Source organism: Zingiber officinale, chromosome 5B (assembly GCF_018446385.1).
Source record: "Zingiber officinale cultivar Zhangliang chromosome 5B, Zo_v1.1, whole genome shotgun sequence".
NCBI classification, from domain to species: Eukaryota; Viridiplantae; Streptophyta; class Magnoliopsida; order Zingiberales; family Zingiberaceae; genus Zingiber; species Zingiber officinale.
The window spans coordinates 135,785,492-135,928,911 of record NC_055995.1 but is presented as its reverse complement, the minus strand read 5'-3'; the positions used below and the strand labels follow the sequence as shown (position 1 = coordinate 135,928,911).

General features: G+C 38.5%; 8 protein-coding genes and 4 non-coding genes across 28 annotated transcripts; 6 read left to right on the top strand and 6 right to left on the bottom strand.

The window, feature by feature from the left end:
• The first annotated feature begins 26,906 nt into the window (after positions 1-26,906).
• LOC121986191 (histone deacetylase 19-like) lies at positions 26,907-32,914 on the top strand. Of its 8 annotated transcripts, none has more exons than XM_042540040.1 (7): positions 26,907-27,493; positions 28,107-28,547; positions 29,398-29,628; positions 30,267-30,847; positions 31,746-31,927; positions 32,057-32,160; positions 32,595-32,914. In XM_042540040.1, the coding sequence occupies exons 1-4, from the start codon at positions 26,999-27,001 to the stop codon at positions 30,333-30,335; spliced, it is 1,236 nt and encodes a 411-aa protein (XP_042395974.1). In that variant the 5' UTR covers positions 26,907-26,998; the 3' UTR covers positions 30,336-30,847; positions 31,746-31,927; positions 32,057-32,160; positions 32,595-32,914. The 8 variants fall into 8 exon arrangements, with proteins under 8 accessions (XP_042395974.1, XP_042395970.1, XP_042395969.1 ...); XM_042540036.1 differs by having other exon boundaries at positions 31,746-31,932; positions 32,061-32,160; positions 32,598-32,914; XM_042540035.1 differs by having other exon boundaries at positions 31,746-31,932; positions 32,061-32,160.
• Positions 32,586-34,153, bottom strand: LOC121987099 (probable WRKY transcription factor 50). The gene is made up of 3 exons (XM_042541002.1): positions 33,883-34,153; positions 33,649-33,807; positions 32,586-32,724 (listed from the first exon to the last, which is right to left on the bottom strand). The coding sequence occupies exons 1-3, from the start codon at positions 34,053-34,055 to the stop codon at positions 32,586-32,588; spliced, it is 471 nt and encodes a 156-aa protein (XP_042396936.1). The 5' UTR covers positions 34,056-34,153.
• Positions 34,154-38,669: 4,516 nt separating this feature from the next.
• LOC121987098 lies at positions 38,670-40,228 on the top strand. Its single transcript, XM_042541001.1, has 3 exons — positions 38,670-39,081; positions 39,145-39,455; positions 40,121-40,228. Exons 1-3 carry the CDS (start codon positions 38,670-38,672, stop codon positions 40,226-40,228), a joined length of 831 nt encoding a protein of 276 aa, XP_042396935.1.
• A 1,274-nt stretch (positions 40,229-41,502) lies between these two features.
• Positions 41,503-45,400, bottom strand: LOC121987097. Its single transcript, XM_042541000.1, has 3 exons — positions 44,981-45,400; positions 41,854-42,998; positions 41,503-41,648 (listed from the first exon to the last, which is right to left on the bottom strand). Exons 1-3 carry the CDS (start codon positions 45,398-45,400, stop codon positions 41,525-41,527), a joined length of 1,689 nt encoding a protein of 562 aa, XP_042396934.1. The 3' UTR covers positions 41,503-41,524.
• On the top strand, positions 43,960-44,031 carry TRNAG-UCC. The gene has a single exon. It is a non-coding gene; the product is annotated as a tRNA-Gly (tRNA).
• TRNAG-UCC lies at positions 44,169-44,240 on the top strand. Its single transcript has one exon. It is a non-coding gene; the product is annotated as a tRNA-Gly (tRNA).
• Positions 44,378-44,449, top strand: TRNAG-UCC. The gene has a single exon. It is a non-coding gene; the product is annotated as a tRNA-Gly (tRNA).
• A 10,437-nt stretch (positions 45,401-55,837) lies between the features above and the next one.
• On the bottom strand, positions 55,838-79,239 carry LOC121986189 (myosin-17-like). Of its 4 annotated transcripts, XM_042540028.1 has the most exons (39): positions 78,890-79,239; positions 74,224-74,352; positions 73,062-73,205; positions 72,816-72,961; positions 68,408-68,564; positions 68,234-68,292; positions 67,900-68,059; positions 67,675-67,824; positions 67,443-67,579; positions 67,185-67,331; positions 66,996-67,097; positions 66,834-66,891; positions 66,659-66,760; positions 62,689-62,726; positions 62,330-62,456; positions 62,075-62,245; positions 61,445-61,576; positions 61,258-61,367; positions 61,072-61,132; positions 60,799-60,976; positions 60,377-60,582; positions 60,078-60,197; positions 59,899-59,997; positions 59,554-59,775; positions 59,113-59,252; positions 58,775-58,892; positions 58,632-58,682; positions 58,432-58,512; positions 58,114-58,284; positions 57,816-57,965; positions 57,509-57,715; positions 57,306-57,446; positions 57,161-57,231; positions 56,964-57,063; positions 56,844-56,900; positions 56,688-56,744; positions 56,518-56,598; positions 56,310-56,392; positions 55,838-56,225 (listed from the first exon to the last, which is right to left on the bottom strand). In XM_042540028.1, the coding sequence occupies exons 1-39, from the start codon at positions 78,890-78,892 to the stop codon at positions 56,102-56,104; spliced, it is 4,590 nt and encodes a 1,529-aa protein (XP_042395962.1). In that variant the 5' UTR covers positions 78,893-79,239; the 3' UTR covers positions 55,838-56,101. The 4 variants fall into 4 exon arrangements, with proteins under 4 accessions (XP_042395962.1, XP_042395964.1, XP_042395965.1 ...); XM_042540030.1 differs by lacking the exons at positions 74,224-74,352; positions 78,890-79,239 and having other exon boundaries at positions 68,408-68,571; positions 73,062-73,203; XM_042540031.1 differs by lacking the exons at positions 74,224-74,352; positions 78,890-79,239 and having other exon boundaries at positions 68,408-68,571; positions 72,816-72,917; positions 73,062-73,202.
• A 9,519-nt stretch (positions 79,240-88,758) lies between these two features.
• Positions 88,759-102,236, top strand: LOC121986188 (U-box domain-containing protein 33-like). 6 transcript variants are annotated; one of them, XM_042540024.1, is made up of 10 exons: positions 88,759-89,008; positions 89,103-89,402; positions 89,538-89,659; positions 89,779-89,903; positions 90,410-90,514; positions 91,136-91,637; positions 92,018-92,158; positions 92,421-92,951; positions 93,041-93,802; positions 101,938-102,236. In XM_042540024.1, exons 2-10 carry the CDS (start codon positions 89,213-89,215, stop codon positions 102,178-102,180), a joined length of 2,721 nt encoding a protein of 906 aa, XP_042395958.1. In that variant the 5' UTR covers positions 88,759-89,008; positions 89,103-89,212; the 3' UTR covers positions 102,181-102,236. The 6 variants fall into 6 exon arrangements, with proteins under 6 accessions (XP_042395958.1, XP_042395957.1, XP_042395955.1 ...); XM_042540023.1 differs by having other exon boundaries at positions 89,099-89,402; XM_042540021.1 differs by having other exon boundaries at positions 88,759-89,402.
• Positions 102,237-102,929: 693 nt separating this feature from the next.
• On the bottom strand, positions 102,930-103,002 carry LOC121988226. The gene has a single exon (XR_006113961.1). It is a non-coding gene; the product is annotated as a small nucleolar RNA snoR60 (small nucleolar RNA).
• Positions 103,003-120,368: 17,366 nt separating this feature from the next.
• Positions 120,369-123,007, bottom strand: LOC121987909 (protein DETOXIFICATION 34-like). The gene is made up of 7 exons (XM_042541610.1): positions 122,685-123,007; positions 121,548-122,173; positions 121,426-121,482; positions 121,091-121,329; positions 120,873-120,991; positions 120,716-120,802; positions 120,369-120,628 (listed from the first exon to the last, which is right to left on the bottom strand). The coding sequence occupies exons 1-7, from the start codon at positions 122,970-122,972 to the stop codon at positions 120,575-120,577; spliced, it is 1,470 nt and encodes a 489-aa protein (XP_042397544.1). The 5' UTR covers positions 122,973-123,007; the 3' UTR covers positions 120,369-120,574.
• A 3,232-nt stretch (positions 123,008-126,239) lies between these two features.
• LOC121986187 (pumilio homolog 1-like) lies at positions 126,240-133,622 on the bottom strand. 2 transcript variants are annotated; one of them, XM_042540019.1, is made up of 11 exons: positions 133,305-133,622; positions 132,509-133,220; positions 130,154-130,655; positions 129,160-129,715; positions 128,940-129,081; positions 128,759-128,866; positions 127,513-127,725; positions 127,312-127,422; positions 126,964-127,158; positions 126,688-126,862; positions 126,240-126,620 (listed from the first exon to the last, which is right to left on the bottom strand). In XM_042540019.1, the coding sequence occupies exons 2-11, from the start codon at positions 133,181-133,183 to the stop codon at positions 126,577-126,579; spliced, it is 2,721 nt and encodes a 906-aa protein (XP_042395953.1). In that variant the 5' UTR covers positions 133,184-133,220; positions 133,305-133,622; the 3' UTR covers positions 126,240-126,576. The 2 variants fall into 2 exon arrangements, with proteins under 2 accessions (XP_042395953.1, XP_042395954.1); XM_042540020.1 differs by lacking the exon at positions 133,305-133,622 and adding an exon at positions 131,443-131,527 and having other exon boundaries at positions 132,509-132,647.
• Positions 133,623-143,420: the final 9,798 nt, after the last annotated feature.

Below are 143,420 nucleotides of genomic sequence, written 5' to 3'. Positions count from 1 at the left end.
TCTTTTAGGTTTTGACTTGGATCTCCTGCGAAACTTAACACGTTCGACCCAAATCACCTTAAGTTATTAATTCCATTAAATATTAATTTCCATAATCGGTTCCCAGTACTGACGTGGCGAGGCACATGACCTTCTTGGATATGGGAGCAACCACCACCGACTAGACAAAACCTTTTATAGAAATCTAATATTTAATTTCCTAAAATAACTTTAGGTTAACCGAAAAGAACAATCAAATCACAAGGAAAAAATAAAACAAAAGAACACAACTTCGAAAAAACATATTCGAAATACTAGAATCGTAAGCCTCTTGTATTTGGTATTATTTCCAAAAATAACTAGTATGATGCGGAAAGGAAAAATTACTAGTTATACCTTTTAGAAAAACCTCTTGATCTTCTACCGTATTCCTCTTCTAACCTCGGACGTTGTGTGGGCAACGATCTTCCAACATGAGAAACCACCAAACACCTTCTTCTCCTCCTAGCTAGGTTCGGCCAAAACAAGAGAGCTTCACCAAGGAAGAAGAAAAACACCAACCAAGCTCCAAGGGATGCAAGCTTTCTCTCCTTCTTCTTCTTCTTCTCCAAGTAGTATCCGGCCACCACAAGAACTCCAAGCAAGAGGGATATTTCGGCCACCACAAAGAGGAAGAGAGGGAGAGGATGTTGGCCGGCCACACCAAGGAATAGGAGAGGGAGAATAATAGAGGTTGTCACCCATGAAGGCATCCCTACCCCTTCTTTTATATTCCTTGACTTTAGCAAATAAGGAAATTTATTTATAATAAAATTTCCTTAACTTTCTTTGACAATAATTAATTAAGAAAAATTTAATAAAATTTCTTAATCAACTAATCATGGCCGGCCACCTCAAATAGAAAAATTAGGAGAGTTTCAATCAACAATTAAAACTTCCTTATTTGTCTTTGGAAATTTTAAAAAAATAAAATTTCCTTTTAAAATCCCTTCATGGTTGATAAAAAGAAATTTCTATAATTTTAATTTTCTACATGTGAATAATTTTCAAAGAGAAAAAATAAAATATCTTTCCAATCTACAAATAAGGAAAGAGATCTAATCTCTTTCTTTTAATCTTTTGTAGATCTTTTAAAGAGAGATATTTTAATTTTAATTCTCTGTAATAAATTATATCTTCCACATAATAAAAATTAAAATTAAAATTCTTTTTAAATTGGGTTCAAGCTAGGGCCGGCCACCCATAAACCAAGCTTAGGCCGGCCCTAGCTTGATTCCCAAGCTAGCTTGGTCGGCCCCTTTAGGTGGGTATAGAAGGTGGGTATAGGTGGGTATAGTACTCTATAAATAAGAGGCTACGATAGGGACCGAGAGGAGGAATTGGTTTTGGTCTCCCGATAAAATTAAGCATCCCGTGTTCGCCCCGAACACACAACTTAATTTTATCAATAATAATTCATTCCACTAGAGAACTATTATTGAACTACCGCACCAATCCCAAATTACATTTTTGGGCTCCTTCTTATTATGAGTGTGTTAGTCTCTGTTGGAGTGTATACTGAAAGCCTAAGCTTTTGTAAATATTTGTTTTGAATAAAGAATCACATTTGGTCAAATTATCTACATTTGTTTGTAGTTATTCAATTAATTTATATTGAAGATAACATAGCATGTGGTGTCACATGTAGAAGATAATGTTATCAGTACCTTATAAATTATAAACAGTAGCTCACGACCAAAATGGAAAGGAACAAATCATTAGAAGGTCGTAGTGTAATTAGGTATCAGTTTATCTTGACTGTATAATTACACTAGTACACTTAGAGTGTATTGAGTAGGACCATTTGAGGTCGTTTCTTTTATACTGACTTTATAAAGGAACAAAGACCTCAGTTATTATGGAAGTGTGTGCTCTTAATCCTAATATAATAACAAGCATATATATTTGATATTTATTTATTTAATTTATCAAAGGGTGAGATTTAGTTCGATGAATCAATAAGCCTGATAAGTTGGGAAATGATATCACTTATAGTGTGTGTTGTTGATTATAGAAGGAAACTGTGTCCTAGAGATACTAGGTTGATAATGTCCCCAAGAGGAGCTCATAAGGATTGTCATGTTAAACCCTGCAGGTGGACTTAGTCCGACATGACGATAAGGTTGAGTGGTACTACTCTTGGACTTAGATATTAATTAAATGAGTTGTCAGTAACTCACTTAATTAGTGGACATTCGATATCTTAAACACAGGGAGACTAACACACTCATAATAAGAAGGAGCCCAAAAATATAATTTGGGATTGGTGCGGTAGTTCAATGATAGTTCTCTAGTGGAATGAATTATCATTGATAAAATTAAGTTGTGTGTTCGGGGCGAACACGGGATGCTTAATTTTATCAGGAGACTAAAACCAATTCCTCCTCTCGGTCCCTATCGTAGCCTCTTATTTGTAGAGTTCTATACCCACCTATACCCACCTTCTATAACCACCCAATAGGGGCCGGCCAAGCTAGCTTGGGAAACAAGCTAGGGTCGGCCTAGGTATAAGATTGGGTGGCCGGCCCTAGCTTGAACCCAAGCTAGTGGGGCCGGCCAAAATAAATTAAAAAGAATTTTAATTTTAATTTTTTATTATGTGGAAGAAATAATTTATTAAAGAGAATTAAAATTAAATTATCTCTCTTGTAAAATTTACAAAAGATTAAAGGAAGAGATTAGATCTCTTTCCTTATTTGTAGATTGGTGAGATATTTTATTTTCTCTTTAAAAATTATTCATATGTTGATAAAAATTAAAATTATAGAAATTTCTTTTATTAACCATGTAGAGATTTTTAAAGAGAAATTTTAATTTTTAAAATTTCCGGAAACAAATTAGGAAGTTTTAATTGTTGATTGAAACTTGTCCAATTTGTTCTCCAATGATGTGGCCGGCCAATGTAGATTTAATTGGAAAATTTTATTTTATTTTTCTCAATTAAATCATGTCAAGGAAATTGAGGAAATTTTATTGTAATTAAATTTCCTAATTTGCCTAGGCCTAGGAATATAAAAGAAGGGGTGAGGGTGCCTTCATGAGACACAACATCTATTATTTCTCTCCCTCTTTTGTTCCATGGTGTGGCTGGCCATCCTCTCCCTCTCTTCCTCTTGTGGTGGCCGAATCTCCCTCTTACATTGGAGCTCTTGTGGTGGCCGGATACTACTCGGAGAAGAAGAAGAAGAAGGAGAGAAAGCTAGCATCTCTTGGAGCTTGGTTAGTGTTTTGATTTTCTTCCTTGGTGAAGCTTCCTCTTTGTTGGCCGAACCTAGCTAGGAGGAGAAGAAGGTGATTGGTGGTTTCTCGTCTCGGAAGATCGTTGCCCACACAACGTCCGAGGTTAGAAGAGGAATACGGTAGAAGATCAAGAGGTTTTTCTACAAGGTATAACTAGTAATTTTTCTTTCCGCATCATGCTAGTTATTTATGGAAATAATACCAAATACAAGAGGCTTACGTTCTAGAATTTCGAATATGTTTTTCGATGTTGTGTTCTTTTGTTTTTTCTTTTCCTTGTGATTTGATTGTTCTCTTCGGTTAACCTAAAGTTATTTTAGGAAATTAAATATTAGCTTTCCATAAAAGGTTTTGTCTAGTCGGTGGTGGTTGCTCCCATATCCAAGAAGGACATGTGCCTCGCCACGTCAGTACTGGGAACCAATTATGGAAATTAATATTTAATGGAATTAATAACTTAAGGAGACTTGGGTCGAACGTGTTAAGTTCCGCAGGAGATCCAAGTCAAAACCTAAAAGAACAAATAGATTAAGTTTTGGATCAAACGTGTTAAGTTCCGCAGGCGATCCAAAATTTAATTTAAAAGAACACATGGTAGCTAGGAAAAGGTTCAGACCTTTGTACAAAATTTTTGTACAGTGGAACCTATAGGTTTTTCGAGTAGCAACTAACAGTCTCCCTGTGTTTAAGATGTCGAATGCCCACTAATTAAGTGAGTTACTGACAACTCATTTAATTAATATCTTAATCCAAGAGTAGTACCACTCAACCTTATCATCATGTCGGACTAGGTCCACCTGTAGGGTTTAACATGACAATCCTTATGAGCTCCTCTTGAGGATATTATCAACCTAGTATCTCTAGGATACAGTTTTCTTCTATAATCAACAACACACACTATAAGTGATACCATTTCCCAACTTATTGGGCTTATTGATTCATCGAACTAAATCTCACCCATTGATAAATTAAAGAAATAAATATCAAATATATGTGCTTGTTATTATATTAGGATTAAGAGCACACACTTCCATAATAACCGAGGTCTTTGTTCCTTTATAAAGTCAGTATAAAATAAACGACCTCAAATGGTCCTACTCAATACACTCTGAGTGTACTAGTGTAATTATATAGTCAAGATAAACTAATACCTAATTACACTACGACCTTCTAATGGTTTGTTCCTTTCCATTTTGGTCGTGAGCTACTGTTTATAATTTATAAGGTACTGATAACATCATCTTCTGCATGTGACACCACATACTATGTTATCTACAAAATAAATTAAATGAACAACTACAAACAAATGTAAATAATTTGACCAAATGTGATTCTTTATTCATAATAAATATTTATACCAAAAGCTAAGCTTTTAGTATACACTCTAACAGTAAGTCAGCTATTAAAGCTTCATATTCTGCCTCATTGTTGGTAGCTCTATAGTTCAACCTGATGGAAAGTTGGAGTCTATCTTCTTTCGGGGATATAAGGAGAATACCAATTCCACTGCCTTGTCTAGTTGCAGAGCCATCCACATAAACCTTCCAGGTATCTTCTTCTTCTGGGCCCTGAACCTCTATGATGAAATCTGCTAGAGCTTGCGCCTTGATGGCTGAGCGGGGTTGATATTGAATGTCATGTTCCCCAAGCCAATACAGGGAGGGTAGCCAAATAATCTTTCAATTCTTGGAAAGCCTTATCACATTCTTCATTCCATTGAAACTTATTAGCCTTTCTGAGTATTTTAAAGAAATGGAAACTATGATCGGCTGATCTAGAAATAAATCTAGACAAGGCTGTGATTCGGCTTGTCAATCTTTGAGCTTCCCTCATGTTGCGAGGTGGCTCCATGTTCTGTAATGCCTTGACTTTGCTCGGGTTGGCTTCTATCCCCCTCTCGGACACCATATATCCCAAGAATTTTCCTTCTTTCGCGCCGAACAAGCATTTGTTTGGATTTAATTTGAGCCCATACTGTCTTAATGTCTTGCAAGTTTCTTCCACATCCCTACACAGATCAGCAGCTTGAAGAGACTTAATTAAGATATCATCAACATATACTTCCATATTCCTACCAATCTGCTTCTGAAAGACCTTATTCATAAGCCTCTGATAGGTTGCTCCTGCATTTTTTAGTCCAAAGGGCATAACATTATAACAATAAGTGCCTTAAGGTGTTATAAAACTAACCTTTTCTTGATCTTCTTTAGCCAAGGGGACTTGATGATAACCTTGATAAGCATCTAACATAGAGATATATTCGCATCCGGCAGTGGAGTCAACCAGCTGATCGATTCTGGGTAGTGGATAATAGTCCTTTGGGCAAGCTTTGTTGAGATCCCGAAAGTCAATGCACACTCGCCATTTATTCCCGGGTTCAGAGACTAATACCACATTGGCCAGCCAGCTTGGGAATTGAACTTCCCTGATGTATCCGGCTTCCATAAGCTTGGCTATTTCTTCCTTGATAATCTGCTTATGTTCCGCACTAAAACTCCTCTTTCTTTGCATGACTAGGTGGGCATCCGGGAAGACATGCAAGGAATGTTCCATGACAGCAGGAGAAATGCCCGAAACTTCTTTGGGAGTCCAGGCAAACACATCATTATTCTTCTTCAAACATTGCACCAACTCAGCTTTAAGATCAGGATCAAGGTCGGCTGCAACATAGGTGGTAGCTTCTGGCCGCTCGGTCTGAATCTGAACTTCTTCCTTTTCTTCATAAACCAGGACGGGTTGCTTTTCCCGAATGGCATTAACTTCCATTCTTTGAATCTTCCGGGCGGTGTTAGCCTCAGTTCGAATGATTTCTACATAACATTTTCGAGCTATTTTTTGATCGCCCCGTACTTCTCCGACCTGATCCTCCACATGAAACTTAATCTTCTGACAGAAAGTAGAAACGACCGCCCTGAACTCATTCAGGGCAGGCCGACCCAATATCACATTATAAGAAGATGGAGCATCTACCACCATAAAATAAGATCTCCTGGTTCTCATCAGGGGTTTCTCCCCCAGAGAAATGGCCAACTTTATTTGCCCCAGAGGTTGCACTTCATTGCCTGTGAATCCATACAGAGGAGTTGTAATCGGTTGAAGTTCTATTGGATCAATTTGCAGCTGATCAAAAGCCTTTTTGAATATAATGTTGACAGAGCTGCCCGTGTCTATGAAGGTACGAGCGATGGCGTAGTTAGCTATCACAGCTTTGATGATTAATGCGCCATCATGAGGTATCTCTACCCCCTCCAGATCTTTGGGCCCGAAGCTTATTTCAGGACCGGCCACCCTTTCCATGCTGCACCCTACTGCATGAATCTCCAATCTTCGGGCATGTGCTTTTCTGGCTCTGTTAGAATCCCCATCAGTGGGTCCGCCCGTAATCATGTTGATATTGCCCCTAGCAGCATTGTTTCTATTTTCTTCCTGACGGGTTATTGCGGTTTCAGAAGGTGCTTTCTCGGATACTTGGCTAGTACCCGCAGGGACCAGTATTGCTTCTTGACGAGTTCCATCCGGGCGATATTCCGGCTTGAGCGGACTCTGCTGCCTAGGGTACGGTTGCCGATAATAGTTCTGTCTCTGATATCTCTCTTTATTGACTCGTCTATTTTTCAAAACAACACAGTCATCAGTGTGATGACTGCTAGTTTTATGATAAGTGCACCATCTCCTTGGTGACTCCGGTTGCATCTTTACATGCTGTACAACTTGTGGACAATAATCTGGTTGTCGATGAGGTGGATGAGTTATTCTAGGCCCTCTTGGTGGGGGTACTGGGGTCGGAGCTTTCTCTTTAGCGTGAGTAGGAGAAGAGGGAACACCTTCTTTCCTACGAGCAGCTTGGGCTTCTTCTACGTTAATGAACTCAGTAGCCCGCTCAATAAAGGAATCAAAATTAACAGGAGGATTTCTTACCAAATCTTTAAAGAAATCATTATCATTTAGACCTTGAGAGAAAGCACTTACTAATATTTCAGTAGTAGCATTAGGTACATCTATAGCTACCTGATTGAACCTTTTAATATATGCCCGGATGGATTCTTTAAATGTTTGCTTAATTGAGAATAGGCTCCACGGGGTCTTATGATACCTTTTGTTGCTGGAGAAATGATGTAGAAAGACTTTCTTGAAATCCTTAAATTTTCGAATAGATTTCTCAGGTAACCTTTTGAACCAGCGTTGTGCTGCTCCCCCAAGAGTAGTGAGAAACATCCGACACTTTACTCCGTCGTAGAATTATTGCAACAAGGCTACATTCTCAAATTTCAACAAGTGATCTTCTGGATCTGTCGTCCCAGTATATTCTCCAATTTGAAGATTTTGATATCGCTTAGGAAGCGGGTCATCTAATACACTTTGTTAGAATGGAGAGATGACCTTCTCTAGTGAGCTATCACTAGTCATCATTTTGATCTTACGCTTTTCTCTGTCTGGTGCTTCGCCAGAGGACTCTTGGAACACAGGCTTCTTACCCCCCGGATCTAAGGGAGTTCGAAGGAAGGCTCGTGGACGCCTGGTTGGAGAAACAGTAGCTGGAGGAAAATATAAATGTTCTTCTTCTTCTATCTCCTTTCCTTTCCGAGGTTCAGTAGTTGATATCGCCGGATGATGAGCCGTCGGCAGAGTGCCCCCAGTATGAGCTTGTAGTTGTTGCTGCTGTTGTTGTAGGGCTTTTTGAACATGAGAATTAATGAGGAGATCCAAATCCTCGTGACTGATAGTAAGTAGGTTCGACTTCCCAGCTTCTTCCATCATGTAGTCTCAGATTCAGGTGAATTTCCCACAGACGGCGCCAAATTTGATCCTGTCTGAGAAGCTGACCGTGAAGGAGATCCGGAAGAAGGAAACCCACCGTACTGATGAAGAATAATGCCGGTAGAACCTCGACCCGAGAAACCCAAAGCGAATCGGAAGAAAACTAGAGTCACCGAAGGAAATATGATAAGTAGGAAGAAATCCCCGTTCAGATAGGAGAAAGTCGACCTCCCAAGCTCCCGAGGCTCCCTGCACACAAGAGACCAACCAACACTATCGTCAGTGACCTAAGACCGGGGTGGGAATCCCTAGCTAGGCCCTCCGACGCTTAAGTCAGTGATCTCTCTTGATGTCAAGGAAGAAGATGAACAGTAGCCAGAAAATTAGGGTTGTGAAAGTACACAATGATGTGAACTTACCTAGCCAACGGAGAGGATTCCCCCTTTTATACCACTTCATGTAACCTCCGTAGCCATGAAGTGGACCCCGGTTTGTTAGAGTTTGTTATGAGATGACGTCAGCTGCGCCCTTGCGGAAGATAATTTTTAAGGAATCTTTTTCGTACCCCAGATGTACCTTCTTTGTCGTTTAGCACCTGCAAGACAAGCTGAAAGCATATTTCCTGCCAAAATATATATTCTCTATCATGAATTATTCTATTCGATATATTCATGTATGATTCTTCCTCATATGACTTCTATTTGTATCTTTGTTGTGTCAAAAAATAATATTTTATTCAACATGTTTCTAAGGTATTCATTGAAGGAGTTGTGTGGGTTCTTTGCTCGAAAGAACCCTCTTGACCGATATTGGTCTATCTTTGTTCTGGAGTATGTATCGGTCGTTATTGGCTTACCTTCATATGGCAAGCATGTATCGACCGATATTGGTTTACCTTTGTTATGAAGGTATGTCCCGACCAATATTGACTTACCTTCATACGGCAGGCATGTATCGACCGATATTGGCCTACCTTCGTTCGGCAGGCATGTATCGACCGATATTGGTCTGTCTTTGTTCTGGAGTATGTATCGGTCGTTATTGGCTTACCTTCATATGGCAAGCATGTATCGACCGATATTGGCCTACCTTCGTTCGGCAGGCATGTATCGACCGATATTGGCCTACCTTCGTTCAGCAGGCATGTACCGGCCGATATTGGTCTGTCTTTGTTCTGGAGTATGTATCGGTCGTTATTGGCTTACCTTCATATGGCAAGCATGTATCGACCGATATTGGCCTACCTTCGTTCGGCAGGTATGTATCGACCGATATTGGCCTACCTTCGTTCGGCAGGCATGTATCGGCCGTTATTGGCCCACCTCCTTTGACTCTTTCTTCCTTTTCTTTCCTCATCTGAAGACCCTTAAAACCTAACCCATATCACTCATATTGATGCACAGACATAAGCATTCTTGAGTCCAGGCTGTGCCCTATGCATCTCACACCATTCTATGTTTTTCAAGCATAATCAAGGTACACCTAGGTGTTTGTGAGATGCTCTGGCTGAATTCTAGGGGAACATGATTTCTAAGGTAGAGCCTAGGCTAAGTCCAAATTTGAAAATCTAGAAAAATTGGAATTTTGAAAACAAAATTTTCCTAGAATTTTAAAACATAAGATGATTTTGAAAACAAGTAAAAATATAGGAAACTAATTTGAAAATCAAAAACTATTCTACCTAACACATTCCTATTTGCCTTCTAAGTGCACTGAACTCAAGTTCAGGTAAGGATTTTGTGAAAATGTCAGCTAGTTTTGATTTGGACTCAACATAGCTGAGTACAATTTCACCCTTAACTACATGATCCCTTACAAAATGGTGTTTTACCTCTATGTGTTTGGTCCTAGAGTGGTGAATTGAATTTTTGGTTAAATTAATTGAACTCACATTATCAATTAAATTTTTTGTATTTTTGTATTCTAGCTGATAGTCTTTTAGTGTATGAATCATCTATAAAAGTTGGGAAGCACATTCTCCTAGGGCTATGTATTCAGCTTCAGTAGTGGATAGAGCAACACAGTGTTGCTTTCTGCTTGACCAACTTACTAGGCACTGATCTAGAATTTGGCAGCTACCACTTGTGCTTTTTCTATCTAATTTGCACCCGGCATAGTCTGAATTAGAATAGCCAAAAAGGTCAAGGGTGCAAGTTCTAGGGTACCAAAGTCCCACATTTAGGGTGCCTTTAATGTACCTAAGTATCCTTTTAACATATGTTAGGTGTGACTCTTTTGCACAGGATTGGTATCTTGCGCACATACCTACTGCAAATAAAATATCGGGTCGACTTGCAGTTAGGTAGAGTAGGATACCTATTATACTTCTATAGTACTTTGGGTCTACTGCTTTTCCTTCTGGGTCGGAATCAATGTTGATATTTGTTGTCATTGGAGTGTTTATAATTTTTGAGTTTTTCATGCCAAATTTTTTAATTAGTTCTTTAGCATATTTAGTTTGATAAATATAGATTCCATCTTTGGTTTGTTTAATTTGTAAACCTAAGAAAAAATTGAGTTCCCCCACGAAACTCATCTCAAATTCGTTTTCCATTAAATTAACAAATTCTTTTAAAAGTTTAGTGTTGGTTGAGCCAAAAATTATCTCGTCAACATAGATTTGGGCAATAAAAATATCTTTTCCTTTGGTTTTGACAAATAGGGTCTGATCTATTTGACCTTGGTTAAAGCCCTTGGATATTAGGTAATTAGATAACCGTTTGTACCATGCCCTAGGTGCTTGTTTTAGTCCATATAAGGCCTTTTTTAGTCTAAATACATGGTTCGGATGATCTAAGTCCTCAAAACCTAGGGGTTGACCTACATATACCTCTTCTTTAATAAATCCATTCAAAAAGGCTGACTTGACATCCATTTGGTATAATCTAAATCCTTTATGTGCTGCATAAGCCAGTAGCATCCTAATGGATTCGAGTCTAGCTACTGGTGCATATGTTTCATCATAATCTAAACCTTTAACCTGACTGAAACCTTGGCTACTAGTCTGGCCTTGTTTCTAACTATTTCACCATGATCATTCAATTTGTTCCTAAATACCCATTTGGTGTCAATTATGGACTTATCTAAGGGTTTAGGTACAAGTTCTCAGACTTGGTTTCTATTAAATTGGGCTAACTCTTCCTGCATAGCAATGATCCAATCTGGGTCAGGTAGGGCTTCCTCTATAGTCTTAGGCTCAATTTTAGAAATAAGAGCAATCTGGTTCAAGTTTCTATAAGAAGACCTAGTTCTAACTCCTAGGTTTGGGTCACCCAAAATTTGGTCAGGTGGGTGAGTAGTACTTATTCTTGTTGGTCTTATATTTGTGTTAGGAGTTAGTTCCTCTGGTTTACTAATGTTAGGTTGAATTTCATCGTCTTCTATAATTTTTGGATTGATGTCAACGTTTTCATTTATATTAGGTAGGTTATTGTCTTCATCAAAGATTACATTAGTTGTTTCTTCAACTTTTAAGGTATTTTGGTTATATACCCTAAAGGCCCTACTAGTTGAGGAGTATCCTAAAAAGATTTCTTGGTTTGATTTGGGTGTAAATTTTTATAAGTAATCTTTAGTGTTTAAAATATGAACTTTACATCCAAATACTTTTAAATAGTTTAAGTTGAGAATTTTATTATAATATATTTCATAAGGGGTTTTATTCTGAAGTTTGTTAATTAGAATTTGATTTTGAATGTAGTTTGCCGTATAATATTTATTGCTTCTGCCCAAAATTGATGACTTAAGTTATACTCGCTTAACATGGTTCTAGCGGCCTCTTGTAGGGTTCTATTTTTCCGTTCTACTAGACCGTTCTGTTGAGGGGTTCTAGGGCATGAAAATTCATGTTTGTATCCATTAATCTTACAAAATTGGGTAAACCTTTGATTTTCAAATTCACCTCCATGATCACTTCTTATTCTTTTAATTTTGGTGTCTTTTTCATTTTCTATTAACTTGCAGAAATTATTAAAAATTTCAAAGGTTTTATCCTTTGTCTTTAGAAATTTTACCCAAGTGAACCTAGAGTAATCATCAATTATGAGTAAGCAGTACTGGTTCTTACTTAGTGATTTGGCTCCATGTGAATCAAATAGGTCTAAATGTAGGAGCTCAAGTAGGGAATCAGTTTTATCTAGGTTGGTTGACTTGTGTGTTGATTTGGTTTGCTTACCTTGTTGGCAAGCTTGGCAAACTGTATTTTCTAGGTTTCTTAATTTGGGTAGCCCTCTAACTAAGTCATTTTGACTCATTTTTGAAATGAGTGTGACCCAGTCTTTTGTGCCACAGGGTGGCTTCCTCTTGTTGTGTCAAGAGACACTTTATTGATGATTTGGGTAGATCAATTGTGTAGATGTTATTCTTCCTAAATCCCTTAAGTATGACTTCGGAGTTATCAATATTTTTAACTAAACACCTAGATTTATTAAAAATAACTAGGTAGCTACTATCACACAATTGACTTATACTTAGTAAATTAAAGTTAAAATTTTCAATTAACGAAACATTTCGAATAATGAAATCGGAATTAAGTTCGATATTATCTTTTCCGATTACCTTAAGTTTACCGTCGTTACCGAATGCAACTGATCCTAGGTTCTTGTATTTGAGCTTAGTGAACTTCAATCTATCTCCATTCATATGTCTGGAGCATCCACTATCCAGCATCCATTGATCCAATTCCTACACATAAGGTATTTGAATTGGATTCATTTCGATGGATCAACAGATAGTTTGATTGAAATAAGCTCTCTAATTCTCCATCTTACTCATTAACAATCAGTTATGTCTATGAGTGATTGTGAGATGGTTGAGTTTTAATTTTAAATTGATTTAATTTTTGAAAATTATTTAAGTTAATTTAATTTTTTGAAAAAATTTTAAGTTAATTAAATTTTGGAAAATATTTAAGTTAATTTAATTTTTGAAAAATATTTAAGTTAATTAAATTTTTAATTCGAATTTCGAATTTGAATTATATTTTGAATTTCAAATTAATTTAATTTCTGTTCCTTAGTCATCTCACCCGATCTCAATTTTCAATCAGGGAATCCTATAATTTTTGTGAGATGATTTATGGTTTAATTATAAGGTTTGGTTTTAACCTTGTGTTAGATTCAGGTTTAGCTTTGAGTTCAACAAATAGGCATTCTTTGGATAAACTTCTGGGCTATGGTGAGTCACAAGGACATCATTAAAGTAACCATGCCTTCGAGGTTTTCCAAATAGTCCTACCCATTGAACTTAGTACTAAACCTTGGTCTAACTGGTTAGGATCCATAAAGGGTAGATTTGGTCAGTTCCACTTAGCCAAATGCACCAGGTCGAAGCTATATCTTCCTAGACATGCGATGACTAAGCTTCCCCAACGTACTATCATCCAATATTTCACCAGTACCATGAGTCAAGTTAAACCTAGTTCAGTTTAATCTAACCTTAATTACCTTGCCGGGTAGTCTACTCTTGGTTACCCTTGTCGAGTGGATTAAGTTTGGAGGTGCCAGCTATTCTGGAGCCTTCCCTTGGATTTTTAAGATTTTGTTTGAATTTGATCTTAATTTGAATTTAATTTAATTTGGATTTTGATTTAATTTAAATTTTAATTTAAGTTTAATTTGAATTTGAATTTTAATTTAATTTAATTTTTAATTTAGTTCTATTTTTATTGTTTCTCTTCTAGCTCCCCCTGGATCATAGCCTCGATATGGTCTATCGAGGTAATGTATTTGATCCTTAGGGACCCAATATTGACCAATTCCAACTTGATTAACCAGGTTGGACTTGGGTACCCATGCTTGGACTAATTTACTATTTTGTCTATTTACTAAGGACGGGTAAGATCTATATTTTCTTTTAGTTTTATAACCTAGCCCAGTTTTGTTGTAAAAGGCTCTTTGTGTCCCAAGAATTAGGTCAAGCTTCTTGGAGCCCAAAGAGAACCGTTCTAATGTGTTTGTCAAATCCTTGACATGAATTTTCAGACTAGAATTTTCTTCCTCAAGTTTTTGAACTCGAGTTGAACTTCCAGTCTAAACTGGGTCAGGTAAGGTCTTGGGGTTAGTCACTTCTTTAAGGACTGCTACTTCCTTTAGAAGTGACTTGACCTTTAGGTTTGACTTAGCTAATTTTCGTAGTAAGTAATTAACTAAATTGTTAAGTCGAGGAACACTTACAACGGGGTCAGACCCTTCGGAAACGGATACGGATTCGTGGCTTCGCTCGGACTCTGCTTCTGACTCGCTCTCGCTCTCGGACAGTTCAATCTGGATCGAGTTCATCATCGGTGTCTTCTTCTGAGGATTCTTCCCAAGTCGCTTTCAGCACCTTCCTTTTCCTCTGCTTCTTTGCATCCTTCTGATTTGGACAGTTGGCCTTGATGTGACTTTTCTGGTTGCATCCGTAGCAGATCACCTCGAACTTGACTCTTGAGCTGGGTTGACCCTCCTTGGATTGTACTGCTTTTTTTAGGTCTCTCTTGTTGAAGCCCTTCTTCTTCTTGTAGAGTTTCTTTACAAGATTTACTAGTTCGGTTGTCAATTCATCGTATTCACCGTCTGAGTCGGGTTCGACTTCCGATTCCAGTTCAGTTCTTCGCTGTGATTTCGGTTCACGTGTTCGACTGGTACCTGCAACCAAAGCAACCCCCTTCTCGGTTGGCTGTGTATTAGTCTGTTCATGCAATTCAAACTCACAAAATAACTCATTTAATTTTATAGAAGATAGATCCTTGGAGACTTTATAGGCATCTACCATTGATGCCCACAATGTACTCCTTCGAAACGAGTTTAGTGCATACCTTATGATATCTCGATTCTCGACTTTCTGCCCGATTGAATGGAGGGAGTTGAGAACGTCTTGTATGCGCGCGTAGAGTTGACTTGCCGTCTCTCCTTCCTGCATTTTTAGATTATATAGTTTATTGAATAGAAGATCTCTTTTACTAACCTTGGTGTCGGAGGTGCCCTCGTGGAGTTCGATCAGCTTCTCCCAAAGCTCTTTTGCGCTGGAGAACGGTCCAACTCTGTTGAGCTCCTCCTTGGTCAGTCCGCACTAGAGGGTGCATGTCGCTCTGGCATCAGCTTCCACCTTCTTGATTAGGGTCGGTTCCCATTTTTCGCTGGGTGTCGGCTTGCCGTCTTCATCGGTTGGCAATTGTATTCCAGTCTTGATAATCATCCAGGTATAAAACTGGATCTTCAGGTAAGTTTCCATTCGTCCCTTCCAATACCCGAAGTCTTCTCCGGAGAAGAGTGGGGGACGAACGGTGCTGAAACCCTCTTGTTGGGCCATTTGTTAAATATGCAAAACAAAAAATAACAGAAATGCCCCAAGACTATGTCTTGGATTAGCAGGGTGGGAAATAACGTTAAGAGATAACAAACTCGAGTGGTGTTGCACCAGCCTCGAGCAAAAACTGATTCGAAAAAAAATAATTAGAATATAGCTATTAAGCTAATTCTAATTAACTTCGTAAAACTGAAAATACCACGAAAAATTGTGTAATTGGTGGTTGCACCAGATCAACGCGACCCCGCTTTGATACCAATTGTTGAATCGAGAAGCGCTAGAGGGGGGGGCGAATAGCGCTCGTGGCTTTCACTATTTTTGAATTCGTAAATCATACGAGTTTAAGCAGCGAAATAAAGAAAAGGGAACAAAAACAATACACAAGGACACGAGGAGTTACTTGGTTCGGAGCCTATGGCGACTCCTACTCCAAGGCCCGCGATCGTTGATCGCTTCCGATGGGTAACAACTATAAGCTCGAAACAATAGTATAGATTAAGATTTACAATAAGTGCGAGAATGTAAATTATACTGAACGACAGATTCTAAAACAGCGGAGCTCCGGGTCGTCAGAAGGTTGCTGCAGTACTTTGGGATGAACTTGTTAGCAGTTGAACGCAGAAGGATCGCTTGTGAATTCTTGAATTTAGTGCTGCTTGAATCCTCCTTATAAAACAGTCATGGAGGCACCTCCAAGCCTGTCCAAGGCGCCTCCAGGCCGCTGAGTCGCACGCATGGATAAGCTCTGATCTGGTCGCACCTTATCCCATTGAAGGCGCCTCCAAGCTGCTCCAAGGCGCCTCTAACGCCTGGTCCAAGGCGCCTCCAGCTTCCTCCGAGGCGCCTCCAGCTTCTCTGGACAGCTGGCTTCAGCTAGCACCCGAGGCGCCTCCAAGCCCTATGGAGGCGCCTCGGACACTGTTCATCCGAGGCTAAGTGTGCTTCTTTGTTCCTGCAAAATGTGTTAGTCTCAAACACAAACCCTGCAAAACAAAGTTAGCACAGAAACAATATGATAGATATAATTGACAGTCATCAGACTGTCTGAGTTTGACTTCGGATTTCCAACCGGAAACCCTAGGTCGACCCGACGCCTACTGTTCCCTCTACGGGGAACGCGACCTCACCTACTCCACTCAGGAGATTTACCTGTTGTCAGTGCGATCCTTCAGATCGACTGGACTTTTGCTCAGCGTTCGAAGCTTCCGGACTTTCTGCTGGACTCCCGCTCCCCGGCCCGTCCAGTCTTTCACCTGGTTCGCGACACCAGGACTCTACACCTAGGGTTACCACCCCCCTAGGACTTTTGCCTGAAACACTCGACCCGCCAAGACTTTCCGCATAGGGTTACCACCCCCTATGACCTAGGGTTACCACCCCTTAGGATTTTCCACCTGCCTAACCGCAGCTAGGACTTTCCTGAAACACTCAATTAAGTACCTTAGATCACAAAACAACTTAACTTTGAATTCCTTTGCCATTATCAAAACAACGGTCGATCGTTGGATGCTTCCCGCACCAACAGTAAGTACTTATGTATCTCCCTTCATCAACTAGTGGCGAACTCCTTTTGGCTGTTGTGCAGGGTAGTGATCCTTTTCCGCCTGGACAACATTCCTCTCACTCCACGGATTTTTCACTACTTGTATTATCCGAAATTGTCCGAGTCGGAGACTTTTCTTTTCCAAGCCCGAGTGAGCTTAGTCTTCTTTGACAAAATGTCAACTTCCAATAAGCATTGGAGGGAATATTTCTTTTTTGTACGTCTTTCTGAGCGGTCGGACTTCCTAACCCACTGGCAACTCGAAGTGGCGACTCAGCCTCCCTTGAAACAGTATAAGAGTCGATCGGACTACCTCAATGTAGCTTCGATGTTGGCCGGTCAGAAATATGACATTCACAAGTTGCTGCTGGAGGGTGTCCTCTACATTTCCGGCCTAAGTCCGATCTGCACTCATCTTCCATCTAGCCTAGGTATGCAACTTCTTTACTCCTTCCTTTAATTCTAACTGATTTTTCTTCCTCTCTTGCAGTCGAAGTCATGCTACATGCGTGTCTGGCCAGCAGGGCCAAGATGGTGGATGCCGCGATCAATGCGGCTGCTGTGAAAAAATTGGAGAGCCGCGACCTGCTGCCGGTCAACCCACAAGAAAAGCCGTAAGATGAGAGCAAAGCGGCTCCCATTTTGGTAAGAGGAGGCGAAGCCAGCCGGACGCCAAGCGGTGGAGCGGCTGGTGGATCACAACCTCCATCCGAACGGCTTCTAGTTGTCCGAGTTGAGGGGGTGTCGGGCTTAGCCTCCTCAGGAGAGCCATTGATCAGGCGCAAGAGGTGTCGGGTGGAGACACCGTCGCACTCCGCTTCCTCAGCGATGTGGTCCGCCAAGCGGGTTGAGACTTCAACCCTCGCTCCAGTTCAAGAGACGACGGCTCCTACGTCGTCTGATCAGACTCCCTTCCTGTCCGGTCTGCCCCATGGAACAGTCTGCGCGCTGACAGTGGCCTTCATGCCACCAAAATCGAAGGCCAAAAAATATGGCATCCGTCCGGCGTCCTTGTCTCAGCCGCCCAAGTGAGCAACCTTTGCACAATTAGCCCCGAGCGCCCAGCGCCATATAACAGCGGTATTGCATCTGTTGACTGAGGAGTGGCGTGAATCTAGCGCTAAATCCTGAGCACCAAATAATCATCCAAGAACCGCTCACCCAAATATGGGTTGATGCTCGAGCCCGTGTAGCGATGCCTCCGGGGGCACTCGCGGGCAGCCACACCCAAATGTCTACTGGGGTAAGTTGCATTTTCATAGTTTATCTCCGATCTACACTTATATTCTCTTTGTTTGCAGTACTAGATAGAGAGTCTGGTCATGTGCCAAAGGCTCGCATTTTCGGAGGAGGAAGTGATGAAACTGAAAGCGTTGAGCGGCAAGCCATCCTCCTCTCAGCAACAGACTAATGCTGAAGTGGCTAAGCTAAAGGCCGACTTAGAGAAGAGCAACCAACTGCTAGAAGTCGAGCGGGGAAAAAGCGCAGAGTAGGCCACTCTGCTGGCTCGGCTCAACAAGGAGGTCAGCACATTCAACTCCAAGATCGAGTCGGCCAATGCGAGGAAGCTTCGGGCCATCGAAGACCTCGACCTGGAGAATAAGAAGGCCCGGGCTCTCGCCAAGAAACTCAAGGAAGCTAAGGATTTTCTGGTCGCCAAGCGAAACAGTCGGTTGGCCAAAGAAGTTGCCCTTCGCGGCCAACTCTTCGCTAAAGATAATGTGTTGGCCACCGCGAAGGACGAGCTGGAGGCCTCCTAAGCGACTTTGAAGACTTACCAAGATGTCGAGGCTAGCTGGTTCGAGACTTTGAAGAAGAACTACATCCGCTCGGACACTTTCAATGATAAAGTCGTCGACCGAGCACTTCGCCTGTTCGACCTGGCGATCGACGGGACGATCGACCAGCTTAGAGAGGGAGGCTACCTGTTGGCAGCTCTAAGCAGCAACATTATTAGCCGGGACAAACTTACTGCGTCGCTGCCTAATGACGCCTTAAATTACCTTGAGTGAGGTTGACAGTTCCTCCCTGTAAAATTTTTGAAATTCAATGAATGCTCGTCCATTCGACCAAGATTTATCTCATTGTATTTGTTTTTTCAACTCATCTTTTGAATATTTCAAGAACTTGTAACTCCTCTAATCATCCACGATTAGTCTATCCAGCCGATCGATCCTTTTTGTCTTCAGAGTTCATTATGGTCCTGCGACCTTTCGATCGACCTTGGTAGTATTTTGAAGAATAGTCCTGAACGATCACTGTATTTTGAAGACTACAAGCTTTTGAGTAGCTCGAGTTCACGGTCAACTATTCATCAACACTTGCCCACTCACTGAGCCAAGAGTTTAAGGTTGTCACTTGATCGTTGAGGAATGATTAGTCAAACACTAGGGTTTAAGGTCGCCGCTCGACCATTAACGTAGACCCGGGTTCAAGTTCGCCGCTCGATCGTGTTGGATCGTGGAAGTCGCTAGAGGGGGGGTGAATAGAGATTTAAAAAATTCAAATCGAGTACGCAATGAAAATACGAAAGACAACGCTAACACAAACCAATTTTATTTAGTTTGGAGCCTTCATCGACTCCTACTCCAAGGCCCGCACTCGTCGAGTGCTTTCGTTGGGCAATTCACTAGCAGTTCGCAAAAAGATTACAGAAATAAGTACAAGAATTCTTTAAAGGAAATACCGACAACAATTGAAAATAAACTTGAGCCGTAAGTTGTCGGAGAAGTTTTTTCAGCGTAGCAAGAGCGTCTTGGAAGCGGCGTGCACAAGAGCAGTCGTAGCAAGAAGTTGTTGTTTGCTCTAGGTGTTGGCCTCCTTATATAGAAAGCTCCGGGCGCCCAGATCCCTTCCGGGCACCTGGAGAGTGATGTCGGCCCAGCTAATTAGCACGCTCCACATTGCGTCGGGATAGAATTTGCACTCTGGGTGCCCGGATCCTTTCCGGCAACTCAATTTCCTGCAAGAAAATGTTAGTTTGAGACAAATTATACTACCCTGCAAAATAAAGTGTTAGTGCAATAATAATAAAAACATAGTAATTAGATTTCATCTCACCGAGACCGGAATCTAGTCACGATCTCAACTTAGATTCTCGAAATGGTTCTAAGTTGGATCGACGCCTACTGTTCTCTCGAATAGGGAACGCGCCCTCACCAAGTCACTCCCCTCCAGTGACTCACCTTAACTTACCTGCCAAACATCCGGTCAGCTCGTCGACTTGTCTGGACTTCGTGCCAGACATCCGGTCAGCCCGTCGACCTGTCTGGACTTCGTGCCAAACATTTGGTCAGCCCGTCGACCTATCTGGACTTTGTGCCAGCTATCCGATCGGCTCGTCGACCTAGTTGGACTTCGTGCCAGCTATCCGGTCAGCCCGTCGACTTAGCTGGGTTTCGTGCCAGATATCCGGTCATCCCGTCGACCTATCTAGACTTCTCCTATACACTTAGTCAAAGTATTAGATTACTACGAAACTAATTTAACCTACTTTGTCATTCATCAAAACCTGAGTTAGACCGTTAGTGCTAACTGCACCAACAGACCATTTACGTGGACTAGGCAAAGACTGGGGTTTAAGATCACCGCTCAACCGTTGATGTCAACTAGAGTTTAAGGTTGTCGCTTGACCGTTGACGTTGACTAGAGTTTAAGATCGTCGCTCGACTATTGATGATGATAAGGGTTTAAGGTCCCGTTCAACAGTTAATAATGATAAGGGTTTAAGGTTGCCGCTCGACCGTTGATGACGACAAGGGTTTAAGGTCGCCACTCGACCGTTGGTGTAGACAAGGGTTTAAGGTTGTTGCTCGACTGTTGGTGAAAACAAGGGTTTAAGGTAACTGCTCAACCGTTGGTGAAGACAAAAGTTGTCGCTCGACCATTGGTGAGGACAAGTGTTTAAGATCGCCGCTCGACCGTTGGTGTAGATAAGGGTTTAAGATCGCCGTTCGAATGTTGGTGAAGACAAGGGTTTAAGGTTATCGCTCGACCGTTGGTGAAGACAAGGGTTTAAGGTCGTCGCTCGACTGTTGATATAGACGTATCAAGAGACATTCTTTACTTTTATTCATATTTTGTCATGCGTTCAGGAAACATACTAAAGTACATAAATTCACTTGCACACCTCTCATCCGACCCTATAGGGTTGGAGATGGTTCGCGCTCCACGGCTGCTCTACCTTCTTTTTAGATTCCCGATCAGCCGCGATTAATATAGTGGCCTCCGTCCGGCTCGAGTGAGTTTGGACTTGCTCCTGTTCTTCGTAGACCAACCCATGAAGCTTCTTGGTGACGATGTTCACCTCCAAGTGCGGATTCTTCCGAGCGCTCCTTGCTTCAGACTTGACCATTTCGATATAGCATCGCTAAGCGGCCAACTGATCGCCTTTGACTTCGCCCACCCGGTCGTCCTCCAGGAACTTGATCTTTTGGCAGTATGTAGACACCACCGCTCAAAATTCGTTGAGGGTCGATCGACCTAAGATGATGTTGTAATCCAACGGTGCGCCCACCACGATAAAGTTTGTGGTCCTTGTTCTCCTTGGTGGCTCTTCCTCGAGCGAGATGGCCAATCTGGCTTATCCGAGCGACAGTACCTCGTTGCCCGTGAAACCTTAGAGAGGGGTCGTCATGAGCAGCAACTCATTTCGATCAATTTGTAATTGATCGAATGCCTTTTTGAAGATGATATTCACCGAACTCCCTGTATCAACAAATGTTAAGTGAATAGTGTAATTAGCAAATACCGCTCGGATGATCAGCGCGTCGTCGTAAGGGATCTCCACTCCCTCCAAATCGCTGGGCCCGAAGCTGATCTCGGGCCCTTCGGCCTTCTCTCTACTGCATCCCACGACATGGATCTCTAGTCTCTAAGCGTACGATTTCCTGGGCTCTGTTGGAGTCGCCATCGGTCGGCCCACCGGCGATCATGCCTATCTCTCCTCATGCAGCATTGCCTCTGTTTTCTTCTTCTCGAGCGGAGAGTTTATTTCGCTCGGCCGAGACTCAGGCAGGATCATCGTTATCCCTCCCTTGGTGCCGATTGTGCCGATCGGGCGCTCTTCTTTCGTCCTCTCATCGCTCGGCAGATCGTTGTCTATATCGTCGATCGAGAGTTGGAGATCGGCGATAGTATCCTCTCGGCGTCGGTCGACTATCGATCGTTGTTAGATCGTAGCAGTCACGCATGTTGTGCGTCGATGACTGGTGAAAGGAGCAGAACATTAGCGTCTATACCTTACCTCTTGTCGTCTTCTGCCGACTGGAGGCCACATACTGCACGACATGTGTCCTGACCTCTTGATTTGGACGTGCTCCCTCCGCTCTTGGCCCTTTGGACGGTTGGTGGATGCTCGCCGGTCGCCGGTCGCCGCTCGGGCGTCGGCGCGGGCTCGACCGACATTTTCTTCTTCCTTGCTGCCTGGGCTTCTTCCACATTTATGTACTCATTGGCTTTTCTAAGCAGGTGATCGAAGTCCCTGGGCGACTTCCGGATGAGCAATCGGAAGAACTCTCCTTCAACCAAACCTTGAGTGAAGGCACTCATCATCGTCTCGGACGAGACCAAGGGGATATCCATAGCTACTTGATTGAAACACTTGATGTACGCTCGGAGCGCTTCCTTGGGCCCTTACTTTAGGGTAAAGAGGCTGATGCTCGTCTTCTGATAGTGTCGGCTGCTAGCAAAATGGTGCTGGAACACTGCTCGGAAGTCCTTGAAACTGCGTATTAAGCAGTCTGACAGTCTTCGGAACCAGCGTTGTCTCGAGTCAGAGAGGATAGTGAGAAATACTCGGCACTTCACCCCATCTGTGTATTGATGCAGTGTTACCGTGTTATCAAATTTATCCAGATGATCGTCTGGATCGGTCGTCCCGTTGTATTCCCCTATTGCAAGTGAGGTATAGTGTCTGGGTAGAGGGCTGCTCAAGATCGCCTAAGAGAACTCCAAATTGATCCGTTTGGACGATGCATGACTTCTAGGCGCCTTTCCTTTTCACGTGTCCCGAACGGGAGCGTCGTCAGAAGATGACCCCCTTTCCTGGTTCGCTTGAGCTATTTCTGAGGGGGTTTGGAACAAGACGCGATGAAAAGGGATGAGCGTGGGCGACGCTTCCCCTTGCGTGCCGGTCGGGCCTTTATTCTGCCGCCATATGGAAACTAGTTCCAATCGGTCTTCCAATCCCGCTCGCCCTCCTGCGGCCGACGTCGCTGGCTGTTGTACTAGCCGATTGACTAGTGCTTATTGTTGTTGCTACTCGAACATCTTCACCGCTCGGGCTTGCACGAGTATGTCGAGCTCCTCTTTTGTGAGCGTCACGGTGGTGAGTCGTCCAACGTCCTTTATCTTCTCAACTTGGATGCAGGCTATATTCCCACAGACGTCGCCAAATATAATCCTGTTCGAAAGTCGAAGAGATGGAAAGCTAGGGATGTGTCGCTCTCACTGACCGCCTGTAGACTCCGCTCTGACCTATAACATAGATGATGTTAGTGCCGAGCCCGGGAAGGGTTCCCGGCGTTGGCCCTCCGACGCTCAACCTAGTCACCAACAATGAAGTATAAGGCGGAGCAACAAGAAGATTGTAGCGCAAACAGTGAATATCGCATACCTCCGCTGATGCTTGGACCTCCATTTATATAGAGTTCTGTAGTGCGCGTGCATGCTCCCCAAGGTGAGCACGCTTCCCAAAGTTCTCCTGAAAAAGACTTGTCAGTAAAGTGTCTCTGACATATTGCCTTAACATGCACAACATATCTCTGAAGTGACAGTGGAAGCTTCTGCCGTATGATCTTCTGGTTGTCCATGCCCGGTGTTGGCGACAGTAACTCCCAAAGGGATGCCGATGGATATCAGTCATCAGAGTATGCTGCTAGGCTGAGCGGGCTGGCCGCTCGGCCAGAACTTCGCTGTTCTTATATCTCGTCCACTCGGTCGGAACCCGACCATACTTGTGCTCCGTTCGCTCGGTCGTATTTCACTATGCTTGTGTCGCGTTCTGCTGCTAAGCCGAGCTGGGTAGCCGCTAGGTAGAAGTTCCGCTTTACCAATGCCAAGTCCTGCTGTCTCGCCAAGCGGGGTAGCCGCTCGGCAGAAGTTCCGCTTTGTCAATGCCAAGTCTTGCTGTCTCGCCGAGCGGGGTAATCGCTCGGCCGAAGCTCTATTGTGCCAATGCCAAGTCCTGCTGTCTCGCCGAGCGGGGGGTAGCCGCTTGGCTCACCTTTTGCATATCGTCTCCTACTCCATTAAGCGTCGGTCGTTTGACTCCTCCCCATGTCGAAGGCGGCGACGGATCGGGACCTTCTCCCCTCGGTCGGGGCATTCTCGCATCGATCGATCAATCGATGCTATCTGAATATTGACCGTCTTAATTTTGATCTCTATCGTGATAACTATTCTCGTAGGATGTGTCCCGTCTTATCGCTGTATCATTAATCATAAGCAAGAAAATAGAGAAGGAAATAAATCATATAACAGTCAACGAGATGGAATGAAAACAAATGGGAAAAAAAATCCTAAGAAAAGTAAGGCAAAAGAAAAAGGCAAAAAGAAGTTTCACTAGTAATTTTTAATTTTACAAGTATAATGTATTATGAGAATTTAAATTTGTATTGATTAAGGAGCTTATCCAATTATTTATCATTGTAATAAAAAATATTATATAAACACTCATTTTTAGTATGACGGTAAAAAATAATATATTTGTTCCTAATATCTTCATCAATCTGTCTCAGAGTTAATATGGAGGAGATAAATCATAGATGACTATTAATTTTTAGAATAGTGACTAATATATAAAGAAGGTATTTATCTTAATTTTATCGAGATTCGAACTCCATATCTCATGATGACAATATTTTATGCGCTAGCCACTAAATTCATCTAAAGAGACAACACTTATTTTATTATAGCACCGTAGCTCAGGCATAAATGAACTTTTTCGAACTATTCATTTATTGCCCTATTATTCATTTTAATTATGATTTATTATATTTTAAATATAATTGATCAAAGGTACATTTATTATATTTTTATTTTAAACATAATTTTTATTTTAAAGATATATTTTTATTAGTAGAATAAAAATATTTCAGCGTTTTTACTGTAGGAGGGAAGGTTTACTTACCTAACTTTCCTAATTCCAACAAACATGAATCGCATCCTTGGTTTAATGTAAATTAAGAATAATAAATTTTAAATTTACAAAGTAAAAATTTATTACAAATATATTATAAAACTTAGGATAATGGTCCTTATTAACTAATACCATCAACAAATTTTTAGGATTCCTATAATTTAAAAAAAATATTAAATTTTTAGTCAAAAACTTATTGATGGAGGGACTTAAAGAATTTTAAATTATTTTAAATTAAAATGAATATACCATTGCTAACTTCCTCAGTGTATACATGACCTTAAATTTAAATTGGACACTGTAAATTGAAAACACAGTAAATTTTAAAATGGACCGAACAAAAAAACATAAATGCGGAACGTAAAAAAAACCGAAGGGTGGAGTATAACGAAAACTAGGGATGGCAATGGGTCGGGTTCGGATCGGATTCTATATTCTCCGTCTCCATACCCATCGGGTATAGGATCTCCGATGGGTATACCCATACCCATTAAAGGATCGGATATCTTCTATAGTTTTAATTTTTCTTCTTTCTATCCAAACACTTTACATGAACTATCTTTATGTTTTGGCACAAATTGGAGTTTGGCAAACAAATTTTGCAATTACACCCGAAAAATTTTGCAATCGCCCCTACTGTAATTACATAGTTCATGTAAAGTATTAAAATTTTCTTTAATATATGTATATATATTATCTAATCGGGTATTCGGGTCGGGTATCGGGTATTGATAGTCCCTCCATACCCTCCTCCATTCGGGTCGGGTATCGGATCCTCCATCGGGTTCGGGTGGAATTGCCATCCCTAACGAAAACGTAATCCTTATTTTTAAAAGACTAAATAACTTTAAATCCTCTTATATTTTTCTTTCAAAAATAATTTACCTCCTATATTTAAAAAAATGACATTTAACCCCCTATATTTTAAAGGAAAAAAGATAACAAAAATAATAAATGATCAAAATAATCCTTATTTTGTTATTTAAATATTAAATTATGGCTAAATAACTTTAAGCCTCTTTTATTTTTCATCCAAAAATAGTTTCCACCTTATTTAAAAAATGACACTTAGTTCCCTATATTTTAAAGAAAAAAAAAGAAAAAAAAAATAGTAAATGATCAAAATAACTCCTTTATTATTCTAAATGTTAAAATTATTCTAACTGAAATATCCTTATTCAAGGTAACCTTAGATTTTTAGACAAAAAGAAAAGTAAAAATAAAAAAATCTCATATAATCGTTGAAAGCTTAATCTTAACCAAACTTGATTGATATATAGGTAAAAAATTTCACTTGTTCCTAAAAAAACTCTTGCAAAATTTTTACTGGTGCATGTTGTGAGAGTTTTTTTAAGAACAAATGAAATTTTTGACCTATATATAAATCAGGTTTGATTAAGATTAAGCTTTCAACGATTATGTGAGATTTTTTATTTTTTACTTTTCTTTTTGTCTAAAAATCTAAGGTTACCTTGAATAAGGATGTTTCAGTTAAAATAATTTTAACATTTAGAATAGTAAAAGAGTTATTTTGGTCATTTACTATTTTTTTCTTTAAAACATAGGAGGCTAAGTGTCATTTTTTCAATACAGGAGGGAAACTACTTTTGGATAGAAAATAAAAGGGGCTTAAAATTATTTAGCCATAATTTTAACATTTAAATAAAAGTAAGGATTATTTTGATCATTTATTATTATTATTTTTTCTCTAAAATATAGGAGGGCTAAATGTTATTTTTTAAATAAAGGGGAGCAAACTATTTTTGGATGGAAAATTCAGGGGTTGAAAGTTATTTAGCCCTTTTAAAATTAGGAAAGTTGGGTAAAATAGGATAATACTGAAATTTAATAAAGTTAAAGCGAGAAAAGTATTTGTTGCCCGATATAAATAACAAATAGAAGCGTATCTGCTTCGCACTTCTGCTCTCTTTCCTTCGCTCTTCGCCTCTTCCTCTCCTTCGCCCTTTTTCTCTCGCCGGCGACATTGACTTCGCCGAGTGCCGTTGAAAATTATGGCAGACGCAGGGAAGCGGCGGGTGTGCTACTACTACGAGCCGGAGATAGGAAATTACTACTACGGGCAGGGGAACGCGATGAAGCCTCACCGGGTCCGGATGACCCACTCCCTCCTTGAGGGATACGGCCTCCTCCACCGGATGCGGGTCCTTCGCCCCATTCCGGCCAGCAACCGAGACCTCCTCCGCTTCCACTCCGACGACTACATCGCCTTCCTCCGCTCTGCCACCCCCGATCGGCACCTCGACGCTGACATCCTCCGCCGATTTAACATGTCCGATGACTGCCCCGTATTCTACGGCCTCTTCGACTACTGCCAGTCCTACGCTGGCGCTTCTGTTTGCGCCGCCAGGGAACTCAACCGCGGCCGCGCCGACATCGCCATCAATTGGTCCGGCGGGCTCCACCACGCGAAGCGCAGCGAAGCTTCGGGATTTTGCTATGTCAACGACATCGTCCTCGCCATCCTCAAGCTCCTCGAGGTCCACAAGGTGAGTGTGCTCCTGCTCTGCTCCTTACCTTACGGCCTTACCCTCGGACATCCTTTCCTTGGCCAGTATGCCAATTTATTCGCTGATCTTTAACATAGATTTATGGCATCCTTTTCCCTCCCCTCAATTCCTTGTCGTTTCTCTTTCATTCTTCCTTCTCCGTCCCTTTGAAGTTAATATCCGAGCGAAGCATCATCCCACAGTTGCCAACGGCAATGATTGGAAGGGATTCGTTGCTTCTTCTTGCCGTCGTTTTACTTATTTTCTTCTCTAATATTGTTCTTGTAACAACTGAAGATTTTACCGGCCTTCAATGATGGGTTAAGTTGGATGGTTGAGTAAATGAAGTCATGGCTCTGTTTTTTCTTCGCTTTTCTGCACCTGATTTATCATTGTAATCGGATTGAAGTTGTTCTTTCTCATATATTGATGCTCTGGAACAACACAGGGCAATATCAGTGTATACATATACCCACAATTCGGGCCCAAAAGGCAAAAACCTTATCCATGTTCTAATTCGGCTTACATATTGTTATTATACAACCAAGAAGCTCTTTTAGGAAGCTTAAACAAATTCTCCTTTTGATGACACTCATTTGTTTCATGTTTGCAGCGAGTTCTCTATGTGGACATTGATATCCACCATGGAGATGGGGTGGAGGAGGCTTTCTACTTAACTGATCGAGTGATGACAGTTTCTTTCCATAAGTTTGGTGATTATTTTCCTGGCACAGGGCACATAGGTGATATTGGATATGGCAAAGGACAACATTATGCTATAAATGTGCCTTTGGATGAAGGAATTGATGATGAGAGCTACCATTATGTATTCAAACCTATCATGGAGAAAGTTATGGAAGCTTTCAGGCCTGATGCCGTAGTACTTCAATGTGGTGCTGACTCCTTATCTGGAGATAGATTGGGCTGCTTCAACCTCTCTATTAAGGGTCATTCAGACTGTATAAGATACATGAGATCTTTTAATGTGCCACTCTTGTTGCTTGGTGGTGGCGGGTATACCTTACGCAATGTCGCTCGTTGTTGGTGCTATGAGGTGAGAATTTACTTATCTTGTAATTGGAATTTATGGTTCACCTTGTGCTGCCTTATTTGTCAATTTCAACTAATCTGATAATTATGTAAGCATCCACATCAATTATCCTAAACTAAATTTTTACCTTAAATTTTACATTTTATATAAAAAAACATCTATATCAGTTACCCTTTCCATTCCCTAAATATGCATTTTATGAATAGTAGTTCTCTAAATTTAGGGAATGAATTTCATTCCCTAAACATTAAAATAGTATTTCTCTCTCCTCCCTTTAATAATAAAAAAATCCTCTCTTCTCCATCTAATAATAAAAAAATATGAAGGAAACAGAAAAAATAATAAAAAAAATAAATATACGGTAAATTATAGAGAAACTGATGCAGTGTATAATGAAAAGTAAATATCTAAATTTAATAAAGTAGTTTTTTTATCCTAAATTTTAGATTTTGGATGATGATTCTGATGTTGATGCTCTTAGCTATAAGGTTGTTGTTACCAACTCAAGCAAATCTGAGATTTTGGAAAGGAAAAGGTCATACATTTTAATTCTACGCATGTCATGCTCATTACTTCAGGTGTTCTTGTTTTAATGACTTCTGCTACCAGATTTAAATCTTGATATTGGTTAAAATCTCCACCTAAATATTGCAGAAATGGAAGAGGTTCTCAAATAGTCTTTATTTTTTCATTTCCTTTCAAAACACCAATTTTTTTTATGCACCTTAAAATCTCTTTATCTCTCTTCCTCTTTTTCCAGTAAACATAGCAAATGTTCTTCAATAAGTTAAAACTCAGTTTTTCTTAGTCTTTATTCAAGTTCTAACTACATTCAGTATCAACTTTTGTGCAGACAGGGGTTGCATTGGGAGTTGAATTAGATGATGAGATGCCTGATCATGAATATATAGGATATTTTGGCCCAGAGTTCACTATTCATGCTGTCCCAAGTAATATGGAAAATAAGAATTCACGCAGGTCTTTGGATGCTACAAAAGTGAAGTTACTAGAAACTCTTTCCAGTCTTCAACATGCTCCAAGTGTTCAATTCCATGAACAACCAACTAGCATGGATACCGATCAGGCAATCTCTTCTTTCAACTCTTCTTTTGTGCATTCATTTAGCTTTCAGAGTCAAATAGTCTTATTTTCACATTTAGAATAATACTGATTGTTTGCTTGTAATAGAGTAGTAACTCATTGCTCATTTCCAGGACATAGTGGGTGGAACAAACTGAAATATTCATTGAGAAATTGCAACATCCAAGTTCTCTCAGTTGTCATGACTAACCTACCTACATATTTCATTACTATTTTGTTTAGAAGGAAGGATAAGTTTGTTATACACTAACAACTTAAGATATTTTACAGTTTGTTGTGTTCCGTTTGGTAGTTCAATGCCATGACTAGGCTGAGAAACTGATTGTATGCTTAAGGATTAAAGGCATGCATTAAAAGAAAAGAGTAGGACACACCCATGACCAAGAAGTCACTCGTTGGGGCAACAAATATTCCTTCAACCCTTATAAACCTAAGCTATCGTTGTCCTCCATTTGGTAAACTTATTCCTTTTAAATTTTCACACTCTTCCTCTTGCATATAGTGAATAATTTCTGCGTCCTATCAGTTTACTATGTAGATCATTCATCTCATATAAATGTTTTATTGCTTACGCTTATCAAATTCCATGGTGGATCAACATCTTGTCATTTTGGTATCCAGGATGACGATTATCAAGAGGATGCAAATGATGATCATCACATGGACAGGGACGGGTGGCCTCACTCTTGAGAGGTCATACATGCTGCTACAGGATTTTAGTCCTCGAAATTAAAACTTCAACTAATGTTCAGATATACAGGAAGCCTAGTTGCTCACACTGTAAATGCTTTGCATTTTCTGTTTGTGTTTGGGTAGCACAAAAGGATCAAAGAACAAATTTCTTCTTTTTTGCATTTCTAGGGATGTACGCTTCAATTAATATATATATATATATATATATATATATATATATAAAGTATTTCATTGGCTAAAATCTTAGGCAATGTAGTGAAAAAACAGAATTTTGAAGCATCATTTTCTGTTTCAAGAATGAATAATAGTACATGTTTGATCATAGTTGTTTCCTTTGACATAGTTATTCTCAACTAGATCCACCAAGTGATGTAAGCATCTCTAATAATATTTTTTTTATATGAATGTCGTGCAAGTATTATAGTAGTAAAGAAGGCGAAGAGGCGTGTGGTTACCAAAAAGGCATCTGAAATCTGCAAATCGTGCTCACCATTCTCAAACTCCTTGAGGTGAACTCTCCTTCTCTATTCCTTGCTTCCTGTAAAAAATATCTTTAATTTCCTTCGTTATTAGACGTATTTACTTGTTTTTTGTAACATTAGTTTTATCATATCCACTACCCTCCATCGTCCTTTCTCTTTCCCTTTCTCGCCTTTTCGCCCCTCAATCAAGCAGGTATCCTGGCGAAGCATCATCTCACGGTCAAGAAAGAAGGGGATTTTACTGCTTCAACTCTTTACCCTTCAAATCTTTACCAAACATCAATGGTTCCGAGGGACTCGTTGCTTCTTCCTTCTGTCTTTTTATTTACTGTATTATCTTCTTGTAATGAATTGAGATTTTGCCTTCCTTCAAACTTGGGTCAAGTTGGATGGCTTTTACCATTAAGCCATTGCATTGCTTTGATTTCATGCACCAAATTTAGCATTCGAATTGGAGGGTCATTCTTTCTCGTAGTCTTACACTGCACAGTACATCTTATTGATAATTCGAAACCAATTTTCATTTCTTTAGTACTGTCCATCCAATGATTTCTCTAGGTTTTTGATCTCCTTAACGAAAAGAAAATTGGTGTTATTGAGTTTGACAAGTTTATTCATGCTCTTAGTGTGTTCCGTCCACATAAGTGTGTTGAAAGGCTTTATAACCAGTACCATGTGAATTAGTTTTGTATCCTTAGAACATGATCTGTGAAACCATTGCTAGTATTCAAATGTCAGCATGCTTGTGGCTTGGGGCCAATGCATTGGTAGAATCATGAAAAAACATGATGATAGCTAGGTATCTAATAAGTTGTTGTGTGTTTTATTGTCCAAACGTTGTCGATGATAATGTAGCAAATTCTTATAGCATAAGAAAATGACAAACCAAGCATAATTTGGTGAATCAACAATATGCTTGGTACAGGATTTGGGAGAAATTTGTCCATTGGCCCCAAGCCACGGGATTATGGTGGCAGCAGTTCATTGTACTCTTCTCTCCAATGCTGTGGCATAGATGTTGTAACTCGAGATGGAGGATCAATCAAAGAAGAAAGAAAAAGCACAAGAAATTACCGTAAATAGCCATATGGTTGTCACCGGACCTAAGTTAAGTGCTTCCCATTGTTTCTTTGTATGGTTAAGAAATGGTAATTGTGATCATGCCAAAATCAGAACTGAAAGTTTAAGAGTATCTTGCTTTAGTTATTCTCCTTATCTGTGCTAGTTCTTTGGCAGTTAGCTTGACATTGTCATCTGGAAATTTACCGATGTCGATCCTAACAAAGATGACGAAGTTTGCAAGGAGTGGGAAAGTCTGAAGAACACTACTCTTACTCGAAGTGAGTTGAAGTTTCTGTTCTCTCTTCCTACAGTCGCTACTTTTGCATTAACATTTTCGGGACTTCAAATATGATCTTGGAAGAAATATAGAGTTGTACTTATGGATACAATGACAATGAGTGCCTGCAAATGCAGTTCTACAAAGCTTCAATTACACAAACCTGCTTAATTATAGACAGTGGTGTTAGGGATCATAGATGATCACCATACATTGCATTTTTCTAGTTGTGTTCTTCAGATAAACCTTAGACATTGTATCGAAAGAAGATTCATTTTTTCACCTATCAAAAATGAATGAGCAGAACAGAATGGTCGGTTACGTGTGTTTACTTAAACATGATTACTGACTGTTATCTAGATCTACCAAGTAAACATGTAAATGAGAATTTTGAATTTGAATTTGAATTTGAATTTGATGAAGATATTATAGCAGCAGCGAAGGCAAAGGGGCGTGGTGGGTGTGCACTCCAACGTATGTGGTTATCACAAAGCTTGGGTCCTCCTGGTGCCTCTCCACTCTCTTCTTCACATTGCAGCCTTCGCTCAAGCAACGGTAGTAATTTCTGCACATATATGGAAAAAAAGAGACTTATAATTGGATGCAGAACTCATATCAACTCCTCTAATTTTGATCGTGCCAATTTTTATTTTTATTTTTATTTTTATTTTTATTAAATTTTAGCGTTATCGTAATAGCTTTCTATAAAAATTACTCTGACATGGAGTTGCTTTGGTTGAAATTATTTGTTTTGATCAAAGTTGCGTTGTGTTGTGTTGTTGTAATTTTGGTCAAAACTTGGAGTAGTTTTGATCAAAACTACTCTAATAGCATTTGACAATTTTTAATTAAATTAGAGACTAAATTAAAGTTGTAATAATTCATATTTGAATCGTTTTAATTAATTTTTAAATAACTTTATCAATTACTTAATAATTTTGAGCAAATTGAAATAATTTTGATTAGAATTACTCGAACATAGTTTAAACTACTCTAATTCAGTCAAATTAGTCTAACTTAGTAAAATAAAAATAGTTAAATGCTATTGGAGTATTTTTGATCAAAATGACTTTAATTTGAACTAATCAAAATTGTAGGACGAGTTATGATAGTACTAGAAAAAGGTACACCTAGTCTAAGTTCAGGGGTAGAGCCGTAGAGGTTAGGATATATTTTTTAAGATAAAGAAATTTTAAAAAAAATTGTATTATGGGCTCACGAGGTGTGCAGTACTATAACGACATGTTTAGGAGACTTTTAATCTTATTTGGAAAAGGAGGTGAGGAAACTTTTAATCAATGCGCACCTCTTCTTGTCCTTATTTTTTTGATAATTTTTTTAAGTTGGTTATTCTAATAAGATTTTATTTTTAGGGTTTATGAATTAAATTATAATATTAAGAATAAAAAAATTTCAATATATATAATTTTGATACGTCAACACCTCGTACAAGGTACACCCGTGAGACAAAAATGAAAAGTGAGATTACCTTGGGTTGGGGCTGCTCTTTACTGCCTTCTTTCCATACTTCCTCCACTTGTACCCATCGTCCAGTATCTCTTTTTCAGACTTGGTTATAAATGCAACTCTCGAACTGCTACTACTGCTGCTCCTCTTCAAATTACAAGACCTGCTTCCGTTCTTCGATCTGCATCCATATCAATATCGAAACTCGATCATTCAGCTAAAACAAACAGACACAAGCAAAGACAATAATACCTACTTATAATTGCTGCTGTTGCTGTTGCGGCAATACGTGATCTTGTGATCTCTATAATCCTGCGCGACTAAACTGTGCTTCTCTACTTCGGCCACTTCATGCTCTGCGAAGGCGAGGTAGTCGTCCACTTCGAACGCCGCTGCTGACGAATCTTGCTCCAGTTTTCCGTTCGCCATTGCGAGCGAAGGAGGCGATGAACTAGGCCTCCCTCCGTTAGCTATTAAAGCAAGCTTGCCGAAGCAGGATAATTAATGATGATGACGATGGTGCAGAGTGTGGGCTGGGGCAATGACTTTGGCTGAGGACTTCGATCTGCTTCCCGTCAATTATGCTCGACGTCAACAAGTCAAGCACGCTCGTTCGACTCTGCTCCGCTCTGATTTTTTTCCTTGTAGTTGTGGCATCGTCAATGCCTTATTTCTGGAATCAGAGGTGCAAGTGGATGCGTTGACTGCCTGGCTTGAGTTTTTCCTGTGCTCGTGTTTTGACTTTTCTTCTTGTTTTTTCTATTGAATGTTCGGACTTGGATGATAACAGCTGAGCAAATAGATGCTTGGAAGAGAGCTGACGACTGACGTTGATGGTATTAATGGCGCCTAGGCCTGCTTGCTCTGAATCTGAAGGAACGAAATTTGCCATGACCTCGGTGCGGTGGCGGGCCCATTAGTTCCCATAGTTCTAATTTCGGTGGCAAAAGGTCATAACCTCAGTCGTCCCCCACGATCATTTTTGTTTTGAACCGTGACCATTGTGAGTTCACATCTTTGAGATGTATATAATATCCTCATCATGTGTATTGTATCTTGACATACGATCTAATCCGTCCGATCGACGAAGAAACATGAGGACACATAATTATTGGGATCTAAACTCGACCATTGCATCGGAAAGAATAGGAATCCGATAAACATTTCATTACCATGACCCATAGCTCTAATCTCACTTGTATTGGGGAAGCTGAGAACTCTCCATGGCTCAACTTATTTTCTGGGATCGGATCCTTGGTCCCCTTGTCCTGGTCCGTTTTTGGACCGAGACAAGGGTATTGGTGGAAGATAATGACCCCTACCTGTTAACAGGTGGGGGTCATTGCCTCCCACCAATACAAAGGTTGAATCATAAATTGATCCAGTCTTTATGGACTAAAGGATCCACCCCTTATTTTTCGAACTTACTTAATAGCTAATTTATGAGGTCAGGTCATCCAACTCAAGATTAATTGGATCATACAAAATTAAATACCTAAATTATAAAAAAAAAAAAAAAAAATTTGAATCGCACTCTAAAACAGTTTTGTAAGAGGGTGAGAATTTTAAGATGGAAATAGCTTTTCTCTTCCCGCTGTTTGCAGCTTGCCATTGAAAATCTAGGGACAAAAAAAATATATTGGTAAAAAAAAACAATGACGCCTTTTATTATCATTTTTTATATAAAAGATAATTTTTTTTTCTTAAAAAAAAATGTAATCCGACATCTGCAAGTTGTGATTTAGAAGTTCAACATCTGTACATCTTATTTAGAGAAAAAAATTCATACAAATATATTGTATTTGAGGATCAAACCGTACCTAGATGACAATTTGACATCCTTCCACTGAACTATAATCCCAGGTAATAGTTATCTTATAGCTGTTGGATTTTATATCATTTAAGATGGGTTCACATACGATTTAAGACTTACAATACCGAAACTCATTAAATGATCTAACTTAAAGTAATTGGATATAAATCTCGTAGGTGTAGAACTCATTATCTATATCTATTATTATCTATGGGTTGATAATATATGTGTGCTATATATAGAATTAGATCCCTAAAAATTTAGAGATCTTAATGTATTTTTTTATTTCCAATCTATAAGAAGTTTTGTGATACTATCACCCTCTCATTATTTTCTTAAGATCATGAGCCTTTTACTTCTGCTCTTCTTCTTTCTAAGGGATTGCTTAGATCAAGGGCGGAGGCACATACTAAGGGACCCGGGCTGTAGCTCGGGTCCCAATTTATTATCTAATTATATATATATATATATATATATATATATATATAATTTAAGTTTTATTTTTCTCTTATTTTGTGTATAATTAAATTTTTAGCCCAGTAACTCATGCCCAACCCAGCCTAGTCCATGTCCTGTTTAATTTCTAACCTAATTCCTTGATTATTGGGCGGTGGACAAAACAAGATTTGCAATCTTGTCTTGTCCGCCCAATTTATTTCCATAACATTTTATTTTTTTAACAAATTTAAAACGAAACTTAAAAAAGTTTATTTACATGACATTTTATTTTTTAATTAATTTAAAAGGAAACTTAAAAAAAATAAATTGTAATTAATATCCCTAATTCCTTTTTACTCTTCGTCTATTTTTTTTCCTCCTTGTGCGTTTCTTGCCGTCGACTCATTACTCTTAAGATTCTCACGATTGCTCCTCCGTGACTCTGATTTCTTTAGAGTTCCGCTGATCCCTCTTTTCCTCTCCGGTGATTGCTAGTTTGCTTCGTGATTCTTATTGCTCTCTCTCTCTTGATTGATGCACGTCTGCATAAATACGACGTTGCAATTGCTCCACTGATCCTTACCCCTCCTTTTCTCTTCCGATGTTGCTTCATGATTACTACTGCTCTATAATTTCTGTAAGTACAAATAATTATTATCTATATTTTAATCTTCAATTAAAATATTTTTTATTTTGCTTTGATAGCTGATCCCAATTCCTTAGTTTTTTTTATCACAGCTAATTGAAATGCATGACTAATCAATAAACTAATTATAAGATTAAAATGCATTCCTAAATCCATCATAGTTCAATGTTTAACCGAATCAAACAACTAGTTTGAAATGTTACAACAAACGCAAAATGGTTTGCTTTTATTTTTTTGCTTAGTTTCACTTTTTAACTTTTATTCTATTAATTATTTATTATCTACTATGGCAAGAAATACTAGTAATGAAATGCATAAATATGTATGATTAAATGCTTAATCAAAGTTTTTAATACAATGTTGAAATTAATTAAAGATTCTTTTACTAGATATACGACCAAGCTTTATTTTTAATTTTAATATGTGGTTATGCTTAATAAAGGGACAACATATTTTTATTTCTTTTTATTAATCTTTTTCTTATATAGAATTAAACCAGTTGGTTTCTTAATTATTTTTTATTTTAAATAATCTTGAATTTTTAGCTATTGCAGTTGATATTGAATCTATTTAAGAGAAAGTGAGAATTATGTTAGAAATCATTATTTAAAATTTATAAGATTTTATCATGTCAAAATGTGTTTGTCCTATGTTATTTTAATGTCAAATCAAGAGAGAAAAGGGGGAAATAATATTTTATCATTCTTTCCAAAATTGATAATCCTTCATCCTCCGAGAGGATCGAGACTAATACACATCCATTTCTAACGAAGAGTTCGAACCTCCTTCTAAATCTCAAAGAGTTGAGTTTGATGAAACTTCACTTGAACGAGATCCTGGATTGCGTATTCCCATGTGAAGACATCCTGTTAATCATCGTGATGAAATTAGACGAGCTTATATTAAAATGGTGTCATATCAACCCAGTGGCGGATCCAGACAAAAAGGGAAGAGGGTGCTCAAAGAAGGGAGCTAGAGCTTATCTTCCTTCTCGTTGCCCCTTGAATTGCAACATATTGGTGGAATTTTTCAGGAGCAAGGGGGTGCTCAAGCACACCCCCGCTCCCCCCTAGATCCGCCACTGATAATCAACCCAAATTGCAGGAGTACCCACGGTCTGAATCAGGAAAGCAACATCGTCGATTTCAATATACATGGTTTAAAAAATTTCCATGGTTAGAGTACTCTCCTTCAAAGGATGCAACATTTTGTTTTCCATGCTATCTTTTTGAATTAAGTGAAGCACAACAATCTGCATTTACAATAGAAGGGTTTAAAACTTGGAAACATATTAATGATGGAGCCAAGTGTGCCTTTTTGTCGCATATGGGAAGTTATAACTCAGTGCATAATAAATCTGCAAAATCAGTTGTTGATGTGATGAATGTAACTCGGCATATAGATAAAGTTATGAATCGAGAATTTTCTGAACAGATTCAAAAGAATCGATTAAGACTTGCGGCAACAATTGAGAGTGTCTGTTGGTTTAGTTTGCAAGCATGTGGATTAAGAGGTCATGATGAATCTTCAGCTTCTCAAAATTATGGTAATTTCATTGAGATGCTAAAACTTTTGGGAAAATGGAATGCTAGTATTGGCGATGTAATCTTAGAGAAAGCACCGGGAAATGCAAAATATACCTCACCAGAAGTTCAAAAAGAAATCTTGCATATTATTGGTAATAGAGTCAGAAACAAAATTCGTGCTGAAATTGGAGATTCTAGGTTTTGTATTTTTGTGGATGAAGCAAAGGATATATCTAACAAAGAACATATGACTATAATTTTGAGATTTGTTTATGCTCATGATTTTTTACGAGAGCGTTTTTTCCAAATTGTGCATGTTCATGACACCATAGTTGCAACACTTAAGAAAGAAATATGTGATGTCCTCACCAGATATAATCTAGAAATACACAATATTCGGGGGTCAAGGGTATGATGGTGCTATAGTAACATGTGTGGTGCTTTTAATGGATTGCAAGCTTTATTTCTTAAAGATTGGCCCTATGCATATTATGTACATTGTTTTGCCCATCGACTCCAACTAGCGTTAGTTGCAGCTGTTGAAAATGAGATCTCTATATGACTTTTCTTTTCAAATTTGACGACTATTGTTAATCTTGTTACATCTTCGTCCAAACGCAATGCCGAGTTACAATCTGCTCAAGTTAATGATTGCACGTTCTGTTGTTGCTGGTGAACGCGAGACTGAACGAGGAGCTAATCAGATTGGTACTTTGCATCGAGTAGGAACTACTCGTTGGAGCTCCCATTTTGATTCTATTTGCGACTTAATAGATAAGTATAATGCAACTATTAATGTGATTGAAAATATTATCATTGATGGTTCCTCTACTTCGATGCGTGGGGAAGCTGGTGGTTCCTTAATTGTGATGAAATCTTTTGATTTTATTTTTATTTTGCATTTGATGCATAAAATTATGGCGATCACAAATTTACTTCGTCGTGCCTTGCAACAAAAATCTATTGATATCGTAAATGCAATGGATTTGGTCTCTACAACTAAAGCACTTCTTCTGACATTGAGAAATGATGGTTTTGATATTCTTCTTTCATATGTCAAATCATTTTGCACAAGATTGGATGTTGATATACCAGAGATGAGTGCTCGTTATAAGCATTCTAGTCGTTCATGCCAGCATAAGGATGCCATCACAGTTGAGCATCACTTTCATTATGATATATTTAATGCTGCAATAGATTTTCAATTGGAAGAGTTAAACTCTAGATTCAGTGATGAGACAGTAGAACTTCTTATGCTTAGCTCTGCTTTGGATCCAAAAGATAATTTTAATCGGTTCAACATTGATAAGATTTGTAATCTCGCTGAGAAGTATTATCCTGAGGACTTCACTGAACATGAAATCCATAATTTGAGATGTCAACTACAACATTTTGAGCTCGATGTGGTTTGTCATGAAATTTTCAAAAAATGTCCACTATCTCAGAATTGTGTCAAGGGTTATTTGAAACAAAAAAATTACAGTACTATAATTTGATCGACAAGTTGATTCGTCTAATTTTAACTTTGCTCGTTTCTACGGCAACTACAGAGCGTGCATTTTCAGCTATGAAGCATGTTAAAACAGTTCTTCGTAATAGAATGGGAGAAGATTTTCTAACAGATTCTATGATTATCTACATTGAAAGAGAGTTTGCTTCAAGTATTGATTCAGATTCTATCATTGATGAATATTATACTTTGAAGAATCGTAGAGCACAACTTCGATAATGTGTATGTATATATGGATCATAAAATAATTTTTTTACTTTGTGAGTTATATGTGCTAATTAATTTTTTTCTATTTTTATTTAAGAAGTTGATGGTGTGAAAGTTCTTCAACTGAAAACTACAGCTGGAGCGCAATTCAAGTGGTTAGTTGATTAGATACATTTTCATGTTTGTCCCATTACTCTATATATTTCATTGGTCACTCAACATTTCAAGACTTTTTATTTGTTTGTGTTTGCTACACCTAATATTTTGAATTAATGAGGCGAGATTAGTTTTCTTTTTTATGTCATTGAACTTTATACTGCTAACATTTTATACTTGTCCTCTCATGTTTTGCAGGATTCGACCTACAAATACTTCGAGGTCATTACTGTTGATGCAGCTCATAGTATCATTATCCGCAATGACCCAAGGATTAACTCCAGAGTTACCAACTTGCTTTTATAGTTACCTTGTCTAGAATTTGATGTGATTTCAACTCAGAATTTTAGTTATCTATTTGATGTGCTTGTCTAGTCCTAGTCCATAAGTTTTGTGATTCTACTCAAATTTAGACTTCTATAAATCTTTTACTAATTTATATTTTGTTATATTTTTAGTATCTATCATTTTCCTATCTAGTTGATGAATGAGACAATGAGTGTTTGTATAGATTTGGGTTAAAGTAATAGATAAAGTTATAGTTGTTCAATTTGTCTTGTAAAAATTAGTTTCTAAAATATTTTTGTGGGATAATATTATATGTTTTTCTTAATATTTTTTTAAAAAAATATTAAGAAACTTAATGACGAATATTAAATTTCATCGCTAAACAACGGATATTAAATTTTACAGCTAAATTTAACGATGAAATCAAATTTTCTTTACAAAATGCATTAGCGATCATAATTTTTATGACATATTAGTTTCTAATAATTATTTGTCCATATCTAATGCATATAAATAATTTTATTTTTCGTTAAAATTTTTTAGCCGGGATAGATTATAATTCCTAGCTCCGCCATTGGCTTAGATGACTCTTTGAGACAAGAAACTAACTGTTCAATTAGATTCTTTATCTCTCAATTTATATATTACTTTCTTATCTCATATTTTTTTTATAAAACTAATTAAATTTATTACGGTCAGAAGAAAACTCTACTTCTATCAATAGTAAAATAAAATTAAATGAGACGAGGAGAAGTTGAGGGAAGGTGAGAAAACAAGAGAAGCAAAAGTAATGTCATAGGAGGAGACCACATCCGCATATGAACCGAGCTGAGTTAAGATAATTGAGTCAAGTTAGGTTATACTTATATTGAATTAAGTCAAAATTGTTGAAGCTTAGTTTGACAATTTGTCTAATAAACTTAAGTTTAAATTGAGTTTGGTTCATTTAAATATTATTGAATTTTCAATTAAAATTGTTGATTATTTATTTTATATTCTTTTTAAAAAATTGATTATATTGATTGATGAATAAGTTTGATATTACACTGTTTATATATATTAAAAACTTATTAATTTGAACTATGATTTTTTCTCCTTTACCTAACTTGGGACGGTCTCTGATGAGTGAGCGTAATCACAATAATGCAAGTTTAAGAAACAAAAATAAGTCTGGGCATCGAAGAAACAAAACAAAACAGAAATGGACTGTAGAAGTCACTTATTAATCTAACAATAAGTTTATTTTTTTTAAAAAAATCTCAATAAATTATTGACAGGTAATGAAATAAATTTAAGAATGGAAAAGAAGAAAAATCAAGTGTTGTTGTAGTTGGTGAGGGTAAACAAAGAGGCAGCGCCCTTCAGATCGTGCTCCTGCCCCTGCACCTGCACGTATTCCACTGGGTTTTGCCCGCCCCTCAATTGATCTACTTGTAAGCTGCAAGGATTCATATACTCTCGTTACGTAAACAAAACAGAGAAAAATAATTCTTCCTTAAGAATTTTTGGACTTTGAATTCCTTTCATTCTTCTTAGGGTTTAAGGCTTTGATCGATGAACTAATTAACTATGATAAAAAGTTTTAATTAATTAATTAAGGGTTAGGGGAACTAATTAATGAATTAGGGATCAGTTTTAATTACCTGCAACGCATACGCATAGAACCGAACATTCCGCCGCCGTCTGGTAGAGCTAATTCGTTATCGTCGTCGGCGATCAAAGCCGCAGCCTGATTGTCGATGATGGCGTCCCCCTCGACGATGCCCTGATGGTTCTGAAAAGGCTGCAGGGTCAAGTATTTCTGGTGTTCATTGATGACGTCGTCGTTATAATTGGCGGCGTTGATGCCGGAGTTGGGAACCAGCACGCTCTGTTCCTTGTCGTCGTCGTCGTAGCAGAAGTAATTATTGCTGAACTGATCGTGATCGGCTTGCTGTGGATGGTGGATCATCGCCGAAGGGGCAAAGATGCCGTTCAGTTCGTCTTGATCGGCGATGACACCGGCGGCCTGAAGGGCGATGGCGGCCGGTACCTGCCTCTGTTGCTGGGAGGCGGCGGTGGCGGCGGCGCGGCAGGCGTTGAGCTTATTGAGGACGAACTCGAGCTCGGCGAAGTCATGGCGTATCTGGCACTGGAGCTGGTGGACGACGCCGAGGCAGCCGGATACGGGGTCGGCGGCGCGCATGTCGGACTCGTAGATGATGGTCTCCATGGCGACGGCGCGCTGGAGGGGATCGAGCGGGCGGACGATCTTCTGGATGTTACTGACGCCGAACAGGCGGTGGGCGTTCTGGAACTTGGCGGCGTCCTTCGCCGGGAAGAACGGCGCGAGGAGGCATTCGGGCCTGCATCTCCGTCGCTGGAACTTGCAGACGGCGCAGGCCTGGCTGGCGCCGCCGCTTCCTCCTCCGCCGCCCGATGAGGAGGAGGAGGGGCGGTGGGAGGAGACGCTGGAGGAGGAGGACTGCGACGGGGAGAGAACGGAAGGCGAAGGAACGACGAGCGCGGCGGCAGCATTATTATTCTGGTTCGGCCTGGCGGCGGCGGTGGATTTGTGGTTTCGCGGGGCGTCGGTGGTCGAGGAGGAAGAGGAAGCGGAGATCATAGCCGAAATATAACATCTAAAGCCGCGGCGGCGGCGGCGGCGGAGGAAGGGGAGGAAACAGTTGGAGTGACTTTGCTCTTTCGCGAAAATTGATCGAAGGAATCGGGCGGAGGGCGGAAGAGCAACATGAAGCAAAGCCCGATGGCTGCGTCGGATGGCCAATGGCGTCCGCCAATGAAATGGCTGCTCGCTCACATCGGAACGCAATTCAAGGATCTAAACATTGACGCTATCTTCTGTGTTTATCACCAACGCTTGGATTTAGTTTTAACTTTTTAATATCTACGTTTTGCTTTATCTATTAAATAAAAAAACTACTTTTAATTATCTTCATAATAAATCAGAAGAAAAGGCGAAAAGGCTTTTCTTTCCCATGGATCAAATTTTATCTTTTCAATTTATTCATTTAAAGTGAGTCTTTTGAAGGGAATTTTGAAAGTGGATTGATGGCGAGGCGCCGCTTGAATGGAACTAAAATAGGGAAATAATTTTATATATATAAATTTTCAAATAAAAAAAACTCATTACATTGAAATTGGGATAGAAAGTTATCAGCAAAGAACGAGCCACCTTTAAATATTTTACTAAGTTGATTCAACAATTATCTATAGTTTACAACTTGTCTAAATCGAAAACTAACCTGTGATGCATTCCTAATAAATCAAACAAGCCATAGACAAAAAATGCAATTAAAACCAAACAATAACTCAAGAGCTATGCACAAGAAAAAATCTTATATAAGTTTATGATCCATCATTTAATTTTTTATGGACCCATCATTTTATATATATATCCTTAAATATTTTCTTAAAATTATTTCCTTTAACATATCATTTTTCTTAACTAAAACCCGAATACTAAAATTATTGACTACCAACTGTCTTTTGGTTCTTTCGTGGCCAATTTGACAGAAATAGAATGACGTCATATTTACAAGGAATACTTGACAAAATGAACGAACTACTCCTTTCTCTGTAGCAGAAACGCAAAGCCTGAGTTCTGACGAACCGGATGCGGCGGATCGACATCTGCAAACTCTAGATTTAATGTATGTTATCTTTGTAAATAAGTGTTTCTCAAGGTCAAAAAGTTAAGAAATAATTTATATAAATAAATACACTTTTTTATCCCCATAATATATAAAGCGTTTGTAGTCCAACGGTTAGGATAATTGCCTTCCAAGCAATAGACCCGGGTTCGACTCCCGGCAGACGCAGTTTTTGTATTTTTTTAATTTATATTTCTTATAATTGTAGATCCGTTATCTTTGTAAATACGTGTTTCTCAAGTCCAAAAAATTAAGAAATAATTTATATAAATGAATATATATTTTTAATCCCAAAATAACATAAAGCGTTTGTAGTCCAACGGTTAGGATAATTGCCTTCCAAGCAATAGACCCGGGTTCGACTCCCGGCAGACGCAGTTTTTGTATTTTTTTAATTTATATTTCTTATAATTGTAGATCCGTTATTTTTGTAAATACGTGTTTCTCAAATCTAAAAAATTAAGAAATAATTTATATAAATGAATATTGATTTTTAATCCCAAAATCACATAAAGCGTTTGTAGTCCAACGGTTAGGATAATTGCCTTCCAAGCAATAGACCCGGGTTCGACTCCCGGCAGACGCATTTTTTGTATTTTTTTAATTTATATTTCTTATAATTGTAGATCCGTTCTTGCCTCAATATAACATTTTTTTTCCTTTATAATTATAATCATTTTAATTATAATCAAATGAATTATCAAAAGACAATCCACGAAACTTGAATTGATCTTATGAGGTCGACGATACGACGAACAGTGGGGACGACAAGGACTGTTTCTACGTTGACTTTTGGTTTTCCATGAAGTGGGCACGAACAAAAACATAGTGCGCACGAACAATCCAGTGAATCAACTTCGTAAGATATATATATTTATCGATCTGATAATTAACGAACAAATAATTAGACATCGATCGCTTGAAGATTTGTGCGTGGCAGGGTATCCGATGCCGTGGCGAGTAGTGGGGAAAGCGACGAACACCGCGCTGACCACGAACCCGACATCCATCGGCACCGCCGCCACGGCTCGGTTCACGTTGTCCGAAAGTTTCGGTTGGAAGCAGGATAGGACGTTGTGGTCGGATATGGCGACGGTCGCGAAGACGAGTTAAGTACCTTCGCGAAGGCGTGCACGAAGTCGACGGGCTTGAGGCGGTGGCGGGTGGCGAGGCCGGGAGGAAGTGGCCCGTGGCCGTCGATGACTAGGAGGCCGCGAACGGTGACGAAGCCATAACGGACGTGGCGGGTCGCGGGGTCGTGGAACCGCGCTGTCGGTGAAGGTGAGGAGGAAGGACTAAGGAGGAGAGGGCGCAGGAGAAGAGGAGGGCGGCGGTCACGGCACAATCGGTCGGGGCGGGGCAGCGGCCGTCGTCGGTGAGCACGGGGGCGAGGACGTGCCGATCGGCTGCTGTTAGAGTTAGATCTACTGTATGCACTCCTTTTATTAGTAAAAATGCAGGCCCGCCTCTCTCGAGTCGCTTCCAGGTGCCAAAGACTTTCGCGTCTTTCAATCGGATTATAAGCGTGCTTCCACATGTCCAAAATCTCTCTCATCTCTCGATCGGATTATAAGCATGCTCCCATGTGCCAACAAAGTCGCTTGCTCGACACCTACTCAATCGCCTACTTGAAATTATAAAGTACACAGCTACTCGCTACTCACTTGGCACAAAGTATATAGCCGCCCACTTGGCATAAAGTACACAGCCACCCATTCAGCACAAACTACATAGCCTGCTCGATATTGCGGATACACAGCCACCTACTTGGCACAAAGTACATAACCGCTTGCTTGGCACCTACTCAGCTGCCTACTTGGCATTCACTTAGCTGCTCGCTCGACACAAAATACTTAGTCACCTGCTCAGCACAACGTACATATTCGCCTGCTCGACGCCTTCTCAGTCGCCTACTCAGCATACAAAGTCATAGCCATCTGCTCGGCATTACAAATACGTATTTAATTAATCAACAATTAAATCTGAATCTAATATAAAATCAAACTATCTTCAAAATTTAACTAACTCATTTCATAAAACTATAAGAATACATTGGTTGAATAATTAAACAATGTGAGATGATTAAGAAAAAATTAAAATTAAATTTAATTAACATTAAATTAAATTAAAATATATTAAAATTAAATTAAATCAATGTTAAAATATAATTTAAATTAATTAATTACAATGAATTTAATTAAACAAGTAAATTAGAAACTTAATTAAAATTAATTAAAAGATTAACTAAACATTAAACATAACTATAACTTAATTAAAAACTTAAATTAAAACATAAATTAAATTTGAAATTTAATAATTGTTAATCTTAATATAAATTAATTAATTATTTCAAAATTTATTTGATAGATCTTAATTGATCCCAATTAATTTAATTAAATTTAAATTAATTAATTCAAGTAATAATTCAAAGTTAATAATCAATTAACTTAAATTTTAATTTAATTAATAACTAATTAATCAATTATAATTTAATAATTCATTTAATAAAATGGAATTAATTATTCTGAAAGTAATAATTAATTAATCAAATCATTACTAAATTAAATTAATCAATTGAATAAACTTAATAATAAATAATAGCTATTTGGGTGGCTTGCTCGGCGTTTTATCCTTTCTCCACCTCCAGTAGCTCAGCGCTCCTAGCCAGATCAGCTCTTAGCTGAGCCATCTCAGTGTTCATTTGCTCCAGCTGCTCCTGAGAAGCAGATGATTGATCGCTCGGTGCCTTTAGTTGTTTAACCTCCTGCTCCAAAAAAGCGAGCCTTTGGCATGACCAGACTCTCTACCCAATACTGTAAAGTAATCAGGAAAATATAAGTGTCTATCAGAGGTAAATTAAGAAAATACAACACTTACTCCAGTGGACATCTGGGTGCGCTGTCCACGAGCGCCCCCGAAGGCATGACCGTTGCACGGGCTCGGGCGTCAGCTCATATCTGTGCTAGCAGCCCCTGAATAATTATCTAGTGCTCGGGAGCTTGGGACTCAGCGTCATCCGACTCATGCCATTCCTCAGTCGGAAGATGGAGAACCGTCGTTATGTGGTGCTGGCCGCTTGGGGCTGACTGGGTCGAGGTCGCTCTACTAGACGTCGAGCGGATGCCAGATTTTTGAACCTTTGATGGCGGCGGCATGAAGGCAACTGGCGGCGCACAAATGGTTCTCTGTGGCAGACCGGACAACGATGGTGTCTGATCAGACGATATGGGGGGAACAGTCACCGGAGCTGGAGCTGGGGTAGGTTGGACGGAAGCCTTGTGCAGATCGGACTCAAGCCGAAAACGTAGAGGACACCCTCCAGCAGCAACTTGTGGATGTCATATTTCTGACCGACCAATATTGAAGCTACATTAAGGTAGTCTGATCGGCTCTTGTACTTTTTTAGTGGAGGCTGACTCGCCACTTCAAGCTGCCAGTTGGTCGGGAAGTTTGGTCGCTTTGGAAAACGCATAAAAAAGAAGTATTTCCTCCAATACTTGTTGGAGGTCGGCATTTTATCGAAAAAACTAAGCCCGCTTGAGCTTGGAAAAGAAAAGTCCCTGGCTCGAACAACTTGGGATAATAAAAATAATGAAAAAGCCGGGGAGTGAGAGGAATGTCGTGCAGGCGGAACAGAATCACCACCCCACACAGCAATCGAAAGGAGTTTGCCACTAGTTGATGAAGAGAGATGCGAAAATATTTACATACAGCAGGAAATAAGGGTTGAATTGGAAACCGTAGACCGGCGGTAAACTGATCCCTAAAGAAACAAAGACAGCCGGGCGACGGAGCATTTGGTCAATTAGAAGGAGAAGGAAGAAGAACTTGGTAGTTAGAAGGAAACTCAAAGGTGGCTGTCAGGCTTTTCAGTGTCGCCGACGTCAAATCTGGACTTAATAGAGGTGTACCAAGGCCCAGGGGTGGCGACCGGAGGCTGTGAAAACTCGCCATCACAAAAAGCGAAGAAAGCAGTGAAAAGATGTGATTGAAGGGAAGGAAATCTTATTGGAATGTCGCCAGAGGAACAGAAGATGAAGGAAATCGCTAAGAAATGCACGGGTTTATCGCCAAAGAGCTCGAGGACGGAGATGCGCAAAAGGAGAAGGCGACGCACACAGGTTTATAAACCCCAAGGTCGGTCGATCGGGACCGTCCGATCTAGGGTCACGAAAACCTAAGCAGAAATCTGGCCATTGAATTCAAAGTGCCAAATGTCACATCATCAGCGGATATCCGCCTGTCACATCAAGCGTGTGGTGGCAGCAGGAGGGACACGTGGCGCTTGGCCACGGGATGACATTTAATGAAGGCAATTAAGAGGCATGGAGGCACGATTAGCCATGGTGAGCAAGAATTTGCACGATTTTCCAGAGACATGGGTAACGTAAACCCAGATCATGCCCACCCAAGGAAGTGCAAGAGGAGAGACTAAGGATGAATCTTGCTCATGTTGATCGGCGTAAGGAAGCAGGCGCATCGTCGAACGATAGTCTTCAACAGGACGATCGGCAAGGAAAGTTGCTAGCATGCTCAGTTACGAGGGAGCGGTCACATAGCTGACCGTCAAGTTACGTCAGTCCAATCAAAAGTTAAGGAGTGTCATAAGTCGATCAGGTGAAAAACGTCTTTGACAAATTGTCCAGTCAGTCGGACTTGCAACCTCCTTCGACTAGACTTGAGAGGGAAGCATGTGATGCAACAATAAGGAGGGGCCCACTCGGTAGGGGTCGATTGCCACGATGAAGGTCAGAGTCAAGGCGGTCAACGTTCAAGTACATATGGTCAAACGGAGGGTAATCGCTTTGGCCGGTCGGGCAATTAGGCCCCTGGCCGGGAGGTGAAGGCTCCGGTCCAACCTTGCCTTTGGCTCGGGGAGGTGTCAAACGATCGACGCTCAATGGAGTGTTGGACGCCAAGAGGACGAAGCGACGATTTGTAGAATCTTGGTCGATCAACTGCCCCACTCGGCTAGGCAACAGGACCAAGCACAGGCTCAGCGGAGTTTCAGCCGAGTAGACGCGGCATAGGCTTAGTGGAGTTCTGGCCGAGCGGACGAGGCACAGGCGTAGCGGAGTTCCGACCGAGCGGCAAACCCGCTCGGCCCAGCAATGGACCCACCGTGTTATCTCTCAACATCCTTTTTGGAGTTAGTGTCGCTGACACCAGGCATGGTCGACAGGAAGATCGTACAACAGAAACTTCCACTATCACATCAGAGATATGCTCAGCTTGTTAAGGTACTGTGTCAAGGACACTTTACCGACAAGTCTTTTCAAGGGAAACTCGTGAAGCATGCTCGCCTGTGGAAGCATGCGTGTGCACTACAAGAGCTCTATATAAAGGGGAATCCAAGCATCGATGGAGGTACACGATATACATTGTTTGTGCTACAGTCTTCATTCTTGTTGCTCCGCCTTCTACTTCTTCGCTAGTGACTGACTTGAGCGTCGAAGGGCCAACATCGGAGACCCCTTCCCTGGCTCGGCACTGACGTCATTTGTCTTGTAAGACGGAGCGGAGTCTACAAGCGGTCAGCGGGACATCCACATCCCCAGCTTTCCATCTCATCGACTTTCGAATAAGATCAATCCCAATTAACTTAATTAAATTTAAATTAATTAATTCAAGTAATAATTCAAAGTTAATAATAATCAATTAACTTAAATTTTAATTTAATTAATAACTAATTAATCAATCCTAATTTAATAATTCATTTAGTAAAATGAAATTAATCATTCTGAAAGTAATAATTAATTAATCAAATCATTACTAAATTAAATTAATCGATTGAATAAACTTAATAATAATTAATCAATTTTAATAATTAATCTAATAATTATTTTTCTCCAAAAAACATTAATCTAATTTTAAGTTAACTAGTAATCCAATTTTAATTAAGTTCATTTAATTCGAACTCAACAATTTAAACTTAATTAACTCAATCTTAATACAGTAATAACTAATCAAATTCCACAGGTTTTTATTTTATTTCATTTTCATTTTCAACAACATGTTAGGCAACGGGAGGAGGATCTCGACGATTTGTCTAGAAAATGCATGCATGTTTACACATATCGATCATCCTTTAATCCTGATCTCTTATTCTCTCATGTGTGCTCTTCCCCTAAAAGTTTGTGTTGAACTAGAATGAGCAGATTGCAGACATTGATTGCATTTAGATATAAATATAGCAGATGTTTAGGCCGTCTCCAATTGTTAGAATTTTTTTTCCCCAATATATCATATCATATCATATCAATATCACAGAAAAAATTATTAGTGTGCTCTGATAAAAATTTATTACTCTACTATTAAAAAACATCTCTATAAATTTTTTTTTTAAAAAAAATCCTACATTAGTAAATTATATATCTTTATTTCGAATAATTCCACTCACGTTACTCATTTTGGGAGAAAAAAGTAAATTTAAATTTTCACTACTTTTGTTACAATAAAAGTCTCAAACTTGGCGCTCGCATGCATCGCGTACAGATATCACCTAAGATATCAAATTGATATATATAGAATGAGAAAAATGATCCTACGAACTCTGGACGATCCGTACAGGTACGACTGCCTAAGGATCGTTTCTGGTTCTCTTGTAGCTGGATTTTCTGGAACCATAAAAATTCTTAGAATGAGATTCCGACTCAGTATCTTTTGAGATTTTGAGAAGAGTTGTTCTTTGGAGAGTACAGTACGATGAAAGTTATAAGCTGTGTTCGGAGAGGAGTTATTGTCTATCGTTGGCCTCTATAGTAGAATCAGCCGGGAAGACTTGAGAGGCAGTGGTTTACCCTGTGGTGGATGTCAGCGGTTCGAGTCCGCTTATCTCCAGCCCGTGAACTTAGCTGGTTCAGAAACATACAGGATATATATATAGATATATAGATATATATTTATATAATTTTACTATGCTACATAAGAGCATCTGTAACACTCGTTATTCCACCTGTTAATAACACCGAATGGTATTAATCAACGTTATGGAGGGGTGTTATAACACCCCTCCGCTTGAATGTCGTTACTCAATTCTTTGAACGCATTCAAGCAACGTGGGGTGTGTTTTTTTTTATTTTATTTATTTAAAAAAATAAAATTTTAAATTAATAATGGAAAATTTTATTTTATTTAATAAATATATTAAAAAATTATTTTTTTGAAAAATGGTAAAATTAATTTTTAAAAGTAAGATTATTATTAAAAAATAATAATATTTTAAATATTTTAAAATATATTTATTTAATATGGTATAATTTTAAGATAATTGAGTGGACGGTGAGACTCATGAATAATGAGTATTAACGTTAAAAGGAATGTGGGTGAAAGAGATAGGTTGTTATAACGAGTATGTGACAGTGAACCCCATATTTTTTGATGAGATTATAGGTGTTATAACATGGATGCATTGTGGATGCTCTAAGAAAATTTGCGAACTCTTTGTGGAGGCCAGATCCATGTATTGTTTTTCTAAAATCTAAAATTTTTTCTTCGTCTGTAGAGTTGTCTTGCTGTGGATCGCCCCAAGCCGAACCCCAATTGGACCCCGGTCGGATCACGATCATGGTCGAATTGTAGCTAGATTCCAGTTTTATCACGGCCGTATTCCGGATCAAGGCTAATTGCAGTCAGATTCCGACTGTAATACTGCCACAATCCGATTACAAATCGATTGGGGTCTAGTAGCAATGGGATTTTGTTCGGGATCGCGTCAAATCGTGATTGAAATCTGACCGTAATTTACTGTGATCCTCCTGAATTAATATTCTCTCAAAATTATAGTTTAATTCAAAATAAATGACTGAAGATGGCTGAAGATGGATAGACAATCGGGCACCGAATGGAGGCACCCGACAACAGGCGGGGGCTAGGCAAACAGGAGTCAAACATCGCATAGTAAGGAGCAATTCGGCGAGGAAGAGATAGCGATTTTTTTTTTAAAAAAAAATACATGGATTGCCAGAGGGGCAGGTCCGCGGCGGATTAACGTTCATCGATAATTTTTTTAAAAAAAAATACATGAATTTATTTTATATAATTCTGTATTATTGAATAAATAAAAATGAGTTTTATTAGATCGAAAATTAAATTTGTTCATCGATTTATTTGCAGATTTAATCTTGATTTGAATATTTTAAAAAAATAAATTAAAAATAGTGTTTGTTTCAGTAAATAGAAAATTAACGTCGATTATTCCTAAAAGGCTCCAGTAGGACACCGGTCAAAACCTGAACCTTCGGCCACGAATTAGTGAGATCATGATCCACTAACCTGTTATAGCATCCAGAATGTTTAAATATCTTTAATCTCAAATATTCCAGAGCAGAGAACATTGTAGAGGAGATTTAAAATCAACTACATAAAATTATACTGCCTCTCTTTAGTTTTTTTTTTTTTTTTTTTGCAAAAAAAAATTAAAAATATATATTTTACAATGTAATTTGGAATATTTAATAATGAAATATTCAGTCCATCAATATTTAATTTGTGGGATATTTAATTATGAAATTTGATATATTTAAGAAATAAGATATTTAATTGTGTATTAATTTCGTTCTTTCGGGATAATGCGGTGGTTAGGCATGAGTATTATCATATTAGGTCATAGAGTTGAAACTCAGTTTGTCCGAACATGTCTTCCCCCATGTCATGAACACTACACCAATAGCTAGTAGCCACCAGTGATTTACCTCCTCCGTGTTGGCTCAGGGACGGATTGACGGGGGCACTAGGGCGAGCGAATCACTTTTTGTCACAGTATATGCATTCATTTTGTCCTTTCGAGATGGTTTAGTGACTAGCGCATGAGCTGCTATGGACTTAAAGTCTAGAGTTTGAATCTTCGCATAGTCAAGGTAAATACCTTCTTCATACGTCAGTCTCATCCACGATTTACCTCTTTTGTGTTAGTTCTGAAATGGATTGGCGAGGGCGTTGGGGGCAAGTGCAGTCGTCTTTTACCAACTAGATGTATTCATTTTGTTAGTTTGGGACGAACAGTTAGCTAGCACATAGTCGTATTGCTATCATGCGATCTGGGTCAAATCTCGGGTAATATTCAAGTGTCCATTCTCTCCTATGTATTATTCAACTGTCTAAGGTTAGTAGTTATTTATAATTTACCTTTTCTGTATTATCCTAAAGATGAATTGACGGAGACTCTGGAACAAATAAATCATCTTTTACCCGACATTCACTTGCTTGGTTGTATTTGTTGTAAAGTTTGTCCAGGTGTCTTGGTTGCGACCGGGTCAATGTTGCTTGATCTGATTTTTGAATTGCTACAAAAACTTATCCTCATGTGGTAAAAAGATGATTCGTTCACTTAGTACTATCCTTAATTTATCTCTAGGATAGCACAAATGAGATAAATCATGAATAACTACTATATATTAGTACAGATGGCTAAGAGGAAGGCATGCTCAGACGTACATGCCTATGTCTGGGATCCTCAGTTTACCTTGACTGTATTTATATTTGTATCAATCAAACAAAAAACTAAAATCCTAAAATGTATCTTCTTTCTAAAGAAGTGAGCACACATGGATGCAGTTTTATGTCCCCTGTTTTTTTTTTAAAAAAAAAAACTTCAAGAAACTGATTTAATCCCCCTCCAGGCCTCATTCCACCCCACTCCGACTCCACCCATTCTGAACCCTACCGAGGACAATGCTCCCTACGTTCCCCGTCGCCGCAGTCTTCCTCGCCGAGGCAAATGTCATCGTCGTCACTCCGCTTTCGCGAAAATCGATCGAAGGAATCGGGCGGAGGGCGAAAGAGCAACACGAAGCAAAGCCCGATGGCTGCGTTGAAAGGCCAATGGCGAACGCAATCCAAGGATCTAGACGTTGACCGTGTCTTCTGTGTTATCACTAACACTTGGATTTAAGGGGTGTTTGGTTCTTTCCTAGGAATAGGAATCGGAATGAGAATCATTGTATTGTGGAATGAGAATGGGTATGAGCATGGATATCACTTTTAAAAGCAATGTTTGGTTAGTTGCATATCTTCTATCGGAATAAATCAAAATTTTCTTTTTTACCCTTAAAGGAAAATAAGAGAAAAAAATAGATGTGAGAGAAAATGAATGTGAGAGAAAAATATGATGAAAGAGAATGATGAGAGAGAAAGTGTGATGAGAAAAAATGAAGAGAGAGAAAGTGTAATGAGAGAAAATGAGAAAAGAGAGTGTGATTGCCGATTGGAGAGAGCATGATGAGAGAAGATGAGAGAGAAAATATGATGTGAGAGAAAGTATGATGGGAGAGGATGAAGAGAGAGAAAATATAATGAGAAAAAATGAGGAGAGAGAGTGTGATGAGAGAGATTGAGGAGAGATAAAGTATTGTGAGAGATAAAGTATGATGAGAAAAAAAGAGAACAGTGAGTATGATGGGAGAGATAGAGGAGAGAGAAAGTATGGTGAGAGAGAAAGTATGGTGCGAGAAAAAGTGTGATGAGAAAAAAAAGAGAACAGTGAGTATGATGGGAGAGATTGAGGAGAGAGAAAGTATGATGAGAGAGAAAGTGTGTTGAGGAAAAAAGGAGAGAGTGTGACAAGAGATATTGAGGAGAGAGAAAGTATGATGAGAGAGAAAGTGTGATGAGAAAAAAGAGAAAAGAGAGTGTGATGGGAGAGATTGAGGAGAGAGAAAGTGTGATGAGAGAGAAAGTGTAATGAGGGAAAAAAAGGAAGAGAGTGCGATGGAAGAGATTGAGGAGAGAGAAAGTATGATGAGAGAGAAAGTGTAATGAGAAAAAAAGGGGAAAGAGAGTGTAATAGGAAAGATTAAGGAGAGAGAGTGTGTGATAAAATGATGAGAGAGAAAATATGATGAGAGAGAACAAAGATAGAGAAGTGATATGAAAGAAAAAATAAATAAATATATTTTGATATTTGATATTAATGGAGAAAATTTTAATTTTAAGTTAAGGGTATTTTTGGAATAAGGGAATATTTTGATTGATGAAAATAGGGTAATGGCTCATTGAAGGGGAGGAAGATGGGAATGAGTTATTACCCAATTTCAAGGATTCATTCCCTTATTTGTATTCCTATTCCTATAATCCAAACATCAACAATGGTAATCAATGATTCTCATTCCCATTCCCATTCCCCACTCCTATTACCCTAAACCAAACGCCCCCTTAGTTTTAACTTACGTTTTGATTTTTCTATTAACTAAATTACTATTAATTATCTTCATAATAAATCAGAAGAAAAGGCTTCTCTTTCCAATGGATCAAATTTTATCTTTTCAATTTATTCATTTAAAGTGGGTCCTTAAAGAGTTTAGAAGGAAGTTTTGAAAGTGGATTGATGGTAAGGCGCCGCTTAAATGGAGCTTTCCAACGCTCTTTTAACAAAGAATCTACGAAGACATTAAACTATATATGACAATTTAACATCGATTCTTCTACTATGTCCTTTTTCCCCCATTAACAATAAAGGTGCTATCGTGGCTTATCGTAAAGGATAAACTCAATACCATAGTTAGATAAAGGAGGACGCAAGAGCAACTTCAATGTTACAATTATGTCTCTATTCAGAAGCTCTATTCAGAGGAAGTGAAGATGATGTTGCTCATCTATTTCTAAAATGTTTGTTTCTACGGCTAGAGACGGGCAGTTCTTCATTTGAATAAAGGAGAGGAATCAGTATTGATCAACTAACTTCTCCAAACAAGCTCACCACAAGACAGTAGAAGAGTGCTCATCACTCTCTTGCTATCGTCGTTTTTTATTGGATCAATCGATGTTCGAAGGTATTTTGATAGAATGTATCTCAATATAAACCTTGTATACAAGACTTCAGATCAATGAATAGTGACAAATTTTGCCATTCAAATCTTTTTAAACCAAAATAGGAAAATAATTTGATCTATAAAAATTTTCAAATAAGAGAAACTCATTACATTGAAATTGGGATAGAAAGTTTATCAAAAAGGAAAAGAATAGAAAAACAGCAACAAGAACACAAGCCACCTTTAAATATTTTACAAAGTTGATTCAACAATGATCTATATTTTACAACTTATCTAAATAGAAAGCAAACCTGTGATGTATTCCCAATAAATCAAACAAACCATAGACAAAAAAATGCAATTAAAACAAATCAATAAATCAAACCCAAATACTAAAATTATGGACTACCAACTGCCTTTGGGTTCTTTCGTGGCCAATTTGACAGAAATAGAATGACGCCATATTTACAAGGAATAGTTGACAAAATGAACTACTCCTTTCTTTGTAGCAGAAACGCAAAGCCCGAGTTCTGGCGAACCAGAGGTGGCGGATCAACATCTGCAATCTCTATCTCAGACATCGACTTTGAAATATCATCGACCGAGAAAGGTATACTGCATTGAGAAATTTTACAAGATAAACACTAGTCGAAATTTTATTTAAATGGATTTTCCATTCATTTAGTGAAGAACAAGAACCTGGAATCATCGTCCAACAAGAATGAACTGCTAGCAGCAGTATTTGAATCCTCTGTCATCATGATTCGCATACTCGAAATGACCTAAAAAAGAAGCGAACCGATGTCGCAACCAAATATCAAGTTCTAGTCTAGATCACAGGAGGCTAGACTTCCTAAATTAGAAGACCATACTTCGAAAGCTTAATTCCTAAATTGTCAAAACTTACATCTGCTGATACGCTGTGCGTTCCATATTTGTCATCCCAGTACATTGTACTTATTCTATACAACTGTTGTATGCTGAGAACCTGGAAACAGAATCAAACAATAAATCAAAATGTGAATACTAATGAGCGCTGTTTTTGACATCATAACAGGTCAAGGTAGAGGGCCAAACTGGGCATAGATCATTGGTTATCTCCATCAAGGTCTTCTTTGGCTTTTGATGTATAACCTAGATTATTAGGTGCACAGAATTAGATCTCGAAAAAAGGAAATTTTCAAAAAAAAAAAAACTTTTGATAGCTCGTAGATGATGTGTTTAAAATATTACCAAGAAACCAACTGCCTGTCTAATGTGCTTCAACTCATCCCATGCAGAACCAGCATACTGCAAGTAACTGATTTTTAGTTCAGGGTCATTGGAAAGTAAAATGAGAACAAAGGAACTCACCTCTTCAGTTGCATCATAGCACCAGTGCTCCAACTCCGTCAAACCTGCTTTGAGATATTCCCCATTGCTAAACGAACAGCATTCTCGCCTCAGTAGAAGACTGAGAGGAAGACTAGTAAATTAGACATTTTCATTGGAAGAACATAATTTTAATACAACAATGGTAACTGATGTCCACAAGTGCATTTTATAAGTACCTATTAAAAAGTTGAACATTTACAAATGAAAAAATTTGTGTGAACACCTTGCGAACTAGGAAAGGAGGAACCTGAAATTTGGACAAGTGATTATGAGCTGAAGTTTGCTGACCATATAGAGAGAGATGCATATCACCAAACTTACAAAGTTGGCTTTCATTATTTTCAAGTAGTTAGTCAAACTTTTCACAATGCTGCGCCAATGAGCAATCAATGCCTGCTGGGCCATCGCATTTGCTTGGGATCGCGAGCCTTTCAATAAACTTGCACGGGAAGTTCTTGGTGCCTTCATGATAGCAATGTCAATGAAGATCCCAGAAAATGTATTTGAAAATTAATTTCTAGTACCTGGATACACAAAGCAAGCAATGGAGATATTTCTTTCTTTAGATTGTCTCTTATCATTCCATAAATCTTTTCGAGGAAAGCAGTAAGCTGCTGCTTGAAAAGCAAAGCAGGATATTTTGCTTCAACTTGTCGCAAATCATTCAATCCACCCATGATGCGACTATTGAAAGAAAAGAGACCCGCACTTTGAGGAGAAGCTCTAATACCCTTAAATAGAGAAGCAGCACGGAATTAAATAAGTAAACTAGGGTAGAACTACATAACAAACAATTATTCTGTTAATTGGACATCAAAGATTTGGTTTTACTTGAGACATTCTCCCGAACAAAGCTGATGTTCTACGCCTCTGTGGAGTCAAACTAGATGCTCCAGTGGCCTTTAATGTTCGTTGAAGGAGCAACAACAAAGTAGAGGAATTGGACAACCAATATGATAATATGTCAGTATTGTCTTGGGCCTACATAGATGAAGATTGAAAATTAGTATGTTTGTAAATAATATAGACTACAAATAAAAAAGTCAAGTTCCATCACACACAATATTGTAATATCATCCTAGATTGAATGACAATTTAAATGAAATATATTCCCAGCAAAAAAAAAAACCTCAATAGCTGAGCCTATTGATTGAATTATGCGGTCAAAGATGCTGGTTCTTTCAACTTCAAACGATCTCCAGTGGAGCAGACATCTGTATATGAGACAAGCAGCAATAGGCCTGCCACCTGAGAAGCCCAAGTCTTTAGAGATGCATTCGACGAGCAAGTCCTGATTTTCCTGGTTAACGGAATTTGGGAAAAGGAGTGCAACATCACTGATCATAAAAGAGGCCATAAAATGCATAGATATAGATACATGCTACAGTCGATTATCAAAAAGTTTTTAGTTGTAGTTGAACTATGAAGAAACTGATTAAATGCATACCTGCTGCTTCTCATTAAGTGACTTTTGTGGTGTATCGTCATTTGGAAGTTCCCTAGAGTTAGGCGTAGCAGGGTTTGATTCCTACATATTTCAATGTGTGAAACTCCATCCAAGGTCGTTTACTTGTATCTTTTGGGCAAATGATCAGATATAAATTGAAGTATGTTAAATGCTCATTAGAAATAAATTCTCATGATTACCACAGATGTTTTTGATTCACCATTCATAACATTTCCATTTTCGGTATTCCTCTGCAACAAAAGCAGGCAACATAATATATCTTGCAAGAGCATTTCGTTTCTTGCTCACACAAAACACGAATGCAATGAAATGTAACAAGCACCTGAATGATGGTTGTTCTTGGGCGTGTAGTTAATGCTCTGGAAGTTGGCGAAATGGCAACAGCCTGTTGACGAAGTACATGGGTCTCTGACTCCAGGTTTGTTAGTTTTTCTTCAAGCCTGTACGTTGGGAGAAATTAGCAGCCCTTAGGCCCCTAACCTTGTGCTATTATTTTAAAAAAGAAAAACAGGAGGGTGTGAAATTGAGACAAATGTTTGAGTTTTCCTAAGAATTTTATTATGTTTTCCATTAACTTAAACTAATGTGCATTAACATAATTGGCTATGATTATATTTGTATACTAGGGGCATGCAACAGAAATATAATCATGAAACCAACCTTTGAACATTATCCTGAAGCTGATCGGCTCGCATCTCGGCATCTTCCACTCTCTTGGCTAATCCATTATTTTGTTCCTGAGCCTCAGCCAAGGCTATATTAGCTGTTTCTGTTGCCTGATTTGCTGTCAACAGTGACACCTGACAAAGGAAAAAAGAAAAAGTTATTGAATATGTCAATAAAACCAAAAATATTTTGATACTGGTCAGATAGTTTGGCGAATCTTTTGCACTAGTATCAACATGCAATGAAGTAATGTGACAAACATCTAACCACAAGACAGGAACTTTCTCAATGTAAGCTTAGATACTTGTGAAATTTCAGAAGAAACCTAACATTGAGAAAGTTATCTCATCAGCAAATGGTTTGGATCCACAATATTCCATTAACCTTCACAATGATAATTATCTAAAAATAGTTATAGTCGGCTTTCTTTTCTACCTTCAGATTTTCAATTTCAGCAGTGAGTGAATTAATCTTTTCTGTATCTTGAACTATGATCGGAGTTTCCTTTATTACTGGAGGAGCTTCTTCAATTGCCTTGCGTGCAGCCTCACGTTCCTTGATAACCATGGCCTTAGCTTCATCAACCTGAAGATGTGCCTCATGCAACGAGTCTTGTAATTTAGCAATTTCATGTGCTTTCACTTCTTCTAGATCAGTCTGCATATTTGAATAAAAAAGGTTAGATAGATCAATTACAGTCCTCAAAGCAAGAACATTGAATAAAACACTATAAAGATCAGTATTATATGCCTCTACAGAATTCTAACATAGAACTATTACTCTTAGTCGTCTTTCAAGCTGCAAACGCCATGTCAGTTCTTCCACACGCTTTTCCAATTTGTCTTTAGCTTCCTTCAGGGCTCCTGTTTCCCTGGCAGCCTGCGCTCATTACAATTATAAATCAAGTTAGTAACAAGGTTCAGTTTCTAAGAAAAGTACAGAGACAGATAAGAGGATACCATTCTTAGCTTCCTCAGCTCTTTCCTTGCAAGTCTTTGTCTCCAAGCACATTGATAAGAAAGTGTTGCCTTCTGCAATCTCATGTAATGAGAATAATCTCTGTGACATCGCCACTGAGCCTGCAATCACAGGACAATTTCATCTAAATCTCAGTAAATAAACAAGAAGTGATTATTTACAGAACTAACCATTAACAAATGTATATATATGCGCTAACTATAAACCAAACCTTGCACTAAAAGAATCTCCCAGCAGAACAATATAAAATCATGAAACAACTAAATACAGAATGCATTACCTGAATGTGAATCGAGGCTTTAGTTTGCTTCTTGAATCTAAAGTCATTGCGAGCAGTCATTGCCCTTAATCCTATCTGCAAAGCAATTGCTGATGACCGAAGTAACAAAAATGATTTTCTTGCAAAGTAGCGACGGAGATTCTTCTGGATTTTCACTGCCGCCGCTTCACGTCTCATGTGCTCATAAAGCTTACAAGCCAATCTTCCTATATTTAACAAAATTGAGACCACAGTTGAAGATTCTAGACAAATATAAAAGTGATTACTAAATATCCCAGCAATTTGATAAGGAGGTTCTAAATAAATGTCCAATCATGCATTAGAAGACCACATGCTTATCTCAGTAGTAGAGTAACTTGTTCATTTTGAATGTTAGTCAACATGGATGGCCACCTATAACTCTTAGTCTAAAAGAATCATACCTCTCCATCGAGACTGAAGATGAATGGTCGTTTTCCGCAGCATAAGAAATTCTTTACGAGCAATATATGTGCGGATTTGTCTTTGGATTGTCCTGGCTGCTCTTCCAAGTACTTCTGCTCTTCTAGCGTCCAATTCAGCCATCTGGCCAGCTCTCAGAAACACTTTGCTCTTGCCTAGCTGCCCATGGAAAATGCCACAATACATAAATATATATACTCTACTCATCCTATTGTTCACAAACATAAAAAATAATTTACTATTTATGATTCTACCTGATAACCCTTCAATCCCATTTTGTCTAAAATTTTTTGGCATGCAATCTTGTCATCAGAACTGACAGAATCAGAAAAGACAGAGAGGATGTATTAAATTATCTATCACAACTATACGCCACTTAATGTGTGTGAGAACTTTTCTCTAGTTGATTAACTTAATATTGCAAATGATAAGGTACTTACTTTCCTTCCAGAACTTCTGGGGCAAGAAGACCAAACCGAAGGAGAAATTCGTAAAATGTTCTTCGAGTTGGATATCCAGCACAGCTGATCCTAATTGCTTCAAGAACACCCTACATGAAGCAAATCTTTGAAGAATTACATGAAGCTCAAAAGATATCAAGAGAGATGAGTACATTGTGAAACCCACCCCACAACGCAACTGTTGGATGACATTGGAATTTTCAAAAATAGCAGGTTTGAGAACATTATTTGGCTTCACACATCTGATGTAGAATGGTTCAGTTGAGCTCAAGGTTTCCATCAGCGATTGAAGTTGTAGCTGCGTCAAAAAGAAGGAATTTGGTTAGTTTCAAATAACTAATTATATATCATAAAGATTTATAAAACACATCTTCCTTTGCAAATAATGAAGCCCAAAACATCAATATTGAACTTTTAAGTCGTGTCTATACCATATAGATGCTTTCTTGTGATAAAGGAAAACATAAGGTTGATAGTACTATTCTCTTGTTGAAGCAAATGTTGCTCAACTAACTCATTGGTGTAGCTTTAATCTAAAAAACTAACAAGAACTGTAATTCCAATAATCATGAACAAAAGGTTAAATCACCAACATCTGCTAATGCTACATGCTATGCAAATAATTAACATCCTAAAATAACATTCTAAGCCTAAATTCATTTTTAATCTGAAATGACATTAGACAAGTACATCATGAGCGCAAGTATTAATTGCAAAGAAGCACAAGGAGTAAGATGCTTGTATACTTGTATACTAAGCTAAAATCAACATCATATATGGAGAAAAAAGACATTACTTTAAAGCGAGATCCGATGGAAGAAAACTTTGAAGATTTAGATGACTCTTCGGGAAGTGGCGGGAATAAACCAGAAACAAATGGGCACTTAGAAGCATTCAGTAAATCCTGGTGCTCTGCTACTACATAATCTTTGTTTTTGTCCAAGAAGTAGTCAGCTTGATACGTTACCTAGATAACAACAATTTGTAAATTTGGATTAAGAGAAGATCAACACATATTTGTGCTTAAACATATAATGAAAAATATACTAACTTCTCCAGCATAGTGGGAAATGGTAAAGTTTGTGCGGGAAAGTTTAGGTTTTATAAACCGCTTATTGTTTTTGAATGTCTGATACAGCTTTTGGGCAAATGTCTCATGAGTTGACCTGGGAAACATACTGAACCCAAGAAGAGTGTGATTAGTCACAAATTCATCTGTAATTACTTATTAGCATATGTTGTTGTTTCAACTAGGAAAAAAAGAAATGGGTAAAAGAGCACAAGGAAACATACTGAACCCAAGAAGAGTGAGATTAGTCACAAGTTCATTTCAATACTTAAGAGCACAAGCTGTTGTTTCAAGTAGGAAAAGGAGAAGTAAAAGAGCACAAGGAAAGAATCAACACATACCAAGCTTCATCAAGGAGTGCAATAATTCCTCCAGGTTTCTGAAACAACATATAAACTTGTTATCAATTACAACACAAGATGGCATTTACCAGCAATTGTAGAGCTTAATTTGCATGAAACTCTATGTAAAATAAATATATGGAACATATGTTGAAAATTTAAGATAACACCACATGTCAAGGTTTGGGCCCTCGGCCAAAATGAAACAATTTCATTACCCTCAATAATTCATATAGTCCAAGAAGATGAACTTAAATGAGTTTTACTCCTTTAATCTTCTTCCACTTACTTCCAAAGTTAAACTATAGCAATAATTACTCAATTTAATTAAAATTTTATTGTACCATATTTATCTAGTTGACATTTTTCAACATGTGCTTAAACATTCAAAGACAATTTCAAATGATCTTTACTCATTTAACACTCTTCAGCTTAGATTTGATTAGTTCTAAAAAAAATTGCATGAAAAATGGGATTTATTCATTTTCACTTCAATGCATTTCAATGTTGGTGTAATCGTGTCTTAAGTGATAAGCCTCGAACATATATTTTTCGTTGTTTGGGCGAGGCACTTAAGTTAGGATTTGCATATGGATTAAATATGTGTGTTAAGTTGTGCAAAAATTTAACAAGATGCACATGCAGCTTGCAGAACTTGTGACTCAATGAGGTCGAGTGTGGATGATGACTTGGCGTGGCCAAAGTGGCTTGGAAGTATGATGGAGTTCAGAAAAGGATGCATGAGGTATCCGAGGGTTCGTAAAACAAAAAATATTTAGTGATAGCGGAGTAACTTGTGGAGCTTGACTTGGCATGACCAAGTTGATTGCGTTGGTGGCTGATGATGTGCTGGAGAATGGAGAAGGAAGAAATGAGACCTTCAAGGGACCATAGTACAAGAAGCATCAAGGTGCAACATTAACTGTATTTGAAAGAAGGTAAACTCCATAGTTAGAAGTGAAAGATGACATATGGAGTGAGCCATGGGCTCGGTGCATCTGATCTGAAGGACATGAGACCTGACAAGAGATAACTTTGATGGCAAAGTAGCTATAGAAGATAAACTCTTGAGTTAGTAGTGAAAGTCAAGCAACCTCTATTTTGGGTTAAGGGTAGTGTTTGACTTAGGGGAAGACTTGATAATCTTAGGATGGTGGAGGCTTTAGTCAACTAGAAGGTGTCACAAGTATTGGTTAGCTGAGTTGACTAGGTAGTAGATTTAGGTTTGGTAGCTTGCAAGTAGAATATTTCTGCTTGGAGCCGATTCAATATGACAGTCAACTGAATGTTAGTCGATTGGTGTGTGAGTCCAGTGACTCATGCCTTGACAAAGTTACAGAGAAGATCTTGATTAGGTAGTTCAATGGCGCAAGGAATCCAGGTAGTCAATTAAAATTGACATCAATCAACTCAAGTAGTCGTTGCTAAGGAGGATAATCAATTGTTGCAGAACTAAGTTAACTAAACAATCTATTGGCAGACTGGAGGCTGGAAGCTAGAGGCTGGAGTGACTGATCAACGATAGAATAAAATAGAGAAAACTTGAAGACTGCATAAGGAAGTCCAAGGGGAGCCTTTGAGGGTTGACATAAATTAAGCAACATTCAGATATCCTTAAGCTTCCTTGTTGCATTTCTTAACTTAGTTTATTAGTTGTCATACTTGTCTTTTTGTATGTTCTTATTGTAATAGACTTAATAAGAGATTTTTTCACAAGAGTGACTCGCTGAAGAGTCAAGCTGTGGTGTGTAGGAGCGAGAGTTCTGAATCACATCATATGGTTTGTTAGCATTGTCTTGCATTTGTTTTGTTTCCAGTGTATGATCTTGACTTTGTTAAGGCATTGGCTAGAGTAAGCGCTATTATTTGCAGGTCAAGTGCTATTCACCCCCCTTCCCCTAGCCATTGAATCACTTTTTCTCATAGTCCTAACAATTGAGATAGAATAGAATATTTTTACACTTATAATCTCTTTCGACTTAATTTGTGTACTTTTGAAAATAACATTATAGCAAACAAGTCACAAAAATATAATAAATATTAGAGATATCATTAGTTGAATTTATTTAAGTTTATCCAGACACGCCAATATAAGATTTTGATAATTTGGCGGAATGACAAATTTTAGTCATATTAAGCAACACAACATGAGATTAAAAAGCATGTATATGTCTATTAAGATTTAAAAAATAGGCAGAATATTGCATAGTTGAATTTGATACATCTATATATTATAATGTAGTGCATTGCTTGCACACTTACTATATATATATTGTTTTAGTAAAACTAATAACAATATCATATGACCGTTGTTGCATAACTGCTACACACAAACTAGACGGCCTGCTTCTCTTTAAGGAATTGGATGGAATTATAAATACTTAAGAGGAGAGTCATACCCCAATATATTGATCCTACAACTTCATCAATCAACTAGGAGAGCAATGTCTTGAATCTATTCATTTGATTTTCCCTAAGATTCTAAGTAGCATCACAATGACAATATAGAAATTGTTGTTGGGTTAGACCTGTTATATTATATGTAGCTAAATGTTGAGCTATGACTCAAGAACATGAGCCAAAAATGAGAGTTGTAAAGATGAGAATGTTAAGGCGGACGTGCAAACATACAATGATGGACAGAATAAGAAATAACAATATTAAAGAGAAAATCAAGGTTGCACATACTGAGGGAAAACTCTGAGATCCATAATACTTCAATTAGGCGATATGAAAGTATGACAAATATGTATATCAAATGAGAAAGAGGAAGACCAAAAAAGACTTGGTTAACAAAGCTAAAATTTATTTAAATATAAATAATGATATAATAGGAGATAAAGCCTAATGACGTAGAAGCATCCATATAACCAACCCCACCTAGTGGGATAAGACTTGGATGTTGTTGTTGTCGTTATTGGTGGTAATAGAAACTGCACTAGATGGATAAATTATTGCATTAGTGTAAATAATGAATAAATTTTGGCGGCATGGTATCAAAATTGGATTCCATGTTGATTGGTGTATGCCCATCTGTGAGTAGAGAAATAAGAAATTCATCAGGTTACTACCATCCCGTGGCTTTTATATATACCGTAGAGAATTCTTCCAGCAGAATATTGGGAATCTCTTAATATCATACTCTGGCATATTCTTGATGGTATAAATATATATTTGTGAGGCAGCTCTCAGAAGTTCTTGGAAGAAAAAAAGAAGCCATTTGAATGCCAGTAATTCAATAAACATTTTGATATTCAAGAAAAAAACAAGTGCATCAGCACGTGAGAGAATAATAAATGCAATAATAGTTGCCATACTTGCTTGAGAAAATACACGCACTGTAAAAAGCATGAAAAAAAAAATCCTTCAAAGAGAATAAATGAGTAAGCTAATTTACATAAAAACACTGCTATGGAGTTCTTCACCATGTCAATTATTCTCCTAACTCCTCATAGTTTATTGGGTTAACAATAGCACAATAGTTTAATGGATTCATTCATTGAACAATTTATTAGGTTAACAATAACAAAAAAAAAAATGGAACAGAACACACTGCTGAAAATTAATAGAATCTTCTGGTACAAGTCAGTATTGGACATTAATGACTGCTACACCACCCAGATTCAGTATCATAATACCATTCTGATACTGAACCCTGGAGTTCCATTGTACTGGAAAAATATTGTGTGCTAGGCCGTACCAACTATACAGACCAATATTGGTCCTTCTTTCTTTAGAAACCAAAGGTGACCTCATGCATACTGAGGATATACTGACCAATATATCCTCAGTATGCAGACCACTAAAATTGGGTGGTCCATCTACTATTCCCTGACAGACCCTGAGTGAACCAGTAAAAATCCAACCGTATCATGCTCCACATTTTTTCAAACCATGACAAATGTCTAGTGGGTGTTTTCTTAATGCATAATATAATATCTCCAGAGAAATGAAAAAGTATAACAGGTACCTTCTCAATCAAATCCAGAACATCCTGATTATCGACGAATTCTATGTAGCTCCAGTTAATCTCCTCCTTGGTGTACTCCTCTTGCTCCATCTTGAAGACATGCTGTACATCAAATCCTGTGTTAAACTTGAACTACTGAAATCTTCCAAATTAAAATTCAAAAATTTGGCTAAACCTGGTTAAAATGCTGTTGGAGCTTTTCATTTGTATAATTGATACAAAGCTGCTCAAAACTTTTTTCACATACAATACATGATTAGACTTAGAAAGTATGGAGTTTAACAATCAATAATTCTTGCAGAAAATGTTCCAGTGTGTTTCTGGAGTCATGGATTACCTATTTGATTTGAAACTTTCAAAACCATATATATCAAGAACTCCAATTAGGGATTTTGAATTTGGGTCCTGACCAATTGACACATTAATTTTGTCCACAAGCCTGTATATAATACAATAAACCCAAATTATTAGTTGAACTTATAAGCTCAAAACCAGTATTTCCACAATAGAGCATTAGCATCTATACCAATCAAACAGACGGGAATACACAGTCTTTGCAAAACCATCCCTGCTGACAATTGCAGAAGCAGGATCAAGTGTTCTTGTGATAACCTCTTCAGGGGTTACCATGACACGTTTTATAAATGCATCTTCCAAACCCTTGGCATCACACCTGTCATAAGCAGTATTAATGTCATCTTGGTGATCAAAGAACTCCAGTAGCATAAATTAGGAACCTGCTCTCTTTTTTTCTGAAGCAATAAAAAAATCAACTTAGGCATACATCAGAAGCTCAGCTGCTGTGTTAAGATGGAATCTTGACTTCTCATCCTTGATAACAGATGAATCTATCTCTGGCCCTTTAGCAAAATCAATGTTACCAATATGAAGTATAGCAGCTACGACCCTGAATATTGACTCCTGAAATTAAACATTATAATCAAACAACACAGTTCAGGACCCAACATTTGAATTCTAGTATATTGAAACTAGTAAGGTTGGTTTCAGTTCCATACCTGTTCTTGCTCATTCATTCCAACTATATCCATGGCCCTTCTAGTAGCTAGATATTCTTGAGCTTCATCAACCCCATCTAACTTAAAGCATTTGGATTGGTTCAAGTAATGAAATGATTGTGGATTCCCAAGCTTATATTTTGCAACATCCTGTCACAACTCATAAGCATTATAGTTTGTCCACTGTATTCTGGAAATAAGTTACAATGTAGGTTGTGTACATACTTCTTGTGGCGCAGCACAGAGAAGGTAAAAGCAATGGTAATTTCTCTCAGGATCATTAATTTGACAAACACGTGATCTTTCAAGCAAGTATGTTCTAACAGCAGCACCAGATATCCTTCCACTTTTGTCAAATTGAATCTCAACAAACTTGCCAAATCGACTAAGACAAAGATCAGGAAAGAAATTAGATGGCTGAACACAACATAATAAAAAACATCTTTCACAAGTAACAAGAATACACTAACAATTTTGAACAGAAACATCAAATTCATTCACACTGTTAATGCCTAAAATGGATGGAAAATGCTAAAGGGCAGGAATAAGTTAAAGTTACCTTGAGTTATTGTTTCGAACAGTTTTAGCATTTCCAAAAGCTTCAAGAACTGGATTGGACTGAAGAAAAACATGAGGTATTAATCCAAATTACATATATTAACATTCTTTGTAACAATTATAAGGACTAAATATTATTAAATAGTATCAACCGAACATGTCTATCACATGATACCTCTAAAACTTGCTGCTCAACAGTTCGTCCTTCTATACCAGATCGTCCGCCTAAGTATGCAAGATATCTCATAAGCATCTTGGTTGTTTCAGTTTTACCAGCACCACTTTCTCCGCTGACCAAGATAGAGTTGTTTTTCCCTTCATTAACCATGGCCCTGTTTCCTTATCCGAGAACAAAACCATTTAAAATTCAGGTATGTCATTATTATATGTTGTGAATATAAAAATTAGGCGATTGAAATGAAGAGGAGATTTTAGTCATTTTACTATCTTGTGTGATAAGTGTGTACCCCTTAGTCTCTACACACACATATAGATTTATATATAAATTTTAGTATCTTGTGTGACCCGTGTGTGCCCCTTAATCTAACACATATGAAAGGTTAATACAGAAAAAATAAAAATATATTAAAATGGATTGGCAGTGTTACTGAAAAGATAAAATCAAAAAGATACTACTGTTGGAACCCCAAGGTTGTTTTGGTGTGATCAACAAGTGAAGTTAGGTCATGTGTTGTTTTAACCTTGTGTCTAAGTGTGCAGGAGCTTAGGAGCACAGGTACTCGAGCGGAAGACGCAGCTAGCGAGAAGGACGGCACGCGGTGCTGCGGAAGAGTACCCCGGTGGACGAGAAGGAAGCGTGCGGTGGTTCCGAGGGACGAAAGCCGGAGCGGAAGATTGCTCGGGGAGCAAGAGACGCAGCTAGTGAGAAGGTCGACACGGGGTGCGACCGAGGGACGGACTGCGGATGAGTACGCTGGTAGACGAGAAGGAAACACACGGCGATTGCGAGGGACGAGAAGCCGGAGCGGAAGGCTGCTCGAGAAGACCGGAAGTTGGGTTCGGGTGAGCCCTTTTCCGGATGGCAGAGATCACCCAAGCGAGCGGATCCGGAGTTGAAGACCCGGACCGAGGTGAACCGAACCAAAGCAGTGGTCCCGGATGAAAAAGTCAACGCAGGTTGACTTTACTGGTCCGGGGCGCCCGGAACAGTCCGGGGAGCCCGGACCAGCCTGGGGCGCTCGGAACCCCTCCAGGCGCCCGAACCAGCATGTTTGACTAGAACGCGTCTAATGCGTTCTGAACGTTGGGGATAAAGTTTTATCCCCCTAGGGCGCCCGGAACCCTTCGGGGTGCCCCGACCAAGGCTATAAATATAGTCTTGGTCCAGAAGCTTTTCAACGAACTCCAGTAATTCATTTCCAACGCTTGTATGCTTTAGAGTTGTATTTAAGCTTCTGTTTTCTTTTTGTGCTTCAACGTTGTAAAAGGCTTCTCCGCCTGAAGGAGTATTCTAGTGCGCTTAACCTTCTTTGGATTAACAACCACATCGGTTGTAACTAAGTAAATTATGTGCCTCGTCTTTTTAATGTTTTATTTATCTGATTTGTTTATTTTACAAGTGTTAGCTTAAAGAGTTCGAGGAAGGGTTGTTTGTCTTTTATTTTGCAGGATATCCAACAACCCCCCTTCCAGCCGGCCATAACGGTTCTACAAGTGGTATTAGAGCCGAGATGTCTCAGAAGGACTAACCGCCGTCTGAAGCAACAAAACGATGGCTGGAGCTAACGACTACCCACCAGCATTCAAGGGGGAGTTTGCCGTTTAGAAACAAAAAATGGAGGTATATCTAAACTCAGATATTGGTATTTTTCTAATAATGAAATCTGGTTATGAAGCACCAAAGACAACGAATGGAGAAGAACTCGACCTACGCCTCTGGAACAAGAAGCAACATGACAAGTCAATGGCAAACGGACGGGCAAAATTTCACATTCTAACCGTAATACCAAATGAAGATATCAATAGAGTCGGAGAGTACAAAAGCGCAAAAGAACTTTGGGAAAAGTTCTTGAAGATTCATGAAGAATCAGAAGAAGCCGAATCCCAGACTAAAGAAATTGCCGAAACAGCAATCATAGCAGAAGACCCACCGAAAGATGAAGAAAGCTCAACCGAGACAAGCATCGAGAAAGGGAGAGAGTCTTTAGAAGAAAGCAATTCAACAGGGGGAGAATCAACAGCTGACAAGGTAAGTCAGGTATGGTCTCCACCTTCTAAATACTTAGTTAAATAAATCAAAATGTCGCCGAAAGAATTTTGTGAATTAAAAATTGAATCATCGAAAGAGCTTTTCGGATTATAAAATCAACTGTCGAACTCTTCTTGCAAATTAGAAATATTATCGAAAGAGTTTCTCGAATTGCAAAAGTTCTGACAAAAGATTCTTGCGAGTTACAAATTATTTTGTCGAATGAATCTTGCAAAGTAGAGAAATTGTCAAAGGAATTTTTACCAATTATTTTGTCAATACAATTTATTGCATGTTTAATATTTGTTGCTTTAAAGCTGAAAGAAATAGCCCGTCGATTAAAGTATCTCGACAAACTATTAACAGAAATTAACATGAAACAATTCTTCGCATGTTCAAATTTTCTTACTTCAAATTTGAGAAATTGTAATAAGCTAAAATGGAAATTTAAAACTTTATGATAAAAGCATAAAAAAAAATTAAATTAAATTAAATTAAATTAAAAATAAATACATAGAATTTTTTTTTAATTAATTATTTCTACATGTTCCAAAAAAAAATTTTATGCATAAAGTTTTCTACTGAGAAAACTCTTAATTTTCATGACGAAAACTTAGAAATTTTCCAAAAGTTATTTTTAAACTTAGAAATTTTCTCTGATATTTTGAGATTGCTTTTGTGAAAATTTTCTCAAAATTCTCAAAATTTTCCAAAAGTTCTTAATGACTTAGAAATTATTCTTAACTTAGAAATATTTTCCAGAAAATCAGTGAAATAGATTTGTAATAAATTTTCTAAGTGTCAACCCTTAGATTTTTCTTGCAACCCCAATTTTTTATGTGATCAAAGGAGGAGAAGAAAAAGTATAAGTCTAGGGGGAGGTAGAAATTGAAAATTGGAATTTTTGAAATTTTATTTTTTCTATCATGTTGCATGTTATTGCAATTATTTCATTTTCATGTCTATTTTTAACCCTAGCTTAACTTGGGTTGACCACATCAAAAGGGGGAGATTGTTGGAACCCCAAGGTTGTTTTGGTGTGATCAACAAGTGAAGTTAGGTCTTGTGTTGTTTTAACCTTGTGTCTAAGTGTGCAATAGCTTAGGAGCACAAGTACTCGAGCGGAAGACGCAGCTAGCGAGAAGGACGGCACGCGGTGCGTCCAAGGGACGAGGTGCTGCGGAAGAGTACCCCAGTGGACGAGAAGGAAGCGTGCGGTGGTTCCTAGGGACGAAAGCTGGAGCGAAAGATTGCTCGGGGAGCAAGAGACGCAGCTAGCGAGAAGGTCGGCACGGGGTGTGACCGAGGGACGAAGACTGCGGATGAGTACGCTGGTGGACGAGAAGGAAACACACGGCGATTCCGAGGGACGAGAAGCCGGAGCGGAAGGCTGCTCGAGAAGACCAGTTGGGTTCGGGTGAGTCCTTTTCCGGATGGCAGAGATCACTCAAGCGAGCGGATCCAGAGTTAAAGACCCGGACCGAGGTGAACCGAACCAGAGCAGTGGTCCCGGATGAAAAAGTCAACACAGGTTAACTTTACTGGTCCGGGGCGCCCGGAACAGTCCGGGGCGCCCGGACCAGCCCGGGGCGCCCGGAACCCCTCCGTGCGCCCGGACCAGCATGTTTGACCAGAACGCGTCTAATGTGTTCTGAACGTTGGGGGATAAAGTTTTATCCTCCCAGGGCGTCCGGAACCCTTCGGGGCCCCGACCAAGGCTATAAATATAGCCTTAGTCCAGAAGCTTTTCAACGAACTCCAGTAATTCATTTCCAACGCTTGTGTGCTTTAGAGTTGTATTTAAGCTTCTGTTTTCTTTTTGTGTGCTTCAACGTTGTAAGAGGCTTCTCCGCCTGAAGGAGTATTCTAGTGCGCTTAACCTTCCTTGGATTAACAACCACATCGGTTGTAACCAAGTAAATCTTGTGCCTCGTCTTTTTAATGTTTTATTTATCTGCTTTATTTATTTTACAAGTGTTAGCTTAAAGAGTTCGAGGAAGGGTTGTTCGTTTTTGATTTTGCAGGATATCCAACAATCCCCCTTCCAATTGGCCGCAACGGTCCTACAACTACTGGTATGAAGCAATCAAGTGTAGCTTCTTACATGGTACAATGAGAGAAAATATGTTAAAATGAGATGCAAGTGTTCAAAGCCAACTATTAAATTTGAGAGTCCAACTTGTTGAACCAATTGAGTTAAAGGTGTGAAAAAGCAGAGAGGAAAGCAAATTTTAGCTAACATAATTAAAAGTGATTTAAGTGATGAGATCTCAATATTACTACTGAAGTTAGCTGATCCTAGATAGGAGACTAACATAGCTTGATGATGATGATGTTATGGTGATGATAATGATGTGAATATGAGTAAAATCACCTGTAGGCAACATCAGCAACGGCAAAGACATGAGGGCTTAGTTCCCCAAATGCAGCTCCTTTGTATTGCTCCATCATGTGGGTATCATAAAGATGAGGTAACCTTTGAAATGGGTTGACAGCGATCAGAATATTACCAGTGTATGTCTAGCCAAAAATCAAAAACTATCTCAGTCACTTATTCTACATAGAAACCTTTTCAAGACTAAATAACCAATAAGAAAATGAAAAATATAAAAAGACTCACATATATTTCATTAAGTTCATAACGTGCAGCAAGGTTTTGCAACACTCCAGGCTCATGCAAGTATGACAATTTTGTCATATCATCCACACCACCAGGTAGCGCTTCTGTATCCTTGGGAAACACTTTTGATATGTTTGCCACAACCTACATTTGGAACAAGTAGCCCAAACTCAGTATTTTCAGTAGAAAATATCAGGTAACAAGACAACTAGATTAGATAAGATGCATAGCAAAGGCAACCAAACATAGAATTTACAAGATTATATAGCCAAGATTTTCCTTAAGCTGTGGGTATCTATTATATCTGTCTCAGGCCATCCAAGCATCCAAATATTCTTGAAAATTGTAAACTGATACTGGTAAAGAGTCTATTCTAGCATCTCTAATTTTTACTCAACCTAGTTGGCCTAATTGTGATTCAATATTATGTTGCATCTTAATCTTAAAGTTGAATCAACTTAATATATATCATCTGTTTTCCTGTAAAACTTTAGCCTTGGTACAAGACCGACCTATTCCAATCCATATTCATAGTCAACCCAAGTAACAAATTTTGCCTTTTGAGATCCAAGAAACTGTCAAGTAACCTTGGCCAACATAGAAACTCTTAACCCATTGTTAATGATTTAAACCCCAAATTTGAATGGAGAGAAGGCAATGTTAAATTCAGCATTAAAGAAGACCAATAACCTCCTAAGAAATTATGTAAATGTATATAGTGGCCCTAGAAATAAAGTGACATGGAAAAAAAAACATATAGAATGCAAAAATATACATCTTTACTTTGGATAAGAGAGGATCACAGACAAAAAATGAATAGAATAAATAAATAATACGGAAACAGAAAAATGAAAATGCATGCTGAAAAGTTGATTGTAGGTATGACATAAGGTACAACAACAACAACACCAAGTCTTATCCCACTAGATGGGGTTGGCATGAAATAAGGTAGCACAACTGATAAAAAAAGAGAGAATATCACATAAATATGACATCCTATTCACTAGATAATAGAATTGCAAGAGGAAGTAACATGGATAATAAGCAGACATTCAGCAAGTACTCAAATCTAGTTGAAGTGCACATCTCAATCGGCACAATAAATTTCTCAGAAGTTTGATATGATGATAAAATAAAAAAAGGTAGTACTTTGCATACTTACTGTTTTCCCATTGGTTGTATGCACATGGATCTCATTGCCATCAACCTTAAAAACCTCCCCATCAATCCAAGCAAGAACAGCATCTTCAACCCAGACATGAGAGCCCACAATAATGTTATCTAGACTTGCCTGGTAAGAGAATGGGGGAAAACGTACAAAAGTAAATCAATAATTGCACAAAGAATGGAAGCAGCCTGCAGCCTAATATCCAAACAGGCAGAATCAATAGTTCAAGTTTATATATATTTCAGACCATACCAAATTTTTCCGACTTTAATCTGTAGACCATTTTAGTCAATCAATACTTAAGATGGTCTAGGAATCACTTCAGAGCTAGTGACTGCTTATCCAGCAGGACTGTGTGCACATGTGCAGGATTTGCAGTTTTGAATCTCACAATAAGCAAATTATACATGCAGCATAAGGATTTTTCTTTATCCAGGAAATTATACATGCAGCATCACTAACAACTTTAGTAGCTTATACTAGAAGATGGCCCCCGGCAAAAGCCAATGTGACAAGAACTTAATGTATTAATTTTGGAGGAAACAAAACAATATCTTTGGAAATGAGTAGGAGCAAACTAGACCGCATAAGCATAAATTGACTGCAAAGAGAGCAAAGATGGACGTTGGAAAATATCCAAGTTAGCAGATATTGAATCCAGAATAGGGTGGCTAGGTGAAAAAAATAAAAGTGTTAAGTCAATAGCTAATTTGAATTAAAAACTTGGATGACTTACGAGAAAAAGGCAAAGGCAAAGCTACTGATGGAATCAGAGACTGCAGGAAGGGCAAAGTTGGAGATATAAAAGCAAAAGAAAGAAAGTATATTTGTTTCCTATTCTATTCTAAGTTCTATTATCTTGCCATTTTACTTGGCATTACATATATCTTGTGCAGCATATATGATGATTGCTCCAGTTAAAGTAACATAGGAGCTTCAATTAACATGCTACAATGCCTAGGCCAAGTATGGCATGATTTTGCTTCAACCTGCCTTGGCTCCTCCTTTGCCCCACCTAGCATCACTCTGAATGGACCATCGTGTAAGGCACTACCCACAACAATTGAACCTCAAGGGGCCATGAAATTGGCCTGTGCATTGTCAGGCATGGGTCATGTTTATGTCGGCATACTAAGGCATTTGATTTAATAATAAAAATTGAAAATTGAAAGACAAAAAAAAAGAAATATTAAAGGACAACATAGTGCAAGAAGCTCTCGCCAATGCGGGGGCTTGGGAGGGGTCAAACTACATTGGGTTTATTATACACAGTCTTTGCATTGCAAGAGACTATTTTTACGACTCGAACTCATGACAACAAGGTCGCACAACAATAATTTTACCGTTACACTAAAGCTCCCTTTAAAAAAACTAATATTTTAAAAAATGGAGGCATTGGATCATCAAGTCAAATTAATTAAAAAACATATGATTTATAAAAGGGAATTCACATGAGTTTTAAAAGGAAATAAATTACATGATTTATATAAGGGACGGGTTGGAGGGTGTTTGTAATAACATGTTATGGTTTAACTCGTTGAGTTATAAGGATAGATTATGTTATGGCCAAATTGAACATTTTAATATTATCCCTGATTTTAATATTTTCTTTGTTTTAGTAGTAGAGGTATAATTTTACTAGAGTTATTTTTACCCTTCTTCTCTTAATGCCCCACCTATGGCCCATGTCACATGGCCCAGCAAGGGCCCACCTACCATGGTATTATCCTTACTAATATGCTATGCCAAGGGTGGCATGACACAATTGACATGTCTACTAGGCAATAACCATATACAAAATAGTATCATATGATAGGAATTCATCATAAAATTACATGCAAAAATGCCAAATAGCATTGCTCCTGAATTCATTGTTTTCACATTTTAGAGACATTTACTTGAGACTAATTAACTAAGGCCAGTTAGTGTAAAATGGATTTTACGGTTAAAAGATACAGATATACAACAACAACCAAATCTTGTCCCACTAGATGGAGTCGCTATATGGATCCTTCTATATCATTCAGCTCTATCTCCTACTATATTATCATTTATATTTAAATAAATTTTATTTTGTTTTATGGTTGCTAACCAAGTCTTTGTTCTTCCTCTTCCTCATTTAATATGTGTATTTGTCAAAGTGTCACATCGTCTAACTAAAGCATTTATTGATCGTCTAAGTACATATTCATATTATCTTAAATGTGTCTCCTGAAATTTCCCTCAATAGGTGCAACTTTCTTTTTAATGTTCTCATTTCTTATCATGTCTATCCTTAAATGATCGCACATCCACATCTTATCTTCTACTAGTGTGCTCAAATCATAGCCCAATATTTAGTTCCATATAACATAGCAGTTTTAATTTTCGTTTTGTAAAACTTCTCTTTAAGTTTTAAAGGTATTTTATGAGCAATTATTTTACATAGAAGTAACAAAATGCTTTCTAATTTATCCAACAACAACAACTAAGCCTTATCCCACTAGGTGAGGTCGGTCTTTCTAAATTATCCAACTTTGATAAATGCATTTACCATCCTGATACAATAAACCAAAGTGGATTTATTAATATCATCAAACCTACAAACTCCCCTGGATGCATTCATTCCACGATAGACAGCAAGACATTCTTGGTCATGTAACATACAATCAGAAGAAGATACGGCTTCATTCATAAATGATTTCATAATTAAACTTGGTGAACTTGACAATTTATGGGTTGCACTGTTGGGTCAACTTTAAACCTTCCTATACGTACTCCCATCCGCACAGATTTGACCACAAAAAATTGGGACTTGCATGCAAGGATATCTATGCACAGCTACGATATGGACATGGAAGCTTAGAGATTTAGAAATGGTGCAATCTTTAGCAGAAAGAAGTTATAGTGGATCTTATTCAAAAATGTCTATTTCTATGATCTATATAGGTTGGTTTAGACTAGCATGCCTGAGCTATGAAGTCATGGTAGCAATTTAATAACCTTATGGGATGGACAAAAGTGGGTTTGTCCTTTTTCCCACATTGCTGAAAACACAATCCAATCTGTGTAGGTGTTTCAGCAGTATTCTTTCGTTGCCCCTGCATGGTAGGTGACTTACTAGCATTTCGGCAAGGACCAGGAGCTTACTGGGTCAGTTACCAACGCCTATGGTTGGTAATAAGATGATTCAAGATGTCCAAAAAAAAGTGGACGGTGCAATATTAAATTGCAGATGATGCCACATTAAAGTTCATTGGTACTTGGGATTCCAAAAAAATTTTAAGAAATAGAAGAAAGAAAAACTAGCACTAATCTTGTTAATTAAAAGCCTCCAGGCCTCCATTATCATAACCAATATAAAAAGAATTTCACGTGTGTTTTTTCTAGAGATACAAGTTTCAATATTCTTTAAAAAAAAAATCAATTTGAGAATAATCATAAGACAAATAGAAAATTCTTACCAGCCCACCTTTCATTTTACAGTTAAGGCAATAAAGGAGCTAAAAATAAATTATCAAAGGTGGATAATCAATCTCAGTGTTCACATATCTATTTGTCCCTAGACTCCCTGCATACATACATTTATAAATTATTCTCATTTTTTTGAGGATATTAAACAAACCAATAAGAAAACTAAAAAATCACATTTGAGGACAATAAAAAGGCCAACTCTTTGAATCTCTCATCTTATAAAACCCTTCGGTGTTTTTTTTTCCCTTCATTTTTGCACAACAAAGGCAAATAGAAAAGACCAACGCGTTTTTAGTTCATGAGACCCCCATAGAGTTATTTTGTAAGCTTCAATTCACTAAGTAATTAATTGCATAGGATACAACAACAACAACAACAACCACGCACTATCCCACTAGGTGGGATCGGCTAATTGCATAGAATACATGGAGAACAAAAAAATAGCGCCCCAACATATGAATGATAGACATAGCTATTCTTTTTACACTATCACGAACCTTCTTGTTCTAAACAAAAAGTGAATGCTCCACATCAAAGTAGTCCAATCCATGCATTAGTAGAGTCTCTCATCTAAACTGACATTAAATAAGGCCTAGAATCCCGGAGGCCATATATATTAGTCATGTTTCTTCCAAAACAAAAGCAAAATTGAATTTGAGGATCGTGAACATGATCCAGAAAGATTGACCAACTCTCAGAATCTCCTATATGGCGAACCCACCCCCTCATATAGCTTTCTCCTATCGTGTTTCTCCAAATGAGCATTTACTAGAAAAGATCATGACTGTTTCAATCCACAACCCGTCCCTGACAGTTACAAATTGACTCCATTAGCGCAAAAAACTGATAAGAGACAGCTCCCCAGAATAGAAAATCGTAGATTTATGCATTCTTAATGAATGTCTTAAACGACACTACTCTAGACCACGACCAAAAGATATACTACTTCTAATTTGATATGAAAAAGAGTCCAATCCGCTTATAGGCAGATGAATCTCTGATAAACTCGATACGGGCAGATATTCTGAAATCTCGGAGGCCCTAAATTTGCGGAAAAGGAGTACACAGGAAACTGCAGCCTAAAAGGTCTTGCATCCGCCGAACTCTCGTCCAAAATTAGGTAAAGAAAACGAAGACGTCGAAGAGAAGCAGGACAGTTACGATTGATGATCTAATAACGTAAGTAGAATCAAGGGTGGTTTACTACCATGGATCATCCGCCAGGGATCCGGCGATTCAGATCGGAATCTCCTCCTCCTCCTCTTCCTCCTCGTCGTTGAGGAGACGATCTGTGAGATCCCTCGCGATCGATGGCTGGGAAGAGGAGATTCGGCGATCACTTTCCCTTTCCCGCAGTCCCTCCTCTTCCAATTTCCTCTTCCTCGTGGCTTTCTCGCTCACTGTCGGTGCCTTCTTCGTCCTCGTCGGGAGAAACCGAGGTGTGCACACCACCAACAACAACTAAGCAAGTCGAAGCCGCAGCAGAGCCGCAACAAAAAAACAAGCTACAGCGCAGTCAACTTGGACGACGGCAGGGAGACTGCCACCGCACGGTGAATAATTCTACGCCATTTTCGTATTCCCCACGAGAAAAAACATCCCACTCGATTATTTGTAAATTTTCTCATTTGCCCCCTTAAAGTTCGTTATTATCAATATACTTACCAAATATGTTTTATGGGAAAAATAATACTTTAAAAAACGTTTTTAATTATCAAAATCGAACCCCCTGCATTATTTCAGCTGTCGTGGAGTAAGACTAAAATAAAGAGTAGCTACATCATAATTGTTATGTGTATAAATAAATTATTTTTAAAATTTAATTATTAAAAATATTATTCATAAAATATTTTTATATAAAAATTATTTATCAACTTCATTAATATTATTTAAATTTAACTAGAATCATTCTAGAAAAAAATAAAATTATTGTAGAAATCATTAATTAGATAGTAACCAGTAAATACTGCTATAATTGTAACAACCAATTGCTATGACATTTGTTTAATGATGGCTGTCCTCAAAGCTTAGTGTATGAATGTATATGAGTATAATGGTCGGGATCGATCTTAAAAATTGATGATCTAATTAAGGTTTGAGTTTAACACTTGTATATTAAAAAAATAGTATAAATATAGTATTTTTTTAGTAAGTTAAACTAATTTATTTTACCATGATGTTGTAGTTACTTGTTAAAATAAAAGAACTTTTAGAAAGAAAAATACATTGAGTGTTATTTTAACATTTTGAAAAACAAAGGGTATTATTTTGATGATTTTGATATTTAAAGGTGCTTTGTGATTTTTTTTATTTATCTATCTTTTAGTTTTTTCCCCTAATGATTATTTAAAAAAAAATTGAGAATGAAATTATTTTAACTATGTATAAATGTTTGATTAGGCCGAAACAAATTAGATGAGGTGGGTTGGATAAAGAAATATTTTAAAAAATAAATTTTGCTTTTTGTTATGTGTCTTTGCATATTCAATAAATCTAAATGGGTCGGTCCGTTCATAACTTACGGTCAATTTTATTCCCGAATAATATTGTGATCACGAGAGTTTGTCCCGGGCTACGATGCATTCAGGGTTTAAAATTTAAAGAGGGTTTGTACTGTTATTTGCATTTCTAAATTTATCATCGAGGTAAAGTTAAGATAAATTGGATCGTAAAATTTAAATATTTAAAAATAATCTCTCGTGAACTCATCAATTTAGCTTGCAGTGTTTAATTTTTCCGTCCAATAAGTCAAGTTAAAGGGAAAATGTGTATTGATAAAATGCCTTCGTGTCCAGTTTATCCTCCGACTAAACTGCACTTTGCTATTTCTCATCCTCTCTCATTACTAGCCATCCAAGGGCAACTTTTGTATGTAGTTCATACTCATTGATAGATTCATCATTTAGTGGGACCATAAGATGTGGATTTGAGTGTAGGCTTATTATCTTTTCATTTAAGTCGTTCATCTTTTATTATTATTTGTGACACTCTTACTTAGGTCATGTTTCAACGTCTCATTTATAATTTTCAATTTCTATAAGAATATTAGGACCTTTAAAAAATTTTGATATTTCTGATTATAGTAGTTGTAAACTGGTCAAATTTTCTACCTTACCATTTTCTAAAAATTTCTTTTTTTTCTGCTCCATCTGATCTTATCAATTCTAATGTATGAGGACTCTCTCATATTTCTACAAAAGAGGGTCAAGGTATTATGTTTTGTTTATTGATGATTGCACTCATTACTCTTGGGTCTATGCTATGAAACACATAATTATTTTACCATTTTCAACAACTTCAGAGCTCTTGTGAAAACTCAACATTTAGTGTCATAAAGTGTTTTTCTTATGATTTGAGGGGTGAATACACTTCGAATTATTTTTCACAGTTATTTGCTTCTAATGGCATTATTCATCAAACCACGTGTACAGATACTTTTGAACAAAATGGTGTGGTTGAATGAAAATATAGGCATCTTGTTGAAACAACCCGTTCATTTTTATTGTTTGTCAGTGTTCCTAATATCTTTTGAGGGGAAGCAATCCTTATCGATGTTCGCATGATTAATATAATTCCAACCTCACACAGTTCAAACTTGTTACCTTTTGAAAAATTATATGGCCATGATCTTCTCTATTCCTCTTTGTGTGGTTTTTGTTGTACTTGTTTTGTTCTTCATCTACATGTCGAGCATAAGTAATTAGTCTCTCGGTCTGTTCTTTGTGTCTTTTTGAGTTATGGTATTAGTTAAAAAAGATATTATTACTTTTATCCCGTTTGTTAAAATTTATATGTCTCTCGTCATGTTATGTTTCTTAAACATATTCCATTTTTTTTCTATTCCAACTACTTCGCATAATATGACAAAGTCAGATCTGCTTTGCATTGATCCTTGCAATACTGACACTGAGGAAGCTTCACTCATAGCTCCTACTGGTAGCTCAACTATATCTGGTACTTTGATTCCCAAGATACCTACTCCACATGCTCCTCCTCATCTCCTAAGATTGTGGATGATCCTTCTCTCCACCGTCGTTAATTTACTCGTGTTCGTAAGTCTACTAAACTATCAGATTTTGCTTATTCTTATTATTCTCGTTATTTTGCTTTATTTGTTGTATCTATTCAATATCTTTCGGAGCTCGTATCCTATAGATAAGTTGCTTGTAATCTACTTTGATATAGTGAGATTTGGCTCCGTTACCATTAGGAAAACACACTATTAGTTCTCATTGGGTACATAAGATCAAAACTAAATATGATAAATCTATCAAATGATACAAAACTCGTCTTGTTACTAAAGGTTATTCTTAGGAGTATGACATGGATTATAAGGAAATATTTACTCCTGTTACAAAAATAATGATTGTTCGTACTCTGATTGTTGTTTCTTCTTTTTGTCGATGGAGAATATCTTAAATGAATGTCAAGAATGTATTTCTAAATGGTGATCTTCATGAAGAAGTTTATATAACACCTCCTCCTGGTATTTAATGCCAACATGGTGAAGTTTGTAGGCTTCATAAACCTCATGTTTGGTTTGAGAAGTTCTTTACAACGATTGCTTCGCTTGATTTTCATCATAGTAATCATGATTCATCATTGTTTGTCAGATGTACGAGTGTAGGTCGTATTCTTTTATCATTATATGTTGATGGCGTGATTATTACTAGTGATAATTCTGATGGAATTGTTTCCTTGAAGTCTGAGTTGACTCTTTATTTTGCTATGAAATACTTGGGTATACTACGTTACTTTCTGGGCATTGAGGTTGCTTATTCCCTGAAATATTATATTTTATCTCAGTTAAAGTATATATATCTGACCTGTTTGAGTGTGCTCATCTTACTAATAATAGATTCATTGATACTCCTATTGAGACTAATATTTGATATTCTCCATCTGATGACTCACCTTTGCTCGATCCTAGTTTGTACATAACTATCGTTGAAAGTTTGGTTTATCTCACCGTGACTCGTCTAGATATTGCCTATTTTGTTCATGTGGTTAGTCAATTTGTTGTTGCACCAACTACAATTTATTAGTGTTGCGACCAAAGGATGTCCACATATCTCTACAATGGCATGATATTGTCCACTTTGGGCCTAGGCCCTCATGGCTTTGCTCTTGGACTCTACCCAAAAGACCTCATGACAATGGAGATATCATGCATCCTTTTAATCTCATGATCTTTACAAAACCTTTCCAATGTGGGACTTTGATTGGAACCCAATAATCCTCCCCTCAAACGAAGGACCACAATTGCTCTCATAGTCCGGGCCTCCCCGCGAGCATCCGGTCATCCTGACCTGCTCTGGGCCTCCCCGCAAGCATCCGCGCCCGGTTACCTTGATCTACTTCGGACCTACCTGCGAGCATCCGACCACCTTGACCTACTCGCCTCACCGCAAGTACCCGGTCACCCTGACCTGCTCCAGGCCCCCGCCTCCCGCAGGTATTCGGTCATCCTGACATGCTTCGGGCCTCCCCGTGAGCATCCGATCACCCCTGACCTACTTGCCCCCTGCAAGTATTCAGTCACCTTGACCTGCTCCGGGTCTCCCCGCCAGCATCTGCGCTCGGTCACCTTGACCTACTCGGGGCCTACCTGCGAGCATCAGGCCACCTTGACCTACTCGCCTCACCGCAAGTACCTGGTCACCCTGACCTGCTCCCGTGTGAGTATTTGGTTACCTTGACTTGCTTCGAGCCTCCCTGCGAGCATCTGGTCACCCCTGACCTACTTGCTTCCGTACAAGTATCTGATCACCCTGACCTTGCTCCAGGCCTCCCACGAACATCCGGTCACCCTGACATACTCCGGCCCCACCCTCAACTGCGTTTAAGGTCGTCCCACATGGCATCTGGTTCGTACCATGGCTCTGATACCATTTATTGCGTAAAGAGAGGGCAATACCTCTCAACCTCTAAACCACGGAAGAAGAGGAAGAGAGAAAAAGAGATCGCGCGGAACAACAAGACAAAGACGCACAAGAAGGAGAGCAAACACTAGGAAGAAGAAGAATAAGAGAAAAGAAAAGAGTTACCGTGGTTCGGCGACTTGCCTACTCCACATTGTGGAGATATGCGCCCAAAGGATATCCACATATCTCCACAATGGCATGATATTGTCCACTTTGGGCTTAGACCCTCATGGCTTTGCTCTTGGGCTCTACCCAAAAGGCCTCATACCAATGGATATATCATGCATCCTTTTAACCCCATGATCTTTTCCAAATCTTTCTAATGTGGGACTTTGATTGAAACTCAACAATTCCCCCCCCCCCCCTCTAACGAAGGACCACTACTCTCATAGTCCGGGTCTCCCCGCGAGCATCCGGTCATCCTGACCTGCTCTGGGCCTCCCCGCAAGCATCCGCGCCAGGTCACCTTGACCTACTTCGAGCCTACCTGCGAGCATCCAGCCACCCTGACCTACTCGCCTCACCGCAAGTACCCGGTCACCCCTGACCTGCTCCAGGCCCCCCGCAAGTACTCGGTCATCCTGACCTACTTCGAGCCTCCTCGTGAGCATCTGGTCACCCTGACCTACTTGCCCCCTGCAAGTATTCGGTCACCTTGACCTTCTCCGGGCCTACCTGCGAGCATCTGGCCACCCTGACCTACTCGCCTCACTGCAAGTAGCCGGTCACCCTGACCTGCTCCAGGCCTCCCCTGCGAGCATCTGGTCACCCTGACCTACTTGCTTCCGCACAAGTATCCGATCACCCTGACCTGCTCCAAGCCTCCCACGAACATCCGGTCACCCTGACCTACTCCGGGCCCACCCTCAACTTCGTTCAAGGCCACCCCACATGGCATCTGGTCTGGACCATGACTCTGATACCATTTGTTGAGCCCAAAAGGATGTCCACATATCTCCACAATGACATGATATTGTCCACTTTGGGCCTAGACCCTCATGGCTTTGCTCTTGGGCTCTACCCAAAAGGTCTCATACCAATGGAGATATCATGCATCCTTTTAATCCCATGATCTTTACCAAACTTTTCCAATGTGGGACTTTGATTGAAATACAACAATTAGGCTAATATTCTTCATATTCTTAGGTATCTTCGAGACACTAAATTTCAAAGTCTTTAATTTCCCTATACTTCATCTCTTGAGTTGTGTGCATACTCTGATGCGAATTAGGTTAGTGATCTTATGGATTGCAAATCTACCACGGGCTTCTGCCTTTTTCTTGGTGATTCCCTCATTTCTTGGAAAAGTAAGAAGCAAGATATTATTTTTAGATCTTCCACAAAAATTCAGTATCATGTCATGACCTCAACTACTTGTGAGATAGTTTAGTTACGTTGGTTGCTTGCAGATATGAGTATCTCTCTTCATTAACCTACTCCGTTATATTGTGATAATCATAGTGCTATTCAAATTACATACAATTTAGTTTTTTATGAGCGGACAAAACATATTAAAATTGATTGTCACATTACTCGTCACCATCTTGAGATTGACATCATCACATTGTCTTTTGTTCATTCAAAGCTACAAATTGCTGATATATTTACCAAGGCACATTATGTTTCATGCTTTCATTTATTTATTAGATTATATATATTTATTTATTTATAAATTCTAGGATAATTTGATCTTTTTTTTCTTTTTATATATAAAATTTAGAATTTTTTAACTTAACTATATACAATTTTATACTTTATATTTTTAAATATCAATTTTAAATTTAATAATCGATTAATTTTTTTTCTTCTTATTTTCTACACTTTTATCTTAATTTTTGATTTGCTTTTATCATTAACACATATATAATTTAAACAACATGAAAATCTCCTATTGTCTAGGGGCGAATTTACATTAGGGCCCGAGGGGGTCACGACCCCCTTTTAAATAATATTATTTTTATATAGATTTTTTATTTTATTAATATATATATTATTTGGCCCCACTAGATTTAGTTGTGTATGTAGGGATGACAATGAGTCGGGTTCGGGTCGGATTCTATATCCTCCGTACCCATACCCATCGGGTATAGGATATCCAATGGGTATACCCATACCCATTAAAGGACCGGATATATTCTATGCGTGTAATTTTTTTCCTTTCTATCGAGCTATTATCATTCAACAAAAACATATTAAAATTAACATCTTATTAAAAAATATATATATAATTAAAAAAAGTAGATTAAACATCTATATAGGCCTACTAATATCAACAAAAAATAGTAAGTTGATTTTAGAAAAAGAAAATTTTCTTTAATATATGTATATATATTATTTAATCGAGTATTCGGGTCGGATATCGGGTATTGATAGTCCTTCCATACCCTCCTCCATTCGGGTCGGATGTCAGATCCTCCATCATATTCGGATAAAATTGTCATCCCTATGTGTATGGTTGTTCTAATGGTAAGATTATGTTTTATTCAAACATGTTTCTCCAGTTTGAATTATTGTTGGATTGAATTTTATTTTATTTGTTCTCCTTTATATTTCACATTATAACTAAATATATATTTCACATTCGAACTAAATATATACTTTTTTTCTTTATATATCACATTCTAACTAAATATATATTTCACATTCTAACCAAATATATAGTAAGTTTAGAAAAATCATTATAATATAATATATTTAACTAAATATATAATATTTGTGGAAATTTGAAGAGATCATTATAAAATAATATGTTTAATAATTATTATTTTTTATTTAATATTCGGCCTCGTCATTTAATATATGACCTTCCCAGATCTAAAATCCTGGATCCGATCTTAGAAAGATTATTATAATATAATATATTTAACTAAATATATAATATTTATGGAAATTTGAAGAGATCATTATAAATAATTATTTTCATTATTTAATATTCAACCTTATAATTTAATATACGACTTCCCTAGATCTAAAATCCTGGATTTGCCCATGTCACTGTCACTGTCATTTTTATTTTGTATACTTTGAATCAAACTAAGGCAGATGAGAATATAAAAAATATATACTTTGCACAAGTTGTACATGATAAGGTCCTAAGTAACATTGTCAGTGTTCAAGCTAAATAAATTTAAAATAAAAAAAATAGATGCACACATACGATAGATTTAAAAATTTTATAAAAGTCAGGTAAAAAATTAGATATCACAAATACATATATAAAAATTCATCATGTAATAAAAATTAAAATATAATAATAAAATTTAAATAATAATTTTTAATTTTGAATTAACTTACAATTAACCCTACCTCTCTTGACATATTCTTAAAATAATTCATAATAACTTCATTCCATAGGTTATGATATTATTTTTTTGAAATCATATCTATTGATTTTACTATTGGACTTTCTTTTGAGCATGCATCTTCTTCCCCTTCTATTTTAAAATATTTAAATATATCTTTCAAAATAATTTTAAAAATTCAATCAGTTGAAGAGATAAACAATAAAACTGAATAACTACAGTCAACAAATATGTAACAAAATCCTAAAGCAATCAAAAAATTTCCATATTAGAATCCCAATCGGTCAGCTCTCAAGGAAATATAACAGCAAGTCCCAAGTCGTGCGTTCGAATTTGGAAGAAAAAAAATTGTTATTGATAAAGACCACCGATAAATAATATTTTTGAAAAAAATTCATTTTAATTTAGTCATTTTGAAAGGTATTTTATTAATTATAATTTGTATAAAATTTTTAAAATGTAAGGGTAGTATAGTAATTTTATATCAAAATATTTAAGGGATAATTGCCCCTTAGTGGAGTCGTTGATGATGGTATATACAATATTTAAGAGGGCAGATCCTCTGGACCGTTTTTTGTAGTCTAGGGGATGATCCCTAAATATACATTGGTGGTATACATGATCCCCACTTATAAAATAGGTGGGGACTATTTATCCCTACCAATGCATGTTTAGAGATCATCTCCTGGATCGCAAAAAGCGGTCCAGAGGATCTGGACTTAATATTTAGGATTTATAATTTAAAGATTTTTTTATAAAAAAAATTAACGTACCTGAATATTGAGACGCCCAGATCATTTTTATGAGCACCTCAAGCACTCACGGTACACAGAGATGCAAAGATGATATAGGATTGTTACGTTGCGGATTATTTCCTACGAAATAACTCATTGTGCTCACTGCGCCTCCTCGTGCGCCCACCACCCGGCCTGCCACCGGCCATCTGCCCACCGCCGGCGGCCTCCGGCCGCCTGGACCCACCCACACTATAGCCCAGGGGGTGAACCCGTCGGGGATCGCGGTATGGATTCCGACCACATCTCGATTCCAATCGTGATACAGCGGCGATCAAGCTTGATTCCAGCCGCGATCTAACGCGATCGCGGCCATGTTGGGCAGGCGACCGAATTCCGGCGCTTTTGCAGCCGGAGGCAGGCGATTCCGGCCACAACTCCATTCCAGTGGCGATCAAGCTTGATTCCAGGCGATTCCAGTCGTGTTGGTCAGGCGACCGGATTTCGGCGCGGTCGCATCCGGATTTCGGTGTGGTCGCGTCTGGATTCCGGCGCGGTCGCATCTAGATTCTGAGCGCGGATGCGTCCGGAATCTAGACGCGACCGCGCCTGCCTCCGTCGCGATCGTGTCCGGATTCCGGCGCTTCGTTTCAGCGAAAACGACGAAGAAGAGGCGCGCGCGGTGAGCGGGCTTCGTTTTAGCGAGAACGAGGAAGAAGAAAAAAAAAATCAAAGAAAGAGAAATTATTTTATAAAAAATAAAATAATATGACATGACACTTGATCCGTAATAATCCGCAGGATAGAGTCCGTAGTATAATAAATATATATATATATATATAATTATTATTAATATTATTATTATTAAAATATTTTTATAATGCACACCCCGTAAGTCCAGCCTTTGTTAAAAATGTTTTATATATATATATATATATATATATATATATATATATATATATATATATATATATATATATATAATATAATATAATTTTAAAACAGGCCAAATATTACAAAATAAGAATTACTGTAAAATATATTGTACATAAGCAAAAAAAACCAAGTTCTTTTGCATATTTCTCGAAATCTCCTATAATGGAACAGCGAATTATTTATTGGTTTTCTAAGCTTCAGGTGTGTCGTCTATGGATAGCAACAACCGAGGCGGAAGGCCGGAGCGAGGCGATTGGAGCATTTTTTAATGGCCGAATGCCGAAGAATATCCCGCGCCGTTCCTGTCATTTGCTTCCCAGTTGACGAATTCCATCCAAATGTCCATTGCGATGTCTTTTCGCTTTCCACCGCAAATCCAAAGCAGCAGAAGGTAAAGAAAGAGGCAGCTCTGCGAAACCGGGAAGCTGAGGTTCGTTGCTTTTTTATCCCCTTTTGCCATTGCAAGCTCGCTCTTTTGTTCACGAGTTCGGACAAAAAGCGGCCTTTTGCTCCCGAAAAGCCAGTGTGTCTGTTGATTGGGATGCGCGAACTGAGCTAATCGATTGCGATGGAGAGTGACGAAGCGTGAGGGAAAGAGGGAGCTTGCGATTTGGTGGCCGTGAGATCGGGATCGATGCTGGCCGGAGCTGCTTCGTCGCAGACTGGCCCAAGGGAGATGGAGGACGAGGAGAAGGCGTACGTGGCGGTGGTGAAGCAGGTCAAGGAGGGGAAGGCCAACTTGGCGTGGGTGCTGCAGAACACCAGCAAGTACTGCAAGATAGTTCTCCTGCACGTCCACCAACCGGCGCAGAGGATTCCTACCGGTATGTGTGCCTGCGCAAAACTGTTTGTTAATATGTCTCTTAGAACGATCAAGTTCCAAATTTTGCGATAAGAACTACAAAAAATAAGGTTCCTTTTTGGAGTTCCGGATCCGATTACATGAATTTGAGTTGCAGCATTGGGTTGGTTTCCGGCCAGCAAGCTTGAGAATCAAGAGGTTGCAGCATATAGACGCATGGAAGAAGAAAACATGCATGGAAATTTAGATGAATACGTCAATATGTGTTCCCAAGTAAAGGTGATTTTATTATTATTATTATCCTAAATAGTTTTTTTTTCAGTTTTTCCTTCTTTAGCTGAAGACTAAAGTTGATGACTTTGTAAATGTTTTCCACCCTTTTTTTCTCAATTTTATAGGTGCATAAAGCTGAGAAACTTGTAATTGAGAGGGATGATATTGCCAAAGGATTAACTGAGTCCATAGTTTCTCACGGAATTACCAAGCTTGTAATGGGAGCAGCTGCAAGCAAAAATTACTCAAGGTATGATTTGCACCCAAAATTTATTGCATTGTATTTTAAAACTCTTACATAGATGATTTTGTGAGTAATGAAAGTTTCAAGCTTCTAATAAGAAAACCTTGCTGAGAAAAAGGAAAATTAGATCCTTCAATGATTTCATTTAAGGGAGACTTGGAACGTTAAGTTACTGTAAGATATTGGAAAAACCCTAACCCTAAGATTTAATGGATTGTTGGAGTAAAGGTTCCTTTGTAAAAATTAAGATACTAGATTGACCAGGATACTTCCAAACTTGCTTGCAGAAGGAAGTCAACCCCTCATGATTTAATTGGACTGTTTGGGCCATTCTATTAGAAGATTTAGGATCATAAAGATGGCAAACCATGGGCACTTTCACAATTTAAAATAAGGATACCATTCTCAATGAAGGCTGCAGGGCACTAAGCTATTTCTTTATTGATATTCATTTTAAGAATAGGCTCCAGCAATGGTCAACTTATTGACTAACCAAAGGCTTTAAAATACAGGAAAATGAAGGCTCCACGGTCGAAAACGGCTCTTGCCGTGAAACAGAAGGCTCATCCTTCATGCAAGATTTGGTTTATATGCAAAGGGAATTTGATATGCACCAGGTAAATCATAAGTTTTGAGGTCAAGTTTGATGTGTGTTTTCTTTTTTTTCGAACAACTTTGATGGAATTATCAATTTGGTTGGACTAGATTATGTTTTCTTGACCCCCTAAAAATAACCTTTCAATCTGACAATGTACCATTCATATTCTAGGCATAAATTAGCAAAGTTTGAGAAGTATAAGCTCAGCTGACTAAAATTAATGGTTTCAATCCTGTTAACTGATCACTTAGACACTGTCAAGTTATTCAACATTGATACTTACTTTGCATTTTGTGATATAATCAGGTTATTAAGCCTCATTTGCATAATGGAAAAGAAAATCATGTGCAATGCATTTCCTTGCTATTGAAAAGTTCTTTATCAAGTTCTTAAAACTCCCAACAGAAGCAAGAAAGTGAGTATCTATTGAAAATTGTTCAATTTTTAACAGTATCAAATCTTGCTGAAATCTAATTAGTAGCTATTGATAGCACCAATTTTCCATTATGTCACTTTGATAGATAAGGGGATTATAATCTCGAAGAAGATGAGGGATTTCTGTAATCTTTCAATTTAATATATCCAAAGAGATGAATCCTATAATTTAAGTTTGCAAAATGGATATTTTCTCATTTTCTAGGGAGGCTTTGCTTGATGGGTCCATTGTATCTCAGTCATTCACAGCAAACCCAATTTCAAAAACAAGCCAATCTGAAATCCATAGACCAATATCTGCATCTCTTTCACGAGGAGGGTCAACAAACTGTTCAAGTATTGGACCAGGAAAACAGGACATAGTTACTCAAAGATCTTTGTCTGACGACTTGCCTCCATACCGAGATTTGACGATGACAACTTCACCTACAACTAGCAAAAAACTAGTCAGATCATCCACAACAGAGAGCAGAGAAAGTAAAGAGCCATCAAGATCAACATCAGAGAGCAAAGGAAGTAGTGTTGTGGATCCCTCGGATGCTGCTTCAAGTATTTCAGACTACTCTGTGTTTGATGAAGAGAAGAGTGATATGGCTTCTTTGTCAACAATGCAAGAGGATGCCGATAGAGAAGGTGCATCACTCATTTTACAAGTGAAGCATGAACCTGAAGAGTATAATAAGCTACTATCTCCACATCAAGATCAGGTATTTCCTGTTTGTCTCCCTTTTAACCTTTTCCAAATAATGAATTTGACCATTGGTGATTATGTTGGTTATGCATTTCCCCTATTGATCCTGAAGAGACTCTAGTTCTCCTTTAAGGATGTTGTGCCTGAAAACCCCACTTATTGTCATTTGAGTCCTACAAAATTCTTCTGGTCATACTTAGCCTTAGATATATTTTGTTTGAGTTCACTCAGAAGTCATACTAAGAATTCAATAGGCATACAGGTCAAGTACAACTACTACATCCCACTGATGACCAATAAAATAGCCAATCAGTTAAGAGGCTAAGACAAGACATTATGGCTAGTTTAAATGATTACTGTTTTATAAGAAGGAAACTTTAATTCAGGTTTTTCCAGGTAAATCTAGGTGTTGATGATGTCCTGTGTGAAAAGCTGCAAACTGCTCTAGATGAAGCAGAAAGCTTCACACGTGAAGCATATGAAGAGCTTTACAAGCGTCAGAAAGCTGAAAAAGATCTAAACGAGGCCATACAAAAGGTAAATCATAGTGAAGAATCATCAATCAAAGGTTTTTTTTTGATGATTTGTTCAGATACAATTTTTTTTTGAACTCACATAAATAAATTCTTCAAGCTGCATGCAAATATTATTATATTACTTTCCCTAGAAGCTAGTAAATACCATGTTCCTATTAGTTCATGTTTTCTAAAGATGTAAGAATCTAGATTAAAAAAAGAACTATCCGAAGGAGAATAAGAAACAAGGTTTATTATCTCAGAAGAAAAGACCAATTTTGCAGGTCAAAATAGTTCAAAATTTGTACAACCAAGGGTTCAAACAGAGGATAGGTATTGAAGAAGCATTAGCAAAAGAAAAGTCAGCACTGTTAGCATTAAAGAAACATCAAGATGAGGTCTACGAAGAACTCAAAAAGGCATACCAAAAGATGGAAGCTCTGCAACTTCAGAATTCTGATTCAGACCATATTCTCAAAGATGTTAAAAAGAAATTGTCTGAGGCGTATAGTCATCTTGATTCAATCCGACAAGAGCATGATGTGTTGCAGCAGGAGCGAGACAAAGCAATGAGAGAAAATCAAGAGCTGAAACGAATGAAAGAGGAAGCGACATCCAGCATTCATGAAGCTGATAACTTCTCAATATTCTCCCTTTCAGAATTGGAGCAAGCAACTGAAAACTTTAAGGAAGAATCAAAGATTGGTGAAGGTGGATATGGATGTGTATACAAAGGTTTTCTTCGCCATACAACAGTAGCTATAAAGAGACTGAATCCACAAGGCATGCAAGGAAAAGCAGAATTTCAGAGAGAGGTAATTACTAAGACGAATGCCTCTTATATTGTTGACATAGATTTGACAAGACGAAGTATATTCCTTAATCAACACATCTATTTATGCAGATGAATGTTTTGAGTAAAGTAAGGCATCCCAACCTTGTCACTCTAATAGGAGCATGTCCAGAAGCTTGGGCTCTTGTTTATGAGTTTCTTCCTAATGGAAGCTTGGAAGACCACCTTAATTGTAAGAAAAATGCACCTCCACTTATGTGGCAGACACGCACTTGTATTGCTGCTGAGATATGTTCAGCTCTTATCTTCCTCCATTCCTGTAAACCTTTCAGTGTGGTCCATGGTGATCTTAAGCCTGGAAACATTCTTCTAGATGCAAACCTTGTGAGCAAACTAGGAGACTTTGGTATCTGTCGTCTTCTAGTCCAATCTATGAACAGCACTGCCCTCTATCACTGCACACGCCAGCCAAAAGGCACATTTGCATATATGGATCCTGAATTGCTCACATCTGGGGAAATTACTATAAAATCTGATATGTACTCCTTTGGAGTTATCCTGCTACGTCTTCTTACCGGACGGCCAGCATTTGGAGTTAGCAAAGTAGTTCAAGAGGCATTGGATAAAAATTGTCTGCATAAGATACTTGATGGTTCCGCAGGGGACTGGCCTTATTTGCATGCTGAGAAGTTGGCAAAAGTGGGTTTGAAATGTTGTCAGATGAAAAGGAGGAACCGTCCAGATGCCACAGAAGCATGGAGAATTCTCGATCCCTTGACAAAGTCCTCATTTTCAGGGCCACTATTATCATATAGATTAACGGCAAAAGACAGCCCCTACATCCCGTCCTACTTCATCTGCCCAATATTGAAGGTAAAGATATATGCCAACTTCTATGTGTATCTTATGGCATAGGAAGTTTGATCATATCAAATTGAAACCATTAAAACATTTCTGCACTTTTATACAGAATAGGCCTTGAGCAGAGTAGACTTTGACATAAAAACTTGACCAATTCAAGTAGGTTCAGTTATATATGTATACTTCTATGGGGCCTTAATATCTACTGCCTTTTTCTTGAACACCTTACCAATCAAACGCCTTTGATGTATTTTTTTTGTTTTTAATTCTTAGCAATGAAATGATCAACATCTTATCAATTGAATCAATTTTTGTGTCAACAGTAGATGCATGATAGCCGCTTCAACTCTTACTTTGGTTTTTGATAGATATTGTTTGAAATGCTTGCAGTGCACATTTAGTTCCTTATTTTAGAATTACATGCTAGATTCTAAACTCATATGCTACTCAACTTTTAATGCCTTAACGCAATGATCAGAACACACTTCGGTAGAATAAATTGAATCAATTTTTCTGTCAATAGTAAATGTTGTTGGGTTGCAAGGTTGCAAATAAAGTCCCACATTGAAAATACATTGGAAAGATTATAAATTTATAAGGAAAAGATATCTTCATTGGTATGAGGTTTTTTGGGTAGAGCCCAAGAATATAACCGTGAGGGCTTAAGTCAAAGTGGACAATATCATGTTATTGTGAAGATATCTAAATTTCTTTTGGTCCCAACAAGTGGTATCAGAGCAGGTTCTGCTCTGAATTGGTGTTGGTGCAACCACCAATCAAGCCAGGGGGGGAATTGACTTTTGGATTTTAGTGTTTCGTATTCTATTTGAATCGGTAAAAGTTTACCTCTTCAAATATTTTTTTTTTCGTTCAGATTTCACTCGAAATTGGTACAACACCACTTGAGTTTCTCAATATATTTTATTTTTTTAAAATTCTGCTAATCCAAGATTAAGTCTTAGTACTTTCTTCAAGTTTTTTTATTTCAGTGCTCAATGGCTTAACTTGAGGGATACAACACTGCTCGTCATCCTCTTTTCAATAGAGACGACTTCCCCTACTGCAAAAGGCTGATGGAGGTGTACCTAAAGACTGACTTCGACCAATGGTTCAACGTCACCAAAGGATACAAGACGTCAGTCGACCACAATATCGGAATTCCAATGAATCTTGAAAATTAGAATCCGGAAATGAAAAAGAAGGCCCAGATCGACTTCAAAGTCCTCAACACAATCCAGTGCGGACTAACGAAGGAAGATCTAAAGCGCGTCGGTCCACATGAAAACGTAAAGGAGTTATGTGACAAGCTCATAGAATTACACGAAGGAACCAACGACGTAAAGGTAACAAAAAGAGACTTATTTTTAAATAAATTATTTAACATTAAAATGCAAGAAGGAGAATCCGCTAGTCTATTGCACGCAAGGATAAAAGACATCCTCAACGGGTTCCACACAATTGGCCATCAGATAGAGAACCGAGACTTGATAAGGTATGCCTTGAATGCCTTCCCTCGAAATGCATTGTGGGCATCCATCGTTGATGCCTATAAAATTTCGAGGAATTTATCTAAATTAAAGTTAGATGAACTTTTCTGTGAATTAGAACTGCACGAACAGACTAACGCCAAACTCGAGAAAGGTATTGCTCTTGTTGCAGGAATGCCAAAAGAAATAACTAAACCAGAATTTGAAGCTGACTCAGATGATGAAGAATACCTGGTGAACTTGGTAAGAAAAATGTTCACCAGAAGAAAGAAGAATTTCACCGAAAAGGACCCGCAGAAGATCAACTCTACTTTTAACTCCAACAACAAAACGAACGTCACGTGTTTTGGATACAACAAGAAGAGACACTACAAGAATGATTGCCCAAATCTCAAGAAAAAGTGAGTTCTCAAAGTAACGTGGGATGAATCGTTCGCGAAGGAGACGACGATGAACCAAGGCACACTAACTAGCTCGCGCTGATGGCATCTGGACTAGTGTCGGAGATTGAATCAGAAGACGGGTCCGAACCTGAATCGGGCCACGAGTCCGTACTTGTTTCCGAAGGTTCCGATGAGGTACAATCTACTCTTAGCAAGATTTTTTTAAAAATCATTGCATGTTTAGATAAAAAACTAACTGTCTGAAAATAAAATATACGAATTAAATATGGAAAATAAAATACTTAATGATCAACTAAAATCTATCTTAACGATAGAGTTGATTCAACCTGAAATCCCGACTCAAGTTGCAAAAATTGAGGAGGACAATTCCAGATTGAAAGGCGAAACACTTGAACTAAAGGAACTACTAACAAATTTACAACTAGGTCCAAATATCTTGATATGATACTTGGATCACAGAAAACTGTGTACAATAAGTCCGGATTTGGATACAAGTCCAGTTCGACTAACAAAACATTTATATCACTTATAAATCAAAATAAGAAACTAACCAAAGCTTGAGTTCCGAAAGCGTGCCTAACCATGCAAGTAGGACTCAATCAATTTTATATATCCAAAAATGAAATTCATTATTTAAAACAAAATCCAACTAAACCTATTAATTTAAAACCAAACCAAAATAAATCTCCAAAACTAAATTCTAACCTAAAGAATAAAATAAAATTAAACAATGCAAACTCAAATAAATTTAAATCAAATAATTACAAAGCTAATTTAAATTACCATCAAGTTTATTATAACTACAAAAATAATCGACATAAACCTAAAACCTAAACTTAAAAGGTCAATAATTCAAGGGGAGACTCCAAACTAGCTGGCACCTCCAAAATCAATAACTTATTAACTTACCCGGGTGGATAATTAAGACTAGTCTAAATAGGGACAAAAGTTTAACTTGATAAACGGTATTGGTGAAATTTTATATGATAGTAGGTTAGGGAAACTCTGTCTATGCATGTCTAGGAAGATATGACTTCGACCTAGTGCATTTGGCTTAGTGGAATAACTGAAGTTACCCCTTACGAATCCTAACTGGTTAGATCAGAGTTTTGTATTAAGTTATAGGACTATTTAGAAAATTTCAAAGGCGTGGTTACTCTAATGATGTCCAGGTGACTCACTACAGCTTAAAAATTTATCCGAAGAATCTTGAATCTAACACAAAGTTAAATCCAACCCTAAAATTCAACCTAATTCATCTCACAATATTATAGAATTTTCTGATTGAAAATGTAGATTAGGTGAGATGATTAAGGATTTAAAATTAAATTAAAAACTAAAACTAAAATTAAAATTAAATTAATTCTAAAACTTAAATAAAAAAGGCGCCTTCGAGTCAATCGGAGGTGTCCTCACAAGGGCGGGAAATTTCCCGCCCCAACCGACTGAAGGCGCCTTTAGTCGGTTGGAGGCACCCTTCATAACACCTTGAAGGCGCTTTCAATGAGGCTGCAGGCGCCTTCAACTCAAATTTTTCCAGGGAATAGAGCGACGCTCGGTTCACAATTGTGGCAGTAAGAAGGCGCATTTCACAGCCAATCTTCGCTGCTTCTTCGTATTTTCCTCTCCAAAATCTCAACAATGCCTCTCGGAAACGACGACATGTTAACCATAGCCCTAGCAATGCCTCATCTACTGATGCTAGGTTTCCCTCTAAGCGGCTTAGGTTAGACTTTTTACGGCATACATATGTTGCACTAAAATCTAGGTTTTTGAGTAAGTCATTCTTCATCAGATACTGTACACCTATTGTAGAGATTATTGATTTCTATCAGTTGGATAAATTAGTTTACTGTAGTCATTCAGTGAACTTAGATTTGTGTGCCCAATTTTATAACAATCTGGTTAAGATTGATGATCTCACCTATTCCACTAGAGTTGGTAGAAAGGACTTTAGTTTTTCCCCTACTTTATTATATGGTAGCTTAGGACTTAGGAGATCTGTCTGTCCATTTTTGTGCTACCCTAATAAGGATTTGCCATTTGGCGAATCCTACTTCCATATTACATTAGATACTATCTACATGTATTTTTTTTTAGAGGAGAGATTACCTACAATGATTGACTTTAGGTCACTCTCTCTCAAGGTCCAGGACTATATCCTATATCGAGTCCTGACCACCTGCATTCTGCCGATCATATCTCGCGATGTTGCGATGATGTGGCCATCTTATTTATTTTTTCTATATGCACTATGCCAGCGCCTTGACATCGACATTGCATTACACATATTCCATAATGTCATTCATGCATCCAGTTTTGTTACTAGACTATAGGTCTATATGCCATATTATCATATTTTAACATACATATTCTCGGTCATAGGGATAGATATGACGCAGAGTATGACCACTCCTCTTAGCGCATATGACGAGATTGGTCAGCGTCAGTTTACATTAGTGCATATAGACATCATTGCTTAGGAGGACTAGCTTGGAGAGCGGGACCACAACTAGATATACCAGGCGAGGCCGAGGACGATTTCCCACCTATTATTTCGGTCGAGGGGGAGGAGTTGCCAACATTCACGGAGGAGGAGCTCTTTGGAGAGCCTCTGACTCTGACCCAACCCTCGACCTCGACCCAACCCTCGACCTTACTATTCGTCGAGGACCGACTAGCACGACTTGAGGAGTCTTCCGCACAGCTCCGACAGTCAGTCTCGGACGGATTCAGAGCTCTTCAAGGAGAGATGACCACTGGATTTTCCTCGCTCCGAGAGGAGATGACCATCGGGCTTCAACAGATTCTTCGAGCCGTGCGAGTGTCTGAGCAGTCCCCACCCTCTTCAACTGATGTGGACCAGACTTGATCATCTTAGTACATTATCATACTTTGTACACTTGGTTGACGGGATCGATATAATTGTCCACTCTTTGCCATCTTATTTGGATAATCTAGGATTATGTTTCATAGACTAGGCCTGCTACTTTCAAAATATTTTTCAAATAATTTGCAAATTCTAGGAAAAATTTCTTCCTTTTTTTTCAAAAGTTTCCCAATTCCTTAGATTTTCAAAAGTTGATTTTAGCCTTAGTCTGGATCAAATCTATAGAAAGCATAATCTTATGGATCTAAGACTTGAGCATCTCACAAACACACTAGAACTCCCTTGATTGTGTATTTAAAAAATTAGAACGGTATGAGATGTGTAGGCAAATTGTTTAGACTTATGATACTTATATCAGTGCATCTACACAAGTCTGGGCGAGAAATACCAAATTAATCAGGTTAAGTAATCCATCTTAGTCAGACACTAACTAGAAACATTTACTTAACTTGACTAACTAAGTGAACACTACTATCTTCTGGTAGTTAGTTAGTAATTAACGGTTAGACATGTAAGACTGATTTTTAGATGAATATTTTTAAATACATACCAGGTCCAGAGGAGGTAATTTGGAACCTACTTTAAAACCTTCTTTTATTTTTTTTATTGTGAAAAATAATTTAAAGTATCTTATTAAATTGCTGTAGCAAATTAATAGTTGAAATGTTTTAAAAATTAATAGTTAAAGTATTTTGCAAATTGTGTTTAAAAAAAAATCTAAGTTCTTAAGCATTTTAAAAATATTTCTAAAAATTGTTGGCATTTCAAAAATATTCTTAGCATTTCGAAAATATTCTTAAGCATCTCGAAAATTTATATTTTTTTTAAAAAATTCTTGACATTTCGAAAATATTCTTAACATTTCGAAAATATTTTTAAATATTGTTGATAATAATTTTCAAATTTTTGTTACGATAATTAAAACTCCTTATTTTAAATTGCTTACCTAAACAAATATTATTGTTGAGAAATTATACTTACATCTTGAAAATTTAGTTTTGCAAAATTCAGCTTTGTAAAATTTAACTTTGAAAATATCTCGAAAGCTACTTTAAAAATTATTTTGCAAATAAAATTGGTTCCACTAACTACTCCCTCCAATACACCTGAAAGTTTTATTTTTAACTTAACTAATTTCTCAATGCATTTTTGATGAATGTCAAAGGGGGAGGGTAAGGGTTTAAATTAGAGTTAAGTTAGAGAACAAAAAAAAATCAGAAGAACTTAATCCTAAAAATGATCAAGAGAACAACCAACTTAGACTTTCTCTTAAATCATTTCTTCCATATATGTTTCATTTTGTCATATATGTTTTGCATTTTTTCCTAACTTTAACTCAGGTTGTCATTACATCAAAAAGGAGAAGATTGTTGATGCATTTTGCACTAATGGTCTAACTCAGGTTTTGATGAATGACAAGTTAAGTGTTTTATGAACTGATTACTCTACCAAGTATGTAGGAATTGATGGGTCTGAAGGACCTGACACCAGGCTGAAATTCAGCTAGATCCGTGGGATCGGATAGTTGGTGTGAAATCCAGATAGGTCAACAGGCCGACCTGAGATCTGGCAGAAAGTTTGGTTGGGTCCGTGGGACCTGACAGCCGGTAGAAGTCCAGTTGGGTCTGCGGACCTAACAACTGTGTGAAGACCGGGGGTTAAGAGGCTAGTCAACCGATTGCAAGTTGGTAAGTAAAGGTAAGTCACTGGAGGAGAGTGACTCGGTGAAAATGCGTCCCGGTTGAGGGACAGACGTCAATTCAGTTTAGGTTCATTTTGGATCCCAAAACTGAGATCTCGACTAGATCCCGGTCTCAGGAGAGACAAGGTCTAATTACTACTCAGTAATATTGTGCTAACACTTGTCTTGCAGATTATTATTTGGTTTATTGGACTAACATGTTTTGTAGGGCAAGAAAAGCAAAGAAAAACCTCGGGTGAATAGTACCCAAGGTGTCTTCAAGCAGTAGAAGGCGCCTTGGCACCCTTCATAGAAGGCACCTTTAGTACATGGAAGGCGCCTTCCCAGGATAAGAATCAGACTTCGTCACGGATAAGGGTTAGGTTGTTCGGGATCGAATTTATCCGATTGGAGGTGCCTTCAAGGCCTTTGAAGGTGCCCTCCACAGTCCTTATAAGGGCTTCTCGACCTAACCTTTAACAACAACTTCCGCACAAGCTTCTATGCGTCTATTTGAGCTTCTAACTGCTCCGGCTTCCTACGATGACTCTGCTACGATGCTGTTGTGCTCAACTGCTGCCGAGGAGCCAACCGACACCGAGCCTAAGCTGACAATCTTCGAAGGTATTGAGTAACGAACTTGTAATTTGTACTTAATTATTTACAAAATGATAAGTGCAGGGTGTTGCACTTGTTCCATCTTTTCTGTGCTCGATTCCCTTTTTCGAAGGTACTGGAAAAGATATTTTAGTGAATTACTCATCAATAGGTCCGCGAGACTTGAGTCTTGGAGTAAGAGTCGCTGAAGGCTCCGAACCAAGTAAACTGCCCGTATCTGTTTCTGGTTTCTTACTTGCTTTTGATTTTTATATCTTTCCGTTGCATTTACTTTGATCTTAAAACGAAAGTAAAGTTTTGCAAAACCACGTGATTTTCCTCCCCTCTCACGTGCGACTCAATCTAACAATTGGTATCAGAGCCTGGACTGCTAGAAGGTTTAATCGCCGACTGTGTACAAGAGCTATGGTCTAATTGAGCCATGTGAGTATAATATTGACCTCAAACAAAGGAAGTGGGGGCTCTTGTGTCCGAATCAAGAGGACCATACACCAGACAGGAAGTCCTAGTTGCAGCTAGGCAAGGAAGTCCTAGTAGGTCGGGTAGACTGAGGGATAGGAAGACCTGATGGGTCGATGATCGGAAGTAGGAAGCCTGTGGTTCTTCGTTTGAGGGGGGATTGTTGGATTGCAAGGTTGCAAACAAAGTCCCACATTGAAATGAAAATACATGGGAAAAATCATAGATTTATAAGGAAAAGATATCTCCATTGGTATAAGGTCTTTTGGGTAAAACTAAAGAGTAAAACCATGAGGATTTAAATCTAAAATGGATAATATCATATCATTTGGAAAAATTTAGTTAAATTTCTTTTAATCCTAATAGATGCATGATAGTCGCTTCAACTCATACTTTGGTTTTTGATAGATATTGTTTGAAATGCTTGAAGCGCACATTTCCTTCCTTATTTTAGAATTGCATGCTAGATCCTAAATTCATCTGCTACTCAACTATTACTACCTTAAAGCAATGATCAGAACACACTTCGGTAGAATAAATTGCAAAAAAACTCTTCTTGTTTAGTTGCCATTTTGATTTTTATTCCCTGTTTACAAACTGGATTTCAGGAGCCCATGAAGGATCCACAAATAGCAGCAGATGGCTTCACCTACGAAGCTGAAGCTATTGAGGGATGGTTTGCTAGTGGCCACGGCACATCGCCGATGACTAATCTTAAGCTTGACCATCACGAGCTAATCCCCAACCACACCCTTCGACATGCAATTCAAGGATGGCTTCAACAGATGACTCAGAATAGTGCCTGGGGCAAGGAGAATGCCAGCACTAATTTGTCCAGTACTGATGTTTGAAGAAAAAGTGTAAGATTGTTTATGCATTGGTATTTTTTAATATATTATTTGAGAAATGATTCATTTTTAAATACAATTTAACATTATTTGAAAATTTAATATTGAAAATTTGACATTTTTTAGGTGATTCAAATTAATTTTGATTGAAGAGCATCCCTTGGCATTTGCTCAGCCTTAATACATTTCCCAGATCGAATAGTTTTGTTTGTTTTCCACAATGATTTCTTTCCTAGAAGCTGTATATCAATCTCGTATTCCAGTTATGCAAAGAGATGAACTATACATAACAAATACAAATTATTATGCAAAATGGACTAAGCACAGCGAATACTTGAATTATAACCGATAAGCTAGTACAAAAATTGAAGGTATCAAAGGAAAAATGTAGTTAGAATCTGAGTTAACCATTATGTCCTGAAAGAGAATCTGTGAAAATCCATCATATGTTTGTAACAATCATATAAGTTTGCAAATTCACCATATGCGTTCTTGTAATGATCGAAAAAGTAGAAATAACAGTTTTAGCAATGCGAATGGCATTCATTTTAAATGAAATAAGCAAAAATAGCACATGGAAGAAGAAAAAGTTAAGATATAGAAGGAAAAAAAAATGTTTTGAAACTAGGAGTTTGCATCATCGATGATATTGTGTAGGGGAATTCGAGTATAATGTATGATGTAAACAATCGAAACATAACATTACCAGACATTTAAAGACAATGAGGAGACCTTGGTAAACAAAATAACTATGCATCAGAAAACTTGAATCTGCATCATCAATGATTTCTTGAAGGGGAATTTGAGTAGTCCCTTCGGATGAGTCTAGTGATTAGTGCATGAGGTGTTGTCATCATGAGGTCTGGGGTTCGAATCTTGATACAGGATGTTTGACATCTTCGATGATCAAAATTACATTTGTATGTTTTTTCGCCATATTTACGAGATCTCTACCACTCCGATGTGAAAATTCAACAGCATGCACCAATCCTGTCTGTGAAACTGTATATTGGTGAGAAATACTTGGACAAACATCGGACTTAGCTTTGCCAAACTAAACTGAAACAACAGCATTCAAATTCAATGCCAATGGACTTATTACAGGTCCAACAATGTCAGAAACATGAGAGACAGAGGTCCCAGATGCGGCACCGAGGTACAAAACACGAGCTCCAGGAGCCTAGCAAGAACAGAGCATAAGCAGTGGCACAATGTGAATTGAGATACATTTCAATTCTGAAGCAAATCATATTTAGAATGAATAAAATCAACATAACAAGAAATCAGACATCAATTTCTGATATAATTCCAGGTATAGAGTGAATAACGACATGGTTACTTTCATTGTGGGTAATGCGTTTGGTTTCAAAGCCTTACAAGAGCAGTTTATGAAAATGTGAATTCACAACCATTTCCTATTTTACAATCGCCAAATGTTCGAAAGATTCTTAAACATACGACCTCTTGGACGTCTCATGTCAGCATTAGGGGTGAGCAGTTAACTTGTCAAATCGATCAATTTACTTATACTGATCCAAATTGATCCGGAAAAAAAAATCTACTAAATATAAGACCAGATGTAGGATCCTGATATTGTTAATCTGTTGGACAAAACAATCTGTTGCCGGAGATTTTAGGGACTTAGCTGAATTTAAAATTACACAGAATTTAAATTCAACTTACAATATAGATGACCTGAGCGGATGATCTCAGGCTATCAGCAGAGGTTGATTTCTGCCAGGCGATGAAGGCAGTCTACACAGTGTTGACAGAACGAGCTGATCGACCAAGCAGGACGAGTGGGCGCAGCAGATCAGAAAGGCCGACCGGGCAGAAAGGCATACCGAGCGAGCAGACAGGCCTGGTGAGAGGCATGCCGAGCGATCTGATGTCCGGTGGACAGACAGGTAGGTCGAGTGAAGCAGACCGGTCGAGCGAGAGGCAGACAGGGCGGACAGACAGGTCTGGCGAAAGGTAGATCGGGTGAGTAGACAGGTTTGGTGAGAGGCAGACAGGTCTGGATAGGCAGGTCGGACGAAACAGACCAGCCGAGCGAGAGGCAAACAGGTCAGGACAGGCATGTCGGACAAAGCAGACTGGCCGAGCGAGAGGCAGACAGGGCGGACAGACAAATTTGGCGAAAGGCAGACCAGACGAACAGACAGGTCTGGCGAAGCAGACCGGCCGAGCGAGAGGCAGACATGTCTGGCGAAAGGCAGACTGGGCAAGCAGACAGGTCGAGCAAACAGACCGACCGACCGACCGAGTAGACAGGCCGACCGGGCGAAGTAAGTAGATCAGGCGGATGAAGAGACCGACCGGGAAAACTGACCGCGGCCTGCGACTAACGCAGTTTCTTTGAAACAGATTCGCCCCACCTCCGGTAGTGCTTTGAGGTTTACTCGGGTCGTCTGTTTCCTAGGATACAACAGTTGACCGTGATTCCACCAAGCACTAGTGGTCACGACGAACTGAGAGGCACCTGAATACTATCACGGGCACTCTGCCGAAGAGGAGTTGCATGACAGAGAATGAGGGAATGAAGGTGGAGAGAAGCTTGTGTTGCTGTGTGTTTCGACTTTAATGCATCAATTATTGGTTGTTCCCCTTGAGCAAATTTTGCTCCTACAAGTCCGGCATTCAGCGCACACAGGTCATACCTGCACACGAGTCAACATGGTTCAGTGCAATATGAACCTTAGATTTGCACCCCCTGTGTGAGAGAGAGTCTCTCCCTATGCATTTGTTCACATCCTTAATGCATGTAAATCAATATAAATCAACCATCATGTCATGAAACTCCCAATGTGGGACTAAAGTCTCATTCACAACAGAGTCTCTTTCCTCTTCCACCTCTTCTCCATTCACTTTTATTCAACATGATCTAGTAGGATCGGATAATTTTGTATTTCGATAACGGAACCAACCCGATCCGCTATCACTCTAGTAGCAACTACTGTCGATAAGCTGTTACACGTTGTGGCAACTACTGTCGATAAGCTACTACACATAGTAGCAGCTATTGTCGATTAGCTGCTACAACGTGTAATGAGTAATGTAAATAATTATTTTAAAATATATTATTTTTTGTTGTATTTATATTTATACTCTTTATTTCATTGGATATAGATTCAAATATCCAAATAATTAACAATTTATCGGACATCTGATACATAAGAATCGCTGGATATAAGACCGGATATAGGTCCTGATATTATATTATCTGATCTAATAGGATCGGATAATTTTTTATCTTAATAATCGAATAAATTCGATCTACGATCACCTCTCGTCGGGAGCAGAAAAATATGCGAGTGGAAGAGAAGAGGCTGCAGTTCATGCAGCGACTGGGAAGTATTTATAATTAAGGTCTAGGTATAGGGGTTAAGATGTAGGATTTTGAAAGATTTGCATTTTGAAAGTTTCTAATTGTTCAAGATTGTTATGTTTTTCCTTTTTATATATATATATATATATATATAGTTTTGAAGGAAAAAATAATATTTTAGAATTAGTTAATTATATCAGGAGTGTTTTGAAAAGTTGATTTATTTTTGTTTTCGAAAGACAAATTCAAGTCGCCTATTCAACGAATTATTTTAAAAAATATTTTGAAATTTCTGGACAATTGTAAAATTCGACAAACATTTCAAAAAATTATTTTTCTTATGTTGAATACCATAATAAAAATAATTTAAAATATCTGACTAGTGAATTGGTAAATGGCAAAATAAGACCAGAGTTATTAATTGATGGATCTGAATATATATATATATATATATATATATATATATATATATATATATATATACAATTAGGTGCCCAATTAGGCCTAATTGAGTGTAGATAACAGGTTGGGCTGAGATCTAATGTAGTGCCTAAAATTAATCTATGTTAACACCATGTATAATTAAAGTAGGTTGAAATATTTAATTAAAATAATATTGATTTATTAGCCATGCATAATTATTAATTTTTAGAAAAAATCTCTCATCTAAACGGTTAAACAGAAAAAAATTATAGTTATTTTCATAAATAAGAGAAGAACTAATAATTAATATAACTGCCATATATAAGGTAGCTCTAGTTTAAGGATTTAACCAATATATATAATATATAAATCTAAATTTTTATAAAATATGATTCAGGTTGTATAAATTTATAGTCTCAAATTTTTATTATGTATAAAAATTTATTACACATATATAGTATGTAATAAATTTGAGATATAGATCCAAATTTTTTCATAGAAAAATTGATATGAAAAATTAATATGTGTAAAATTTTAGTTTGTTATACAATCTTTCAAATTTCCTTTGGGATAAACTTGACACAAACTTATATATAAATCCCCCTTTGATATTCGGATAGGGGGTTTTGGGAAGAAAGAAAATTAAGGATCCCCTTAACCCTCCCAAACCGCCAGTCATAGAGCTTTCACCCTCACTAATTCCTACCAATCATCAAGTTCCAAACAAAGGAGAGGAGGAGGGAGGGGTTTTGGTAGCAAAGGTTTAAGGCATATTCTATACTTTGTTATGCTTTATTTAGTTCCATAAATTCATGGATGTTTAGATAGCCTTGAAGTTCGATTTTAATGGTGTTAGAAGGCCTTGAAATCTTCATGTTTTGATAGTTGTACCATACCTTGTGATCCTCTACCATGTACATGCATAGTTAGTTCTTGTAACTTAGCGGAATATGGTTCATATGGAATTTATTAACCTCACTGTTATTAGGGGTTGCTAAACATGTTCTTACTCTACAATCATAATCATGTTATTTTTTTTCTATTTAGAAGTTAGCAAATTTCTTAAGTTCGAAATGATTTGTAAAATTTGTAGATTTCAAATTATATAGGAATTATTTTCCTCACTATTTTTTTTAGGGATATAATCATGTTTTTTCTTTACAACCATGCTTAAGTTCTTCTACTTGTTTCCAATTAAAAGTTAGCAATTATGTTTGGATATCATTATAATACAAATTAGTTTTGGACTAGAGTTAGGTGGCTATGAAGCCAACCATGTTTGATGCCTTAGCCATACTTATATAGTGATCATGTTTATATCTGAGTACATGTTTATGTTCATGTTTATGTAATGATCACATGTTTAGGTATATAATCATCTTTATGTACATGTCTCTGTTTATGTCCATGCTTATGTAGGGATCAGGTTTATGTTGGGTGCATATTTTTGGTTATGTCCATGCTCATGTAATGATCTTGTTTACATTTATGCATATGTTTATATTTATGTCGGTGTAGTGATCATGATTATGCTTATGTAAATGCTCAAGTGTAATTAGTGTGACCTTGGGGACCCACGTCGAGCCACTTACCCAGTTAAGTTTTGGGGACTCATGTTCGGGAAGCTTATCATTAGAATTAATTATGTTTGTATGGGTAAGACTGTTGGTTGCTACTCGGAAAACCTAGAGGTTCCACTGTACAAAAATTTTATACAAAGGTCTGAACCTTTTCCTAGCTACCATGTGTTCTTTTAAATTAAATTTTGGATCGCCTGCGGAACTTAACACGTTTGATCCAAAACTTAATCTATTTGTTCTTTTAGGTTTTGACTTGGATCTCCTGCGGAACTTAACACGTTCGACCCAAGTCACCTTAAGTTATTAATTCCATTAAATATTAATTTCCATAATTGGTTCCCAGTACTGACGTGGCGAGGCACATGGCCTTCTTGGATATGGGAGTAACCACCACCGACTAGACAAAACCTTTTATAGAAAGCTAATATTTAATTTTCTAAAATAACTTTAGGTTAACCGAAAAGAACAATCAAATCACAAGGAAAAGAAAAAACAAAAGAACACAACATCGAAAAACATATTCGAAATTCTAGAATCGTAAGCCTCTTGTATTTGATATTATTTCCATAAATAACTAGTATGATGCGGAAAGAAAAATTACTAGTTATACCTTGTAGAAAAACCTCTTGATCTTCTACCGTATTCCTCTTCTAACCTCGGACGTTGTGTGGGCAACGATCTTCTGAGATGAGAAACCACCAACCACCTTCTTCTCCTCCTAGCTAGGTTCGGCCACAAAAAGCTTAACCAAGGATGAAGAACAAAACACCAACCAAGCTCCAAGAGATGCTAGCTTTCTCTTCTTCTTCTTCTTCTTCTTCTTCTTCTTCTCCAAGTAGTATCCGGCCGCCACAAGAGCTCCAAGCCTTTGAGAGATTCGGCCACCACAAAGAGGAAGAGAGGAAGAGGATGGCCGGCCACTCCAAGGAATAAAAGAGGGAGAGAAATAATAGAGGTTGTGTCTCATGAAGGCACCCTCACCCCTTCTTTTATATTCCTTGGCCTAGGCAAATTAGGAAATTTAATTATAATAAAATTTCCTTAATTCCCTTGACATGATTTAATTGAGAAAAATAAAATAAAATTTCCCCAATTAATCTCTAACGGCCGGCCACATTAAAAGAGATAAATTAGACAAGTTTTAATCAACAATTAAAACTTCCTAATTTGTTTCCGGAAAATTTAAAAATTAAAATTTCTCTTTAAAAATCTCTTCATGGTTGATAAAAAGAAATTTATAATTTTAATTTTATCAACATGTGGATAATTTTAAAGAGAAAATAAAATATCTCACCAATCTACAAATAAGGAAAGAGATCTAATCTCTTTTTTTAATCTTTTATAGATCTTTTACAAGAGAGATATTTTAATTGTAATTCTCTTTAATAAATTATTTCTTCCACATAATAAAAATTAAAATTAAAATTCCTTTTTAATTTAATTTGGCCGGCCCCCACTAGCTTGGGTTCAAGCTAGGGCCGACCACCCCAATTTATACCTAGGCCGACCCTAGCTTGGTTCCCAAGCTAGCTTGGTCGGCCCCCTATTGGTGGGTATAGAAGGTGGGTATAGTATTCTATAAATAAGAGGCTACGATAGAGACCGAGAGGAGGAATTGGTTTTGGTCTCCCGATAAAATTAAGCATCCCGTGTTCGCCCCGAACACACAACTTAATTTTATCAATAATAATTCATTCCACTAGAGAACTATTATTGAACTACCGCACCAATCCCAAATTACATTTTTGGGCTCCTTCTTATTATGAGTGTGTTAGTCTCTCCGTGTTTAAGATATCGAATGTCCACTAATTAAGTGAGTTACTGACAACTCATTTAATTAATATCTTAGTCCAAGAGTAGTACCACTCAACCTTATCATCATGTCGGACTAAGTCCACCTGCAGGGTTTAACATGACAATCCTTATGAGCTCCTCTTGAGGACATTATCAACCTAGTATCTCTAGGACACAGTTTCCTTCTATAATCAACAACACACACTATAAGTGATACCATTTCCTAACTTATCGGGTTTATTGATTCATCGAACTAAATCTCACCCATTGATAAATTAAAGAAATAAATATCAAATATATGTGTTTGTTATTATATTAGGATTAAGAGCACACACTTCCATAATAACTGAGGTCTTTGTTCCTTTATAAAGTCAGTATAAAAGAAACGACCTCATATGGTCCTACTCAATACACTCTGAATGTACTAGTGTAATTATATAGTCAAGATAAACTAATACCTAATTACACTACGACATTCTAATGGTTTGTTCCTTTCCATTTTGATCGTGAGCTACTGTTTATAATTTATAAGGTACTGATAACATTATCTTCTGCATGTGACACCACATACTATGTTATCTACAATATAAATTAATTGAACAACTACAACTAAATGTAGACAATTTGACCAAATGTGATTCTTTATTCATAATGAATATTTATAAAGCTTAGGCTTTCAGTATACTCTCCAACAAAGACATGTTCTGGGGACCTACGTCCAGAAAGCTTACCAGTTGAATTAGTTATGTATGCATGGGTAAGATATGTTCCGGGGAGTTACATTTGGGAAGCTTACCGTAGAATTAGTTATGTATGTATGGGGAGGACATGTCTCGAGCAAGCCCAAAAAGCTTCCCAAAGTATTGATATGGGGAAATCCTACATCCCGAGGAGCTTAGCAAGCCACGATCCAGGTACCGTGCATCACTCCCATTCCAAGGTTCGGGCATAGGTACCTTTTGTCCGAGGAGCTTCGAGCGTCAAGAATCCCCTCCTGAGTAGCTCACACTATGGGTAAGATATGTCCCAGACGAGCCTGGGGAGCTTATACTATAGAATTGGTTAAAGTATGTATGAGTAGAGGTGTCCATTCCAAGGCTCAGATCTTGACCAATTATGGTAGGAGTAAGGGGGCGGATAAGATATGTCCCGAGTAAGTCCAAGAAGCTTACCTAAGAAATTAGTTAACATCATATATAGGATGGTGGTATGATCCGACGATTCACGTCCGAGGAGGAGCCAAACTGTGAAGGATTATATTCATGTTTATGCACATGTAGATATTTATGTTTATGAATGCTTATGCTGCCTATGCTCTTATGCTCTTGTTCACGTTTATATTCATATATATTTATGTTTATGTTCATGAATGTTTATGCTCATGTCTAGACTTTTATGTTTACGTTCATGTGTATGCCCTTGCATGTAGTATGTTTACATTTATACTTATTATGCAAATGCAAGAAAAATACTTTACTATGAATAAAGATTTATTTAGATAAATTTTCCCTTTTGGACACATAGATATAGGAACTAATTAATGCATAGTATAATCTAAATGTGCTAAGTCTCTCGACTGACATATTTTAACTATTTCAAGTAATAAGACGAATGAGGCAGGAGACATTTACAGGTGAGTAAACTCGGGACAATGACAGTATAACCTGAAAATCTTTTAGTTTAGTTTTCGCATTAGTTAAATGTTTTCTTTGAAGAATAAATTCCAGAACTATATGACTGGTATCTAATGTTGCTAGTAGTTAATAGTTTTAAGAACTATTTAAGTATCTTAGTTAAATCGAGAGTATATTATAATTGTAAATATAATTAGTCAAGAACATTTCATCTAATCTAGCACCACAAGCAGATGGTATGGGATTCGAAGGAGAAGGGTTGCGCCATACACCTCGAGCCGCGGGGAATTCTCGAATCCGTCATCGACATAGGCAACATCGATACCATCCCAGAGAATGTCGCGGAAGGAGATCAGATAGCAGAAGATGTCAAAGTCAAAGCTTTGGTTGAGGATGCAGACGGCCAAGAATGGGATGCAAAGAGTTGGGGTGATCTTGATGTTGCATTGCTTGCTACAAGGCCTCGCGTTGTTTCCATACTCGTCCACTTTGGCCGGACTAACGCCGCAGCCAAACCTGTTGGGTTGATTCGCCCAGAAACCTCCAAGTCAGGCACCGTCATCGCCATCCAAAGAGTATTCCAAGGCCACCTTGTGCGCAAGAACATCTAATTACTATCCCTGGTCGCTTTTGAGGCAGTAGAAATTGAAGGAAGGATCTACGCCAATGAGGCACGGTTGCGGATGGACGCCAAGGAGTGGATGCAGGATGCGGATGAATGAAATGTCGATGGCGCAACTTTTCCACCTCGATTCCATCCGTTTGGTGAGGGAGTTTCTCAATGTGATCTTGGTCCCATTTGTGGAATCCCCCAATTCGATCGATTCGCAAGCGACTGCGGAGATGAACTTCCACCAGTAAAAACAACTTCCACCAGTGATTATGGAGCTCGAAGGAAAATGCCCTCTTATTGATTGTTGATTCAAATATTGATCTAAAAGTTTCCATAAAGAGAATCATTGTGGGTAAGTAGGGAAGCAACCGCGGTCAAGCTTGTATTGCTCCTGATTATATCATTACCGCCGAATCTTTTGCTGCAAAGTTGGTGGATGCTCTGAAAATAGCTTTGCTGAAATTTTATGGGAAGGGTCCATTACAATCGATTGATCTATCTCGCATTGTGACTATTAGAAATTTCACTCGATTGAGAAATCTTTTGGAAGTTGAAAGGTATCATGAGAAATGGTCTACGGAGGCCAGCAATATGAAAAGGATCTAAAATAGCTTCCGCAATCTTGTTAGATGTTCCCTGTGATGCACTCATGATGGAGGAGGAAATATCTGGGTCATTACTTCTGATTGTCCTAGTCGATGATTTAGAACAGTTTCTCCTGAAGTTATCTACTGATGAATTATCCTTAATGATAAGGAAATTGCATCTCCTATATCGTCAGAAATTTTTTTGAAGAACCGATTACATCATCCAATTATGTTGCTACATATTTTTCGGTAGTTAAACGTGTTAGTTATATCTAGCACACATCTGTCCACAGTAAACTATTGCCAAGTTGATACTAAATGATCTTTAATACTACTTTGAACTTGAGATCGAGTTCTTTCCAACCCAGGGTTACTAATACAGGAGGATTCGACTACAAGAGTGCTAATCGAGCGTAGTCGTCCGACCGGTATCGTTCAATCATCCGCTCATCCACAAGCTTGAACTAATTGATCGAACGCTCAACATTCTCTAGATGGTCTGGTCAGCATTTTACGATCGACTGGTTGACACTTTCTCGATCGCCCGCTCGGCATCGCTCGCTCGGTTTGCTCGGCATCCCGCGTGTCGCTCGGTCGATTATTATTTTACTCGTCGCTCACTTGACATTTGTCGTTCGCTCGACATCGGTTCGGTTATTGACTTGGTATTATTTCTCGTAGTTCGCTCGGCATCGCTACCATCCCTCGTACGACATCATTACTATAACAACCGCTTGTGAGGCATTATACGATGGGTTCAGCGATTTGACTTTGATGTCGAGAGCGATTCAGCCTTCGCGACAGACTATCTAGTCAGTCAGACTTGCGCCTCCTTCGACTAGACTTGAAGGGGAGACTTGTGATACGGTGATGAGATGAGATGTGGACGACCATTTTGGTCATTTGACATGAGTAGGGTTTTGGCTTTAAGAGGGATACTGTTCATCACGAAGGGGAGAGAGGGGGGGCGGGGGCTTGGGGGTCATCTGCTGCCGCCACCAGGGCACGCGCGAGGGAGCCGTCATATTCCCCTTCTCCACGCTAACCTCATCGTCTCCGGCGCCATCCATCCCTGGTCAGCGAGATCACCTTCTCCTCTCTCCTTCTCCTCGCGTCGCAGCTCCCCTCTCCCCTCCTGTGCGCGAGATGCCAGCGTTTTGAGCAACCACGGTTAGATCTCGTCGCTGCTGTAAGCCTCCGAGCCGCTGTCACCGTTCACCCCCTACGGTGCTCTGCGCCGGCTACGCCCCCTGTGTTTTGGTTATCTCCCGCAGCAACCATTGGTCGATCCACGACCTTTGTTGGCTTCATATCGCCACTGGCACTGCCCTCTTCCTGTCTCCACTGTCTGTCTTCTTCGACACCCCTACAACAACTTTTGATGTCTCTACAGTCGACTCTGACGTCCCTACAACCGACTCTGACGTCCCTACAGGCCACTCCAACGGCTTTACGACCACTGTCTCCACCGTTTTCGGCACAGATCCGACCATTGCTGTGTGCCGGCCATCGAGCTGCTGTGTGCCGACCATCAAGCCGATGTGTTTCGCTCTTTGCACCATTATTATGATTGTGAGTTACTGGTATTATCCGGCCTGGGAGTCATTGTGGTATTTCGGCCTAGGTGTCGTTGTCATATTTCGGCTTACGTGTCGCCTTTTGGGTCTATGCTGCACCTGATTCCGTGTCGTCGTTCCTAGATCCAGCTCTTCACCTGACTCACATTCATCTACTCTTCCGGATCACGACAACTCAATCAGCATCGCGACCAGCTCACCGATCTATCCGAGGGCACCCCCTCCCAGGGTACGTCACCGTACTCATCCTATATTTATTTCATTGTTCTACTATTATTCGACTGCTTATATATTCATGGGATCCGCCTTGAGCATCGGGGTACCATGGACCGGAGCAACTCGGTCGCCGGTTGTAGGTAGCATTGACCGGACTTGGTCAACATAGAAGATAGCTCATCACCTCGCTCCACCCCGGGTCATGGAGATGCGATCAACATTCCAACCACGTCACACCGGCAGTTCCGTCTTCTTAGATTCCCGACAGGATCAATGTTCATACGTCACCTTTTATAAATGATAGAAGTTTGAATCAACACTCCATGGATCATTCGATGAGTAGAGTGTGACTTTAGTTATGATCCAAAAGCATGCTTTGTACCCTTAAATATTGCACTAAAAAAGTAGGTTGATGTGCGTTAAGTTATTTATATTTTTAGGCATTCTTTAACACGCATCTATTTATATTTCATGAATATAATCTATGTTTATTGTACCATATTTCACTATTACGTCATATCTCCATCCTATTCTTTGTATGTTTTGATTGACAAGACGCCATTTGGAATGAAAATGGAGCAAATGCATACATTGAAGCAACTTATGAAAATTTAGCAACTTAGTCGTGTCCCATGGCATGACTATGTGCCCTCTCCCATGGCAAAGCAGGGGAAGACTGTGCCTTAAGGTACGACCGTGCCTCCCATCAGCAGCCAACAAGGGGTGTGTTGGATTGAGACGCATGTGAGAAGGGGGGTGAATCACGTAGTTTTCAAAAATCTTATCTGTTCGGTTTTGAAATCAAAGTACGACAACAACCAACAACAATCAAGCCTTTTCCCACTAGGTGGGGTCGGCTGTATGAATCCTTTTACGCCATTGAGCTCTATCTCCTATTATATCATCATCTATATTTAAATAAATTTTATCTTGTTTTATTGTTGCTAACCAAGTCTTTTTTGGTCTTCCTCTTCCTCGTTTGATATGCATATTTATCATAGTTTCACATCGCCTAACTGGAGCATTTATTGGTCGTCTAAGTACATGTTCGTACCATCTTAAACGTGTCTCTCGGAGTTTTCCCTCAATAGATGCAACTCCGACTTTCTCTCTAATGCTCTCATTTCTTATTTTGTCCATCTTCGTATCCCCACACATCCACCTTAACATCCTCATCTCTGCAACTCTCATATTCTGCTCGTGTGCTCGAGTCATAGCCCAACATTCAGCTCCATATAACATAGCAGGTCAAACTGGGGTTTTATAGAACTTACCTTTAAGTTTAAGAGGTACTTTACGGTCACATAAAACACTCGACGCTCCCCTCCATTTCACTCATCCTGCTTGTATTCTATGTAAGACATCTCTCTCAATCCCTCCATCATTTTGTAAAAATGATCCTAAATATTTAAATCGCTCTGTTCCAGACAACTCGTCCTCTCCTATCTTAATAATTGTTTCATTACTTCTAATATTGCTAAACTTAAATTCCATATATTCTGTCTTTAATCTACTAAGCTTAAAACCTTTCCCTTCTAGTGTTTCCCTCCAAGATTCTAGCTTAGCATTTACTCCTTCACGTGTCTCATCTACCAAAATAATATCATCTGCAAACAACATGCACCACGGTACTGTGTCTTGAATGTGCGCAGTGAGTTCATCCATAATTAGTGTAAAAAGATAGGGACTTAGAGCTGATCCTTGATGTAACCCTATCTTTATTGGAAATGCTTCAATTACTCCGCCTGAAGTCTTTACTCTGGTCGTTACATCCTCATACATATCCTTAATTAATTCAATATATGTTACGCTAACACCTCTCTTTTCTAAAATTCGCCATATAATTTCTCTTGGGACTCTATCATACGCTTTTTCTAAGTTAATGAATACCATGTGTAGATCTTGTTTTTGCTCCCGATATTTTTCAATTAATTGTCTAAGAAGATGTATATCTTCTATTGTCGACCTTCCAGGCATAAACCCAAATTGATTTTCTGTCACTATGGTCTCCTTCCTTAATCTTTTTTCTATTACTTTTTCCCAAAGTTTCATAGTATGACTCATTAGTTTAATACCCCTGTAGTTTGCACAATTTTGTACGTCTCCCTTATTCTTATATAAGGGAACTAGAGTACTTATCCTCCATTGATCAGGCATTTTTTTCGTTTTCAATATCATGTTAAATAATTTTGTAAGCTATTCAATACCTTGTTTCCCTAAGCACTTCCATACCTCTATCGGAATATCATCTGGTCCAACGACTTTTCCATTGTGCATCTCATTTAAAGTTTGTTTTACTTCTGAAGCTCATTTGACCTAATTAAATTACCCAAGTTAAGTTGGTCTCCTAAACCTTCATTAAAAAGTTGATGAAAATACCTCTTCCACCGCTCTTTTATTTCTCCATCGCTTACTAATACCCTATTACATTCATCTTTAATACATTTTATTTGGCTAAGATCTCTTGTTTTTCTTTCTCTCACTTTAGCTATTCTATAAATGTCTTTTTTCCCTTCTTTTGTATCCAATTTTTGATATAACCGTTCAAAAGTTTCCTTTTTTGCTTCACTCACCACTTTCTTAGCTTCTTTCTTGGCTATTGTATACTTTTTTAAGCTTTTCTCATTCTTACAAATATATAATTCCTTATAAGCTATTCGTTTTTCCTTCACTTTATTTTGTACTTTCTCATTCCACCACCAAGATTCTTTACTTAGCGGTGCATGCCCCTTTGACTCACCGAGGACACTCTTAGCTACTATTTTCAACTTTGATACCATCTTATCTCATGTTGTATTAGAGTTATCGTATATTTCACCTAATGCTTGTACTTCTATCTTCTCCTTAAATATATGTTGCTTCCCATCATTTAACTTCCACCACTTAATTCTAGGAATTGTATATATTTTCTTTCTATTAATACTATGTTTAAGGCGTATATCCAACACTACTACCCTATGTTGGGTAGTTAAGCTTTCTCCAGGGATGACTTTGCAATCTTTACAAATCTTTCTATCCTTCTTCCTAACCATAAGAAAGTCAATTTGCGATTTATTATTCCCACTTTTGAATGTGACTAAGTGTTCTTCTCTTTTCTTAAAAAATGTATTAGCTAATATAATGTCATATGCTATCGCAAAATCTAATATAATTTTCCCTTCCTCATTCCTCGTTCCAAACCCATAACTCTCATGTACTCTCTCATATTCCTCATTTTTTACTCCGACATGCCCATTTAGATCACCTCCTATTAAAATCCTTTCATTTGGTGAAATATTTTGTAATATTTCATCTAAGTCCTCCCAAAACCTTAATTTGGTAGCTTCATCTAATCCTACTTGTGGTGCATATACGCAAATTATGTTCATAATTTCTTTCGCCACTATTATCTTAAGGGCTATAATTCTATCCCCTTTTCTAACTACTCTACAACTTCATCCTTTAACAAACTATCTACAATAATGCCCACTCCATTTCTTGTTTTACTCTTTCCAGTGTACCATAACTTAAAACCCGAGTTCTCTATCATCTTTGCCTTCTCACCTGTCCATTTTGTCTCTTGTACACACAAAATATTAATTTTCCTCCTAATCATCATATCTACTACCTCCATTGATTTACCAGTAAGAGTTCCTATGTTCCATGTTCCAAATCTTAAATTATTAGTTTTCCTATCATATTTGTTCTTATTTAACCTATGGTGTGAGAACTTTTGCCTATTTAACACTACACCCAAGTTCTCATGGAGATGTAGCGGTCCTTGCTGAGACGTTACAGTCGGACCCTGTAATGCGAACTCTTGCATATTTATCACTACACCCGAGTTCTGGAGATGTAGCGGTCCTTGCCGAGACGTTACAATCGGACCCTGCAACGCGTTCCTTCCGGGGAACAACCTAGCATTAGCACAATAGTTTAATGGATTCATTCATGAAATATTTGTCATAGTTTGACGCTGGCTGGCAACCTAACGCAACCCTCCTCCTTTATCCGGGCTTGGGACCGGCCATGACCGGTCATCATGGGCGGAGTTTTTTGAAATCAAAGTACGTGAAGCAGAAATACAAATAAAAAAAATACAAAAGCAAAAGACACAGTTCAGTTTTACTTAGTTCGGAGCCTTCAATGACTCCTACTCCAAGACCCAGGTCTCGTGGACCTATCGATGAGTAATCTACTAAAACACCTTTTTAGGAATCACCGGAAGAGAAAATCGAGTAGAAAAAGTATCGAAAAGTGTAACAAACTACTCTTTTCATTTGCAGTAATTAAGTACAGGAATTAATACTTTATTACCAAACATGTTTTGTAGGCAATCGGCTTGAGCTCGGTGTTTGGTTAGCTTCTCAGCGACAATCGGGCATAACAGAGTTGTAGCAGGGCAGTAGCAGGAAGCCAAGCAGTCGAAAAGTCGATCAGACGCGTAGAAGCTCGTATGGAAGTTGTATATTGAATCTTGGTCGAGACACTCATTTAAAGGGTGGAAAGCGCTTTCCATAGCCTTAAAGGTGCCTCCAACGTGTCAAATATGACCCCAAACTCGTTGCTCCTTATTTGCGACGAAGTCTGTATTTTATCCCTTGGAAGGCGCTTTCAAACATTGGAAGGCACCTTCCATAAACAATATGAAGGTGCCTTCCAATGCTTGAAGATGTCTCGAGTACTGTTCACCTGAGGTCTTTTTGCTTCTTTTGCATTGCAAGTTAGGTTAATCCAATACAACAATATCTAACCTGCAAAACAACGTTAGTATATTAATAATAAGATTAATTTATGACTTAGACCTTGTCTTCCATACTAGAATATAGTCAGAATCTCAATTTAAGTTTTCAAAATGAACCTAAATTGGACAGACGTCTACTGCCCCCTCAACCGAGACACGTCCTCACTTAGTCACTCTCTTCTAGTGACTTACCTCCACTTACTGTGTGTCAAGTTATCTCCTTGGCATCAATCTGACCCACCAGGTTTTTCTACTGGAATCACATATTCGAACTTTGCCACTTGGGAATCGCACATTCCGATCTCTTGTTGAAATCGCACATCCGAACTTCGCCACTAGAAAATCGAACATCCTGACTGGACTTCCCGCCTGGTGTCAAGTCCTCTTGACTCGTCAAGTTAATCAACCTTGTACACTCGGTAACAAGGTTAGATTACGATAACACCTAACTTAACTCACTTGTCAATCATCAAAATATGAGTTAAACCGTTACTCCGTTAATGCAAATTGCACCAACAGGGTGGTCGTGTGAAATCACACAGTCGTCCCCCCTCTCTAGAGCTAAATCAAGATCAGGTCGTGCCCCCTTTTAGAGGTAAATCAGGGGTTGGCCATGGCACGACCGTACCTCTCCAACTGAGGCTATTCACTCTTAGGCCATGCCAAAAGACAAGGTCGTGGCAGAGAAAACAAGGGAGTCGTGCCTGGTGTTATAAAAGGGGGCTTTCTTCCCTTTTCACTCATCTTGGGAGTTTGGGACTTTGTCCCTCTCCTTGGAGAAGGGGTTTCCCCTTAGGGAAAACCCTAGAGCTCTTCTTCTTCACGATCCGTCCACCTCTAGAGCAAAGGAGCACCTCCAAAGATACTGGACTTCAAGGATAAGTACTCTACTCTCTCTATTTTCATATATTGAGTTGTAGTTTACTACTTTCATTGTCTTTTGGTTGTATTCTATTGTAATAGAGTAGATCCTCCCCTTTCTAGGATATAGGGAGTAATTGTGATGTTTTGATTGATGTATGAACTGTGTATGTCATTTCATTGTTCAATAAAGTATTTATGTCATGTTCCGTGCGTATTGTGTCTTCTATATGTATGATGACATGTGTTAATGAGGTAAACATGTAGATGCATATTAATTGTTCATCTCATAGAGCAGATACTTTAGATTATATGACCAGGGGTTCTAGTGACAATGATATCCTTTTAACCGGACATCTAGAGTATTATTTTGAAAGGGAGGATAATTCTCCACAAGGAAGCATCCTATTATGCTTAATGAGTTATCTCTAATTCTATGTTAATAAGTGTCCTGTGTAATTTAGCGATTGTATGACCTAGGAGTCCTAGTAACAAAGATATCCCTTTAACCAGACTTACTAGGTTACCTCTTCTACTTAGTGGCATCAGACACGCATAGGGATAACACTCCAACATGTCCATCGAGGGATAGTATCAGTATTTAGTTAGATTTTCTATATGCGCATAAGGATGAAGGTAAGAAGATGAACAATACATAAAGATATTAACTAGCATCATAATAAAACCAAACTCCTAGAATTATTACCCCCACCAACTCTCTCTTTGTGCACTTGCACTCATCCTCTTTCCCTTTCTCTATTTCATTCTCCCTTTTCTCTAGTGTTTGTGAACCACCTTTCGATTGTCTAGATAAATCATCGCATAAAATTAACTACTGTTTAATTAATATTTTCTGTGTGATAAATATTTTATTACTTGACGAGAATCCTGCACTTCTAAATTCTACAACAGTAGTTAAATTAAGCTGAATGCTGGGAAAGAGAAAAAGGGAAAACGACATAAACTACAACACTCTCAAGTAAATGAGTTAATTAACTAGATACCAATCTAAATAAACGTCTGCAATAGCCTGAATAAACTGCTCTTGTTCTTTCCACCTTTCAATTCTCATACCGCCCGCCCCACAACCTCACTCTTTCTGCAGCTTGGTTTGCCTGAAAATTATTCACAATTCGATGAAAGTCATCACCATTTTCTCAAATGCATGCCCAGAACTTGAATTCTACAGTAATTTTCTTTACCTCTTTCTTCCAATCTGTCTTCCAAACTATGAACAACAGAGCTAGTGTTTGCACAAAGATTCCACAGAGCATGCCTGCCCAAATTCCCTGTAGAAACATTGATGATTCTAACCGCCATTCATGAAAGAAAAAGGAGCAAGAAGAAAATGAACGATACCTCTACTCCTCGTTGGAAGACATAGCCCAGCAGGAAACCCAAAGGAAGGCCGAAAACATAGTAGCAAGCTAAGTTGATGTAAGCCACTAGTCCCTGCCACCCTCCTCCAATTGCAACCCCTGTCAAAGGAATCGAAGCGAATGTTTAATTATGGAGCTAGATAGAATTATGGCGTGGAGAAAGAGTTGTAGCAATTAATTAACGGTTATGATGCCTGCCTGAAATGACTCGTTGGATGCTGTTGAGGACCATGGTGACGGCGAGAAGGTAGGCAATCTTGGCGACGGCTCGTTGCAGGTCCTTGTCGCTCGTGAAGATTACGCTGAAATAGTTGCGGGTTGCGAGGATGAGAACCATGAAGAAGAGGCCGATGGCCAGAGACTGGATGATCACCACCACCACCGAGAACTTGGTTGCCCTCGCCCGACCTGCTCCCAACTCGTTCGACACTCTAACGCTATGAAGAAGAAGAAGAAGAAGAAACCATTTGACAGTAGTTTCAGCGATAATCATTCATGATCATGGCGGAATTTTTGTATCGTGAGCACTGTACCTTATGGCGGCATTGATACCGATGAAGATCATGCCCTGCCAACCATTTATGTTCAGGCTGTGGAGGAAGTGAGGATTTAATTGATGTTGTGAATTTAGTTGCAAAGATTGATTGGTATTTACCAAATGGAAAGGGAGCCGATGGCGATCTCGGCGTCGTCGAGGTGGCCGGTGAGGACGTTGAGGATGGCCATGTACCATATCTCGAGGCAGAGCATCAAGGCCGACGCCACCGAGAGTCGGACGAAGGACCAGAGGTCCTTGAAGGCGGCCCATGACAGGCCAGTCCAGCTGTCCCTGCACCAGCCGACGATGTATGCGACCTGGGCCAGCGCGACGGCCCAGGCGGAGATGTCGAAGGCGGCGGCGGCGCCGGCGATGCGCCAATCGAGGACGTAGACGAAGAGGGCGAGCATGGCGACGTGGAGGGCGAGGCCGACGAGGCCGATGGCGGCGAGGACAACCACCTTGCTCTGCGCCTGGAGAAACTTCTGAGAGGGGAAGATGATGGCGGAGGCGAACATCTGGGGGATGACGGCGATCGCGAAATCGCCGGCCATGGAGGCGATGGTCGCGTCCTGGCCGATGAGGCGCAGCACCGGGGAGGCGAAGAAGAAGACGGGCGACATGATGACGGAAGAGACGAGGAGGATGATCCAGGAGCGCTGCAAGTAGACGCCGAGCATCTCCACCTGCCCGGCGCCGAACGCCTGCCCGCACAGCGTCTCCAGTGCACTCCCCATGCCGAGCTACCAAAGAAGTGCATCTTCATCGGCAACGCATTTCGTCGAACACTTTTAACAATAAAATAGCTATTTATTTATTTATTTTAAAAAATAACTTTAAATAAAAAATAATAAATGTTATTAAAATATTTTTAACACATTTCTTCGGCTAAAATTAAATTTTGTCCCGTCGATAAAGAAGAAATATCTATATTGTAAAAAAAAAAAAAAATCTTGAGGTGTAATAAAAAGAAACTAGGTACGAAGCAGATAAATAACAAAAAGAAAAGTAAAATCCTAAATATTCATTTTATAGAGCATAATAAATGTTATTATTATGGAGCTATTGCCACGTCGGCTGTGGGTCCCGGGTATAGGAGTTGCCCGTCCTGCCTCCGGCGGCGAATCCTTCAGACGCGCCGATCTCGCTCTCTCGCCGAAGCGGAGGGCGGAAAGGAAGAAGGTGCGGCGGGGGAAGAAATTAGGGTTTTCTTCACCGGCTGGAAGAGAGGAGAAAAGGAGGAAGGGAACGTACAAGGAATCCGAAGGCGAAGGAGGAGAGGACGTTGAGGGTGATGGCGACGGCGGAGAGCTCGAGGTTGCTGAGGTGGCCGACGAAGATCTGGGTGGAGGAGTTGTAGCCGTAGAGACAGAGGATGTTGAGCGCGATGGGGGCGCCGATCGCCCACAGCTTCCTGGACTCCTCCGCGAACACCGCCCACGCCTCCCTCGCGGTCCGCACCGCGGGGTAGTCCGCCGGAGCTCCCGCCTCCGCGTCGTCGAGGAGGAGAGGCCGGTCCGAGATCCCCTTCTCCGTCCCCATCCTTCTCTCTTTCAGACGAAATGGAACGAATCGGAATGGGCAGAGGAGGAGAGGGAGCGGTGGAGTCCATTTATAGGCGTCACGCCACACACGTTACGCTGCTTCGCTATGGATGAAGCGGATGAGTGTTGACTGTCGATATATTTTTATGCGGACTACCGCATCAAATTACACGAATTAGAGGAAACAGCCTGCTCCTCGTTCGCCGGAGGGGCTGGTCAAAATCAAAATTTGAAAATACATAATGGAAAATATAAATTTATTAATAATTATTATTTTATCTCGAATAGAAAATAATTTATCAGTTTTCACATTTAAATAATAATAAAAAATATATTTTAAGAAAAGATCCCAATTAATGACCCCGACGACTAACGCTGCCTGACAATATCTGCCATCACCAACGAGGCTGTGCTCAACCAAAAAAAGCTGGAAGGTTATAGGGAGCTTTCCCGCCGTGCGGATCTAAGTCACGTGGGGACACATGGAGTTTTTGGGATAGAGCTACATCGAGATACGAGAAGATTATTTGTGTTGGATATTGGGTCGCATGGAGCCTAAGTAAGAGTTTTGCAGTAATACGTGATAAAAGACGATAGTGAGAGTTTTGTAGTAATACGTGATAAAAGAGAGGATTCGTTTGTCTTTAGTATCTTTATTAACTTAATAATATGGAAGAAATAAATTATAAATAATTATTAATTATTAATTATTAATGTAGGTGGTAAGGTATGGAGAGGAGGTATATTTGGATACATCGAATTTTGATCCTAAGATTTCATGTGATAATACCTCATGTTTTAACCATCGCATTATCCTGAGGGGACCTAAAAGTTTTATAGTAACATGGTGTCTTAGATGGTGGTAAAAGATGATTCGTTCATCTCAGTGTTTCCGACAATTCATCCTCAGGCCAAAATAGAAAAGGTAAATCACGGATGACTATTTGCATTAGACATTTAAATAGCGCATAGGGAGGACAGACACCTGGTTACTAGCTAGAATTTGACTGCTAGACCTTTGGGTGCCTTAGAAGGTATATGCATCTTGGTTTGAGGAGGGAGAGATAAGACTATGTACACTTTGAATACATCTTTAGTGGATGAATGAGAGAGGTGATTTTATGTGAGCGAGGTATGAGAGGATTTTCATGAGAGTGCACTTCTTTAGCATGAGAGCATACATATCTTGATGAAGGGGGTGTGGATATAGGTGAATAGATCCATCTTTAATAATCTATCTAGTCTATAGCAAAACACTCATGGTAAAAACGACCTAAATCTGTTTATAGTTAAGGCTTTGCTAAAAAACTTATGAGGATAAGAATGATCTATTTAGTCCACAGTAAATGACTCACGATAAAAATATTACAAATCCATTGATAACTAACTACTTCTAAAAGTGTGTGGGGATGATGATAGTGATAACAAAGAAGGTTGAGAATACAAACACTCATATCAGATGAGCCGATCCACGAGAGGAAGATGAACAATGATGCTAGATGGCACACGTATCATGTAAGGATTGATATCAGATGATATGCGCATGCAACATGATAGTGTAACATACGATATGGAGCCATGACATGTGACATGACACATTACTTTTTGATGGAGAATAAAATAATGAGACTACCTATGATGGATGACATAGACTTAGAGATTAATTGAATCTTGCCCTCTCTCTCATAGTTTGTGCGGAAGCTAAGTTATGGATCGGATACACTTGATGGCAAAAGGTGAATATGCTCGTCCCTAGTGCTCCTGTTAATTCGTCTCAGGGTCAACACGGAGGAGGTAAATCACGAGTGACTATTAATCTTTGGAATAGTGACTAATACATAAGGAAGGTATTTACTTCGACTTTAACGAGATTCAAACTTAGATATTATGATGATAATACTTTATATACTAGCCACTAGATCATTCCTCGGAGACGGAGACATGAATTGGGTACACTTGATGAGAGATCTAATGATATGTATGAAAATAATAATTATGTAAGTACTTGGACACCATACCATAAATCCCCTTATAGTTTAGGGTATGGATCTTTGATTTTATGTCTATTTTTTTTTATCATATATATATTTACATTTTATAATTTAAAAAAAAAACTACAACGTTTTCTTATGCGGTCGGATGAAAATTACTTTTAATATATAGATAGAGTATTATTTTACTGATATGGATAAGGGTTGGGAAAAATATTAAAATTTATATGGTATACATTGAATCGATATTAAAATATAAATAATATAAAATTTATATCATACTAAAATTCGTATCAATATAAATTTTATTATATCCATTTTTTTATACAATATATGGTATATGATTTTATTATATATATATATATATATATAGTATATATATACAATATATGGTATATGATTTTATTATAAACAATTTTTTTATATACCGAACCGAACACTCCACAGCTCAAAACTATTTTATGACAATCAATTTTAAGATGATGTTATTTTATTGAGAAAAGTTTATGATTTATAAATAAAAATTTACAGTTATAAACCGGTATTAAACAACTCCAAGTAATGTTAAAATTTCGAGGAATATTATTTTAGAAATTAAATAATAAGAAATATTTCTTTGAAAAGATATTTAAGGTATAGTTTGATCCTCTAACCTCAAATTCTGTCCCCTCGTCGTAATTGATTAATTTCCAAATAGAAATATATTTTTTAAGATTCTCTCAAACTAATTTTTAAAATTATAATAAGAGTGAACGACGGATCGACTAAATTATATATATATATATATATAATTCATTACGCCAACACGTGGCATCGACTTCAGCAGACAAAGAATTAATGAGTTCGGAGCCGTGGGTTGGGATCCTATGGCTGCAGATCCGTCGATTGGATCTGCAGTTCTGCACTAATTATTACGTCAGCACGTGGCATCTACTTGACTACTTCGGCAGATGAAGAATTAATGTGTTCGAAGCCGTCGGAGCGAAAGCTTCGCCGGCGGCGGTCGGCCGTTGAATGCACCGATCACCTCTACTCGCTGGCTGGACCAGAGGGACCAGCAGTTTAGGAAGAAATATTAAGTTATCTTAATTAGGTTTAAAACACCATTTGGAATCTGAAATAATTTCGGTGCCATGGAAAAAAAAAAACGAAAAAGGAAAACAAGGGCCTTGTGCATGTGGAGTTAGTTCAAACTCTTCGTGCTTATGATATGTTTCTTAATTAGCATTGTTGAGATCGATCCGGCCATCCGAGTTTAGAAGAGCAGGAATAGCTGAATTAAACTTGACAAGGAAGAATAAACTTGACAATGCTTCAACAGCTATAGCTGAATTAAAATTACAAGAGTTCTAAAGCCCTTTTTTTTCTTTTTTTACATTTGATGGCCTCATCATCTAAATCCTAGTAGACAGAGCCTGTCACCATGTTTTGAACTCCTACAGTACCAAATATACACGTTTTTAAGTATGGAAAATTTGGCATTCAAACAAAGCCTCAAGCTCAACTTGTTTTTTTTTTATTTGGAGTGAAAAAAGAAAAATTAGAAAGCTGGTGAAACTACTCTCGTTAACTGTACAGAATTTCATCGATTCCATTCGACTGAAATCTCTCCTAAGCAGCATAGGACGACGAAGACAGTGCTCCAATGTGCTTTTCTGTAAACAGAATGATCAGCTCAGTCATAGAGAATCAAGATGTTGAATGTATTGCATGATCAATTACCTCCTGTTGCCACTAGCTTCTCGACCCGTGCAACGATGTGCTTGCCGTATGTATACCTCTTCAAACCATTCTGGTGAACTTTGATGCGTTGGAGTATAAGTTCGCGATTTTTATCATCGCATGTCTCAAGAACCTTTTGTACGACATAGTTACCAAATTGATCCTTCATCATAGCCTGACAATGAGAATTGCAACAGGGTTTAGTCTTTACACAATTATATACTTGCGGTATGACTTCTTCGAGTAGTTGAATGTAGAAAATGCATCAGTGAGTACCTGCAGAGGTTCATTTTCGTCGGTGGAACCAAGAATCTCATTTATTAAGATTTGACGTTCCTTGGGGGTGCCAAATGTAAGACACTTTTCCACAACATTGGAAGCGTATTTTTGCTGGCTCATCTTAACTATCTGTCCAGCAAGCTTGCTGATTATATCCGTTCGCTCTTCTGGTTTACCATATTGCAGAACATGCTATGAACAAATAAATCAATAAGGTCAGTAGTCATGGCAAATGCATATGCTAGCGTGCCGTTCGAAATTAGGATCTCTAGTTTATGCCTGAGAGCACATCAAGAAAAACACAAGAAAAAGAGTTAATAATGCTAGAAACGTATGATAACCTACTTGAATAACATAATTGCCATACTGGTCTTGTGCCAAATTACAGACAGATTCCATGATCTCCTCCATCATAATACTCTGAACTTCTTGATCATTGCAGTGTTCTAATACCCTCTGCAAGCATCAAAATGAAGTCATAAGTTGGCGTGCTAGATTGCAGTTTGGGCAATTGATTCCAGATGCCGTTGTCTGAGGCGTTCATACCTGAATTACCCGACAACCATATGGGTGAGTGGAAAGGGCCACAACATGACCAAAGAAGGCTTCTATGATAAATTGAATATTTTCTTGAGGAATACATTCGATGCATTTCTGGATTACATGGTTTCCATTCTGATCACGAACACATTTCATAACATGTCCATTAAGCTCTAGCACCATTTGAACCTTCTGCTCTATATCAACTACTTCCAGAGCCTGCAAAATAACACAAATGTATGAGAACAATTCAAGTAAAGGAGACAACAAACCGTATTTCTTCCCAGTTTTAGCTTGTCCAATTGACAAGCAGCTAGCCAGCTGGCTCATGATGATTTAAGGACATCCATGACCTGGTATATATATAACTTGCTACCTGTATGACTTGGTTCATAATAACTAACACATTAAATGGCTAAATCATTCTGGATATTAAGGACGATAGAGGTCAGGTTACTACGGCAAACAATTTTTTTTTATTATTATTAAGCATTCTACTTTGAATCAAATACTATAAGCAAAACTTCCTAGGCTATTACAGATGCACAAGAGTGGAACCATATTATTAACTCAAACCTTCCCTTAATTATTGATGAATCAGATAGCGATTAAGAGTAATTGTTAAGATTTGGAAAAACCTGATTATTGATATCCTCACAACCAGAAATATGGTTATGCACATTATTTGATCCATCTCTTATACATTCACTGCAAACACGGTGGAAAATTTCTACACTCCTCGATTAAACTTATATGAACATTGAATATGGATACCTGACAAAATCTAGAGGAGATTTATTTCAGTTGCCTATCATATCATTCAGTCTCCAGTTTATGATTCAATCTTGGATCATGTGTAGACTTTGCTATGTTTGTGATTGAATCTTGCACCTTCAATCATGTGTCTGTTTAAATTTGGCACTTCAACAATATCCATATTATCAGGAGTATAGTTACTGAATGGTCAGTTAATTGAATCAAGCAAGTTTATATTATCGCCAATGTTGTCAATTCAAAAGTTTTATTTAAGGTGCCCCCAACATATCCTAATAATTAGAGACTTTCCTTATAACTCTTTGTACAGAAATATTTGTTACAGATGGCATAGCATTGACTGAGGTGAAATATTTATGTTATGTATCGGAACATAAGCAATGGAGAACATCCACCAATGGGAAATTCAACTTGGTCATCCAATTGCTAAGCACTATCAAACCAAAAAACAAACACGGAAAAAAAGGTACAGACGAACCTTTTGAATTACTCTACAACCATACATTTGAAGACTGAGACGCAAAACATAACCGATCAGTTGAATTGCAAGTTGCTTTCTCTGAATTTCGGTACCATGCTCAAAGAACTGCCATGTGAGAATCAATTATAGAAGTGAGAACCACATCATTAACAGTTAATAGGAATAAAGAAAAACATACTTTTTGAATGACATAATTGCCAAAAACATCAGTCATCAAAGTATGCGCGCTAGAGATTATTTCAGGAAAGATCAAGTTCTTGTCTTCAATTGAGGCAGTTTCAAGTTTCTGCTGAATGAAACGACTTCCAAGGTGATCCTTACTAGAAACACAAAAAAATGTTAGTAATCAAATCATAACTAAGTTCATCAAAGAACATACAGAAACTAGGAAAGAACACCTGAACTCCACAGCATGACCAGCTATATCTGAAAGTTCAAATAATCTGGTTTTGTTGCTCTTGAATTCTAGTAACGAAGACGAAGAATAACCTTCTCCAACTGCACTGTTCTCTGGGAACCATGAAACGTGGGATGCTCCTGTTTGACTTCGAGCTGTGGACAGCATTTGGCATAAGCGGCCATTTTGTCTAATTGGACTTGCAGAGTTCAAGAGAGTGTGGGTGGCAGATGATATTTTATTTGCTGGATATGACATGTCCATACCAAAACCATGATTTCCATATAAACCATTATCTAAACCATTAAACTTGCCGAGGTGAGGTACACCATATCTGCCGTTCTGATTCATAAGCACACTTCCCAGATATGCATTCTGATACTCAGGCAAATCCACGTGTGATAGACCAAGAAAATTTCCTCCCAAAGAAGGGCTCAAGTAGCCAGCAGCATGTACTGGATCTGCATTGTCCAATGTATAGTGCCCTCCCACTGACTCCATGGATTGTTGATGATAACCAGATTTCAACTGGTTATGGATTGTAGTAGGTTGCCCTTCTGCACCATATCAGTAATGCCAATGCATTAGGATAACCCATAGGAGCAAGGGGGAGGAAGAAGGGGAACTATGAAACTATTTGATGCACGCATATGAATGTGAATGGAATATCTTATAAATTATTTGCATATTTGTTATATACATATGGTTAAGAACAGAGTAAATATACTATTTGAGTGGGTAAAAATGAATAAATAATAAATAAATAATAGGGAGAAGATGTCAAGCGAATTAAAGTCAGGTACTCCATGATTTCCAGCATGTTATTGACTTCAATTTGACAAAATCAAGAGCTTATTGAAAACTATGTTGACTATTAATCCAATTAACTGGTCTTAGCAATGGGAAATCACTGATAAATTGATCGACATCTATATCATTGGATGTTAGCTCTGGCCAATTCAAAACTGCAGTTGTACCAGATTAATTAGACATACCATTTTGTCCAATAAGTCGATCTAGTGGATTTATTGATGTGGTGGAATCTGATTTGTATAGCCGGTGACCAGAAACTGCTTGGTTGTCCGTAGACAGGTTCAAATTCAAAATAGCTGCAGCAATATCATCGGAATTGCCAATTGTAGATGAAAAGCCACGTATGTGACTTGATCTAATGCCATTGTGTATATCACCGTCCTCATTTCTCACTCCGACAGGTGGGAGGGAGGGGCTTGGCAACCTTTGAATCAATAAAGGATTAGTATTTGTATTTCTACTAAGAGGAGGTTCCTCTGCTGCTTCACCAGAGGAACCAACACTTCTCACCCTAACAAGGCTGGGTGAAGATGCCCTGAATTGCAGACCATTTAAAGCTTCTGATTCATCAAGATTTGCCAGCATGGCATCAAAGAGTCTTCCAGAATCAGCATTTTCATATGCATTGCAACTGACTGGGTGTGAAATATGTCCAGCAACAGGAGTTGGATGAATGAGTTCTTCCTGGACAAAAAGGAGTATGGAAAGTTAAGGAATTAAATTCCTGCATCAAAAAAAATCATACAACCATAGCATAGGTAAAATGAAAGTGCTACAAGGAAGAAAAATCATAACTGGAAGTTTATTGAATTAAAAAAAAAGGAATAACTAATAAGATGAAAATTTAGGTGCCTATTCAAGCACTTGTTTGTAATTTTGATTATTGAATCTTAGACAAAAATAAAAAAAAGTTCACAAGTGGAATTTTCAACATAACCTAGAAGATAATTGGTGCTGAATGGGGAGAAGAGTGGTCGACTCATACAGGAACTACAGCAGTAGATTAACAGATCTAGGCATGTAGTGAAATGGAGGAAGGGCATAAGGTTAAAATTATGAAAGAATGACAACAGCATAATTACAGCAAGATAGTTGTGGAAGGAGACTAATGGCTGATGCAAAAGAGGTTGATGGAGTTAGTAACGGGAAGAGAGGAGAGACAAAGAACTAACAAAATAAATCCATAAAAGCTAATTCGTAAACTAGATGAGGTACCTTTTAACAGAAAGTAGTACATTACGAGCCCACTAACTCCACTACATGGCACAGACATTACTAATAAATCCACTGCGGCCACTGAATAAAGACACTGGTAAATATTTGATTACTTAAAAATAACTCTGCTGATTAGCTAAATTCTTACTACATCAATAGCCTATGTGACATGATTCACAGTACAAGGTAGCTTCCATGTAAAACTCCACAATACATCAATTAAAGAAAAATCAAGAAAAAAAACACCATGGAGTACCTGGCAGTCAAATAGATGTGCCGAACTCATAGGGGAAATGCACCAATAAAGCTCTAGATATGCAAGTAACAGTCTAATACTTTCCCTTCCAAGTCAAAAGAACAAAATCTTGGTCATTAAAAAAAATCTTCACAAAAGGTTCAGCAAAACATTCCACAATATGGAACCACAAACAGCTAACAGCGAAATTTCTAGGATGATGCATGAATGAGCAAAAAAATAGGCTAGAAAGAAGTTCTTTTTCACTCTTGTTTCATATGAAACAATGTCACAGGGATGTACATGCTTGAACATGTGAATATTTTCACAGTTTATCTAATTTATTTAATGACTTTAGCGTCTATTTCATCTGATAAAATTGTATCTTGATTTAGGATAGTGATTCAATCAAGGTTAACTCAATAACACCCACAGTTTGGTATGCCATAGAGTGTTAATGTGATTTATAAATTAAGGATGATGCCAAAGGAATGCCACAAGTTTGAAAAAGAGGCAAACAGTTTTTCTTGTTTCATCTTCTTTGATGACTTTCACACATCTTTGTTCATAGCAGTGTTTTCAACACAGGTATGTATCATAATAGTTTAGGATATAGGATGGTAGAATTACTTGTCATTTAATCAGGGATGGTCATATGTTGCCTTGTTTGGTATGTCAAACATAGTCAACGACGCTTGAAAAATCAAAGATATGTAGGAATGCACATATTATGTACAAATTTCTGAAGAGGTAGTCTACAATCACAATCCTATCGATAGTGATCAAGATCTGTCCACTTTGTTGAAGTTATGGGAAGTTTGAACGTGAAAATGAAAACAGTGTGCCTTGGAGAAACCATATATACAATTCTTTTGGATTCTTCCACCTCATAAGACAGTGGTAGACAGAAGATTTAAAGTACAATTTTAGCAGTCACCTAATTTCTTCCACCTCATAGGTATCCAATCAACTACTTAATAGTAGTGGCAATTATAGAACATGTTCTTGCTGAATATGTCAGATGGACGACAAATTGAACAAATATGAAATTAACAGGGGAAGAATGGGTTCAGAGAAGTCTAGTTACCTGTATCACACCTGCAAAACTTTTCTTTCTTGCACCAAGTCCAACATCCTGCAAACCTATAAGACCATCAGTATTCAGATCGAGCCACTCTCCCGACTCCCTATTGTAGTGATTCTTTGGCTGCAAGAATCCATTGGGCCTCGGCATCTCCACTTGTCCATCGTGCTTTGGAAAGCCTGGCTGTGGTGAAAAGGGGGAGTTACTGCCAATTTCAGTCTCTGCAAATTCTTTTCTACCACGATGATCACCAATTCCTCCAAACAAGGATGCCCTTGAATGAAGCCTCTGTCTTGCACGCCAATCCTCCTTTGAGATCGCTGGGGGAGGCAATCTCGGATTTGATTTCGCATAGGAATAGTAGTAAGCCAAGTAGGCAGGGTGTGACCTCATCTCCTCTTCCGAGGGCGTAGTCGCAGTGTCCCGACGATGGAAACCAGGAGGCTCGGTAAGGCCAGAAGGCCCGTAAAGGCTCCTGAGGGCGTTTACTGATTCATTGATGGTGGGCGGCGCACTACCGCTCCGGCAAATATTGAGCTCATCCGGATCGAGATCAAACAAGTTTCTACTCTGTTGCTGTTCCCAACGCAAAGCCTCGATGTCCCTCTCGTAATCGTCGTCCAAGCTCCCACTCGAAGGAGCTACAGGCGCCATCTTCACAGGGCTCCAAGTTGCCATCTCCAAAAACCCAGCTCCAAGAATTCCACAGAAAGTGCTGGATCGTCAAAGGTGCAAAAAAGGTCGATACAGGACCCTCAAAATAAGCAAGAATCGTTAAATCCGACACAAAAAATCCCACCTTTATGAGATTCACCTCATTGGATCGATCTTAAGCAGAGTCGAACGCAATTTTTTCTTACCAAAACACGAAATTGATGAAAACAATTATTCCATATTGAATCGTAAAATAAAACCGGAGAGCTGATTCCGAACACAATCAAGGGGAAAAAACAATGTTCAAAGTTATTCCCTTTCCTAATCGCCGCAGCCGAAGGATCAAATCCAAGAAGTATAACAGGAGAAAAACAATACTAATTCTTAGAAATTCAAGCGAATTTGGATTAGAGAGAACTGCTAGGGAAAGGAAGGCGGCGCAAAAGCGAAGAAGGGAAGAACAGGGAGGGAAAAAGAGGAGAATGGGGTTGGACGAGGCTTTATAAATGGACGATCGTGACCGTCCGATCGAGCTCGGACGGTATGCGATGGGTACAGCAGCCCTCTCTCCTCGCCATTATGCTAATGGTGCAATCTCAGCCGTCCAGTCGGCAATAAGATTCTTGATCCGGTGGAGTTAGGAGAAGCTCGAATCTACGTTACGCCTTGGGACAGGAGAAGCATGAAAGACTTTGGGAAGTTTAGTTTTAATTTTTTTTAATGTTTTTTTTTTTTTTTTTTTTTTTTTTTTTTTGATAATCGTGCTTTTAACTATTAATGTTGCAATTGAATAAATCCAGAAAGTCTAAAAGAATTACGATCCAACATTACCGGTTTGAACTCACAAGTCTCGAAAATGTCCAATATGATATTTGAATTTTCACTCCGATAGTTTATCCTATTACTGGATTTGGGTAATTAAGTTAGCTACTTAGCTTAATGACTCAAGATAATTAAAGTTAAAATAAAAACTATTGAAAAACAGATAAATTATATAAGAAAAAGTTTAAGTTAAGTTCGACTCATTAAAATTTAGATGGTAAAAACCCGAACTAATCCCTTTTACATCTTACTACTTACTATATGGTAAAAAAAACAAACTAATCTGTTTTACATCTTACATCGTACTATTTTATTTAGTATCTAGATCTTTAATAACTAATTTTGATAAAATCTAAAATTAAATTATGATAATATATTTTTGTTTTCACATTTTTTAAAAATTTTATTAGTAATTTTTTTTCTAGTTATTTTATATAAAAAAAATACACACGGTCTAATCTCATATCTTAGAATTGGCAACACCGTAAATGAAAAAAATTTTATAAATATCTTGGGTCGTCGACGTTAAAAAATATATCCTTTTCGACTTTTTGACTAAGATCAAGTGTGATATTAAATTAATTTTTTATAAGGAATAGTTCGTTACAGTAACTTGTTGTTAGGGTTCTCGAGAGTTGCCCCTACGTTGCACTACTGTATCGGTCTGACGCACTTTTACCAAGTCCAATTTATGGGTTTGATGTTTTAATTTAAGTATATTCATGTATTATATTACACATATAACGTGGATGCCTATTTTTAATAATGAATGTATAACTATAAAATGTTAACATGATCCTATCTGAAATCGGTAAAAATGGAAGGTGAATACATGACTCAAATGTTGACGAAATGAAGACTCCTAGCTGCCCAAAGATAACTTCGAAGAACTCTTGCGTATTAAGAAGAGCGTTAGTGACTAGACCAAGGAAGGGGTCCCGGGTATAGGTGTAGGACCATGAGCATGTGTGAGAGAGAGAGAGAGGGAGGGCGGATCGCATGATTTTGAAAATCTTTCTTTTCTTTTTGAAATCAAGTGCGCAGCGGAAATATAAGAGAAGAAAATGAGACTAAAAGAAAATTCATCAACGCAAGTTTGTTTTACTTGGTTCAGAGTATTTGACGACTCCTACTTTAAAGTTCACACTTGTTGAGTGCTTTCGTTAAGCAATCACTAAAAGTTTGAAAAGATTACAAAAAGTTAAGTACAATGCAGGAATAATAAAAGAATACCGACAACAGAAGGAAAAGAAACTTGATTGTTGGTTATCAGACTAGCCTTTTTGTGTCGTAGGAACCTTCTCAGAGCAGCGTGCTAGAACGAAAGTCGGAGCAAATGTTGTCACGAAGGCTCTAGTCAAAGTCCTTTTTATAGGCTCTTTCCGAGCACCCGGACCACCCCCGAGCACCTGGAATGCTGACGACATGGATGCATCTCGATAAAACTCAATCTCTGAAATTTCATTCATCTCCGGGTGCCCAGACCTAGACATGGCATGTGCTAGCCAACAAGTGTGTGCCACCTCAGCTAGTCACCCATTGCTTCGCTTCCTTGTTCGGGCACCTGCACCACCTCTAGGTTCCTAGACTATGTCAGGACACCTGGAGCCCCTTTTTCAGCCACTTTGCAGCTTTGATTCTTTGTAAAATACGTTAGTCTAAGCAACAAAAATTGCCCTGTAAAACAGAGTTAGCACATTTAAAATACAATCAATTTATGACTTGAATTATGTCTTACCAAGACCAAGATCTAGTCATGGTCTCAACTTAGACTTCTAAAATGGTTCTAAGCTAGACCGCGCCTATAGTCCCATCGGGACTCGTCCTCACTAGATCGCTCTCCTCCAATGACTCACCTTCACTTACCAGTTACAATCTCTTGACTTGCCTCTTGACCCACCAGGTCTTCCTTTCGGAATCGCACATCCGGACTTCAGCTAATCATTTGGAATCGAACATTCCGACTAGACTTCAGTTAACTATTATGTCCCGCAAATCCATCTAAACTTCCTGCCAGAATTATACATCTAGATTTCAACATGGTGTCAGATCCTCTAGACTCGTCAATTCCTGCACACTCGGTAAAAATGTTAGATAAATATAACATCCAACTGTAATCTATTTATCATTCATCAAAACTTGAGTGTGGCCATTAGTGTTAACTGCACCAACAGTAGGTCCTCCAATGCTCAAGTTAGTGATCAGTAGAAAATTATGAATCGTAATATGAATAGTGGATGATCTTGTCCGAGAGTCGAGGCGATGGATGCTGGGGGGCATAGCGCTCCTGTTGACCGTGTGTGGACTCAGAGCTAGATGGACCTACAACCACAGTAACGTCAGTGCCGAGCCAGGGAGGGGTTCCCTGACGATGACCCTCCGATGCTTAAGTCAGTCACCGACGATGTGGAAGCAAGGAAAGAAGCGAATCGAAAGAAGCAGACTAACAGTAGCTACAGTAATCTTTGCATGCCTCCGTTGAAGCTTGGTGCTCCTTATATAGGGCTACTGGGAGCGCGCGTGCATGCATTTTTAGGCGTGCACGCTTCTCAAAGTTTTCCATGAAAAGATATGTCAGGAAAGCATCTCTGACATCATACTTCAATGATCCGAGCATATATCTGACATAACAGTGGAAGCTCCCGTAGAATGATCCTCTGCCCGACCATACCGCCAACCATACCGTCTGTCGGTGGCACGAGTTCCCACAAGGATATCGGCTGATCCTCCTTTTGTCTATTAGTGGGTCGAGCGGGATAGCTGCTCAGCTAGCCCTTAGCCGTCTAGGTGTCTGGCCCATGGGCTCAGTGGAGTGGTCGCTCGGCCAATATTCCACTGTTCGAGCTCCGTTGTTGTGTCGAGCTATATTTGAGTGTGACTGCTCGGTTGTGCTCCCGTTTCGCCGGTTCTGCGGTTCGATGTAAGTCTGAGCGAGCTAGCCGCTCGACGTATGCCTCACTTCTGTGGGGCCTTCACTTCCATGGCTTCCTGAGCGTCGGAAGCTCGGTATGCGACCGAGCTGTGGTAACATTGGGTTGATATCAGCCTGACTATCCTTCACCCCGGTCGGGTAAGTGGGTTGTCCGACGGGCCAGCGATACAGGGGCGTTGACCGCCTAGACTTTGACTTCCACTGTGGCCACAACCCTCTGAGGGGTGGGCCCTTATCACCGGATCAGTGGACATTGCGTAGTCTCGCATAATGTGAGTGTATCTATGCCTATAGATATAGACCCTTTTTTATAGTGTAACTGTTTGCTTATACACAAATCTCAAAGTATTTTTAAAAAAGGACAAACCATAGAGATGCTCTGACACCTTTTTATTTAGGTCGGGTTAATCAAAATAAGATAAACGGCTGTGTTTTAGGTTTAAATAATTTGACTCGAAATATTAATCGGGTCAAGTTTAGGTTTTGATGTTCCAACCCGTCAACCCGAATCTGATCCGAATTGCCACCACTAGTTTTTCCCATGATCCGATCGGTAGTCGCTTAGCTGATCGGACATATAGAATGTCATTGGGGACTCATCCTTGACCTGACTTATTAGTTTCAACAAAAAAGTTCAATAAAATTAGGCGTCTCTTCAGTCTGATCAGACTGTAGTTTCGATCAGCCAAGCTTCTTAACCGAGTTACTCAGTTGTACTATCTTAAAGAAATTTAGGCCCTAGAGAGTACTGACTCATTTTGAGATCTTCATCCATATTGAGAGGCTTGGCATTTGACTGGACCGCTGGTCCAGTCGGATAACCTCTTGGTCGAATGGTCTGACCGACCTATTGGGTCGGTCGGATAATCTCTTGGGTGTGAAGATTAACTGCGCTAGCTTCAAGGGCTAACCCTTCCTTAACTTTTACCGCTTTGTCAGTCAGCCTTCTAGACTTTGACCTAACGGGGGCCCTACCGTAATCGCTGTATGACAAGCCTCCCCCTCAAGTCTAGTTGAAGGATGTTGTAAGTCTGACTGACTGGACGGATGTACCAAATATGATCCTGGTTGTCCGATTGAGTGTTCATTCTCCTTTGTTGTCACTCGGTTCACATCGAAGTTATACTTAATTGCTAACGCTTCTGGGGTATCTTGTTTCCCGATCAAACGCTTCGTCATTATACTGCCGATCTACTTGAACTGTCGTCACTCTGATACCTGTAGTCATTTGCCACGTGTCAAACTTAGGTTAAAAGAATATCTAATGTGACAAGAGTTTGTTGAGATTTTAGTGTGACTGCTGCCAGTTCGAATTCGACGATCTGGATTAAATCTCTTTTCGATGCCCTTAATCGAACAATTCTCAAGAATCCTCGTTAGGGCTTTTAAGGTTTGTACTTCCAAAACACTTCATCGTTTTGCATTTTCCTTCCATCTTCTTCTTCTTTGCTCTCTGCTTGCCATCACCGGCGATCGTCCCAACTCCTTGCTCCTTTAGTAAGTTTCACCTCTCCACCTATTTCGATCTCCTTTGTTCCTTTTTTCATGGCTTCTACTCCACTCGTCGTCGTTCATGGGCTCTAGTATACCTCCACCGCTTCTGATTACAAAGGCAAAGAGGTGAATGAGATGCGCGTCACTTACCATATTCCCCACGACTATCGCATCATCATCCCCTTTAGATACTACCATCCTCATCCTCCTTCAACCGGTTTTATTACTTTCTTTAAGGATCAATTTATGGTCGCCCTTTGCTTTCCCTGCATTCTTTTCTTTCTAAAATCGATTCTTACTTTCACATTCCTCTACAGTAGTTAGCACCTAATTCTATTAGATTACCGTGTGGAGTTATAGTGTTATTTCCCTTGTATCAAGTCCCTTTGCACCTCCAGATTTTTCATTACTTTTATTATTCAAAGAAATTTGAACTAGCCATTTTCATTTTCCACGCCCAAGTGGATGCAGTATTTTTTGATAAAATGTCTTTCTCTAATAAAGGTTGAAAATCTCACTTCTTCTTTCTCCAACCGGCATTTCTCATAGCTTTCTCGACCGGGTGGCAAATGGAGTTGCACAACCCTCCCGAGTTGAGCAAGTACAAATGGGAGTCATCTATCTCAAGGTCTCCACTCAGCTAGCTGGTCTGAAATTCCATTTCACAAGCTGCTGACTAAGGGAGTGTTGTTTATATTCAGCTGGAGTCCCATCCGAACCCGAATGGCCACCAGTTTTGGTGAGACATTCATCCTCTCATTTCTGTTAGATCTAATTGATTTTTCTTTGTTTTGCAGCTAAAATAATGTGGAAGGTTTTATTAGGTGATTCCATAAAGTTAGCAGATGAAGAGATGGCCACACAGGGGGAGGCTGAATTGGCAAGTCGTGGGATACCATCGATCGACCACTCTAAGGAGCCAACCGGCGAAGAGGAGATCAACCAAGTCGCTAGGAGTGATGTGGTCACCAACACTGAAGAAATGCCACCCTCGGCCTGACTGCTTCCGATTGTTGTTCCCTTCGAGTTCACAACCTCCGCCAAACCCCTGATCCACCGTCGACCCCATAAGAGGCGTCGATCAACGACGCCCATCCAGTTAGTGCACCCCCGCTCCATAAACATTTGCCGCATCTTCAATCGTGCAACCCCAATTCGAGCGTGGAGAGAGCTCTAGCTCCACCTCTCCTGAAACCGTTGTTGGTTGGCTCACTCCAGCCTCATATGAGCGAACTCCTTCGCTTTCTGAGTTGCCGATCGAAGCTATCCAAGTAGAGTTGGTTGCCTTTGCATGCCACCTCTGACCAAATCGGTGTGACCACTCTCTATTATACACTCTACTCCCCTTTCAAAATCCAAAAGTAAGTCAAAATCCAACTCTACAGAAACAAGTGAGCCAGGCAAACAGGGGCGGGTCAGGGTGGTCCTCAGGCTACCCACTTTCCACACTATTTGTTGAGTCCCTGGCCCTAGAATATATAATAAAGATTAAAGGAACGTTGGCCCAAACTTGGACTGATTCATGAGCCCGGGTAGCCTCAAGCTCTCCTGAGGAGCTGGTGGACCGCTTTTCACAAGGAGCTACTAGGATAAGCTTATTTTACCTCGTACATTTGTTTTTATCACATGTTTCACTTTACCTTCTTTTTACTTTAATAGTTTGGGTGGAGCGCCTGGCTCTGTGCCAAAAATTGTCCCAATTGAGTCATGAGTATAAAATGCTACAGGGCTTGGTCAGGGAAGCAGGCACTTCTCAGGGCTTAGCCGAGTAACTATTAGAAGAGGTGGTCTAATTGAAGGAGGAGTTAGAGAGCCAGACAAAGATACTGTTGACGGCCAAGCAGGCCCTCTCCATAGAAAAGGACAACAATCATGACTAGGTCATCCAACTTGAAAGGCTCTAGAAACAAGCCCAAACATATGATTCATGACTCCAGTCTGCTAACACTAGGAAGCTTAGGGTCATAGAAAACTTAGATATCAAAAACAAGGAGGCTCATGCCCTGACAAAGAAACTGGAAGAAGTAGAGGTGGCTCTTCTCTCCAAACATGCTAGCCGAACTACGAAACATGTGATCCATACGATTTAGCTCGAGGAGAAACAACAAGCTGTCGACGCTAAGGACACTGAGATGGACGCTTTAAAAGTTGGGTTAAAAGCTTCACGCGCAGAGTTACTCAGCTACAAGGACAGGGAGCTACCAAGATATTCGGTTACAGCGCAGAGGAGGCAATAAAACAGTTGAGGGAGGTCAGTCATCTAACCGTGGGTCTTCTCAGAAACTTCATTCGGTGTTAGAATATCTTCAAGGATATTCCTGCAGACGCCTTCCTCAACTTTGTTTGATATATTTAGTGACCTTTTCTTTTTGAGGTCTGATCGCCTAGGCTTTGAGCAGCTTATCAAAAAATCCTAATTGCGTCGTTGTATATATATTTCCTTCTTGAAGTAAAAAGATTTCATGCCTTAGGCATTCTCAATGTCTCTCCATTTTACCATGCCTTTTGTTTTATTTAGCCCAGCTTTATTTACTCTAACTTGGTAAGTGGCGTTCGACTAACCACCCACTAGGTTGTGAATCACTTAGGTTTTTTAGAAAGCTTTGCATAAATAGTTTATTAGTTAAAGCGCCTAGGAGAAGTCATTGATCAGTCATCATTATTCATGTTCTATACTTAGACACGAGAGTAAACTCACTTATAACTTGTCCAGTCAGAACGAGAGTCTGGGACTCAGTCGTAAGAGTAAGCTCACTTAGAACTCAGCCAAACAACGTAAGAGTCGGTAACTTAGTCATGAGAGCAAGCTCACTTATAACCCGACCGAACAACGTGAGAGTCTATGACTTAGTCATGAGAGCAAGCTTGATCACTTATAACCCGGTCGAACGGTGCGAGAGTCTGGAACTTGGTGTGAGAGCAAGCTCACTTATAACCCAACTGAACTACATGAGAGTCTGGGACTTGGTCGTGAAAGCAAGCTTATTTATAACCCGATCGAATGATATGACAGTTTGGAACTTGGTTGTGAGAGCAATCTCACTTATAACCCAATTGAACGACATGAGAATCCGGGGCTTAGTCATAAAAGCAAGCACATTTATAATTCGACCGAACGACACAAGAGTCTGGGATTTGGTTGTGGAAGCAAACTCACTTATAACTCGATCGAACTGTACGAGAGTCTAGAACTTGGTCGTGAAAGCAAACTCACTTATAACTCGGTCAAACGACATGAGAGTCTGTGACTTAAACATGAGAGCAAACTTACTTATAACCTGGTCGAACAACGCAAGAGTCTGGGACATGGTTGTGAAAGTAAGCTCATTTATAACTCGGTCAACAGTGCGAGAGTCTAGGATTTTGTCATGAGAGTAAACTCACTTATAACCCGACTGAATGGCGCAAGAGCTTGGTACTTGGTCGTGAGAGCAAACTTACTTATAACCCAGCCGAATGACGCAAAAGTATAGGACTTACTCATGAGAGCAACCTTACTTATAATTTGACCGAACGACATGAGAGTTTGGAACTTGGTGGTGAGAACAAGCTCACTTACAACTCGGGTCAAACGACATGAGAGTCTGGGACTTAGCCTTTTACCTTTAATTTGCCTGTATTTATTGAGTACGAATTTTCAAAAGCTACATTAATTAATACAAACATATTCTCAGACCCTATAGGGTTGTAGATGATTCACACTTCATAGCTGATTCAGGTCTTTTCCTTCCGAGTCTTGTAGATAATAAGAGTCTGAGCTAAGCTTTTGCACCACTTTATACGGTCCACCTCACTATGGTTCCAATTTACTAACCTTGTCAGTCGGCTTAATCTGTTTCCAGCCTAGACCGCCGACCTAGAAAAATCTAAGGATAACCCTTCGATTATAGTTCTGTTTCATTCTCTATCAATACATTATCAGTCGAGTGTCTGCCTTATCCCTTACTTCTTTTATAAGATCGAGTTCCATGAGACACCGATCGAAATTATCTTCATTATAGAACTATCTCCGATCAAACTCTACTCCAACTTCTACAGGGCATGACAACTTCTCCTCTATACAGCAAGTGGAAAGGGGTTATCCCTGTGGCCACTCGGGATGTTGTGCGGTATGCCCACGACGCACTTGACAATTCATCGACCCAACTTCCTCCAATATGGTCAAGCCGAGTTTTGAGTCCTCTAGTAATTTCTCTGTTAGCGACCTCCGCCTGACCATTGCTTTGGGGGTCAACCACTAAAGTAAAGGCTTGTAGAATGTCATAACTTGAGCATTATTCCTGAATCTTTCGCCCTTAGAATTGTCTTCCATTATCCAAGACAAGTTTGTAAGAAATGTTGAACTGGCACACTATATTTTGCCACAATAATTTAATGATCATCTATTCGGTTATCTTGGCTAGCGGTTTGACTTCCACCCATTTGAAAAAATAATCCATAGCTACTAAGAGGAATTTTCTCTGACCGAACGCCATTGGAAATGCCCCCACTATATCCATTCCCCATTGGTTGAACGTGCGGGAAACAATTGAGGTTTTCAATAATTTCGTGGGTCGGTGTAGAATATTTTGACGTTTCTGGCATGATAAATAAGTGGATTCTGTTGAACCAATTAGAGCTGGCAAGAGGGGGTTGAGTTTATCTGCCAAAAGGTAAAACAAACACCTTTCTCGTCCGTTTAACTCATATCAGAGTAATAGTATAATTAAAATAAATAAAAAGAAAATAAAGAAAGAGGCGCAGGGTTTACTTGGTTACAACCTAGGTGGTTGTTAATCCAAAGACAAAGAAAGCTCCAAAACTCTTATTCGGTGAAGGCGGGGAAGCCTCTTACACTCGTTAATTACTCAGATTATTGCTAGAAAAAAAATACAGAAGTTGTTTTACATTTCCTAGCTCCAGGGGTCTTTTTATAGCTCTTGGAAAACTTTATCCAGAGGTTGAAGCGCCTCCAACAGGCTGGAAGGTGCCTCCAGCGAGACGCCAAAAGATAAAATTTTATCCTTTGGCAAC

Coding starts and splice junctions, on each gene's coding strand:
- LOC121986191 (XM_042540040.1), top strand. CDS start 26,999: ATGGCAGACGCAGGGAAGCGGCGGGTGTGCTACTACTACGAGCCGGAG. Junction 27,494..28,106: donor AGCTCCTCGAGGTCCACAAG/GTGAGTGTGCTC, acceptor TCATGTTTGCAG/CGAGTTCTCTATGTGGACAT. Junction 29,629..30,266: donor CTAGCATGGATACCGATCAG/GCAATCTCTTCT, acceptor TTTGGTATCCAG/GATGACGATTATCAAGAGGA.
- LOC121987099 (XM_042541002.1), bottom strand. CDS start 34,055: ATGGCGAACGGAAAACTGGAGCAAGATTCGTCAGCAGCGGCGTTCGAA. Junction 33,808..33,882: donor AGCAACAGCAGCAATTATAA/GTAGGTATTATT, acceptor ATATGGATGCAG/ATCGAAGAACGGAAGCAGGT. Junction 32,725..33,648: donor AAGAGCAGCCCCAACCCAAG/GTAATCTCACTT, acceptor ATATATGTGCAG/AAATTACTACCGTTGCTTGA.
- LOC121987098 (XM_042541001.1), top strand. CDS start 38,670: ATGCCGAGTTACAATCTGCTCAAGTTAATGATTGCACGTTCTGTTGTT. Junction 39,082..39,144: donor TCTGACATTGAGAAATGATG/GTTTTGATATTC, acceptor TTGATATACCAG/AGATGAGTGCTCGTTATAAG. Junction 39,456..40,120: donor AACATTTTGAGCTCGATGTG/GTTTGTCATGAA, acceptor CATGTTTTGCAG/GATTCGACCTACAAATACTT.
- LOC121987097 (XM_042541000.1), bottom strand. CDS start 45,400: ATGTGGAAGCACGCTTATAATCCGATTGAAAGACGCGAAAGTCTTTGG. Junction 42,999..44,980: donor TCGTGCACGCCTTCGCGAAG/GTACTTAACTCG, acceptor GTGAGCGAGCAG/CCATTTCATTGGCGGACGCC. Junction 41,649..41,853: donor TCTATGCGTATGCGTTGCAG/GTAATTAAAACT, acceptor GAATCCTTGCAG/CTTACAAGTAGATCAATTGA.
- LOC121986189 (XM_042540028.1), bottom strand. Junction 61,368..61,444: donor TCCAACAGTTGCGTTGTGGG/GTGGGTTTCACA, acceptor TGCTTCATGTAG/GGTGTTCTTGAAGCAATTAG. Junction 58,513..58,631: donor GTGAATCAAAAACATCTGTG/GTAATCATGAGA, acceptor TGAAATATGTAG/GAATCAAACCCTGCTACGCC.
- LOC121986188 (XM_042540024.1), top strand. CDS start 89,213: ATGCTGGCCGGAGCTGCTTCGTCGCAGACTGGCCCAAGGGAGATGGAG. Junction 89,403..89,537: donor GGCGCAGAGGATTCCTACCG/GTATGTGTGCCT, acceptor TTTGAGTTGCAG/CATTGGGTTGGTTTCCGGCC. Junction 91,638..92,017: donor TATCTCCACATCAAGATCAG/GTATTTCCTGTT, acceptor AGGTTTTTCCAG/GTAAATCTAGGTGTTGATGA.
- LOC121987909 (XM_042541610.1), bottom strand. CDS start 122,972: ATGGGGACGGAGAAGGGGATCTCGGACCGGCCTCTCCTCCTCGACGAC. Junction 122,174..122,684: donor CCTTCGCCTTCGGATTCCTT/GTACGTTCCCTT, acceptor CTTCTTTGGTAG/CTCGGCATGGGGAGTGCACT. Junction 120,629..120,715: donor AGACAGATTGGAAGAAAGAG/GTAAAGAAAATT, acceptor AATAATTTTCAG/GCAAACCAAGCTGCAGAAAG.
- LOC121986187 (XM_042540019.1), bottom strand. CDS start 133,183: ATGGCAACTTGGAGCCCTGTGAAGATGGCGCCTGTAGCTCCTTCGAGT. Junction 129,716..130,153: donor TCGACTTATTGGACAAAATG/GTATGTCTAATT, acceptor GATATGGTGCAG/AAGGGCAACCTACTACAATC. Junction 127,726..128,758: donor GTTGTAGAGTAATTCAAAAG/GTTCGTCTGTAC, acceptor GTTATTTTGCAG/GCTCTGGAAGTAGTTGATAT.